At 36.7% G+C, this 134,245-nt stretch overlaps 3 protein-coding genes across 3 annotated transcripts; 1 reads left to right on the top strand and 2 right to left on the bottom strand.

Annotated features, from left to right (window-relative positions):
* Positions 1-14,341: 14,341 nt before the first annotated feature.
* On the bottom strand, positions 14,342-73,073 carry LOC125236241 (very-long-chain 3-oxoacyl-CoA reductase). Its single transcript, XM_048142927.1, is given in 8 exon segments — positions 14,342-14,703; positions 18,640-18,953; positions 19,616-19,695; positions 19,698-19,783; positions 25,602-25,770; positions 27,914-27,989; positions 52,303-52,349; positions 72,789-73,073. Coding segments are annotated over 8 exon segments (948 nt in total). The 5' UTR covers positions 72,943-73,073; the 3' UTR covers positions 14,342-14,681.
* Positions 38,101-44,851, top strand: LOC125236242. The gene is made up of 5 exons (XM_048142928.1): positions 38,101-38,473; positions 38,561-38,662; positions 38,942-39,067; positions 39,177-39,331; positions 44,387-44,851. Coding segments are annotated over exons 1-5 (810 nt in total). The 5' UTR covers positions 38,101-38,471; the 3' UTR covers positions 44,812-44,851.
* Positions 73,074-120,279: 47,206 nt separating the features above from the next.
* On the bottom strand, positions 120,280-125,472 carry LOC125236765. Its single transcript, XM_048143690.1, has 2 exons — positions 121,850-125,472; positions 120,280-121,318 (listed from the first exon to the last, which is right to left on the bottom strand). The coding sequence occupies exons 1-2, from the start codon at positions 125,470-125,472 to the stop codon at positions 120,280-120,282; spliced, it is 4,662 nt and encodes a 1,553-aa protein (XP_047999647.1).
* Positions 125,473-134,245: the final 8,773 nt, after the last annotated feature.

Here is a 134,245-nt window from a genome sequence, read left to right as displayed (position 1 = left end):
TTTTAAAATATTAAAATTGTGCTAGAATATTGATATTTTATAGAATGGTTTGTTTAAATTGTTGACAATGTCTACTGATGGCGATTTTACCGATTTTCCTTGTATTGTGGGTCACCAGAGCACAACGTATTTCCGGTAAGTAGGTAAATAACTCAGATTTAAAATAAAATAGTTCTCAATGAAAATAAACACGCCGCCCTACGTAAAATGACGATCTGATGAAGAAATGCTTTGAATACATTTCTATCAAACTTGCATGATATATAGAACGACGGTAATATATAGATTTTTGAAATTATGATGTTTATTAAAACAAACCCAACACTATTCAGGACGGTTTCCGAGGTATTTACTAGAGATTCCAGGTACCCTCAGAATCTATTTCCTGTTTTCGCAAAAACTGCCTTAATGCGCAAAAGTGTATTCTGCTTAGCTAGTAAGATTTATAACAAATTCCCTGTTAGTTTTAGAATGTTACCCTTAAATGAATTTAAACGTAAACTATTGACATTTTTAATTGATAATTGTTTTTATTCTATTTCTGATTTTTTGCTAGGTACATAATTTTAATGCCCACGGCCTGATATGAATTTCAATATTAATTATAATATTATAACTAATTATTACTCAATTTCCCAATTTATGTTGAATATAGTTATTAGGTACGTAAAATCAATTTCGCATGTTAGTATGTAAGGACATAATGAAGTTTTTGTACGCCATCAGGCAGAGTATAGTGCTACATATATCATATTGTTTACCACCACTTGACTGTAATCAGTTTGACATATACTTACAAATAAAACACTTTGGACTTTGGACGGTACATTTGATTAAATTCGTTAACTATTGGTTACAATGCCTAAATAATTTTTTACCTTACTAAAAAAATTCAAATTAAAAAAACAACCGACAAAGTGGACCAATTTTCGAGAAACATGGCTAAGAACACTCCCGACTAACTCAGCTTTCAAACAAAAAAAAACTAAATCTAAATAGTTCATCCGTTCGGGAGCTACGATGCCACAGACAGACAAATATACAGACAGACACGTCAAACATAACACCCCGTCGTTTTTGCGTCGGAACGTGTGAAACGCATCTCAGTAAGTCCACAAAATGGTTACAAGAATGCATGGAGCTACATTTACACTATGAGAAGTTCTTTGACGTCCAACATTCAGCTAAAGCGAACACAGATAAAAGCTTTGGGCTGGCTTTTTGCATTCTGGACAAAGCTTGTGGATAGCTGGGGGCAATGTCCAGGTATTAAATATAGATGCGGACAACGTGGCATATATATCTATACACGCCTTTATTGCTTGTGCGGTAAGGTTGTGGATATATAATTTTGGCAGTTTGTTCGCATCTATATTTCATAGCTCAGGCATCACACAAGGGAGGAAATTCGACACTCGACGCCACATTTTTAGTCCGGAAATACTGTAATTCTTTAGGTCTATTTCAAGAGTGGAGCTGTTATTTTAATTCCCCTTAATTACAAAGGCACAGTTGAACCAAGCTAACTGTGCAGCGCAATATTGTAACAAGGGCGAATATGTTTCATATCTAACTTCTTCTTCGTCGAAACCTCATGACTGAGGGTCGTGACCACCATAAGTCGCTGTACGTTGCAGTGCTCTCCACTCAGGCCGATCTTTTGCCTTCCTAAAGGATCCCTGGAGCCCAACGCGCGTGACCTTCTTTATTGTGTTCAACCAGCGCGTGGATAATCCGGCTCTTTTACGATGGCCCTCCACTGGTCTGACGATCAACGCCTTCTCAAGGCTGTCAGGATCTCGTCTGGCCAAATGGCCAAAGAAGCCTATAATTCTCTCCCGGCAGATCTAACTACTATAACAACTACAACTACTATAATCACGGTTAATATTGTCATTATTGTCCTAGAGTCCCGGCATTTTGCTACGGTTCATTGGAGCCTGGGGTACGCTTTGACAACTTTTACCTAAGATTTGGCGTTGGCACTAGTTTTTGCGAATGCCCTGCCCTCCAAGGCCAAACTGGGGTTGGAGATATTTTCTTCATGGAAAAGCGATGCGATATTTTTGTGTTACCTATAGTAAGATAGCAATTTTTATGCCATAGGAGACAAACGAGCAGACAGGTCTCCTGATGGTAAGCGATCACTGTCCATGGACACCCAAAACACCAGAAGAATTGGAGGTGCTTTGTCGGCCTTTAAGTTGGGGTGTAGGTAATAGGTACGCTCTTTTCTTGAAGGTTTGGTCGGAAATAAGTAATAAGCTGACCTATTTGTTTTTTTGTTTTTTTTTTATCATGCAGAAACGTCTGAGAGCGATATTACATAATATTTTTTAAATTAAAGGAAACATTCTCACCTCCGGCAGGACTCGAACCTGCGATCTCTGGCCTGCCGGGGCCATCCCGCTCCCAACTGCGCCACGGAGGCCTGCTGGATGTGCGAATTTTGTCCACGCCTTCCCTCAATAAAATTCTCAGGTTCGAGTCCTGGGGACCGACTTTTGAATCTCGAACGCATGAATTCGCCGTTCGAAAGTCTGTGGAAAACGACGCTAATTCTACGACTTTCGAACGGCGAATTCATGCGTTCGTGATTCAAAAATCGGTCCCCTGCCAGAGGTGTGAATTTTTAAATTTTTTCTACTCCCGTACTGTTATTCGTGAGTTACAAGGTCGTGCATAGAACTTAAAAACCCTACATAAAAGATGTCAGGACAAGTCTATCTAGTCTATACCCTGAAAACATTTAGTAGAAGTAGCACGATAAAGCTGTTACAGTTCAGTAAATACATTGCTACCAACTTAACAAACCAATTCGCAGAGTCGAGACTCCTTCGTTTTCTGCTGCGTTCATTGGCGACGCGTCGAATCGCATTCAAATTTATGAGAACTCGATTCAACTCGGCTCGATTCGTCTTAGTGGCCAGGCTTCAAAGAACCATACCATAGACAGTTTTATTTTCATGTTTGCACTCAAACTGCATATTCAAAATGGTAGGCGGTCCACTAGATAACTAAGATAACTGAAAGTAGGTATTTGTTGATTTATAATTTTCTTTCAAAATAAGTGCTTGGTCGTAGAAAAAGTATTGTATGCAACGGTGTTTAACTGAGTCAAAAAATGCTCGTGGCGTCTTTATTAACAATTTTCGGCTTCGCCTCAAATTGTTACCCACGCCACTCACCTTTTTTGACCTCTTTTAACCACCAGTTGCATAAAATACTATTTCCTTTAATTTAAAAATATGTAGGTAAGTACCTATTGGTTGTTGGAATTTTTCACCATAAAAAGCTTTTAAATTTTCCACGGCAGTAATGCATTAATTTTAACCAAGGCATGCACTCTACAGGCCGCCACAAAAAGATCGCCCCGAAGTTATACAAATTGCAAACAAAGTGCCGAGGCACGTACAGCGAAATAATGCGGATCACGGTCAAGTGCGAATTGGGTTTAACGTTTTAGGGCTTTGTTACTTGACGACCGGTCTGGCTCAGTCGGTAGTGACCCTACCTGCTAAGCCGCGGTCCTGGGTTCGAATCCCGGTAAGGGTATTTATTTGTGTGTTCCTGAGTCATGGATGTTTTCTATGTATATAAGTATGTATTTATCTATTTGAGTATGTATATCGTCGTCGCTTAGCACCCATAGTACAAGTTTTGCTTAGTTTGGGCCTAAGTTGATCTGTGTAAGGTGTCCCCAATATTTATTTATTTATTACAAGACGAGTCTGAGCGAAATAAAAAAAAATATGTAACTCTTTTTCTATCCGGACTATGGATCGTAACAATATACATTTTTTTAGAGTTCCATTTTATTCTGGTGACGGCGTTGCTTAGCAGTTTCATATGATCTGTCTTCTGGAAAATATGGGCGTGAATTTATATATGAAAATGAGATTCAAACAATGACACACGAGTGAGGTATAATATGTAAATATTCGGAAACGCCCGTGCTCATCACATAAATAAATGTTACCGGGATTCGAAACCAGTAGTGATGGGTAGGACATCAAATTAAAATGAGTTTGTATGAGTACCTCATTTTCAAAAATGAGGTGTTACAATGTCTTACTTCAAATGAGGTGAGGTACTGGTATATAAAATTTTGCTATCGGCGATTTGATAGACTCAATCGGGCAACAAATTCTAGTATGTATACTATGTAATAACATCCTTTATACCTATTAAATTTTATTTGCAACTAAATGTTAAGAAGAGAACTTGAACAACAGAAGACTGAAATATTATTTAAGAATTCCAATTGCTGTAATATGAAACTACATAAAAAGCAAATTGATTTGATGGTTCTATGAAACTTTTGTTCTATTTTAGCTGTTGATTATTGTTATTTATCGTATGTTAATATTCTTGATATCATTTTATAATGGTTTCATTTATAATTTACAGTTTAATAATAATATATTTCAATTGAAACTGTAACCTTAAAAACTGCATGTTTTTAACAAACGTGAGTTCATATTGTTTTCTAATTACATACCACTTTTACGTAAAAATAACCAACTTACCGCTGTGGATATTCTAACAGCAATATATAGTAAATTAAATGAACACCAACATTCTCGACGCCGTTCATACTTTTGACTATATTTTTGCACGTAAAAGACACTAAGGCAGAGCCACAAGCATATTAAATCATGTATAAAATGTCACCATTATTATATTTTGGTGTATTTATTAGTAATATCACTGTATGACACAAATAAATTAGCCATAGCCATTGAACTTTGGAAACAACAAACAACTGTCAGTTCAGTTCAGTTCAGTTTTTAAAATTAAATGGCTTCAGTCCATTGGGACTATTTCGCCAGTGTCAAGGTGATATGAGCTAATATTAGTAATTTTTGTACAGTAAGTACTGTCACAACACAAGTAACACAACTGACAATTTCAACTGTCTATGAAATGCGTTTCGTTTCACGACTCACGTTTATTATTTGATAATGTTGTCAAAATGTGTACATATTAATAAACATGTTATTAACTGCATATAATATATACTCCGTGTAATAAATGGATATACATTTTTTTGTGGATAATATTAGCCCATATTGTTGTCTTAAGGAAGGCTATAACTATAACGTAAAAACAAAATAGAAATGTCTCTTCTTTATCCGTTGAACATGCTGCAATGCGATATGATGTTAAATATTATCCACCTAAAAATATTTTCAAACTTTTAACTTAGACGAAACAACCAACGAAAATTTAACTGATATATAGAAATAAGTAAAAACTGCAAAAATAAAATAAATATTTGTCACTAATAAAAAGGTGCGAAATTCAAATTTTGTGAGACGCTAACTCTTCGTTCGTACAAAGTTCATATCTGTGGCATTTAAATATATAACAACTACACCTATAATACCTACATACGAATCTAAATAAAAGTACATAAAATAATTTTAAATAATATTTCGGTCATTAATCCTGTACTGTTGTCAAGCGAACTTCATAAATGCACATTTTGAGTTACTCGTCCTTGGTATTCAAAACGCTTCGAAAATAAATATGTCACGACCAGTATAAGAGAGCTCCCTTATTACCAATGACAACAGTCATACAAATCTGTTGGTCCGATAGGTCACGTTAAACTGGTCAAGTCGGTAGCTCAAGTAATAGCATCGAAACTATCGAATGAGAGCGTTGTGGAATTTGCGCGCCAATTTGAAGAGATGCTTGGATCACAACGACGTAATATGTATGAAAGCTTGCGGCGCTTAAGACTGTTTTATTTCGAGTCACGTGTAACGTATTTTGTCGAGGCAAATTTGAAGCATAGCTCGTGTCTGTCTCATTCACTCTCACGGTAAACCTAACTAACTGTTTCACTTTGAAAGGATTTTAGAAGTAATGTTGGTAATGTGATGTGACATTGTCGCGGTGAGGCCTTCCGGTACAAAGCGATTTCCGGTACAAATGTATCGGTGGACCTTTTGTCTCGGCAATAAAGTTTGTAGTTCGGTGACATAGACGATGAGCGCCGTCGACACTTCAAAATGAAGCCATTTTGAAGTGTCGACTCTCGCGAGGGAGTTTGAGGACCGCGAGGCGCTCGTGTGACAGATGAGTTTTTGAATGATTTGAAGTTTGTGAATGATTTGTGTGGCATGAGGTGTTTGTGTTGCGAGACTTGCGCGCGAGGTTATGAGTAAAATGAGGTGAGGTGAGTTGAGGTGTGATGTAATACATTTTTTCCGTGTGAAGTGCTGCGACAAATCACCAATATGAGTGGTACAAATGAGGTGCCTCATGAGTGAGGAACTCAACACTAGAAACCAGGGCCATAAGATGAACACTTGAGCAGCCACAGGGCTGCTGGAGGGCGCAAAACACCTCGACCCGAGCGTTCTCACGAACAAAATAGGGGCTGAAATGTCGGAGTGGGCTTAGTGGGTACGTGGGGCCGTTTCCCCCTCTCGCCAGGAGAAAGGAAAGCAACGGCGAGTCCCATACAGCGTGATCAAAAACGAGGGTCATTGCCTAGGACCTAACTAGGCCAGACTGGTCAAATAGTTCAAGTACTATAATAAAAATTGGGCAGGACACGTTTGCCGTAGGTATGGATGACCTGTGGGCAAAAACAGCCACCCGTTGGGTGCCACAAATGAGTGTCTTTTCAAAAGGGCTTATTTCCACTTTGAACTTTTTTTGGGAAATCGAGAAAAACATAATTCCACGGTATTGATTATGAAATTAATATTTAATTTGCAAAATTGTAATATTGTAAGTTGACGTTAATGCTATGATTACATCAAACGTAACATGTGTATGGTCTAAATAAATATTTAATTACCATATGTTTTTGAGAATTAAGCACTTTTGATGCGAACTTTTGGGAATTAAGCCCTTTTGTTGTGGCCTTTTAGCGTAAATGTTATTATTTTAAAATAGTTTTATATTATTTTTGGATTTTGTATTAACGTTAGTTGATATGTAGGTGGTGTTGTTGTAATGGTTTACTGACGATTCGCCAAAAAACGTTTCCCAAAGTTTCACATCCCAAACTATTATTCCCAAATTATCATTTCCCAAATAAACGTTTGGCAAAACAACTTATCGCAAATTGACATTTAGCAAAACTTTTTTTGGCAAGTATTTGTTTCCCAAAATATTTACTTGGTCAAATTTCATTTTACCAAATATAATTTAGTCAAAGGTATTGGCTACGTGCACGACAATTACGCCCACTACCATGTGAACCTGAAGTGGAAAATGTCAAAAAATGACATGTAAACAAACATTATATTTTAACGATTTTTCGTTAATTTTAAATACATCGAATAACAAGAGCTACTATTTCAAATGTAATTTAGGTAGATAGATTATAAAGACATGGATATAATACCAAAAATCAGTTTCCAAAGTCATTACTCACGGTATAAACTTCCAACCCCAGACTACAGAAAAAGTCAATAAATTGGTGCTGACAGGGCATATAAGGAATCTTGAAGAACATAGGAGTAATGGTACAAGTTCTTCGAGCTAGTGATATGGTATTCGCTAAACCTCCGTCCCGTTAATCTAAATATATAAAAGAAGAAGCTGACTGACTGACTGACTGACTGACTGACTGACTGACTGACATATCAACGCACAGCCGAAACCGCTGGTCCTAGAGATTTCAAATTTGGCACGTAGGTTCCTTATATAGTGTAGAGGAGCACTAAGAAAGGATTTTCCAAAATTCACCTCCTAAGGGGGTCAAATGGGGGTTCAAAGTTTGTATGGGGAAACAAGATTAGTTTGACTATTTTATTCGAAACTTCGCAGGAAGATTCCTTAAGACATATGACTGAATATGTGTTTCAGGTTTTTTGAAAATTTAACCCCTAAAAGGGTGAAAAGGGGGTGATAAAGTCAAAAAATCAATATGGGTATCGTTTTTATGGTTTATCGGGTCGCTGATCACGATAAATACAACGTTTTTAAAATCTAATGAAGCGGAAGTGAAATACCTTCTCCCCTGTTGTGGTGAAATGGGGTTTCAATATCAAAAAAATATATAAAAGAAGATATTGACTGACTGACTAACATATCAACGCACAGCCGAAGCCGCTGGTCCTAGAGATATCAAATTTGGCACGTAGGTTCCTTATATAGTGTAGAGGAGCACTAAGAAAGGATTTTTCAAAATTCGCCTCCTAAGGGGGTCAAATGGGGGTTCAAAGTTTGTATGGGGAAACAATGTTAGTTTCACTGTTTTATTCGAAACTTCACAGGAGGGATCCTAAAAACATATGACTAAAGACGTGTTTCAGGTTTTTGAAAATCTAACCCCTAAAAGGGTGAAAAAGGGGTGATAAAGTCAAAAAACTAATATGGGTATCGTTTTTACGGTTTATTGGGTCGCTGATCACGATAAATACAACGTTTTTAAAATTTAACGAGGCGGAAGTGACCTTCTCCCCTGTTGTAGTGCAATGGGGTTTAAATATCAAAAAATATATAAAAGAAGAAACTGACTGACTGACTAACTGACATAATATATCAACACACAGCCGAAACCGCTGGTCCTAGAGATTTCAAATTTGGCACATAGGTTCGTTATATGGCGTAGAGGAGCACTAAGAAAGGATTATTCAAAATTCTCCTCTTAAAAGGGTGAAATGGGGGTTCAAAGTTTGTATGGGGAAACAAGATTAGTTTGACTATTTTATTCGAAACTTCATAGGAGGATTCCTAAAGACATATGACTAAATACATGTTTCAGGTTTTTTGAAAATTTGACCCCTAAAGGGGTGCAAAGGGGGTAAAGTCAAAAACACAATATGGGTATCGTTTTTATGGTTTATCGGGTCGCTGAACACGATAAATACAACGATTTTAAAATCTAATGAGGTGGAAAAGAAATTTTCTCCCCTTTTGTTGTGCAATGGGGTTAAAATATCCAAAATAGCCATAAGTATAGGTTTAGTTTTTATATTTACTTCTGGTTCAAGAGATTTCAAATTGACACGGATGTTCCTTAGAGGACCACTAAGAAAGGATTTTTCAAAGTTCACCTCCTAGCATGATAATTTGACAGGGACAGGGACAGGGACAGGGACAGGGACAGGTACAGGGACAGGAACGGGATAGGGTTAGGGTTAGGGATAGGGATAGGGATAGGGATAGGGAAGGGATAGGGATAGGGATACGGATACGGATAGGGATAGGGATAGGGATAGGGATAGGGATAGGGATAGGAATAGGGGACAGAGACGGGGATAGGGATAGGGGAGGGACGGGGACAGGGATGGGACGGGGACGGGGACGGGGACAAGGATAGAGATAGGGACGGGGATAAGAATAGGGATTGGGGTCGGACTAATCGGTCGGCAATCGATATCTAGGCAGTGTAAAATGCAGGTGGCTCAGTGCGAAGGGATTAGTAAGTAGGCATCGGCGAGTATCCTGCATCCGTAATAACTATTACATTCAATGTGCTGTAAGAAGATCGTTGTTTGCTTGCCTTTTATATGTTTACGTTTGCAATAAGTATAAGCAAAATGGAAAAAATTGTAAGCGATAATGCAAGGAAGTACTTTTTACCCTACCGACAATAGCGTCGAGATACTGGCTATGTGGGTTGTATGAAGTTTCCCCAGTATAAATATTTATATAGGTAAAATACAAACATATTCGTACCTACTACCTACGCTGTGGTCGCTGTGTAACAATTCTACAATCATTGCAAGAATTTCTTTTAAAACAATAGTAATATGTGTAAGTACTACAGTCAGCCAAAAAAGTGGTTTACCACTTTTCGATCAATAGAGTCAAAAAGTGGTAAACCATTTTCTTGGCTGACTGTACAGCAAATAGATCAGTTACAATGGCCCCCCAGTCGAGAATTGCCCCGCTTTACCTTAATCGAAGTAATCGCGGACAGATGTACCTACAAAGAAACCTACGGATCCAAATGAAAATCTAATTTTTTGTAAACGTTTCAATAAGAATACTTTTATTACGCGGGCGAAGCCGCGGGTAAAAGCTAGTGTCATATAAAACAAATCTAAACCTAAGTACCTAGTCATGTCCGCGACCGCAGAAATATCCGACACGGGCCTATTCCCAGGCTAGGCCTGAATCTTTAAGCATAATCTTTTACGGTAGGAAAAATACTAACAGCGTATTGAACAATATTAGGTAAACAAAGCTCAAATATAATTTGTTATAATGTTTTGTTTTGACATGTCACTTACGTTTTCTTTTCACCGTAGCTATCCATTTAGTTCTTTGATCCAATTTCCAGCGTATAGAACGTGCAACGACTATTTATGCCATTATTTTTACAATTAACAACAAAACAACATTGATGCCCCATATCAAACATTACACATTGTATTATATTTTATGAGTTTTGATAGATGACAACCACAATCAGTGTCGATTTTGACCACCGCAAGCACTGCGATCGCTTTGCTTACCCCCTCCATGCACTTCGCACGAAGCCAATTGTTAGGCAAAATTTCCATTTCCCAATATATTGTAATTAAATGGCGCACTAGAAATTTGTTTGTTGATTTTATACTTTGTGTCCAAGATTTGTGTGAAATAATGTGTATGTCGTACTTTTTTCCTCCTGCTGCAAATGTCAAGGATGACATTTTCACTTACATGTCCGGATACATTTTATTAAAAAGAAACCTTATGTTTTCAAAACCATTATATTCTATTAATTTTTAATTACTTTTAAAAGCCATTTCCGGTTTGCTCACTGTCAACCTAACACGCTCCTCCTCGCTTCGCTCGTCGTCGCACCTAAACTGACCCTGTCGCACACGAGTTTTCTGTTACAATACTAATAAAATTATTACATTACATTTATGCCTTGTAATATTTATTGTCAAACGTGGTTTTGCATGGTGTAATTTGTAGAAACATTTTTTGACAAAAAAAATAGTTGACAAAATCATTTTGTCCAGTAATTAGGTAATTTGACAAAAATAAAGTTGAGCAAACTTTTCTTGTCCAACTGAAGCCTTGGGAATAAAACTGAAATTATCATTTTAAGTTAAATTTGGCAAAAAAATCTTCGGTAAATTAAATTAATCCCGTAGAAAGGAAAATGCAAATGCCTAAATATTTTCGAAATTTGCGATGTGTAATTTTGACCAAACATGTTTTTGGGATATAAGTTTTGCCATTAAAAACGTTTGCGAAATTAAGTTTTGTCTAAATAAAATTTGACTAAGTAAAATTGTGCCAAATGATAATTTGACCAAAGAAATTCATTGCGAAACATACCTTTGCCAAACAATACTTTGGGAAATGAAACTATTGCGATATGATTATTGGGAAATGAAATTTGACGAAACGGCAGGACACCTGTTGTAATACATACATTGGTTTATCCACATAAATAATCATTACACATTTTTCAAAATTTATTCTAAACTTTGATGTTAATCTTTTTTTTATTTAAAGATCAAGGCGAGACTTATTTAACTTTTATCTCAAAACAACGCGTAATTTTCTATACTAAGAAAAACTGCATTCATAGTTTTAAAAAAAGAAAAAATGGAAATAAGCCCTTTTGAAAAGACACTCCTCAAATTACAAGGCTAAGAGGTAGACCACTTCAGAGATGGCAGGACGAACTCGATGCGTTTGAGACAGACTGGTGGGAGACTACCGAAGATACGTGGAATTAAGAGGGAGGCCTTTGCTCAGCAGTGGGACAATGTGGGCTAATAGTATAATAAAGTTATTTCGCAGAACATCTACATCGGACTTTTGTGACAGCCGCGGAACTCCGAAATGCAGTTAGTGTCTCTAATTAATATTAAAATCCAATCCCATCTCCCTGTTTGCTTCCGCTGAAAAGTTCAATCTGGTTAGGCATTCGTGTGGACTTGCTTTTAGCGGGGAATAAACTTTTGATCGATTTTTGAGCATTTTGTAAGTAATTCGCTAATAAGATACGTAGGCTGTACGAAATGTCATTTCGGACAAGTGACCAAAAATATGGAAGTTGTCGTCAGTCTTACTGTACAATACTAGCTATACTTACCAATTTGATGACGAGTTAAGGTCGTCTGTGCGACGAGAAGTGAGAAGTAATTTTCTCTGAAAACTATGTCCTGTAAGGAAATAAAACACAATTTGTATCGGACAAACTTTATTTTATAACAAAATACCTATTCATAAGTTACAATAATCTCAAAAGATTTTTTACAAGATTTATTTTAGGTAAATGCGTTTTGTCTTGAATCTATTAAAAGTTTAAAAGAGGCTTCATAATTATCCTAAACTAGATAAAGGTATCAAATAAAAAAAATGTGTTGGTTCATTTTGACGATATACAATAGTTTTTCTTTTAGAAACAGAAATGTTTGAAAGGGCCTACAGTACAGATGAGGAGTGTCTTTTCAAAAGGGCTTATTTCCACTTTGAACTTTTTTTGGGAAATCGAGAAAAACATAATTCCACGGTATTGATTTTGAAATTAATATTTAATTTGCAAAATTGTAATATTGTAAGTTGACGTTAATGCTATGATTACATCAAACGTAACATGTGTACCTAAATCAATATTTAATTACCATGTTTTTGAGAATTAAGCACTTTTGATGCGAACTTTTGGGAATTAAGCCCTTTTGTTGTGGCCTTGTAGCGTAAATGTTATTATTTTAAAATAGTTTTATTTTATTTTTGGATTTTGTATTAAGTTAGTTGATATCAATGTTGTTGTACTACATACATTGGTTTATCCACATAAATAATCATTACACATTCTTCAAAATTTGTTCTAAACTTTGATGTTACTCTTTTTTTTAAAGATCAAGGCGAGACTTTTTGAGCTATAATCTCAAAATCAGATGTAGTGCGAAAAGGGTTTCCTTCGGAAACGTTCGTATTTGTCAGTTTCCAATGTCAGCGGATATCATCAGCGTGTCAGTTATTCGTCATGTTGCTTTATGCGATTGTGAGCGGTTTCGCACTATATCCTATTCGAATCCGTGAAAATAAAATAATAGTACTATTTGTTTGGTAATTTGCACACTACATCCTAAAAATGACGGAGAAAAATCAGATGCCGGAGATCGGATGTAGTGCGTCAACCATCACGCAAATAATTCTAACAAGATTGGTCATACAATCTTATTCTCAAGGATATGGACCAGAGTGCGAAACCGTTCTAAAAGGTTGGTATAGTCCGCCGAACTGGCATGTGGGCTTATTTAGACCAGGCAGGCAAGTATGGCCGCGCGATAAATGATATAATATCAGGCCGTCCCTTTCACACTATTTGTAAGTGCGATAGGGACGGCCTGATGTTTTATCGTTTGTCGCGCGACCATGTTATCGGTGCTGTACACTACACTCTAAACGCGTGTGCTAACTAAGACGTGCACGTAGGATACTTAGGGGAGACGGCATACTCTTTGCGTGATGAAGGTATGCATGGTTCCAACATTTTAGCGCACGGGCACATCAAATCTACGCACATCCTTTGGTCTTTAAGCTGCTACTGACAGATTTTGTTATTTTACACAGGATATTTTTGTCTGTTCCATCACTTCACAACAATTTGTGTCATCTTGTGTCATCTTGCTTTGCGTTTGTTCAACTTACAGCCAGTAGAAACATCGCCAAGTCTTCGCTATGCCTACATCGTACAAGATGTTTTTATAAATTCATCCATCACTTGCCACTCGTAACATGGCGAACAAGGAAGAACAGCAACAACAGTATGAGAATAGATCCAAGAACTACCAGTATCTGGTTTATATTGAATGCAACCTCGCAGGGCTTTTCAACTGCAGCATCAGCGGCCATGTCATATTATTTGGAAGGCAGCGCTGGATTTCGTATAATTTCGTTCGTTTTTGTTCATCGTATGGATTCGGTATTATTTTCACTATTAGGATTTTCTTTATTGCATTTTTTATGGGAATGAACGTTGGTTACATTTTTGATGATTTTGAAGTTTGACGTATGACAGCAGTCAATCTGTGAGCATGTTTATGTCTAATATGGTATGAAATGAGAATGAGGTTGTATTTATTTTAAACAAATAGTTTATGAACATATTTTTTCCAGAACCCCGAATGAATTTTTGTGGAATCAGAAAAGGGTAGGTAGCGGAATTTTTTGTTCAAGCTTTAATTTCCATAGTTACAACATTTCTATCGAACATGTACAAAAATAATACTTACATAATATTATTCCCCTTTCTTCCCGTGGGTGCCCGTGTGGGGACGGGTTAAGAATTTCACCTCCCCCTTTCTTCCCGTGGGTGTCGTAGAAGGCGACTGAGAGATATGGGTTAAATTGTGGCGTAGGCGAGAGGCTGGCAACCTGTCACTTTAATGTCACAGTTTCGTTTTCTTTCAACCCCTTATTTGCCAAGAGTGGCACTGAAACCTGAGTAGTTTCATGTGCTCTGCCTACCCCTTCATGGGATACAGGCGTGATTGTATGTATGTATGTATAATATAATGTTTATTTGTACATTTGATTGCCTACTTAATTAATTACCTAAATGCGAAAACGATACATTACTTTTTTTCGTAAACATGAAAAAACAACAACTTTGTACATACTTAGATAGTTATGGCTATTTTAATTAAGTAACAAAGGAATGTAACAAAACATAACATTCAAACATCTCTTAACTTTAAATAGGTATAATAATATTATAAATATGTCTGCAATAAATACGTGAGAAATCAGGCCTCCAGTTTCCCTTTCCTGAAAAATAATGAGTTATGATTTAATTATGACATGATATGAACATTATTGTGTGATAATAACTTGGAACATGGATGGTAAAAATTTCGCTTAAAAATTATCCTCCATCGTTTTGAGGAAGGCCTTGTCCGTGGTTTGGAATACCACATGGACACGTGGCAGTGGAGTTTTCTGCGAAACAACGGGAATAACGCAGTTCTCGAAACGTTGAATGTTAGTTTCGAAACGTAATATAATTGTAAACTTAAGAGGATACGGTAGCGAAAATGCTAAAATGGAAAGAACTCGCCTTTCAACTTGGGAATATTAGTTAAATATACAAATGTTATTAACTAGATTTATCGAAAATAAATTGTCCATTAAGAACAACTTAGTCAAAAGATTTAAAAAAAAAATCTTTAAAATCGAGGTTCCGCTCTCGACTCTTTCCTCCTTCAAAACTTAATCAATCGGAACGAAATTTGAGAATCTGAATAACAATGAAATAATCTATGTCGGCCCGTTTAGAGTATCACACTAATCATCTAAATAATCATCAATTACAGGTAAATTCTACCAGCCAGCTTAAGACATTATGATACAATCTTTAGGAAATTGCTTTGCACACTAAACTTGCTTGTGGATAAGATGCAATTTTGCCATCTGTTTACAAAGAATCTTTTATTTCTTTACCAGTTGATGTGGTGAAAAGATAATAATTGAATTATAACAATTTACAATAATTTCATGAAACAACAATGATTATCAAATATGTTTAATAACTTTGTATACTACCTAAGGTCATTGAAGCATGTTATACTGTAGTTGGAACTTATTTATAAACCTGTAAATAAATTCACTAACTCTCTCATAGCGTGTTGCTTGTTGCTACCAATGTATTTACAATTAGATAAAGCTATATGTTCTCATTTAAGTGAATATGTATTATATTCATATGGGAATAAATAATTTGAAACTGAATTTGAAACTGAAAAAGTAGAATATCAAAAAATCAAAACGGCCCGACACAGATAAAAATAATAACAATCTGTGTTGAAAAAATCATTGCTCTATCTTCAAAAACCAGGGAGGAAATAGTCGAGAGCGTTCGTATGGAGAATTTACCCTTACCGTATCGTCTTAAGATCGGCGCCTCGAAATCTAGCGCAGGACCGAGCAAAGTGGCGAAGCTCTTTTGCTGGAGGCCAAAACTCATTTTGGGATATCGCGCCATTCAAGTAAGTTCAATTAAACTATACTCTGTCAACCAAGTCTGTCAGTAAATAAGAACAAAGAAAACTATATGCATCCTTTTCTTTAGGGTGCTAGAGAAAAGGATACCTATAGTTTTCTTAGTTCTTATTTACTGACAGACTTGTTTGACACAATATATATTGGTAATTAATACACCTGGTAAATTTATCCTTTGGATGGATGGAAAGGTTATTTTGCATTTTAACTTCACTCCATGGCATTTCACCTAGAACTTCTGTTTTGAATATGAATAGTACTTAAATATAATATTGATAGAATTACGCCTCTTACGTTGAAGGCTATATTATGTAATCAATTATTGTAATGATATTCCACGTTGTTTTTACCTACTTGCATAATTTCAGTTACATACTTATAGTAATGTGACTTTAAATTGTTCTCTCTAGTATACATCGCTACCTAATGTACAGTCAACCAATTGGAACCCTAGGCCACTATAGAACTATGTCACAGTGACGTTATAAATCAGATTGTAAGAAATCCACATTGGAACCCTAGGCCAGGCCACTCTAGAACCATGTCACAATGACAAGCACTAAGAGATTTCTTACAATCTGATTTTAACGTCACTATGACATAGTTCTACAATGGCCTAGGGCTCCAATTGGTTGACTGTACCTATACTCGTAGCGTCTAACTAATCAAGATCAAGATAGATAATTTGAAAACAATTTTGATAGCCCAGACTTTGCACTTGTTAAGGAAAAGTCATAATTTCGTATAAATTTGACGTTTAAAAATAACCCTTGTTCAGTCTGTGAACAGTTTTTCACTGAACAGGCGTGTCATAATATGTGATGTGATCAGCACGGGTAGCATGGTCGCGCGATAGACGATAAAATATCAGGCCGTCCCTATCGCACTATTAGTAAGTGCGATAGGGACGGTCAGATGTTTTATGATTTATCGCGCGACCATAATTGCCTGCCTGACAACACGTTATTTCCTAACGTAAAAATTGTGAAACCACCAGTCGAAATTGTCCCCATGTACCTTGCATTATCTAGAATTTTAGATTTAGTAGCGTGTCGCTGGCCTTTTGAATGTTAATTTGATTTTTGCAGGATATTTACACTTAAATATATCTGTCCCATTAGGTCCACCACCCAGTTAATAAAACTATAGTTAAAATCAAGCATTTTATTAGTACACCAAACTGTTATACATATCGTATCATGTACACAATCCCTTTTTACTAAGAAATCTTTATCCTATAATAACTAAATTAATTGTTACTTCAAATGTTTAACGCCTTCACTGAGTAGAATTAGAATATTATATTATATTGTCTTTGAGTCATCCAAAAGTTAGCAAAACGCGCGGTTTTACTAAAAGAGTGCAAAACGCGATAGGCTCAGCGTTGAGCGCATGCGATCACGGAATGTAAATATGAAAACCACCTATGTTATGTACCTATTTTTTTGCAATAATGAGTGAACAGTGAAAGCGTTAAGAGTTCAGCTAGTCATAACTGTCATATTTAAGGTGTATACCGGTAATTCCGAAAACCGTATTGTCTAATATGATGGAATAATCGTTAATTTTCAGAATTACCAATTTCAATCAAGATTAATAATTATGCATAGCCAACTTGCCAATCACTTGCGCAGCTAATGAAACACAACCGTCAGTCGCTCTAATATGAAAAGTGATAGAGACCGTTTCGTTATCGTAAAGCAAGTGATTGGCGTCATTTGTCTAGGCATTTAAATAAGTAAGCAAATTCTTAAATGCAAATATTACAGCGCTCCGGGTAACATATTTGTACTTATACTAACTAAATCACATTTTAAAAGGTTTGAAATTGACTAATGCGTTTGCAATGTCTTTGGTGTAAGGCAGTTATAATGGCATGCAGATGTGAAGGAAGTGTGATGCAGCAAGAAGAGAAGGAGTATTACTGCTAAATTAGTTATAGGATTTTATTGGTAGAGGTAGAAGACCGTTTCTTTTTAGAGACACGCCACACTTAGGGACCGACCCCACTTAGGCGTCGCGTGTCTCGCGGCGCGCAAAGGTGGCGTGGCGGCGGCGTGGCGCGCGCCGCGCCGCCTAGGGGCGCGTCTTACGTCCTTCCTATACAAAATGTACTGAGGAGACGATTTTTGAATTACATTCAGGCGGCGTGGCGGAGACGTCCGTTGCGCGCCGCGAGACACGCGACGCCTAAGTGGGGTCGGTCCTTAAGACCTTCCGAGCGTCGAGCCACACAAGGGTCTTCAGTGCTATGGAAAATGTTGTATCTGCGCAGTTATGCCAAGCAGCAGAAATAAAGTTACTTACGCTCGGGAAACGATAGTGTGAGGTGGCTATCATATCGAAAAATTATTAGCGGGGCTCCCGTTGAATATAATCAAATCAAATATTTCATAAAAACAAGGTCCAGAGTTCTTCAGGTTTGTTTGTCTTTCCACCACTGTAGCTGGTTTTTAAAGCTTATTATAACTTATACCCATAATAAATTAGAACAGACACTGCAAACTTCAGTAGCGATTAATAGAAGATACGAAAGAAAGCATATACAAGGCAATTGTTTAATTTTTAATGTAATAAGTACTTACTACTACCATGACAGAAGGAGTGTTGTAGGAAGAAAGAGTATATCAGTAAGAAGAAAAAGGCTTGCTGCATCACAGGATAGAGAAATATAAATTGTAGTAAAATAATTATTGTTTTTTGTACTTTTTCAACGCTCGAGCGCGGCTGTTCTCCATAGATCTGGTCACAAGCCAGACGCCAAAGTTCCCGCTGACCTCATTGATGAAGTTGATGACATTCGTGAAGATAGCATGCGGCAGGTACCCGGTAGTCCTAGAGACGGTACCAACGAGACTTAGGGCTGACTTCACGAAAGTCTTAGCGGTGGGTGCGAAGAAGGTACTTCTGCGGATACCAGACATGTTTGTGCAGACGAATCCGGGCATGACGCATTGGCAGATGATGCCTTTCTTTCGGTACTCCATGTCGAGACCTTCGGTGAATTTGTCCACGTATGCCTGGAAGGAAATGTTATTATTAGTGAACGATAGACGAACGATAACATAGGTTATCGATAAACTGTAGTCGACGGTGAACGATAAAAAAAGATTATAGATAAACCTTTTTTTAGGGATCGGGCGCCATTGTGTTATGTTATATGTAAGGGATTTTTAGGAATTTTATGAGGAATAGCTATTTAAAATTACATTGAGTTTATTCGAAAAGCATAGTTAACAGTCTTTGTTGAACAACAAGAAATTTTATTATTTGGTTGATCTAACTTTTTGAAATTCGTTGACCGGCGAAAATGAAACAAATACGCAGGAAATTGTTGAATTTCAAAAACTACTAATTTAAAAAGGACAATTAAATAATAGTGGCAAAATAATTCAAAATTCATTGCATTCTTGAAAATCTTGTTCAGTGAAACTATTTTCACAAATAATTTTTGAAATATATGTGACACGCTATAAATTAATAAACGATCTTTTAACTTAATTTAAGTACTATGTATGTTTTATGACTAGCCTTAGACGCAGTGAACACTGTAAGCAACGGACTGCGATTACTGAGAATGATACGGAGGCAGATCCGATGTTTCTCACCATTCCCTTGCTTCGTTTTAGCTTACGGTAAACACCGAACCGGTATACTTAAGTCACCAATATTGTTTTCTCACCTTAGACGCAGCGTAGACAGTCAGCAGCGGGCTAGGAATGATGGAAGAGGCGGAACCAATGTTGATCACCACTCCTTGCCGCGTTTCACCATACCGGGCAACACGAGGCCGGTAACCTTGGTAACCGAGGCCACGTTAGCTCTGATGAGGTTGGACATCATCTTCTCCCTGGAATTAAGGTCTGAGTTAGTATTTGAACATGCCTTGTAAACTTAAGGCTAGATATTCGGCCAGAATGGCAAGATTTATATTTTGACCGTAATTTTTTATGTATAAGCACATCTCGGACAATAGCGATCAAATGTATGAAAGGGGCGCGTTCCTAGCACACAGTCTAAGCTCGTGTAGGTGAACGCGTACCACGTTTGTATGAGTGAGATATGACAAATTGACTGTTCGCGTTTTTGACGGGTGGTAACTGAGAGGTAACCGAGAGGGAGTGGGCGGCGCTTTCAGCGGGGAGCGGGAGTGGCCATACTGTACGATAGTACTCTTTATTATACTGTGGTATAAGGTACAGGGACAATGTTGATTGGTGGGTAATTTCAGCTAATTATCATGTTTAACACTATTGCGTTCCAAATGTTTCCACTGAACACACACGCGTGACATATGTGACTAGTGGACACTCTATTTAATAATATGACAATAAATCTGTTAGAGTTACAACAATAAATTGCTCTGATAATTAGGTTAGATTAAGATCATAATATATATGTAATGAACTATTCATAAGAGCTTGTAACTAGGCCTACATGAATAAAGATATTTTGAATTGAATTGAATTGAATTGTAAACTGAAAAAAAAAAACGATTATTTGAAATTACCCGCTAGTCGGAATGTCCCACCTGCACCTTAGCGTTGTCTAGACGCCGCCACTTAAAAGACATTATCACCACAGTCTATATTATAGGGTGGACCAACACTAGCGTCTTTTGGTCTTTAGTCATGGAACAATAAAATTAAAATGTGTATTTGGCAGCTCAATCACTAATTCACTACGTAACGGGTAGTTTGCTAAATAAATGTCGCCATCTGCGTTTTCTGAACGATTGATGGGAAATAATTAAGAGTACCTGATTGATGCCATCTGTCCAAATGATCGTTTGTCTCTAATGACGGAATAATTTGTATCCGATAACGCAGTGGACATATTTTAACAGTATAATGACTTGTGAACCCCGGCTCGTACCAATGAGTTTTTCGGAACTAAGGCACTGGCCCACCGCGAGCTATTAAGCTACGAGCTATCGGCTATAAAAACGAGCAAAAGATAAGCAGTCCCGTGCAAGCAAAGTGATCATCTTTTGTTCGTTTTTATAGCCGATAGCTCATAGCTTACTAGCTCGCGGTGGGACCAGTGCCTAACTTATGTGCGCAATGTCATTCGATATTTGCCAGTCGCTTTTCAGTGAAGGAAAACATCATGAGGATCGGACGGAAAACCGGACTACTTAAATCCTAATAAGGTTATTCGGGTAGGAAGGTTAGATGGCAGTCGCTTTCGTAAAACTAATGTCTACGCCAAATCTTGAGATTAGTCGGCAAAGCGGACCTCAGGCTTCTATGAGCCGTGGAACATGCCGGGATAACGCAAGGAGGATGATAAATGATGTTGGACGCGATTTTTTGACCGAATCCATTTCGCATAGCTTAGTGTAAAATTGTTTCAGCTGCATCAAATTGTAAATAAATCCAGAAGTCGATAAGTCATCTCCAATAAAATTGATTATTTCACTCTTTGCAGATTTATTGGAAAATAAAGTTTCAAACGTGGCCACAGTCCTATTAAATTGAATGACATGTGGCATCGGAAAAAATATACTAAGGTTTGAAGATACAAGTTTTGGTGTGTATATGAGTCAAACATTTTCACACTGCTTAGCAAATGATAAAAAAATCAAAATGACAATCATCATGAACAATCTTTAACAATCGTCATTTATTTTGTTACAGATCCGACATTAACTTACTTTTCACTAGGAAATAAAGTACCTAAGAGGTAAGTACAAGTGCTTCTGTTTTTACAGAGCTATTCATTATAGTATAATAAATTAATAACTAATCAACATGTATACCATCAAATTTAATGTTAAGCTTGAAGTTATACAATTAGCTCCCGCTATATTAATGCCTAAGCTTGTCTTCTAACTTCCCGGTTTCAAATACTGTCTCGCTCTTACACACGTGTCCCCATATAAGACATCTTTGTCTAGGACTTAACATAATAGTCAAGCAGTTAGTCTGAAAGCCAATGTCTTGGGAGTCGAGAAAGCCGTAAAAGTCATAGAGAATGATGGGCTTTTGGTTGTTTCTGTGGTATGTGTAGGTTGTGTACGTATTCTGCCGGCGTACAAGTATTATGCTTCCAATTTTATCACTTATCCACGTGGATAAGACATCTGTCACTCTCCCACTGACATACTTGACACAGCGTGATGAAGCTTTATCCACATAGATAAGTGATACAATTGGAAGCATATTACGCCGGCTTATTAGGCGCGCAAGTGCGAGAAAGGAAAATTTTTCTGAAAACTCTCTTCGTTGTCTCGTTTTAGTAGGTTTCAGTGTCATTTATTTATTTTCATCACACTAAACACTCACTAAATGTGATTTTTCACTCAAGCGGAGCGGGAGTTACTTATTTGTAGAAAAAATCGTTCTCCCAAGAGAGTTGTGAACTTTTTTTATCTTTTTAACATATTTCTTATATTGAAAGTGTGATGAAAAACATTGTGTGTAACTCGGGAAGTATGAATAGGCATTACAAACTCGAGTCTTTAACACTTTCGAAACCGGGCTCTACGCGGCGCTACGACATTTTCGCTACATACGGGGAAACCCATGTAATCGGCTACGCTTCTACGAGCGGTGTGCCCGACAGTCGGGTTCTTGGTAGCGAAAGTGTTAAATCGCTCTGGCCATCAGCCGTCGCGATTTAACTTATTCTCGTTAGTAATATTCAACTTCCTGTCCTTGTTGCACAATGTAGTATTTTTTATTTTATTTCGATATTTGATTAACACCAGAACATTAAATATAAAATGCGGCGTTGTCAAAACAAGACCAAAATGGATTCGACTGACATGCGATTTATTAGTGACATTGCGGACTATGACATTGCGCGAAAGCGCCACATCAAATGAACTCTCGCGTCGCGCGGCACGATCAAAATGTATAGAAATCAAAGGATCTGTTTTTTGACGCTTGCCGCGCCGCTCGCCGCCCCGCTTTCCGCGTGCGTCCAGTCCACAGTCGTGCAGCAGTGTTTCATTTGAATCCTCAGCTCGCTTATACTCGGTAGTCTTAATAGAATATGGCACCTCGAGGATCATTAGGCAAGCCAAGTCAATGTATTAGCGACTAATGAGCGGTAATGTCGTAGTGATTATATTAATTCAGGGAAGTGAGTATTGTGACGCAAGTTGAAATGGGGGATTTGAACAAAGTGGATTTAGGTTAAGCGACAGTTGAGGTTAATTAATCAATATATGCCATGATGATGCGTTTAATGACAATTTTTGAGGCATATTCGGAAAGTCCTCCATTTTTCCAAGGGTTTCTGTTTTTAAGCCCCGACGCAAAAACGACAGGGTGTTATAAGTTTGACGTGTCTGTGTGTGTGTCTGTCTGTGGCATCGTAGCTTTCGAGCGGATGAACCGATTTAGATTTCGGTTTTTTTGTTTGAAAGCTGAATTGGTCGGGAGTGTTTGATGAAATGTTTTTTTTTTCAAAATTGGTAAAAAAAAAATCGTGGTTATATCATTTTATACTATGTTATTTTGAAACGACCTTCAATCGTGTCATGCTTATAGACGGTTGCATTTTCTGTATGTGTTATAGTTATATTTCTTTGTAGTCTCTTTAGATCCTAATTTCGTGATTTTGTAGGAACTCTTCGCATGATAAAATTCTACTTTATTTGTTTAATGAATGTCTTAGAAAAAAATAAGCTTAGTCACTTTTCTAATGTTCCCACAAAAGCGGTCGATTATTTTAATTTATGAGCTCTAGTATATTATGCAACTCTGGCACTTATTCCATGCATAAGTTACTATTATTTCAGGCATTAATTATCAGACAACAAATAATGAGAGCAATTTTAAAGCTCCCTGAAATTAACACTATTTTCTAAGTCGTGATTGGCTGTCAGAGTTGTCAGACTGCCAATAATCACTTAGTCTGCTGTTCTAGTGCTGATGTTGTAATTTATAGAAAATGCCTTTAATAATAATAAACCCTTAGTAATTATTCTTGAGGAATAATTTATAGTGTAGGCCAAGTTGGTCAACCTTTAGACAGAGAATGCGACTTGGGCATCTGGATATCTGCTCTGGATATCTGTATTCTATGTTCTTTGCACATAACCAATACAATATTCAAATTTAATTACAAACAGAACTAAGTATTTTTCGTTGCAATTGTTTTTAAGCTCAGAAAGCATAAGTTTCTACTTGCTCAGCCTACTTTTACTCATTATTGCAACAGGCGTTGTGGTTTTATGTCACCAGGAAATAACTACCGCAATGCGCTTTTCTTGCTTAAGTTTTAGTATATCATTAGATGAGTGATTGAGTGATGGACAATTAATGGGTGGCATTATGTAATATACTTACACGGGTTTTTCTTCAAAGTGCTAATGTGATTTAAGATTAACATTCGGTTGCAACTACAGTTATAGTAGGTACGTCTCCAAAGGAGAATAGTGCACTGACATAATAGTGATAGTGCAGCAACAGCATCTACAAAATTTAGTTCCTTTTATGCTATTCGATTTAGGAAGCAATATTTCTCTAGATCTAGATTATATTTTTCCTAGAATGTGTGAGATATGTTTAAGTATGATTTTTTTTTTGGCAAAGGCTTTAATCTCCAAAAAAATCTGGTGTCAAACCACTGTCAAATCCGAAAACCAGACTTACACGGCTGAATCATACTCAACGCTGTCCATTTTACTTATTTTGTGAATTCAATAAAACCACAAAATTAAAATTTTGAAAAAAACCCCGACACAGTGGACCGATTTTCATGAAACATGAGACCCTCCCGACCACTCCCGACACGGTAATGAGAACACTCCCGACTAACTCAGCTTTCAAACAAAAAAAAACTAAATCTAAATTGGTTCATCCGTTCAGGAGCTACGATGCCACGGACAGACAAACAGACAGACACGTCAAACGTATAACACCCCGTCGTTTTTGCGTCGGGGGTTAATAAAATAAAATCCATAGTTTGCATACCCGTTAGCACCAACACCAACAAACAAAACACACGCAAATAAACGACTCGACTAAAATTTAAACATCGATCCACGTTCAGAAATCAAATACCGTAAAGCGCGGAGCGTCACAATAATCCCTCGATAAAGCGACGATAGTTCGAATAATATTTCAATTGAACGGCACTTATTTCATACGGTGGCAATACCCGAACACCTGCTTCCCTTTGGAAATCGTTTCTGAACGAAAGGTGCGGTTTGCTGCGTTCAATTTCAACAGACGGCGGGATATTAGCGGAAGATTTGAAAGCATGAATTGGAACGGTTTTTGAACATTCTGGGGGATGTTTTATACAGTTTATGTGAGGTAAATATCAAGCGTTTAGTCAGGGAAATATTTTTATTCGCTCGACTTCGCTTTTATTTGATTACTAATGCACTGCACGCACAGAAACGTGATATCAAATAGTTTAGCACTATAGAAGAATAAGACCAGAAACTATAAGGAAATAGGAAACTGGCATTTTCGATGAGCGGAGCGAGTCAAATTGTCCCTTTCGCATTATATGTCCATGGCTTCTTTGAAGTTAGGTTTTACGGTAAGTTGCATCAAACTGTCTGTTACCGAATTTAGCGTTAGCAACTTTTTTTTAATGGGATTTTCCATAGACTTCAGACTGCGTGACGTTGATATGTCTGTAAACTATGGTTGATGCTAATGGCCCTTAGTCAAAAGTTTTGGGTAGACAAAAAGGTAACTCACCAATCAGGCACATCCAGGAAGTACTCAGGGTAGGAGTAAGAAATGCCGACATTGTTGACCAGCGTGCCGATTTCTAAGTCAGTGATTTCCCTTGCGATGTTCGTGTAGATCTCCTCGCCTTCGCAAAAGTCCGCTTGGATCACCTTTGTTGCCACCTTGTAGTCTTTCTCTGGATAAACAAAAGAAAAACGTGAACAGCGAAACATTCGTCTCTTAGGCACTGATCCCACCGCGAGCTAGTAAACTATGAGCTATCGGCTATAAAAACGAACAAAAGATAAGCACTCCCGTGTAAATAAAAGAGACACGGCGATGTTTATTGTTACTCGCCCAGCGGTGAGCTATTAATATCGCCGTGTCTCTTTTATTTACACGGGAAAGCTTATCTTTTGTTCGTTTTTATAGCCGATAGCTGATAGCTTGCTAGCTCGCGATGGGACCAGTGCCTTAAGGGGGACATATGTAGTACCAGCAAACTGGGACTATCAGTTAATTCACTACTGTTACCTATTGCGATTAACTGACTGGTCTGTGATTGTTTGGCAGACTACTGATATGGCCTACATATCTTTACAATTGAAATGAAATAAGTAAAGCAGATTATACTCGTATATGCGTATATTTTTTTACATCCTGATGATTCGAAGCACTACATAGTCTACAATATTCATGATCAACGGTATAGCCTCGGAGAGATGTTTTTCTCCATAGACATAAACTAAAGTCATCTCAACCTCTTACAAAATTACATCAAAACAAAGGTTTGGCATTTAAGTGACATGGTTGCATAAATAAGGCCAAATTTGACAGTAAGTAGATACTCGTATGAATTGCCTTTAAAAATTAACGTCCATGTCTTAAGCCCTCCGACCCGACCTCCAAATATTGGTAATAAATTCAAAATATTCGGCCTTTATCTTTCCATTAAACAAAAGGCTGTTCCAAAGGTTGAAACCAACAACGGGCGGATGGAGATGGGTATGAAAAATGTACGACAGATGCCGGCGCGGCCGCGTAAAAATGACTTACGGCAGGAACGCCCGGCGCGGACCGCCCCTGCCCGGTGAATATGGAGTTTAAAATGCCTATTGCTTATTGTAGGCCGCTGAATCAGCGTGGCTACCTACTGTGAATTTTCATGTGTTACTCGATAGCGTCAACGTTACGGATAATGACATTTATTGTATGTACCTATATTTGCTGTCGAGTAGTTGAAAGTCAGTAGACGCATCGAAAACGCCTGGAAGAGCTTCTGGTCCATGAAACGCTATTGAAGGGCGACCTTCAGTGTCTCAAGCGCAAACTCATCGACATGTGTATCCTACCTATCCTAACCTATGGTGCTCAAACGTGGTCGTTAACGGAGGCTGTAAAGTCCAAACTCAAGGTTTGCCAGCGGGCGATGGAGCACAGTATACTAGGTGTTCGCAGAACTGATCGAATCAGAAACACGGAACTGCGCTCCAGAACTTCAGTAGTAGATGTAGGTGCCAAGACCGCTAAGCTTAAGTGGGACTGGGCTGGACACGTCTGCCGCATGCATCCTGAAAGGTGGGCCAAGATGGTTACCGAGTGAGACCCACGGACTACCATAGATGGTGTAGGTCGGGGTTCAGGCAGACCGAGAAAAGAGATGGTGCGACGAGTTGGAGAAATTTTATCCGAACTGGTGGGAAAATGCGAGTAATAGGGTCGAGTGGAGGAAGAGAGCTTTGCCCAGCAGTGGGACACTAAGGCACTGGTCCCACCGCGAGCTAGTAAGCTATGAGCTATCGGCTACAAAAACGAACAAAAGATAATCACTCCCGTGCAAATAAAAGAGACACGGCGATGTTTATAGTTACTCGCCCAGCGGTGAGCTATTAAAATCGCCGTGTCTCTTTTATTTGCACGGGAGTGATTATCTTTAGTTCGTTTTTGTAGCCGATAGCTCAAAGCTTACTAGCTCGCGGTGGGACCAGTGCCTAATGTGGTCTAAAAAAAGTCTAAAACTTAGTAAAGGTTGGTCGTTTTTTAATTCGTCTGCACTGAACTCGGTAGCAAGTGTAGCAACTCCAGGAGAAACCCCACGGAGGAAAACCACGGAGATTTTAAAACCTATTTATGAATCTAGCCATTAAAACTGATTCCGGGTCTGATCACAATCAGTCAAAATAAATGACACTGCTTCTCAATTTTCCCTTTGATCCAATACCAATAAACTCGGTACGCATAAGATGTTTATTTACAGTGGAATTGTTGTACCAATACTATTTTTCGTGCAAGTTGGATAAGTTGAGCAGCATTAAAACATGTTCAAGTTATTTACTTACCCAACTCTTCGGCAGTCGCCCTCAGCTTGTCGATAGATCGACTGACTAGAACAATATCACAACCGCGGGCAGCCAACTGAAAATAAAACGCATTGTATTAGTCATTATGTAAGCATAGTTTTCGTTATGGCTAATAGGCTAGTTGGTATAATTCGTATTTTTTTTAATTAGTTCTTAATGTAAGGTTGTGTTCAGAAAGCGGCAGATTACGCGGCAGGATCAAAATGAAGTCGAAAATAAGAAAAATGAAGTTATTTGGATGACAGCGGAGATGACAAACGCTTGCCGCACCGCTTGCGTCTTGAGATGGAATCTTTTAAACAATTTATAGAATTTGTTTGTCGCTCCTTAGTCCTTACTCTTTATTATTATGCAGATAGCATCAGTTAAGGAAAGAAAAATCCAGGAAGGAAAAATAACCTTTGCATGGAGCAATAAAACCATTTCAATATCTGTGGGTTTCCATTTAATAAGGGCCACAATCCGCCACATATCCATAGCCATACTAATATTATAAATGGGAAAGTGTGTGTGTCTGTTTGTTTGTCCGTCTTTCACGGCAAAACGGAGCGACGAATTGTCGTGATTTTCTAAGTGGAGACAGTGGAAGCGATGGAGAGTGACATAGGCTACTTTTTGTCTCTTTCTAACGCGAGCGAAGCCGCGGGCAAAGGGCAAACCTATAAACGACGTAAATTTTAATTTGTCGGATCTAACGCACAATTCACGATCATTAATAACCATAGCATAGTTATCCTGAACGTCTAGTTTGCATACTAAATTGCCTATTAATAATGTAAATATGATGTAAAGTCATATCGCAAGAAATAATGACATGTGTGATTATGAAAGCATCGTGTTTACTGTTATGTCGAGATTTTAGGATATGGAGCGGAAATATTGTTATAGTTCCATCTACCTACCTAATAGTACCTAGTTTATCTTTAATCGGTGGATGTAGGCAGTGTAGGCACAATTTTTGCGCTATATGAAGTCGGATTTTCCTTTCTCTATAGGAGACTATAGAAAAACTGAAGTATAGGTACATTCAAAACAAAGAAATTGTTTAAAACTTTTCAAGTCTTGTCTACACTGTTTTCTTTTTTATTCCTTTTGTTTAAAACTATCTTTCTTTTAAAAGTTACTTAAAAGTTCTGTCGCCTGATCGTAAATTCGAATTGTTCACGTAGGTATTTTAGGTTCATACATAGATACACTTACGCTGGTGTTTTTTAAACACTCCGTTGTGTTGTTGATACATTGAATGGATCTAAGTACAATATAGCAAACACAGATACATTAAGGACTCACATACCGAATACTATTTTAGATACTAAATTAATTTCTCTTCATTTTTGATAACCTAATTTTCTTGTGTTCGGAATATCCATTTTCCTCCCTTTATGTTACTAATCTCGATTTACTTATAATAATAATTGATTTGGTACCTAATGAATTAGTATAAGGTGAATAACCACGAAATTAAAATTTTGAAAAAACCCCCGACACATAGTGAACCGATTTTCACAAAACATGACTAAGAAGACTCCCGACTTCAGCTTACAAACAAAAACACTAAATCTAAATCGGTTCATCCGTTCGGGAGCTACGATGCCATAGACAGACACACACACACAGACAGACAGACAGACACGTCAAACTTAAAACACCCCGTCGTTTTTGCGTCGGGGGTTAAAAATGCACGTTTGCAAATAGTCAACTGAATTTTCTAAAAAATCAATAAGCTGCAGATTGAAATATTTCCGAGTAATATAACAAAATCCAGTGAGTTCCATTTATTTCCCCCGGATGAAATATTTCAATAGAATATTCCCTTCGCGTTTAGATTTGCATACATCTTTATTGTATGGAACGGGCCATAGAGTTTTACTGCATGTTACTGCATAAAATACTATGATCTGTGTGGGATCGTATTTATACATAGATGGAAATCATTTTAGACATGTAAACTCAAACATTTAACCTCCTCCAGACCACATAACTAGATTTACATAGAAGAAACAAGTATGTCGCGGTCGGGGTTTTTTTCAAAATTTTAATTTTATACTGAAGTTGTTACATGCTAATGACTTTAAATATGTCAGACCTTTGAGTGTTCTTAAATTTTATGTTGCTGCAGTTAGATATCACGTGCATTTTCTATATTTTTGTTGACTTCAACTTACAAAATTCACGCCCGAAAGCTACAAGATGTGAATAAAGACGGACAACTCAGTGTATTTGACTGAGTCCGATTGACACGCTAACTAGATACGTTTGCTTGATCTATGGATTTCATATACATATAAATTATGTATATGAAATCTGTAACCCAGACTCAATTTTTCGGTGTTGAATTTGGAACTTTGTTTAATCCCATTGTACTTCAAAATTCGAATTTCTTATTGTTATTTTTAAAAGAACTCAGGACTTAAGAGGATAGATTCAGTTAAGCTTTGGGTTTAATATTACCACGCTCTAATCGTTTTAAGATGGCCCATCATCTATGGGACTATCCACACAAATGGGGCGCGTCTCACGTCCTTCCTTTGCAAAATGTACTGAGGAGACGTTTTTTAAATTACAATCGGGCGGCGTGGCGCTGACGTCCGTTCCGCGTCTTAAGCCATGCGTCGCCTGAGTGTGGGTTGCCTTGCCGCGTATATGGGGTCATTACTGTCATTAGTTTCATATTCATTCGCCTCTGTCTTTCCAAATGCTTAATTTCAATTTCAAAAGTCACTAACATAATATTGAGAGATTCTTTAGAAAAACATAGCATAGAAACAAATATAAATACGATTTGAGTATCCAGTACCAGTTTTATTATTAAATATTATGTTTAATAATTAATTGGCGTATGAACGGGCTCCGATTATACCTACTTAAATATCAAAAATAAACGTCAAACTTTTCAAATATTTTTCGTACCATTTACATTTCACTGAAGACTTACGTAACTGGCCTACATGAAATATCTTAAATTTCTCCATAAAACTGTTGGAAAGAATCTAAATAATGTATGGACCCGTCTGAACCTGAACCGTCGTTTTTAGATCGACAGTATCCTGCCTTGTCTGGTAAAACCTTTGTCCATTTATGCGAATATGATCCGACAATGAAATGCAGGAAGGATAACTTGGGATGAACATAAAATTTTACAGTAGCCATCTAGTTGCATTTATCTACTTGAAATACTCGTACTTCATGATATTCTGCAACATTTTCAATAAAACATAAGTCTAGTCGAGCGAATTTTTAGGGTTATCTTTCAGTTTGGGTTAATATAGGTTAGTATTTAAACCCTCGACGTAAAAACGACGGGGTGTTATAAGTTTGACGTGTCTGTCTGTCTGTTTATCTGTCTGTCAGTGTGTGTGTCTGTCTGTGGCATCGTAGCTCCCGAACGGACGAACCGATTTAGATTTAGTTTTTTTTTGTCTGAAAGCTGAGTTAGTCGGGAGTGTTCTTAACCATGTTTCATGAAAATCAGTCTACTATGTCGCTGTTGGAGGTTTTTTCAAAATTTTAATTTTGTGGTTATTTTGTGTTTGTTGTATCACCTATAATATATGGTCACCTCCTTAAGTATTGCTGGTTATCAAAATTCCACCTTGTATATGCTAGTTTTTTTTTTATTTTTCATATAACTAGCTTTTAAAGTTACGTTGGTAGATATTTTATAGCTAAGGTCAAGTTATACAATGTAAACACTTAAGAAAAATCTAAATGTGGTTAAACATCAAAATACTTAGGACATTTATGCTTCAATAGGCATTAGGACAATCGTATGCTAGAATAGGCGAGACGACTAAAAAAACGAATTAGTCCGTCAGTTAGTTTATCAAAGAATTTTAGACACTAATTTTCATTTTTTTTTCGTAAACGAAAAATGACGACGGTACAATGCGTTGAAGTTTCGCGTGACGTCACGCCTAGGTACAATTTTTACTTAGAAGTGACGTCACAAGCCCCCACTCCGGAACTTTGATGCTCTATATCTTTGTATTTTTTTCATTAATTAGAAAAAGCGAAAAATACGTGTTCAGTATTTTTGGACGATCTAACTGACGGACTAAACAGAATGCTATTTTTTATGTAGTCGTCATCCCTATTGTCTTTATTGAACAATCCGAGAGATCGGATGTAGTGCTTAAAGTACCTACCATACAAATAGTTACGATGGATCTCATTTTCACGGATTCGGGTTAAAAACGTTTCCAATATTTCCATAACTCGAGAGAAAACATATTCTTAGTTAAATAAATAGCATAAGATGCAATTTTTCAATGCTAATACATAAATTAAAAGTCGGTTAAAAAGCTATCAGACTTATCTCCTAAATCAATTTACAGATTTAAAAGGTTAAAGTGTCTGCCCTTTTCAATAAATTACAATATTTCAACTGTTTAGAAAAAAGTTGTTTACTGAATTAATTTAACACATAATTATGCTACGTAAGATTTATTATTAGGGTTAGTACAATGTGACGTTCCTTTGCGTCTGCTACAACAAACCACATATTAGATAATTACGTAATTTTTGACAACCCTGAATATCCGAAAGGGATAGTGCCATGCGTAGTAAACTTCGGTTTGGTAGGAAGAGTCCTTTCTGTCCATAAGTACTATTATTAATTTGCAGGTATTTTTTGTGGACCCAAGAAGCGCTGTCTGGACGTCGTGACAGCGGACATGTAAGAGAACAATCTCACACCTCAGGCACCCTCAGCGGTAAAATACACTGAAGGGACGCAAGTCGTAACTGTCGTAAGACACGGAACGGACGCCCGCGCCGCGCCGCCGGAGTGCAATTTAAAAAACGCCTCCATTTGGTATAGGAAAGACGTAAGACGCGACACTCTAGCGACGACGCGGGCGTCCATTCCGCGTCGTACGACTCGCGTCCATTCTATGTATTTTACCCCTCAGGATAGTACAAAGACCGGGCAAAGTGGAGAAGATTGACCAGGAAAGCGGACCCCGGCGCTAGGCCGGAAAACGCTAGGTTGAAGAAGAAGAAATATAATGGCTAGGTAAATACCCCCAAAAACTTGGTAGTGTTCGCTCGGGTCACGTACAATTTGCATAATTTCACTATAATACCCGACTGGCTGCAGACACATTTGTTCTATTTAATACGCTCATTAAGAGGTCTAGACGAGACTTTTCAGCTCCCACGGGTGATTTGTAAATTTCACTAAGTAGTTAAAGATTAATTATGATTGGGACAGGTAATCAGAGTAATGTACCTCATTTTTAGTATAAAAAAGGAATAAAATTTCAAGTCTCTTAATTTTTTAGCATGCTGCAGAAAATTAAAAAGAATACTGTGTGTAATTTTTATAACCGACAATATTTTCAGGCTATGATAAGCTGGCTATGTAAAAAAGTACCTAATTAAACATCAAATGTCATATTTTACCTAGATAGCCCTTTCATTCTGCGTCTTAAATGCTAACACGCACTGCCGCCGCATCGCGGATACGCCGACAACGTCAGGTGCTGGGACTGCTGGGTGAGTTGATCGGGCGATTCGAGCGATTGCTTTACTACTATAAGACCTGATTTAGACGGCGTGCGAACTCGCATGCGATTTTAGTTACATTGCGGGCTGTTGAGGGTACATACAATTTTGCGCAGCCATCAAATACAGCAATGTAATAAAACTCGTATGCGAGTTCTCGTACCGTCTAAATGGGCCCTTACTCTAATATACCGATACGCGCAGGGTGTCCATAATTTATGGAAATTTAGGAAAATTTTGTGTAAAATTAAGGAACAATTTTTATTGTTTGGGTTCTGTATCAGCTAGATCACCTTTTTAACTGCCTGTATAGGCTATACATGATTGTCTTCTGTAGAATTTGACATAAAAAACAATATTTATAGATTTTGAGTATTAAATTAAAAATGTATGATTGATAACATCTTAGGAATTTTCATGTTTGTCGTATTTAGGAAAGTTTTCAATTTATTTATTTACACAAGACTTCATTTTAACCTATCGTTAGTTGAACTGAAGCTCCGGAGTAGATAACTAAACCGCTAATGATTATAGCTCGATTACGTAATGTACGCCTAATTGACAATCCAATTGACAATAACGCACATCGGTATAGCCGTAATTACAATTTTAACTTAAATTAATGAACCTAATATGTACACGAAAACAATGTAGAGTTCGTCTAAGCTAAAATTTCACTGCATTGAACAGAACATGATAAATGATAAATCCTTGTGACTGCAGTCACAAAACATGAATTTATATTGATTTAAACTAACACGATCTTCACTCATATTATCAAATTAAAACGGGACTGAATCGCGTAAAACTTACGTTTATATTTAACCCGACGTTTCGGACATGACATTACGTCCGTGGTCACGGGTAGACGGGCACATACACTTATCCGCCAACGTCCGATCATCTAAGAAAAAATGCGTTCCCATGTTTAATAAAGAGACATTTCTCTCTTAGACTACAATCAATTGATATTTGGGTCTCAGCACACCTAATTCCTAAGCACGATCAGATTAGGGCGTCAAAAGGAGCACTTTCAGACAACACAAATGTATGGCGGTAAGGTATTCCCATTTGTCCTCTCGCGCACAAATAGAAACATGCGCTTCACATAAATCATTTCCATTTGTCCCTCATGACTAGATGGTCAGGCGGGGTGAGGAGAAATAGGAATACACCGGCGGTGGGCGATAGATCACGCATCGGGTCTTCCCTTCCGTGACCGAGGCGTATGAGAATGAATCTTCTGTGATTGTAACCACCAACCACCATTTGAAAATGTAACGTCCGCGTTTTGATTAGCCTGATTTTTACCCCCCGACGCAAAAACGATGGGGTGTTATAAGTTTGACCTGTCTGTCTGTCTATTTGTCTGTCTGTGTGTGTGTCTGTCTGTGGCATCGTAGCTCCCGAACGGATGAACCGATTTAGATTTAGTTTTTTTTTTTTTGTCTGAAAGCTGAGTTAGTCGGGAGTGTTCTTAGCCATGTTTCATGAAAATCGGTCCACTAGGTCGCGGTCGAGGGTTTTTTCAAAATTTTAATTTTGTGGTTATGTATGAGGTGTTGAACAAGACGCCAAAAAAACATTTTGGAAACAGCTTCACTGAAGTTAATCATTTTTTAATGAAATTTACAATATTGATCTAGGGTGCCTATTAGCTAATGTCAAAATCGCTTAGCATCCGTGGTAAACGACACGCAACGGTCACTGTCGCACTAGTATGAGACGCAAAGCTGTTGTCCCTTTGTCTAAACACCTTGCTTGTATAAATCGGACAATCGTTGATGCTACGTAGCTATTGAAAGTCGAAACGCAGTCTGGCTCCTACACTACAGAAGAATAGAATAGAATAACATTTATTCGTGAACACAGGCAAGACAAAATACACATAATAACAATATGACAGAAAATAATGAAGTGCCACGAAATAAGAAGAGTTATAGGGATCTAAGGTAGGTACCCAGGCTCCGTAGCCGAATGGCATTTCTGCGACTCTAAAAGCCGCAGAAATGCAGTCTGGCTCTGTCGCGCCAATACGCGAGAGCTATAGAGATTAATAGCCACGAAAGAGATATTATGAGCGTTTGTGCATTCGGCTACGCACACTGGCCTGTATTGTTCAGGTAATTGACGCTCCTTAGCGGTTCCATTGCCCATCCGTATTGGCCGATGGAGTCAGGTCAGGGTACATAGTCATGGCACAAACTCTTACGATATCGTTATCGTAGCTAATTAGCTATACTCGTATCTCTATCGCTCTTCCGTGTTAGGCCGTGGCTTGCGTGGGCGACGGCGATGCGACGCATACGAAATCAAACCTTATCAGTAGCTATATATTGGGAGTTCTGCCCCACTCCTAATGCTCCAGCTTCGCTTCGCTCGCTGTCGCAGTCGTGGTCCAGAAACCCCCAATATATAGCTCGTATCAGTGGGGTAGAACCCGTTTCCCTATACGTAGTCGTATCATTGGGGTAGAACACCGAGATGCATTTGGATTTTCTCGATACGTAGCCGTTAACGTTGTATTCAGCTAAATCCAAAATATTATGTTAAGTGAGGGTTGATTTTATGTTACGATAAAAAAATGCAAAAGGCTTAACACAACGGGTACTGCTAGCATTGCACCCACCAGATCTTGTTCTATTTGAGAACCAGATCTCGTAACGCACCATCATAGCCCAGATTTGCATCGGGTAGAGGTTTGCCGGGCTAGGTTTATTACGGTGTTTTTCACACTCTCACAACACAGACTTGGCCAGAGACTGTAATGTTAGAGTATGGATGGGATCTCCAACGTTACTACGACCGTCTAGCAACATGGATCACCCGTGTAATACAGCACCTACCATGAGACAGGAATTTATCGCTGTATACGTCATCACGTATGTGTTTAACCGTCATCACGTTGTAGTGTGTCATGCATACATACCCTGCCCAAGGTAGGGTTATTAGAACCAAGTATGTTGCACACGCCACCGCGTTACCAAGTCAATGTCACAAGGTTGGCCATGCCTCGCAACATCGAAGAGGTAAGAGTACCTGAGACTATCGGTCGGTATAGCCACAGTCACTCCGACATGCCTTTCATTGTAAATTGTATATATACAAACGAATACAAAAAACTTCAATAGCGCGATGTAGACCTGACAATGTGATTGGTTGTTAAATGTGACGTTGGTGTTACGAGATTTAACGTAATTTGCCTTTACTAGTACCGATTTCAACCATAGTCCGATCGTATTCAAGTTCAAAATACATTTATGTAATTTTATCTTCATGTAAACTTAGTTCATAATGTAAAACCAACAAAACTTAAAGTAAGGTTAAATCAAAAAACAATGTTATCCACTGAAAATAAAGCATAATTTTTATTTAAGTCTATAGTTACATACATACATATGATCGTAAGACTAACAAAGTACGTATGTATTAATACTCTAAATTGTTTATGAAACGTAAATAGTCGAACCTGCTATGCTTTGTCTTTGTCATACTTTGGATATAATATATAAATAAACAAGTGACGGAACATGCGATAACAGGTAGTCGAGTCCGATATGTTGATATGTAATAATCCGATTAAAGAATAAAATAAGAGATTGGTTACTGTTTCTACCTAAGTCATATACGCATCTAAGTTTATGAACATAATACTGATAAGCTTAATGAATGAAAAGTAATGGTAATACAGACTGATTAAATAAAAGATAGGATTTAAACCCTTATTTTTGAAATGATCTACAGGAAAGACGCGAACCTTTTTGCTTTTCACTATCGCAAATTCAAATTATTTTGACAAATAAGTCTATTGAAAAGAATAGTGTATTGAATTTAAGTTAATTACATTTATATATATATATATAATAGTAATAATTTTTCTGCATATCAACAACTATTATTCGAAATGACGCTTCTGTTGTGTTAATCACAATGTGTCGAGGTATTTTATTTCAATCAACAATGTCGCTGATATGAGAATTGCATGTTACTTACTGAAAATGATGACGCTGTGTTTATTGTCCTATACCATGATATTATTTAACCAACATTCTATAAAGGTGAGTTGTGTTTTATTGTATGAAACATTGTTGTTCTTTAATGATTTTATAATAATTTAGTGTAAATAATTAATGCATATAATATGTTAATACATATTATATGCATTGAAGAAGGTTTGTTTTTAAGTTGTTTTCCATAAATGTTCAAAAATATTATAAGTAGTCTTGTCCTTGTATAGTGTGTCACTGACTTTCTTAATTACTCTGTGCCTTTAATTGTATAATAATTATTGTATTGCACTATCGCCCGACCCAAGGCTCCACGGAAGACCAGCGCTGTGCCACCATCAGTGTCAGAGCATATGTCGAGTGGTGTCCTTTTGCAACCACAAACCAAACCCAATGTAACTGATTTTGTACTGTTTAGTATGTAAGCCTCATATTGTATATTTTATTTGGCTGCAATTAATGTCTTTATTTTCTTACTTTCTTTCTTCTTTCAAAAATGTTTAATACTTACGTAGGTAGCACCCGAACTAACGAAAAACGATAGTGTTGATGGTATTTGTTATATATATATATATATATATATATATATATATATATATATATATATATATATATATATACTGAAATAAAAAATAAAAAACATTTTGAACTTAATCGGTAAGTACTCGTGGTAGCGGTCATATTTACACGTGTTGCAAGACTTGCGGTATTATTTGTTAATTCGATACTTTGTCGGCGCTTTGTGAAATACAAGTGGTAATATACTTTGAATATAAATTATGTGCTTCAATTTATAAAAACGATAATATTTATTTAAATTTATAATATTTAGATCTAAAGTTGAATGTCAGAACTTGGTTCTTTAGTCATATATTTATGTTTCGATTTAATATCAACTCATCAAATATTTCACTATAAAATAATGCGTTTTTATGCAACAATTTCTTTACTATTCTGTATTGCGACGTGAAGCTGCTCGTTATTTTTGTTAAGTGAGGAATCTGCAACTTTCAACTTCATTTAAAATGTTAGTAAGTATTTATAACCCTATATATCGAATCTCTTTAAAACTTTGATTTAAGTATTGTTGGTATATTTTTATTCTTTTTTGAAGGTCTGACTCCGAATGTTCAGTATACACGCGCACGCCCTCACCTGAACCGAAGAAGATTGCTACAAAGAATATCAAGAAAAGGAAATCATCCTCAGCCGCAAGGTAATTCATTTATTTTATATTAATTAAAATAATCCTTAGAGTTATATTTAACAGTTCCTGCTAGTCTAGTCGTTAGTGACTCTGTTTTCTAAGCTTGAGGTTACAGGATTTAATCCTGGTAAGGCATATCTGTGTGTTTATCACGTTAATTTATTTCTCAGTTATCTTATTCTCATCTATTTATAACGTTGTCAGTCATAACTATGAACTTGGTTTAGTTTTGTGTCAACATAATTATTATTAATTGACATATATTTAATATTGTTTTTCTTATTTAAGGTCCGAAGTTGAAACAGAAAATCGACGGGTACTACATTCATCCTCACCAACACCTTGCGCGCAAAAGAAAAAAACAACCAAAAAAGCACGAACGTCAACCAGTGAAAATAAGAATGTTGGCTCTAGGTACTACTTATTTTTAGTTGTTTTTAAAATTAAATTACTTTATTGTGATTGTGCAACTATAACATAATGTATTTGCTTGAAATATTGTAATTCTGTTTTATTTTTTCAGTTCTTCCAAAAAATCGCCTGAAACCGATATCTTCAAAATCATAAGAGAAGAAGAGAAGATCACCAGCGAGGGCAGTTCGAAAACCGTCAAGACAACATCATCGTTTACCAGCCGCGTATCGACAGGTTCTAGTCGACGCACTACGATAACAGACGGTAATTTTTTCATTGATTTAAAAGTGTATAACATTAATGATTACCAAAAATCTGAGCCTGAAGAACGTTATAAAAAAGCATTAGCGTCGGTTAAATTGCAATGTCAAGAGAATTCCTCCGAGTGGAATCAAATACAAACGTTCTTAGGTCAAGCCTTTAATATTTTTGGAGAATGTGAACCTGTTTATAATAATTATAAAAAAAATTAGTTGAATATTTTCAAATCTCCCACAGTAAGAGAATTCTATTTAAACAAAATTTTGTTATTTTTTATTCAAAGTTGTTGACAAAATCAAGTTATAGTTAATAGCAAAGGTAGATACCTACGTCTATAACTAAATCTCGAATATGGTTTTTGCATTAAGAATATAATATATTCGTATAGCGTACGATATTATCGTACGCTTATATAAATAGTTTGTGTACAAAAATAGATACTTAAATATTATAGGTTTTCAATATTTTATGTGCGAAAAAGTTTTAATGAATAAATACAGAAATTAATTTTTGTAAGATAAAAGGTTACTTTCTGTTAAATTTAAAGAATATTTTCGAATGCGATAATTTAATACTGCGACTTTATTTGATTTATATTTATAGACTTATACTACCATACTTTGCATAGTGTTAACAATTCATTGCATTCTTAATGAGAAGTCAGTCGAGTCAACTGTTTTGATTAATACAACGTATGCTAATAGTAAATAGATGTATTAAATTAGTGTTTGACAAATTACGGTTTCAAAATAGCCTAGTGAGTTTAGCTACATCTTTTGCATTAACATAATTCATTATGCCTTTCTGTGTACCGTGTAGTTCATCTGTAGACAAAAATAAATGGACAGGTCATCTTCGAAGCACTGCACATAAAACAACTGTATGTTCTAACAAATTACTTAATGATGGTGTTGAAGTAGTAGAGTCTGCATTTCGGATGCGCATTGCCACTTATCGTATATCAGCAACCAACGACCAAAGTCTGGCGTCTGTCGATGCGTTTATGAACTCTATTCGAAACAAAATAAAACGGCTTTTAGATAATTCACTTACGAAACATACGTGCGTAAAAGTAAATTTCGAGCTCTTTGGATTGTTTTTAATGTTCAAAGATAATAGTCAATCAATAAAATCATTTGGAACTAAAAATAAAATTTTATACTTAAGTTATGATTTTGAGTCACTGTTTTGCGAAGTTGTTAACTGTCTAAAGAAAAAATTTGAGGAATTTCAAGACCGTGATAGTGGATGGGCTTTTGTTAGTAACTCTCATTTAGAGATCAACATTAACAAGTATCAACCATTACGAGGTTCAAGCTATGTTGACCTGCCAAAGTTCATAAAAAACAAAAAAGCATGTATAAATATACAAAACAACGATCAATGCTGTTTTTTATGGTGTGTAACAGCGGCTTTGCATCCTTCTACAAAACACCCTGAAAGAGTATCATCTTATCCTAATTTTCGAGACGTTTTGAATATTTCTCAAATTTCTTTTCCAGTCACATTTGATGACATAAGAATATTCGAAAAAAATAACCCTATGATTTCATTGACGATTTTTGGTTTGAAAAATAATAAAATTGTTGTGGGCCCCCTTTACAAGTCTAAAGTATCTAGTAATCAGAAATGTAGAAAAAATATAAACCTACTTTTAATAGACGATGGTAGTCACCCACCACATTATGTTCTAATTAAAGACTTGAGTCGTCTTGTGCGCAGACAAGTAACAAAGCATAATAGTAAGATATACTTTTGCGAAACCTGTCTGTTATTTTTTCTCACGCAGGAAGAACTCGCAAATCACTTGTGTACTGGAATAGTTACCGTTTTACCAGAAAAGGGGACAGTAATTAAATTTAAACATTTCGATCGTAAACAGAATGTTCCATTCGTTATATATGCAGATTTTGAATCGTTACTACAACCAACTGAAACTAGTGACTCTGATACTGATACTAGTGATAGTCTTACCCCTAACACTACAACTTTGCATCATCATATACCAGCTGCCTTTGGGTATCATATTGTTTGTAACGCAGATCCGAGTCATAATCGTTATTTCTCTTATCGCGGTACTGATTGCGTCGATAAATTTATTGAGGCAATCTACAAAGATGTTGCTAAAATTTATAAAATTGTGAACAAAAATACCCCAATAATATGTAATGAGAATGACGACCAAAACTTTTTGAACGCTAAACGTTGTCATATTTGTAACCATTTTCTATTTTCTGATCGGGTTCGAGATCACTGTCACATTACAGGAAGATATCGGGGAGCGGCACATAATATATGTAACTTACAATATAAACGTCCTTGTTTCGTACCTATTTTTTTTCACAATCTGTCTGGTTATGATTGCCATCTATTTATCAAAAAATTGGGGGAGGCACCTGGAAACGTCAAAGTTATACCTAAAACCAAAGAAAACTATATTTCTTTTACTAAATTTATCCCTATCGAGAATGAGTATTTTCAGCTTCGTTTTGTAGATTCTTTCAAATTTTTAGATACAAGTTTAGAAAAACTAACTACAACTATGCAGAAATCTGACTTTGTTCATTTACATAAATATTTTTGTAATGATGAGGAGTTTGAATTACTTACACGAAAAGGTGTGTTTCCCTATGAGTATATGAATAAATGGCAATGTTTTGAAGAAAAATACCTGCCAAGTATTGACTGTTTTCATAATTCGCTCACTGATGAGAACATTTCTGTAAAAGATTATAATCATGCGCAAAAAGTATGGCAACAGTTTAAAATTCAAAATTTAGGTGAATATACAGACCTATATTTGCAAACGGATGTTCTTCTGCTAACCGATATTTTTGAAAAGTTTCGCGCTACTTGCAAACAACACTATGACTTGGATCCTGCTTTTTATTTAACTACACCTAGCTTATCATTTGATGCCATGCTTCTGAAAACTGGTATTGAATTAGAGCTTATAGATGACTTTAACATGCTTAAGATGATCCAATCTGGAATAAGAGGGGAGTCTGTATGACCTCTCTACGATATGCAAAGGCTAATAACATATACTTACCTCACTATGACTCATCCCAGATAGACTCATACCTAATTTATATCGACTGTAATAATTTATATGGTTACAGCATGTGTCAGTATATGCCCCTATCAGACTTTAGGTTTCTAGAAACCAATGAAATAAGTGCTTTAAATATCACTCAAATCCCTGATGACTCGGATTATGGTTTCATTCTAGAAGTTGATATTATTTACCCCAATGATTTACATGATAAACATAATGATTTACCATTTTGTCCCGAAAAATGTGTTCCACCAGGTGGGACGCATTATAAACTGGTACCTAATCTATATGACAAATATTTGTATGTGATTCATTATGTACATTTGAAAACGTGTCTTAAACATGGTTTAAAATTAAAAAAAGTACATAGAGTAATTACGTTCAAACAGTCCCCTTACTTAAAACAATATATTGATATGAATACAAGGCTACGTCAAGAGGCAACGTCTGTCTTTGAACAAGATTTTTGTAAATTGATGAATAACAGTATATTTGGTAAAACTTTAGAAAATACTGAGAAAAGGGTTGATGTGCGCTTAGTTAATCAGTGGACAGACAATGATAACACAACAAAAAAGAAAATCACCGCTGACAGATTAATTGCGAGGCCAAATTTTCACAGTGTATCAGTTTTTACTGAAAATTTGGTGGCAGTTCAATTGAAACCAGATCTAATAATTTTAGATAAACCGATCTACATTGGTTTCGCTGTACTAGAGTTATCTAAAAGTCATATGTATGATTTTCATTATTCAGTATTTAAACGTTTTTATGATACTCGTCTACAAATGTGTTACACGGATACAGATAGTTTTGTTTATTATATACAAACAAAAGACTTTTTTAAAGATTTAAGAATGCATTTTTTAACATATTTCGATACTAGTTGTTACGATATTGATAATAAATTTTTATTACCTGTTCAAAATAAAAAAGTGCCAGGACTTTTTAAGGATGAAATGAAAGGAAAAATGATTAAAGAGTATGTTGGACTTCGTTCTAAAGTGTATTCTATCAAAACAGTTGATAAAATTATTAAAAAAGCTAAGGGTGTGAGAGAACCTGTAGTATGCAAATTTGAGTTTTCTCATTACGTGAAATCATTATTTCAAGGAGATGAAATAAAAAGAAGAAACATATTATTTAAGTCGATTAAGCACAATATATTTACCCAAAGTGTAAATAAAGTCGCCCTTTCAGCTAATGATGATAAGCGTATGATATCTGACAACCAAATAGTGACGAAAGCTTGGGGGCATACCTCAATACTTAATGTTTAATTTGTAATCAATTGTCATGTTTTGTATAAAATAAATTGTACTATATGCAGTCAGAGGTCATTAGTAAATTGAATAGCACATATAATTGAAACAACATTTTGATATTAATTTTATAAATCTATTAAAAACTATAAATATAAGTTGAAGATAATAACTAATTCAATTATATGTCCTAAAAATAAATCTTTCTTCTACTTATTATACTTATTGTGTTTTTATTTTAACAATATTATTCAGTGATGTCTTATGATAAATAAATATATTATCTTATTATTTTCTTGTTTTCATTTTAATTTACCTTAAACATTTCTATAGATAGTTTATTCATAAACGTGTTCATAAAACAAGTTGTGACTTGTTTAGGTAAAGACATACACACGTGTAAAGTTAAAGCTATCATATAACAGGATTGCGCATTTATATTTTGCTGAACAAACAATAGCTAACCTTTATAAGCGCAAAGTAATTTTTAATTGGTTACATTCGAATAGCATCAACGCGTCTTTATTATCCACTCGCAGACATAGACCTGGTAAGTTGTTTTTTAACTAACTACTTATTAAAATTATATATATATATATATTATATATATATTAAAATTATATATTATATTTTACAAATCAAATAAACATTAAAATTAATTTATTTGTGGTTATATACATTTTTGTTCGTTGTGTAATCTGATTTATCAATATTATATAATTTTTCGTTTTGTCTTAGGTTTTCAAAAAATGGCAGACAGCGAAGACATCCCAATTCCATTTTCGCAATATGCACAAGAGTTTGAGCTACCACAAGAATTTGACGATAGCGACTTATATAAAAAAATTAAAAAGAACATCGAAAACCCTAAAGCCAAGAAACGTAATAAAGTTAACATTCATAATAAAGTAGTGAAAAGGACTCAAGGACACCCACCATCTTTTGTGATAAATAATCATGAGATCAAAGGCAATAAACTGATCAAAATTCAAATAATCAACATAACAGAGGATGTAAGGGATCAAAACGATGAACAGAACGAAAATGTATTACTGAGCGCGCAGTATGTTGCAGGCGATAATTTTGATGAAATTATTGACAGCACAGAGGCTTTAATAAATAAAATTTCAAAAAAAATTTGTGGATACAGTACTAGTTATTAAAGTTGTATTTTAAATATTATATAAGTAATAAATATTATATGAGTAAGTTGTCGTTTTATTTATATCCATACTAACTAATAAGTTTTTCTTATGCAAATTATGTAAAATCTAAGCTAAAAATTAAAAATATAACATTTACTATAAAAAACTTATTAGGTAGTTATCAGTAGTTATATAGAATGGTATAAAAAAAACTAATATAATTAATAACAAACATTTATTTTAAGAAACACATTTTGAATACAAATTAAAATTAGATTTGTCGATTGTCTAAATACCATTTTTTTATACATAAAACATTTTTTAATGCACAAGATTTTTTATGATACACACAGTTAAAAATACATTCATTAGTACAATATTTTTTATACAGTTCTTTTAAATTAGGCACATCTTTTTCACCCAAATCTAAAATAGTGCATTTTGGATATAAATCTTTAATCCATTGAACTTTTTCCAAACCTTTAACGTAGATTGTCTTATCTTTTATATGGTTATCAATAAGTCTTCTAAATTCTCTATAATCAACATAACCTTCGTGCCATAAAATACCTAAATGTTTTTCAATCCATCTTGTCTGCCTCTTTTCACTTTCCGCCAATTTAGAAAAACGAAAAGGGGGTTTTATTAAGAAAACTTGAGTGTATTCTAGCGTGCTGTATGCAAATTCTTTGACAATAAATTCATTTTCTTTTGTTTTAAATCCTTGAAGGTCTACAAATATATGCTGCATTACGATACTTTTTTCGTAATATTACTTAAGGGCTTATATTCAAATATACTATCATTTAAAATCAGACAGTAAGCTGCAGTGTTCTTTGGTATATCAGATTCACAATCCAATTCAACTCTCACATCTACCGATCCGGTTTTTAAGGTTTCGTTTTGACGAGAACAGTTGATAACAAATAAAGGAGCTATATCTTTAAAGTCTTGAGGACTTAACAACGGCGCTTGTAGACGGTTATAATAAGACTGCTGAAATTTCGCATACTGCTCGTATAATATAGCAAACTTTCCACCCGAAAAACTAACATCAAAACTTTCGTACGGAAAGTAGACTGAATTCAAAAAAACTTTAACATCTCTCAAATTACAGTGATCAAAATGTGTTATGTCTTTATTAGCGTCATTTTTTCGTCCCGTTTTCAAACCAATTATAATATAACGCGGCTTTTCAATTTGAGATGAAGTTTTGATAGACCAAGAATGTTTTGACGTCTCAGGCAAGAGCGGATATTCATATAAATCCCAAGTCCTAAATGCTATCTGAATGGCACGATCACTTTCCAAACATTTGAGTAAGTTTAATCTTTCTCGATCAGACACTTTAACATGAGGCATGCGCCATACTATTTTAGATATAGTAATATTGTCTATATATTCATTCGCATTTAGTTTAACGCTATTCAAATTAGTATTGGATCTTAAAATAATGAGTTCATGCTTGCAATTAATTATGATTTTGTTGTAATCCTCAGCAAACCCGAGAATCTTGTTTAAGGGTACAGACACGGAAAATGAACCTTGCGTGTTTTTTATGCCTTTGACATCAAATCCCCATAACTTAGACATAGATGCTTCCAGTTCATTCATAGATACAAGAGATTTCATAGTTGTTGTAACTCCTGCGTTTTTAATTTTGTCAATTTCGATTCCATTTAATTCATATCGAATATCTTGAAATAGATGAAGTATGGGGTTGTTTGTAAAAAGAACACTTTTACCTCGGCTTTTGTTTCTCTATTGAATGCGGTTATAGTACCTTCTATGTATAAAGAACTTGCTGATGGTAGTACATAAAGATCTTGTTGGTTTATAGGTATACGTATTTCATCGTTGAAATTAAAACTTGTTACGTACGGCTTATATGAATGATATTCAAAGCTCTCGATAGAATTATCAAAGACAAAAGGTTCTGTTAAGTTTAATATACTCATTTTAATAGCCGTAAGCTTTGGAGGAATTGCTTATTTTGTTTCGTAAGTTTCACTTTAGGTCTTCTTTTTATGATTGCAGGATGAGTACTGATAGTTTTTTTAAGAGAGATTGAAGTTTTATTGAAGTCTATCATTTTTTCCTTAGATGTAAGTATATCTGAATTTCTTCACCTCGTAAATTAACTAGATTATTTTTAACGTCTAAAATTCTTATCGTAATTGTATTTAAGCTGTTTTGGGTTACAGGGAAATAAATAACGTTTTTTGGTGTTTCTATAATCCGATAACCAGGTGCCACATTTGGTACAAACTCGTGAATTATATGACTAGGTTTTCCGTTAACAAATGAACCGCTCACTATGTCACATTCAATGCGTACTATAGTTGTCGACAGAATGGAAACAGGATAAGGGGATTCGGTTAATATATTAGCTTGAATGGATTCTGAACCGAAGCCAAGTAAATTACCGATAGAGCCTTCTTTGTTGAAATGAATATTTTCAGAGCATAAAATAGATGTTTTTAAGGTATTATTATTGCATGTTAATGCAAAAGAGCATCCTTCAATATGTTCTTTAAGGTAATCGTCAATATCTTGAAGTTCATATGATCCTTCAGGAATTTTAATTACTTTGTTTTTACCATAATATAACTTATTATTTCTGTTGTCTATGTTGGGTATAGAATTAAAAGTTGACATATACAATAGCCCACACTCATATTCACCATCCAGTTGAAGAGCTGGTGAATAGTTTGTTAACAGAGTGGAAGATGTTCCAGTTATAGACAAAGTGAAAGACATTGTGAGAATGATAAACTGTTTATTGTGCGATGATATTTAAACGGTTATACCAATATTGTTTTAAGTATTTTAGACATAAATGACCACAATTGACAGTGTTAAACTTTTGGTACGTGTCATAATTATAGTAAATATCATATTTTTTTAAATACCTCTTTAATTCTAGCGGAGGTGGAAGGTCTCCATAACTATTAAAATATTCACAATAATTATTATCTTTTACATAGGCTACCCAGTGTGTACCATTGTTTTTAGAACTGTCCAAATTAACAATTCCACATTCTACTTTTTTAGGACTCTTTGGTAAACTGTCTCTCATATAAACTCCTCGAAAATATGGAATATCAGATGAGTGTTTTAAAATATCAATATTTGAAAGAGCGCGCCTGGGTAACCTCTCATTTAGTTTTTTGAAATTTTCAAACATAATCCTTTGCCATTTTTATATGGTTTAATGTGTAAGCCTTTTCCTAATGCAATAGATTCCATCATCTTGTTATGTCGCTCTGATTCCGCTAAATTTTTTCTGGCGGCTTTGTAATCACCTACAGCTTTAGCAATTCCGGCAGCTCCTCCTGCTAATGATCCCAGCGCAGACAGACCGGCAAAAATAGGTATCAGCGGTAAGAAGCCTCCAGTTTTTGGAATTGGTATAATACGAGGTACCCGTACCTTGGAATTGGTATTGAAAATTTTTGTCGCAGCAATAAGAGCTCGATCAATTATATTACGTTTTGTTTTTGGTTTCTTTTTTAATTCAGTGCGTATCTTGGACACAAAACGTTTAAAAGGTTTTATACCCGCACCGACCTTTATTTTCGATTTCATCACTTTGCTAACTAACCATGAAGCAATTTTTTCTCCTCTCCCTGCATCTTTCGACTTTCTTCTTTGTTTCGCCATTTCGTATAGTTCTAAATCAGCACGATGTCTACCAGCTAAATCAGAATAATTATCATATGCTATGTCGTGTTTCATACACGCATTATCTAGCGCATTAATTCCTTTATCACCTCTTTGTAACCTTTTGCGCAATTTCGTTCCCGGACCACAATAGTTATAACCAGGTAAGTGTAATTCGAAGGGCAAATTATTAATAGCGCTGTTTAAGAGTCCTCTCCCTTTCATATCCCGTAAGATAATAACACTATCATTAAAAGGATATTATATAAATAACATTAAACAATGGCACTTTTATCAATCCAACTGTTTTCGCTATCATCAAGGCCTAACCATTTAACATACAACTTTCTACCCTTTTTTTTTAATAACCTTTTCTACAAGGTAAACGTTTGGATGGTTGGTTTTCAGAAGTTCTTCTTCGTAAAATGTACCGAGTATAGTGTTTTTATGCTGGTCTTGAACGTGATACGTAACAGGTTGAGTGCGATTCACATGAGTAATAGTGAAAAGTTCTGTTGACCAATTAGGTGTGTAACCTTTGTGAAAGGCATTTTTATACTTACTAATGCGTACACAATCTCCTTTATTAAATTTGTTCAATTTATAAGACAAAGTGGCTTGTGATCTTTTAATATTTTTTAATACTTGCATTTCATTATCAACATTTACATCAATAGGTTTCATTTTTGTTGTGCGATGTACGGTCTGATTATACGATTTTACTACATCGTCTAATGGCTTACCAACCCATTTATAGTTACCAACTAAACTGAAATGTTTGTAGAGTTTAAACTTAATGGTCTTTATCAGCCTTTCAACGATAGATGCCTTTTTAATTGAATAAGTTGAGTAATGATTTACGTTTAATGATTTTAAATAGAAATCAAATTCATGATTGTAGAATTCTTTTCCTAGATCAGTTTGTAAGTTATTAGGTCTCCGTTTAGATGTTTTGATTATTAGTTCGAATGCATCTTTGACTTCTGTTTTAGTTTTAGACTTAATAGGTGTACACCATGCATACTTTGAAAATGTGTCAATAACGACTAAAATATATTTATATCCTCTGTTAACAGTATGAAGCTTTTGTAAATCTATCAAATCAGCTTGCCATAAATCATCAATTTCTTTTAGTACAACCGATCGTCGCTTAAAATTTCTTCGCGCTGACCGGTGGATCTCGTTCACTATTTGTTGTTTTGCCATTATTTTTTTTTTTAAAAATATCATCTACCTCCTTCTTCGTGTAAAAGTTCAGTTTTAACTGAGTTACGAGTTGGTGAATTTGATTATTTATTGTGTTAAACAAAGAGTCTATATACTTCTTTTCGTACATGTTTTGAATGTATTCATCAACGTACTGTTTGTTAACTGCATCATCGGAAGATAATGGTTTAACAACTCCTTTTAATCTAACAGTTTTTAGATCAAAATTTCCTGCTTCTGTTCGAAGCAAAGCTTTGTACTTGAGCTCAGAGATTTCATCAGTACGCAAACGTTTATGAACATGGTGTCCGAATTTGTCTATATTCATTTTTTACTTGAAAGTCAAACTTCGACTGATTAGAAAGGTAAGAGTATTCACTTATATATTATTTATCAAGCCTGCTTCACGTAATTCTTCAATTATGGATATGATTTCGTTATCTAACCCAGTATTACCAGCGTCTCGCGATGCCATAAGCAGTTTTAATCTGTCTACTAATTCGTTTGGATCATCCCAATATACATATGAAATATCTCTTTTTACTTTTTTCATTGATGGTAAACCTTCACCGGATACACATAATTCTTCACTTACTGTGCGTTGTTTGGATAATTTGAAAAGGGGTTTTATAACGTTTAAATATTTCATACCCTTGTTGCTTTTTATGGGTTTATTTGGATCAAAGTCACGTCTATGTGCATTCGTTTTCAATAACAATGTTTTATACAATCGTTTATCATCTTCAGTTACTAGTTTTAAGTCAGGTACTTTCTTAAACAACAAATCATTTAAGCCTCGTGTTAAAAAATAGCTTTCTCCACCTATTACGAGTTTGTCATCATTAACAGAAATTGGGTAAGATCCAAGCATTAGCTTTCCGCGCTCATTTCGTACACCGAATGGAATATTCATGATAAAATATTGTTTTTGCCAAGCAGGATCATCGCGAGGAGAATAAAACGAGTCTGACGTTCTAAATGATACATTATTTGTTGTATCAGAATCACTTTGGTTCCCACTTCTTTGAGATGAAGAATCACTATATTCACTATCATTTAATTCATTTTCACTATAATTTGGTTCAGATTCAAATGACTTTCTCAGCATTGTTTTATTATCCAAACTTTCTTTCATCCCATCTTCTGAAGGACTATATTTCAAAGTTTTTACCGACTTATTCCATTTAAACCTATCGTTATCGAAATCTGAGGCACTAATATTAAGATTGTTATCATTACTACTATGTTTTTTTACCATTTCACCAAGTGGGTCTGTGATTGGTTTTAACATTGCTTCCAACATCATATTATCGTTTGTTTTAACATCACGAATGCGTTTAACTTTTTTCTTACTGCTTCAGCAGATTTGAGTACTTTATGTTTAAATATTTTTTCTTCGTTAATTTTATGTTCCATGTCTGAACTGGATGGTTTCATTTTCAACAATAAGTTTTTAATGTAATACTATCCTTTATATATCAAGTTAATCTAGAATTATAAATGTATCAAATCCTTTTCTATAACATCCTGAATTTCTATTACAATCTTTATTTATGACTAAGTAATCAAACGGTATCTTCCATACTTGTGCACACATTTCACGAAATTGAGACCATGACATATCACTTCCTACATGTTCATCATAAACATGCTTTAAATTAATATCATCCTGTTTAAAAAGAATGATTAAGTTAGCATTATCTCTTATTAATTGTTTAGGTATTTTACTATACGTTTGATTCAGATAAAAGCTATCTATATTTTTATGTCTTCCCATTGCGAAGTAATCTCGTATATTATTTTGATTTTCACACGCAACATCATCAAATATTATAATGGAATTCATGTTTGCTATATGAGGACTTAAGATTTCATCATTTACACTATATTTTTTAAATGAAACTGATGGAACTAGTTTTAAAACTTGCTCAAGAAATTGGTACATTGGTTGAAATAAGGTTTTAGAGTATACATAAACATTTTCAAAGCGTAGACCTTGTTCATGTAGCAGCAAACCAACAATTAAATTTGTTTTTCCACAGTTGGATGGGCCGCATATTATACAGCGTATGGTGTCAGGTAAAAGTGAGCCATGTCGAAAATAGCGTTTCTTGGACAAAGAACAAACAGCATCCAACTGCAATTTCTGAGACTGTTTTACAAACTTCATATTATCAATAGACACGTGCAACTAACTTGAAAGACAATATGCCAGTAGTATATTTTAATAAGCTTTAGAGTATATATTTTATCCCAACGTTGCAAATGATGGTTATATACTGAGAGTTTCTGAACCACGCACGTAGCTATATATTGGGAGTGACTGGACCACGACTGCGACAGCGAGCGAAGCGAAGCTGGAGCATTAGGAGTGGGCCAGAACTCCCAATATATAGCTACTCTTATCGATATGGAAGTATGAGACGCGGCGGCGTTTCAATCCGCGACTAGCGTCAACGTTTGTAATTTCGACTAGGCCGAGTTGCATCAACGATTGTCGCCTTGTCTTGACACACTGTATACAATATGTATTCTGCCTATGTATGTAGTTCCCAAGTTCCACTGAGAATTGTGTACTGACTGACAGATGAGTGTCACATGCAAATGTGATATTATTGATTAACAAATATGATTAATTACCTCTCTCGCGTACTGTTTGCCGATGCCATCAGTACAGCCGGTGACCACTGAAACAATAATTTATTTGTTTATTATAATTAGTTTCGAAAAACGTGTGTTTAATGCGGCGGAATAATTATACTTTAATTGGTGGACTTTGTACGTTTCTAGAATTTATTTAATGTGTATAATTAAATTTTAATGAAGTACTGTTTTTGATGTTGGTTATTTGAGTTGAAAATTCATGACTACAGAAAACGTATTTAAAATTTCCTTTTTCACGTATTTTCTCTCTTAAGTATAAACATAATTACAGTATTTTCTCTCTTATAAAAATAATTACGGCAGAAAAATTCTTCTAAAATATTTTAAAATTCTAAATAATTTTCTTCTTAACCAGTAACAAGTAATAAGGCTTCTAAAAGGCTATAAGAATGAAATTGTAGAATCGATATTAAAAAAAAAAACAGAGTTTATGCAAAAAACCATTTTAACTAAAGTAGGAATGCAAACAGAACCTCAACTACATAACTTTTTAACGCTCTAGAATACGTTAGCTGCTCGATATCATAAATGCCAAATAATATGTGTTGATTTTTTAACCGTCGCCTCATATCTCTCAAGAAGGACGGTTATCAAGTCGTCTGTATGTTTTTTTTTTTTTTTTTTTATGTTTGTTCCTCGATATCTCCGTCGTTACTGAACCGATTTTGAAATTTTTTTTTTGATTGAATGTATATGCATACAAATTGGTCCCATTTTTCTCAGAACCCAGTTCTGATGATGGGATCCTGGAGAAATCGAGGGAACTCCTCGAATCTGAAAGGCATACATATGGTGATTTTTGTGTTTTTAAAGGAACAGCATGCATTTAGGTACGGAACAGTGACATTTGGTGCAGTGGAACTGCTGATGATGGCCAGAACGGAACTCTTCAAATCTGAACGGCACGCTTATAGTGACTTTGGTATTTTTATAAGAACAGCATGCACTTTCGTCCAGAACAGTGACATTTGGTGCAGTGGAATTGCTGATGATGGTCAGAACCGAACTCCTCAAATCTGAACGGCACGCTTATAGTGACTTTGGTATTTTTATAAGAACAGCATGCACTTTCGTCCAGAACAGTGACATTTGGTGCAGTGGAACTGCTGATGATGGCCAGAACCAAACTCCTCAAATCTGAACGGCACGCTTATAGTGACTTTGCCATTTTTATAAGAACAGCATGCGCTTACGTCTAGAACAGTGACATTTGGTACAGTGGAACTGCTGATGATGGTCAGAACCGAACTCCTCAAATCTGAACGGCACGCTTATAGTGACTTTGGTATTTTTATAAGAACAGCATGCACTTACGTCCAGAACAGTGACATTTATTTAGTTATCTTGTTTGTTAAGCATATTGAGTTTTCAAGTCAAAGTTTGTCAAGCTTCGATTTCTTATAATATAATTGGATTCATGAGGAATTGAGGAAACTCCTCAAACCTTAACGTTATACGTATATTCATTTGTGTTGCCATCTAATAATTAAAGCATTAAAAGCAGTTTTAAAAAATATTTACACATTTCTACATAATCCAACATTCGCAAGTAGCTTTCACCAGAACCCGAAAGGCGACGGTTTTTTTTTCTTAAAAATTATTTTTTTTCTAACAAGTAACCGTTTGGGGGCGCTACTACTACTTACTACATACAATGAATATCAATTTCCATAACCTTTACTCTATCGAGTATTCTCATCTAAATCTCAAAGTACAGGCACAGTCAAACAGTATGATTATCGGTAGCCGCCCGATTCGCAAACACTTGAGCTCAGACATTTACCTTAGAAGCAAATACAGACAAGGATTCAGGATTATGCAGCTGGCATCGCATAAATTGATGATATTAGAACTGAGGAGAGCTAAGTCAACGAATTTATATGAGACACATTAGGAATAGGATAACTATGAGTTACTAGCTTTTTCCCGCGGCTTCGCCCGCGTACTAAAAGTAATCTTATTCAAACATTGAACTTTGGACTCCCATTTCACCTCCTTAGCCAGCGTTCCCACTTAAGCGTCGCGTGTCTCGGGGCGCGCAACGGATGTCCGCGCCACGCCACCTGAGTGTAATTCAAAAAACGTCTCCTCAGTACATTTTGTATAGGAAGGACGTAAGACACGCCGCCAAGCGCGCAATTACACTCAGGTGGCGTGGCGCGGACGTCCGTTGCGCGCCCCGAGACACGCGACGCTCTGATGTGACCGGTCCCTTAGCATGTGATTTTGAAAAATCCTTTCTTAGTGCTTCTCTACACCTTAGAAGGAACCTACGTGCCAAATTTGGAATCTCTAGGACCAGCGGTTTCGGCTGTGCGTTGATATGTCAGTTAGTCAGTCAGTCAGTTTCTTCTTTTATATATGTGAGTGTGCACGGAATAACGTCCCACTTTTTCGATTGTTAGAAAGCCGCTTTGTCAGTTTATTCATATGAAGATACAAGTAAATCTCGCCTTAATGGTAACCGACAAAGTGGGACGTTTTACTAAACACACTTTATTTAGATAAACATAACAGACACGAGGTATTATTTTATATCGCAAAAATCTATTGAAGAAGCAGTTCACATTCTTCATAGTTTGGCATTTTTATGAAGCCACATATTTTATAATGATGGAGGTGCCCTAATATTAGCCTGTCGTTTATTCGCCACTGATACTTTGCAAGTAACTGACAACCAGACATTGTCCGGCGAACTGAAGACCTATTTACCTAGCAGCGTGTTATTTGTAATAACAAAGTGAAGATATAAATATGTATATCCCGATTCATAGTCAATTAGTATGAAAATATGTGACGTTATCTGGGTAAAGGGTCCTTATTGTCGATGGCGCTTACGTCCCGCGGCATGGTATTTGTAAGTGACCGGCCACACCAGAGCGTCGCGTGTCTCGGGGCGCGCAACGGGCGTCCGCGCCACGCCGCTTCAGTGTAATTCAAAAAACGCCTCCTCAGTACATTTTGTATAGGAAAGACGTAAGACGCGCCCCAGGTGGCGTGGCGGCGGCGGGGCGCGCGCCGCGCCGCTTGGCGGCGCGCCTTACGTCCTTCCTATACAAAATGTACTGAGGAGACGCTTTTTGAATTACACTCAGGTGGCGTGGCGCGGACGCCCTTTGCGCGCCCCGAGACACGCGACGCATAAGTGGGAACGCTGCCTAAACGAACATTGCTCATAACGCCGTAAGCGCCATCGACAATAAGGTCCCTTTGCAGAGATAATGTCACATATAACGTTTTAGACGAGTCCGTCCGCCTCATGAAGTCACTGAGAACAAATTCCGTATAAAAAAAATCTGTCGAATTGAGAACCTCCTCCTTTTTTTGAAGTCTGAAGATTGATTATTATTAACATGAGTCAACTTGACATTTAATTTTAAAAGGAACGTTTTTCTTGTCACCCCATCATAATATGTCATGAAAACGTTCTGTCTTCCCCTTACTCCCTTTATCATTCCATATTGACATCACCTCCATTATTTATTCCATATCAATCACCCCATGCTAAAAATAAAACACAAAAGTTGACATTGACAGAGGTCAACTTATGAGGACTTCTTCATATCCAATATCCTATGACGTATGTCAGAGAATACACTTTTCTGAATATATATTTCGTTGGTCCATGTGACCGGTTAACCCTTAAATGCATGATTTTTGCTTTTAACGAGAAATTGATATATATGTAATAGACAATGGTTTTCTAACACCAGGAAAATAGTAAAAAAAACATCAATTTTAATACTAAATCAATACAATACAATACAATGGTTTATTCGCATCAGTGATAGAAGTTAAATAGGCTAAATCTAATTTATATAAATATATCATTATTGGTAAAATATATGAAAAGTTTTACTACTATGTATTAGAAATAGTGTTGTTATAAGACTAGTCTTGAAGACTGTTAAACCTTAAAGACTTGCATTGCAAACCCTAAAGGTTCACGCTTTAAAGACTCAAGCGTTAAATGTTTTAGCTCAGAAACGGTTCAGAACCTTAACGACTCAAGCTTTTTATGAGCTCTTAAGAGTGAGTCTTTAAGACTCGGGCTTCATAGAGAGCTCAAGCCCCCTAAACCTCGAAGGCCTGTGTCAAGCTTTAAGACCTCAAACAACGAGCTTTATAGGGAGATAGTATTTATTTTTAACCCTTAATTTGACGTGTCGGTTTGGTAGATTTTAGGGTTCCGTACACAATGGGTAAAAACGAAAGTCTATTACTAAGACTCAGATATCCGTCCGCCCGGTCACGTCACCACGCTGTATCTCATGTATCTCAGGATACTAAAAAGTACGGAGCTCTCAGTGGGCGAGTCCGACTCGCACTTGGCCTGATTTTTTACTTCTGTTGACCTTAGGATCTAGTTTATTAAAAGCTCTTAAGACTTAAATGCTACAAACCATATAGACTTAAACCTTCAAAGCTTAGGAGTCTTTAAAGCTTGAGGACTAAAGACTCGAGGATTCTGTGCTCGTAAGCAGCAACGCAAACTTATAAGGTTGAGGCTTATATGGTCGAGGCTTTAAGGTTCGAGGCTTTAAGACTCAGAAGTCGCGACTCGAGTTTTGTAGTTTACGCCTCAAAGCTTAAATTCACAACACTAATTAGAAAGGTATACTATTCCTGAAACCCCTATGATAAAATGTTTAAACATAAAATAATTACTAACTCTGAAAAAATCTGCCTAAATCATATATACTAAAAATCGCTACCATCCAGTTTTTCACACTTTTCCGCCATTTTATGTTAATCCTCAATTCTTAAATGCATGATTTTTTATGTTTGGTCGGAAATAATATTTTTATTTAGTTATTTAGATGTAGGATCAAGCAAAAATAAATAAAAAAAAGTACAGCTTATATTTTGGCTACTTTATTTAAAAATATATACATTGTAGCCAAATGGAAACAATATGCATTTATTTAAGCCATTTAAGGGTTAAGAATTTCACCACTTTTCCTCCCGTAGGTATAGTAGAAATCGACTGTGGAATAAGAGTTCGATTGTGGTGTGAGCGATGGGCTTACGACCAGTAACGGTTCTTTCAACCCAGCAGTGTTAAAATTGGGACTGCAACTTGAGCAGTTTGATATGCTCTGCCTACCGCTTTTAGGAATATAGGCGTGAGTTAATGTATGTGTTTACTGATATTTACCTCTCGTAGTTATTACGATAGAAGAACTTACGTACAGTCAAATCAAAATAATGAGTTATTTACAAGTAGGTGGAGCGGGCCGCACCTCCCTAAAGTTTTCTTAATTTGACAGCAGTCAGGTCGTCGTCAAAGTGTGTCAGATAGACAAACAGATTATAGTTATTTTAAGTACCTTAATGGAAATTGTCCCCTGTGTCTTGATACTCCCATGATTTCAATGAAGGTAACGAAGAAACATATAATTTTAAAATTTATTTATGGCGGGCACGCAGTTAGCATATTATGTAATATTACTCGTATACGACGTCCAGTCCTGGGTTCGAATGTTATTTATATTTGTTCCTGAGTCATGGAAGTTTCCTATGTAGCTTATGTAAGTATTTCTAATATTTCTATCTATGTTAATAATGTATATATTTATAAACTATAACTTAAACAAGAATAGGGATATAGCTATAGCTCGCCTGAAATGGAACCAAGAACCATTACGCTTTATATTTTATAGGTAATAAGTCCTGAGACTGCGTACCCAACATTTTTACAAATATATCAACATCGAATTAATAAAACCAACATCAGAAAACTTTTTTAATAATTCCATATAACTTGTCAAGTACCCACTTTCTCAATGGAACCTGTCACAGCTGATGCACGTGGCATAGTAAAAACGGCCTTGCGTGCTGGCCTTACGATGCAGTTTACCTTGAACTTAGCGAGGTGAAAGCCAGACGTGTGAATCAGCAACCGGCCTAGCCAAAGTGACGATCGTTGACGCTACGTGGCGATCGTAACGCAGTCTGGCTCTGACGATCCGCTACAGAAGAGCGATAGGGAGAGCTACGATACGCCTACGATACGCTTACGAAGCGGAAACGATTGTGACTTTGCTTAGGTATCCAGGTATCTCGCCAGACGTTTGCTGCAGTTTAATTTAGATTCTTTTGCATTGGGCTTAAAGGTTGTGTTAATTAATGGAAAGTTCTGCTGTGTGAAGTTTCGTCTAGGATGGCAAAATTCTTTCGTCTAGGTAGTTAGAGGATTCCGTTTTTTTTTTAAGATCAAAAAATCCCTAGTGCTGCTACTGCTGACCGAGCTGCCTTATTTTCTAAGCCTTAGACTAGTATAGTTATGTTTTAATTTCAACTCGAATCTCGATCTACTAAGATAAAGGGTCTTAACACAGGCGGACAGCAGTGATCCTAGAAGGATCCCGTATATTATTTTTGAGGTACAGTCCACGATAATAACATCGCACAAAAAGAAGGCCGCAAAAAAAATCTGACACAACCTTTTTTCTAGAGCGTGTCAAGATATTTACGTAACCTTCTTTTTATACGATGTTATTGCGGGTGACTGTACCCTAAAAAGTAGTGTCACTCGCGTTTCTAAGTAATTATATATTCCAAAACAAACAATTATAAAGCCACGAAACACCTGTCCAAAAAACTCGTAATTCAAACAAAAATGAAACAACGCGAGATAATGAAATTTCTTGAATTCCAACGCCGTATTTTAAGAGGTTCTCTTGTAATTTGGAACTGAAGGAATTTTAATGGAACATCACACTGACACTGATAAGGAACAAAAATGTCGCAATTAAAATATTGCAGCGCTTTCAAGGTGTTCATTATTATTAAAAAATAACTAGTATTAACTTAATTATTTGTTCATCAAGAAATACGGAGAAATCGTACCTCAGTAGGTACAGTCTTCGAGTCGTCATTTAGTGTTCGAGGATTTTGAGGGCCGCAAAAATGTGTGAGACCCTCTCATAGTTCTACATAAGACAGTGTCAGATATTTATATATTCTGTCAAATTCGAATCAATATTTGTGAGTGTGTTTAAGTAATACGTCCCACTTTGTCACTTACCTTAAAGACGAGATTTGCTGATATCTTTACATGAATAAACTGAAAAAGCGGCTTTATATTTAGCAATTGATAAATTGGCACGTTTTACAAAACGCACTCAAATTTGGTAAAGACTGCAAATCTACTAGAATATGTAGATTCTTTCGTAAAACAGAGGCAAAGACTGACTAACTTTTATTAATTTATTAGCAAAATATTTAACAAAAAATACAGTGTAGGTACTTTCTAAACTACAAATGACTACAATACATTTTTATAGGTTAGTCGTAATAAAACTTTAATAACCACGACATATTAAGGAAATTGTGCATTTACTTTAATGCCTCCAAATGTTTATAAACGCATTACACCATTAAGATAATTATAATTTGAAATCCAAATTATACCATATAAAAGTTGTTCCGTTACGTTAACGTTAATTTGAAATTCAAGTTACACCTGAAAGTTGTTTTGATCTCAGAAGTTCTACGACTTCTACGTAATAGATGTCTTTAGTAATTCCCAAAATACCTGAACGACCAATTTAAAATTAGTTTGGGATTGAGAAACTAATTATTTGGCGACCTTTTGGGAATCAGAATTAATGCGTGACATCCAATTTAGATACCGAATACTGATTTATACATATAATTTCAAGGGCAGGTATTGGAGCTTAAAATTCTACGCTGACTTGGGGATTTCTATATATTATTATAAGTTTTTTTTTATGAGATAGGAGGCCAACGAGCAGACAGGTCGCCTGATGGTAAGCGATCACTGCCGCCCATGGATACCCGAAACACCAGAAGTGTGGGAGGTGCGTTGCCGGCCTTTAAGATGGGTGTACGCTCTTTTCTTGAAGGTTTGAAGGTCGTATGTCGATAAACAAAAACGCCAGTCGATACTCCAACACGAAGATCCTTAAAATTTAATTAAAACATTTCGAGCATTTCGATTTAATATGTGAGTCCTAACGTTGTCCTTCCACCATGGACGCTTGGATTGACCTGGAAATGAATCACAAGAATTGGGGTATGCACTTGCACAGTCATCGGCATAATTATGTGATGATTTCTATACCTTGCAGCAGCGGCTGGTCCATACAAGCCGATTCCCAGCGGCTTGCCTAAAATTGATTACTAGTAAAAGTATCTAATGTTAAGGTAGGTTTATTTTTGCTTTGCAGAAATTTTCACCAGCCGCCACTGATACCTTGTCACATAAACGTCTTGTTTGAGATGTCATACGAAATTGTCAAACGATTTAAAGCGACAAGGTACAGATATAGGGTTGTAAAAAAACGGTTTTTTTTTCTGGCTTGAAAAAAACATGAAAAAAAAACCGTGAAAAAAAACAGTTTTTTTTCTGGAGTATGTTTTTTTTTCTTATTTAAAATGCAAAGTAGTTAATACTTTTATACGGTTTTTTAACTAATGTTTATTAAACGAAAATCAAATAACTTTAATTTCTGGTCTTATAAAAGTAACATTTACGAAATCTGTATCACTATTTACTGTTGGCTCTCCACGCTACACGCCGCATCAATTCCCCAATAAACGTTTGTATACTGAATTAAAATGTACGTTATTGTTATTGAAACACGTTACAACTCACGAAAAACCGTTATTGTCGTAATTTGTTCATCTGAAAAAAAAAACCATATTTAGGGTGCTCGGTTTTTTTTCATAATTCTGAAAAAAAAACATTTGGTTTTTTTTCTATTTACAACCCTATACAGATATCATCACTTATTTATGCAGGTGACTGAACTAAATAGCTTTACGAAAGCGTCGGTCATCTAGGTATCTTACCTAGAGATCATAGACTATAAATAAATAAATAAATATTATAGGCCATTCTTACACAGATTGACTGAGCCCCACGGTAAGCTCAAGAAGGCTTGTACTGTGGGTACTCAGACAACGATATATATAATATACAAATACTTATGTACACAGGAAACGTCCATGACTCAGGAACAAATATCTGTGCTCATCACACAAATAAATGCCCTTACCGGGATTCGAACCCAGGACCGCGGCTCAGCAGGCAGGGTCACTACCGACTGAGCCAGACCGGTCATCAATTATTATGAATCTCAAGATGGTCTTCTTCACCGCTTCAAAGCGATTGGTAAATAAACTGATATCCCTAAAAACCATTACCATTTGGTATTGGTTTTTGGATGAACGTAGCAAGATTTTACCACCTCGCCACCAACGCTTTCTACTTAAGGCACGCTTACTTAATCAGTTCACAGTTTGAATTTTAATGAGCAAAAGTTGACTCCAGCCCAAATCCAGGTGCTTAGGTCTCCAGGTGTCCATTCAGTAAAACATACCGGACCCAAAAGTCTAGTTTATAAGCGAACTGCAGTCTAGGAAACTTTAAATATCTCTAAAGTGCAAATAACGTTGCTAAGTTAAACAGAACGCATGGCAGCACCGTTTGGGCCCAGATATCGTAGCATCTTCGCTATTGAAAAAAGTTTGAAAAGAGGAAAATCATAAAAAGAGCATAGACTTTAACAGTATATGATTTTCGACCGCCATTAATTCTAAATTGCCAATAATTTAAAGATGACAAAATATAATTACAGATTTTATTTACTTGATTCCGATCCGACTACGATAATTTTATTCAAATAAACTCGATTGACTAGGTATTTTAACGGTCAAAAAAATACCTTGACATTGGTATAAATCTTAATCACATACCAGAAAATCAACGTGGTATAAATTTACCTACTAATTTTAGATATGAATACCATATGCCGATCTTTGGGAGCATCAGTCTTTTACGATGAATTAAAATAAGATCAAGGATACACCCAGCAACACAAAGGATATTGCTGACATTGACATGCAGGAAGTAAGAACGTAGGCTATTGATCTGTATGTATGATGGACTGTATAATGAATGGGCAATAGAAAGGGGATGACCTGAACCCTGACAATGCGTCAGAATTAAAGCACATTTCAGTGGCGTATAAGCTTGCTTGCTATGGGAGTAAATAGGCTGACATCCCTGGGTGTCGAGAGAAAAGTTACATGAGAAATGTAACATTTCTTCATCCCAACTACCGGTGAAACAAGAGAGTCTCACGACGCCAATCGCATCTTCAAGAAGTTACGGAGCACGAGCTCTTTTGGAAACTTTTTGAGCTAAAGTGTATATTACTTTTCGAATTGCCCGATTCCCCATACTGTGAAAAGACATTTTATATGCATTCGCACCAATTCTTAAAGGGTCAGAAGGAATCCGGTTTCTTCAGATGTATGTATTTTTATTTTAGATTTTCTCGACGACACTTTATGCTTTTTATTTTTCCACAAGCACAGATTTTGATATAAAAACAACGTTGGCCTACTGGAACAGTTCTCATCAGATCGGACCAGTCAAGCAAGATGCTCAAATACCAATTAACCATACATTTAAAGGATTTATTCATACATTGCATGTTTAGATAAAGCGTCGTCCGTTCTAACGTATCTTTTTTTTAAATTTATTTAAAGAAAAAACACAGTTACATAGTATCTTAAATTAAATTTTCGCCAAACTGTGAGACAGTTTGTTGGTTTGGTTCTACTTAGAGTCTGTTCGGAAAGAAAAGAGTCCTGAAATGTATGAGGAATCCAATACATTCCACGACTCTCTTTTCGAACATACTCTATCATGAAATAATGTCAATGATGATATTGAGTTCACAACTTCACACACAATACAATGCACGACACATGATATCGTTGCAAATTGCAAGTATAGGTGCAAAGTGCAACTAGAAAACATCTCACGGAAATGTTAGTTGAATAGTTCCCACGTTAACGTTAATGACCGTGACACGTTATTGGTACAAATATGACGACACTTTTGCAATAAACGGAAACAAGAATCTGTATTTGAAATAAAATACATAATATATCAAGGAACTATTAGACGACTGTTGGCAAGATAATACATAGCTGCTAAGCTGCTATTCATTTTAAGACCCCTCTATATCAGAGCCAACTGCAAATTGACCTGCAGTCAAAATTCCTCTTTGACCATTGGCCATCTTTGGATCCTTAGATCGAGGTCGCGAGATGTTCAGTCAGAACGTTTACCACAAAAGAATGGAAATTCGTACCTACATAATTCAATAATTATGTAGGTACGAATTTCCATTCTTTTGTGGAATACACAACCACAATTGGTTGTGTATTCTTATTTGATGTTACTGATTTATTTATTATTTATTTTATTTGTCGATATGTTAACATGACATTTCAGTGAGCTAATACGCCATGAAACTTAAATACTGATGTTAGATACTTCATATAAGAAAGCGTTGTTGTTGTGTCATGTACCAGCATATGAAAGTATTGTTGACTAGAGAACAGCTTGACCGTTTGTTGTTTTTCCGGAAATACCACGCAGTCTATGGCCGCCTGTTGTATACGACATTTAATTTTACTTTCACCGGAAATCCTCTTTGTAAGGGAAAGGGGATGATGGCTTTTTTTCATGGGTCCAATTGGTCCAAAACACAAGATTTTGTGGGTAACATAAGATTTCTATTTAGTACGTGTAGTAATTTTGAGCTTTTTTCGAGAGACCATGGACGTCCTGCATAATATTAAAAATTACTATAGGAATTTTGGTTTCCGAATATTAATAATCTGCTAAAAGTATCACGTCATCCCGTAGCCCTATGACCGACAACGTAATATCCGAAGATGAGCGTTCCATTTTTCAATTTTAAAGTTACCGCGTCTAAGTTTCTTCAGGAAGCCAGCAAGAGTACTGGTGTAATTACTACTTTAAAGTAAAGTATAGCGGGAGTCTTTGATAGCTTAACAGAAACTTTGACAAAGCGGCGGATCCTGAGATTTTGCTCCGATCGCTTGCAGAGAAAAGGCTCGTCGAAATTTGATAAGGTTTTTAATTTCGAACTGAAATCCTCCATCTCTCATCTACACCTCAATGATTTTTTGTCTTTTTTATAGACCAAAACTGTCCAGAAAGACCTGCGTGACTTTCAAGTGAATGAGTGGCATCAAGATCGCAGAGGCTTGGAGTTGGAGCGAATGGCGGAGGCCAAGATCCACTTCTTCGGGTCGTCGCTGAGCCAGCGCAGTAGGTAACACTGTGGGGCAGTAAATAACCAAAGGCGTGAGCAATAATCGTATTGGTCACAATTGGGCATAAGAGTGGGTGGAAGGCTATTAGACGTGTCCGAAATTTTCGATTTGAGATCCTCTTCTTAAATGACCCCATGTTACCATACCATGTCAACTCATTCCATATTCTGCACGTTCTAAGAAGAAATTGTTGACGAGTCAAGTATCTAATGGCCTATATGTATAGTGGTGGTTTCACTTGGCATCTAGTCGCTGCCCCGTACAAGTTAGTGCTGGATTGCCGGTTGTCATACTCGTGTCACATCTTGGACACTGGCGATCAAATAATTATATGAAAAAGGCGCGTTCTTAGCACACATTCTAAGCTCGTGTAGGTGAACGCGTACCATGCTTGTATGAGTGAGATATGACAGCTTGACTGTTCGCGTTTTTGACAGGCGGTAACTGTGAGGTAACCGAGAGGAAGTGGGCGGCGCTTTCAGCGGAGAGCGGGAGTGGCCATACTGTACGATAGTACTCTTTATTATCTGTGCCCGTGTACCTATCGGCCATCGGCCCAAAATGTAGGAATACGTTGGAAAACACAGTTGTTAGGATCACAAACAAGCATTACACAGTTGTTAGGATCGTCAGGGTCAACTTAGATTGGTTTTCCATTACTAGACAGGCAAGAGGAATACCATGGCGAAAGCTTTGCGGTCATTTCCAATTCGCCTCGATTCGACTTCTTATGAGTATTGGGAAACTCTTCAGAACTTCAACTTTTAACGTAATGAAGAAAACTAATTAAAATAAGTAAAGAGACTAATTAAGGTGAAATGTTAAACCAGTTAGTATTTAAAGCGATAAGATTACATATAAGATTAGGAAAGGATAAACAATATTCTCGGTGATATTTACAAGACGAAACACAACAAACAAGAAAACATAAACAACATTATTATTAATTTGGGTAATTTTTAAAAAGGAACGGTACGGCGACGTATATAACTAATTTGAGTACAAATTGGCGAGACGAGAGGTGTCAACGTTAGCTGTACTTACATCGACCTAGACACAGTTCTTTGATTTCTTCACCTGCATCCATTGTGGTAGCACACATACCTAATTCAGAACTTGACTGTAACTATTTTGTATACTTATTTTGACAAATCTAAATGACATTTGACTTGGAAAGTTTCGGTTTGAGGGCGGCTAGAGGTCAAATAATGAAATAAATCACAGACACTAAAGAATCAGATGCAAGACCGTAATCAGTAACGGGTCAGATAGCCTCTTATATGTTACATTGAACTTGAACTAAAGTCATATACTTAGAGGTTGTGAGCGACCATTGACCAGTTTGAAAAGTGGACGTCCTATCTGAGTAAAACATTATTCAATCAGTAATCAAACTCAGAAATAATAAATAAATCAATTAAAAAAGGATTTGGCTAACCTGGCTTTAATGGATATCGTTTGAAATTCAGGATAGTAATGTCATGAGGACATAAAGCAAGCTATGATTTGATTTAGGACAGATGGAGTTTTGTAATGCATTTATTATTCAATATTTAATAAGTGATCAAATATACCTAATAAGTTTTCGAATCGGTTGGTTAGTATAGATCAACAGCAGTTTTTTTTAAACAATTATGGTTATTTTTTCTCTTCTGTATCTTTTTCAGTTTTGCATAATTTCAACCGAGATTACTCGAAGAGTAACTGAACGTCTGACCTATTTTGTGTTGAATTAGAACACTATTTCTATTATATTATATTAGCTTTTGCCCGCGGCTTCGCTCGCGTTAGAAAGAAACAAAAAATAGCCTATGTCACTCTCCATCCTTTCAACTATCTCCACTTAAAAAATCACGTCAATTCGTCGCTCCGTTTTGCCGTGAAAGACGGACAAACAAACAGACACACACACTTTCCCATTTATAATATTAGTATGGATTTATTATATTCCCTAAGTAAACAATATCCTTTTCTAAACATTTTTATATTAAAGGAAATAATGGAAAAATTTACGCTTCCGGCGGGACTTGAACCCGCACCATTTTTGCAATCCGTGCAATGCTCTTACCAATTGAGCTACGGAAGCCACGCCGGACTTCGCAAATCTTTCCATGCCTATCCTTTTTGTACACACGTCTTGGGGTGACGTCTAGCGCGTAAAATGTTTAGAATCGTTAGCAGACGTTTCTGCTTAATAAAAAAAAAAAATAATTTAATATCCTTTTCTCTTCGACATTTGACCTTTTTCGTTAAATTAACGTTATAGGTACCTATTTGCATCCGCCTGAACAAACTTAAGTTAAGGATAAACTAAATCAACAAAAAGCTAACAAGTACATTCTATATATACGTAATATACACTCATCTACAACTGAAATCAATTCCGGTATAGTTAGATACCGTCACAAACACTCGGGTTTGTTAATTGTAAGCAAATAAGTTGTTCTTTGGCACAATTCTGGCCGGACCGGTCAATCTGACCTTCGCATTGGCCAGCTCGTGTTATTTGCGTCAGTTGTTTTTGACTTATTTACTTATAAGTAGTTTTTATTGCGGTAGTTTTGAACAATAACTCAAATATTCACTTAGTTACATAAGTATATTTAAAAGCTGCTGAAAAATGTATTGCGTTTGGTTTCTAATCAATATTTTCTCAAAAAGAGAACTTTCTGTTCGAAATATTTTCCACAACCATTGGACCCACAATGTATGAGCACTGTGCTGCCTGAAGATGTAACTTCATCAAGTTAATATACCCGTCATCCTGTCAAACGGAAGAATTGGTTACCAAGTAGACTTCAACTCAAACATTATATAATACAGCAGTCGTCGAACCTTACACATTATACATAAATCATAATATTCATCATCATGATTGGCCTTAACGTCTATTGCAGACGGTTTATGGTGTAACATACGAGAGGCACCTTTTTTTAGGACTTAGTAGACCGATGCGAGACCGACATAGTCTACCGCAGGACTATCAAGAGGAGTATGCGGAAATCGGCGCTGAAACACCTTGGCGTCGCTCTGTCTCTTATCAGCAAGTACAGCAAACCATGTCTCATCACAAATTCTGCGACACTCCGTAACGCATTTGCGCCAATCCGGTCGTTGTTCTGCGACCCTCTCCCTGTCTTGGTGGTCAATATGACATGCAATTATGTCCCTCGTTGCGCAGTCTAGCTAGACATAATATTTATTGTCTTTTTTTTTTGGATAGGATGCAAACGAGCAGACAGGTCGCCTGATGGTAAGCGATCACTGACTGCCGCCCATGGACACCAGAAACACCAGAGGTATTCATAATTCATAATTCATTTATTTGCATAAGATAGTGTGCATGCATTGGAGGTGCGTTGCCGGCCTTTAAGATGGGTGTATGCTCTTTTCTTGAACATTTGAAGGTCGTATCGGTCCAGAAATACCGCAGGCGACAATTCATTCCACAGTTTAGCTGTGCGGGGCAGGAAGTTTCTGGAGAAACGCACAGTTGAGGACTGCCAGTCATTTAAATGATGGAGATGGAAATTTTGTCGCGTAGGGCGATGGCGGAAGGAAACGGCAGGGATTAATCCGAATAATTCCTCGGAGCACTCCCCGTTATACATGCGATAGAAAATGCAGAGCGAGGCCACATCTCTACGCAGCGCCAAGGGGTCAAGCCGATCAGAGATATGCTGGCAGTTGACAATTCGAGTACAATTTTATTACAAATTAAGTACAACATTATCAGAGAAGACTGTGCTGCCGATGCCGCGAGCATTAAAATCGTCTATCTAATCCTGCATTTATGTAGCTTTGGCCATGTGTTAGAAAATATGACATTGGACAATCTTGAACAAATCAAACTACAGACACCATCTTATATATCGGATCTGCCAAAACTCTCACAAATACCGCAACACGCACACTAACGTTAGTATTGCTTGACCATACATGAACTGGAAATACTTGACATGATGCTCTATATTTTTTTAATTATTAGAACAATAGATTAAATGTTTATATTGGATTTAGATGCAGAAAAAAACTTTACGTTTTTTATTTATTTCTTTGGGATAGCCCTTCTGTTACGAATGTTGTGCTGTAACTAATTACATAATTTGTACCGACGTAAGAACAAAATGGTCCACGTAAAAGTGAACTTTATGTCAATGATTTAAGACGTATAAAAGGATGTAACTGAATAGTTTTTTTGAGTATTTCAACATGACTTGGTAAGTATGTTAAGTAAAAACGAAAGTTGATAAGCAGGTTCGTTTATTGTTTTTATGGAAATCTTGGTTTCATGACGTTACGTTTCCATTCTTTACTAATATCAAATATGGACCAATTTTGTTATTTATTTATAATAAAAATTATACGAGGGATAAAGATAAACAAGTAAATACGTATTTACATGCATGTAATAAAACCTTGCAATTTTTTGCGGTTAAACTTTTAATTTGACCTCAGCATTTGCAATAACAGACGAAAGATCCGTGTTTTTGTCAATCTTTTTATAACTATTCAATAAGTACCGGTACTAATACCTATTAAAACAAGATGCAAGGTGCCAATATGAATACATTTCTTATTTTAATATTAATAACTGAATCCCTTGCGTTATCCCGGCTTATTGCCATGGCTCACAACAGTCACAACAGCCTAACGACTGCTAAGCAACTAATATTAAACTATTTTTGTATCTTGACTTTTTAATTTCATATCTAATGTCTAGTGGTAATCAATTCGTCGCCACAGACTCTTTCAACATCAGAGGACAACTATAAATATGTTGCTAGACTGTGTGATTTTGTTTTAATGAGGGTTTTAAGGTCGTAACCAGGGGCGGCTCACTCCGCGATCCTATCGCCGCGCTACAAGTACATGTCGGTGGCCGCGAGTTCGCGGCCCATTCACTCGTGACAACCTTCGCGCGGCACAATAGTATTCAATGTCGGCTGCTCGCGTGCGGTCCATTTGTTAATGTAGCTCAGAATTTAGAATGGGGGCATTTTGTGAACATCAAAGGAGTGAGCCTTCTGTACTTGTACTATTATATATTCTGTGGTCGTAACAGTGAAAAAATCCTACTGGACACTGTATATATAGAATTGTATACCTATAGCAGTTTTAGCCTTACGAGGTAGGAAGTTTCTGGAGATATGCATAACAGTTAAGGAAAGAAGAGAGATAGCTGATTGTGGATAGCAGTTGGACACATTAAATAAATACAGTCACCGGCAGAAATAAGTGATGATTTCTGCACGTTGTCGTATTAACGTCTTGTTTGAAACGTCATACGAAATTGTCAAACGATTAAAAGCGACAAGGTACAGATATCATTACTTCTTTATGCTGGTGACTGTAGGTACACTGGTACATACAAGTCATAAATATTTGACCTAAGTAAGTAGGTCATATACTGTATAAACTGGATATAATTTTTCAAGATAAAAAAGGCAAGAACTTCCAGAAACCGGTTGATCGACTACCTCGGTAGACAAGCAGGTCGGTTCGTCGTTCATATTATAGCGAAGAAGAGTCAAATAATGATGCAAACCAATGTATCAAATCAACCAACTTACCTGTGGAGAGATGGTTTAGTTCGGTTTTTCGTTAAAAAATATGATGGGTCAATCCAATGTTTGATAAAGTTTGATGGTTATCGATTTTTAATTTTCTGGAATACAAACTCCTTTGTTTTCTGTTATTTACTTTTATCAGGGGCGGCTCAATCTGCGATTCTTTCGCCGAGCTACATGACACGCTGGCGGCCGCGAATTCGTGGCCCATTCAGTGGTGACGACCTTCGCGCGGTGCATTAGAACTCAATGCCGGCTGCTCACGTGCGGTCCGTTTGTCATTGTAAGTAATAGTTTAGGATGGCGGCATTTTGTGAACATCAAGGCAGTGAGCCTTCTGTACTTGTACTATTATTTAATTTTTTATTTTTGTGTTTTTATCTAAATTATCTGCAACCTACACTGTAAGTGGCCGACACAACAGAGGTCACCGACTGAGTCTCTTAAAATCGGTACCTTTCTCTCGAGTTACCAAGGAATTAGGAGTCTAATAGGTATAATAGTATAGGTACCTGCATAGTATGTCAGTTAATTTTATTGGACAGCTTGATGAGTTTGATGACGGTCAAAAACATCGCCCCAGTAGGTATGGACGAATAGTGTCAAGTGTGAACTCTGAACTGGACAATGTCCGGCTCGATTTGAACAATGGCAAGTGTCGTAACTTGAGAGCGCGTTTGTTTTCCGCGTGCCTGCAAAGTAAATACCGTACTTAATCAATTTTTATTCCTATTAAGTAGGTTAAGAAGCGTCCAGTATAGGTTAAAGTATGCGTGGGAGACTTGGAGAAATGAGTTTATATAATGCATGCCATCTGGGGACCGATTTTTGAATCTCGAACGCATGAATTCGCCGTTCGAAAGTCTGTGGAAAACAACGTAATGCTCTTTTTGAAAAAGGACGGCTAGTAAGGTTAAATCTATCTATCTAATAATTTAAATCGCTAGTAGTGGAGATATTATTGAGCGAAATTTACGAAATCGAATATTCGACATTCAAAAATCGGTCCCCGGTCCGGGAGGACTTCCGTTTAAAACCTTCAACGGATGTAGACTCTGCCTTAGGTGGAGTGCCGCAGGGTAACTATACTGAAAACAATTGAAGATCATCATCTTCGTTGCGTTATCCCGGCATTTGACACGGCTCGCGAGTCTGGGGTCCGCTTTGACAACTAATCCCAACATTTGGCGTAGTTTTACTAAAACGACTACCATCTGACCTTTCAACTCGAAGGGTAACTAGGCCTTATTGGAATTATCCCGGTTCGTGGTAGGCCCCTCCGATTAAAGCATTCGCCTCGTATCGCACTCGATAGCACTTGGAATAACAAATACTCCGTGTACAATATACAGTCGAGTTCATGAATATGTGTACATTTCTTCACCTTGAAAAGATGTACACATATTTATGAACTCGACTGTACAACCCGTTTGGAAAGTCAGGTTTCATGGGCTAGGTCAGGTTCTTACACCTACGAACGTACGAAGGCTATTTCCAGACTTACGAGCTTTATAATTTTGCAAGGATTCTTTCATAAATATGTAGTTTTCCACACAGAGGTCTGCATCGAATCAATTCATTATGCTTCATTTATTTACAAATAATGATCCTTTTTTTGTTCTTGCACTGCCTGTTAACTTTTGTTTCTGTTCCGTTTTTCCAGCTACCCTAAGGTTGTCTGGAAGAGATCGCTTTTTAGCGATAAGACCGCCTGTTGTTACCTAGTTATACTCTCACTCAACATTCTGTATATTTATAACATGTAAAATGGTGCAATAAAGAATATTACTTACTTACTTTTATCAGAATTTCAGATCATAATTATTTTATTGCACTTGAAGCATTAGGACCTTTCTAAAATGAAATGCCACAAACATAGTGAACCCACGAAGGACCGTAGATTCTATGCGACTTTTTGTCGATTCGGAAGAATAGTCCGTCTAAGCTAACTTTGCACCGATTTCAAAAGAACAACTGAGGCAGTGTCACGTAGTGAGGCGATGTAACGTCATACTTATTATTCTGAAATAGAAATTTACTGCTAATGATGCCCATCTTTAGTATACCTAGTCTGATCGGAAAGAGAACCGTGGAATATTTCGTATAGGGCCCCATGCCCCTCCCCATATCTTCATCCTTCCTTCTATAGGTAGTTTAGTTACCCACGAGATAAATGCGAAACCAGGGACAAAAATAATCCATACTAATTCATACTATTTAGACTATTCATATTCATACATTTTCCTACTAATATTATAAATGGGAAAGTGTGTGTGTATGTTTCTTTGTCCGTCTTTCACGGCAAAACGGAGCGACGAATTGACGTGATTTTTTAAGTGGAGATAGTTGAAGGGATGGAGAGTGACATAGGCTACCTTTTGTCTCTTTCTAACGCGAGCGAAGCCGCGGGCAAAAGCTAGTGGGAATATATTTTCGACATTGACATTGATAACATTTTGCTATCAACATTTTTATGACCTAGATTATCTGCGGCGAATAATCTCATAAAAATATTCTTTAGGCTTAATTAATATTAGGATTTGGCCTAAAGAATATTTTTATGAGATTCATTCAGTATTCATCATTTCTCTTCGACTTTCTCCTTTCATTATCAAAACTCGCAGACACGTCCGAGCAGCCAACGTCAAAGTGACAGAATACAGCGAAAAATTATCAACAGAATGACCAATACTATATAGTTTTACTATAAATACCATGAAAATCATACAATAGCTAGTATAAATTGAATATTCATCAACTTACATGCCCATTTCCCTTTGGATTTAAAGTCCACTTTATTCACTGCTGGACCAATAACATAGGTGAAAATCACATTAAACAAGAACTTCACTGACCATATCGCAAACAAAACCAAGGCAATAATACCGATTTTGCTTAAAGCCTCTATTTGAGCCATTTTGCACGGAAACTGCACGAAATTTCACTTTATTTTGTTAAATTGAGGTTATAAACTATGAGAACGATGGCGGCGCCGGTTGACACTGATCGCGCATGCGTACTGACGGTCAAAGAAAGTGGGCATGCGCGCAGCCGTTGGCGATATGCCGAAATGAGTGAACGATATACGGAAATAGCCGAAGCCGAGCGCTTCCGAAATAAAGCGAGAGGGAGATATTTGCCGCTTCATTCAGTCGCCGAATGGCGCGCTTCCCGATATTCCCAGGGGATTTACTTGTAGAAAAAATAAGCGCGTTACAAAAGACGGAGAAACTAAAAAGCCAAAAATAATAAACCTTTCAATTCAGATTTCTTATCGTATTGCAATAAGCTAAACATCCAAATTATAAACAAATCAATTATTTTTGTAGTCGGTACCAGACCTGTTCGTCGCCTTGCTATTGCCTGTTTGCCCCACCCAACCATACACAGGCTGGTACCGACTCCAAAAATAATTGATTTGTTTATAATTTGGATGTTTAGCTTATTGCAATACGATAAGAAATCTGAATTGAAAGGTTTATTATTTTTGGCTTTTTAGTTTCTCCGTCTTTTGTAACGCGCTTATTTTTGAAGGCGGTTTTATTTTTTGTTAAAAAGTTTATTTATTTGTTGATTTTTAGTGGTTCCTAGTGATATTATATGTATCAGTCCGAATACATGTACAGTAGTGAAAGAATTATCCTTTAACTCCTAACCATTGAGGAGTTGACCTTCCATCAGCAGCTCAGCCACATAAAATTATTACCATCAGACGTAAATACTGGTGTACCTTTGAAAAATAGACCAAAAACATTACATGTGCCTATAACATTTGAAGAGTTCCCTCGATTTCTCCAGGATCCCATCATCGGACCCTGACTTGGTGCCAATGGGACCATCTCGGGGTTATACCGGTTCGATCAAAAAAAAAATTTTGAAAATCGGTCCACGATTCTCGGAGATATCGAGTAACATACATACAAAAAAATAATAAAAAAAAAAAACATTCAGTCGAATTGAGAACCTCCTTTTTTGAAGTCGGTTAAAAATTTAGATTAGATCATTGATTAGATCGATTTTAAAGGAATTATTGGGGCATTACCTATTAAAACTACCTAGTAAAATTATATAAGTGGAAACTAGTGGAAAGATTGTAGTTTTCGGTTACAATTTTGCATTTAAATCAGAACCAGCAAAGAAATATCACAAAGGGTTAAAAATTTGAATTTCATGTTCTTTTCCACTGACAAAGTTTATTCACATGGCCGCTGTACACACATGGCCAACAGTTCCACCAACCCCCTTGGCCATGTGTGTAGAGGGCTACTTGGCCGTAAGTTGGCAGTTGGCGCTTGCGCTTGCCGGCCAACCGATTCGTGTCGGTTTTTTGTCCGCACATCAAAGGATCTTGGCGCCAATGGCCAACTGCGTTTACACGTTGGCGCTTCATTCAGTTGGTCGTCAGCCGTCAGAGAGGACAGTAGTGATATATTTACGAAAATAATAAGTTTATCTATGCCAATAACAGTGTAGATTTTAGGAAATAAAATAACCTTGCAAATGTTTAATGTATTTCCTAAAAAAGATAAATGTTCTTATCAGAATATTCAAAAAATTGTTAATATTGCAAATAATTTAATTTTACTACGGGGTTATTATTTTTTTATATGTTTTTTCTGACAACGTCTATGACCAAGAATTTCCTAGATTTTTTCATTACACGTCCATCTTTCATGAAGAGCCAATGCCAAGTGATTGGTTCGCCAATGTGTAAACAGCGGCTCTTATCTTGGCCAAAGGGTTTCACAAAGGGCTGGTGGAACCGTTGGCCATGTGTGTACAGGGGCCAACAAACTTTACTACCCAAACTATGAAACAGGCCATTTTGTTCCCATTAATAATAGGCTAGTTTCCTACTAATACTAGTCAAATTAGCTTCTTTTTAAGAACTGTCAAAACGATGTGCTAATAGGGAATTACTATGAAATAGTGAGGAGTGACGTCGTGGTGACGTCACGGTCAATTCATTAAATTTATATCTTTCTCTTTGACTTACTAAATACTGTCCATGTTTTTCTTCTAATTACGTGGTGCTTTATTTCGTGCACTGCATAAAATATATTATTTTAAGTATAGGAAACTAGCCTATTATATTTCTTCGCAATTTCAGCCTCAGCTTATTCAAATTTTACAAAATGCAACGTTTGTTACACATTAGGTTAACGTAATTAACAAACGAATAAACAACAAAAACATCAATAATACCGACGGGGGCAAAGATTGAGGTTAAATAAACCAGTAAGTAGTAATTAAGATATTAAGGTAGGTACGTATTGACATAATTAATTATTTTTATACAAAAAAAATGTGCGTCGGACTAGGGGCGATTTTTGAATCGGGATCGCATACGGGATTTTGTCACTAAAATCAGGGGCGGCTCACTCCGCGATTCTGTCGCCGCGCTACAAGTACATGCGAGCGGCCGCGAGTTCGCGGCCTAATCAGGGTTGGCTCGCATTCTCACGGAACGCACGTTGGCACTTTCTATATGTCGAGAGTTTTTTTAAAGGTTTATATGCGATATCCGCGTGTGGAATGGTTGATAATGCTTATAGTTAAATAAAAATCATTAATAAAACAGAGGACAATCTTACACGGATCTACTATTGATTATGTCATTTATGTCCCACGAAAACGTTCAATAAGGCTTGTGACGTTGGGACTTAAACAAAAAGATATAAATACTGTATATATACCTAGAAAGTACACAAGACTTGATACCATTTTTTCTGAGTATTATTATTTTTTAATCCGTGGGCAACCCTATCGTCCGACGCTGCGCACGTGCGGCTTGTTTCTTTGTAATCATTTAAAAAGGCGGCATTTGGTGAACATCAAAGCAGTGGGCCTTCTGTACTTGTACTATTATATATTCTGTGCTAAAATGCCGGTTGAAAACGGTGACGTGCATATTATTTTCAGTGACAATTTTCTGAATTCGAACGCGTGAGACTCAAAAATCGGCCCGATGTCTAACAATGGAAGATATTTTCAATAATACGTAAGTAGTAGGTAAAGTACATAGATATCACCATCATCCTTTATTTATTTAAACTTTATTGCACAAATTTGCAAAAAAAGAGTACAAAATTGCGGACTTAACGCATTCTCGCACGCACTCTCCTTGAGGCATTCTCTACCAGTCAACAGAAACACAAAAACAACAGAAATTTAAACTTAAACTTTTAAATTATCGCCCACTTCTGAGCATATTTGACGACTGGTCTGGCGCAGTCGGTAGTGACCCTGCCTGCTACGCCGCGGTCCCGGGTTCGAATCCCGGTAAGGGCATTTATTTGTGTGATGAGCACAGATATTTGTTCCTGAGTCATGGATGTTTTCTATGTATATAAGTATTTATATATTATATATATATATAGTTGTCTGAGTACCCACAACACAAGCCTTCTTGAGCTTACCGTGGGCCTCAGTCAATCTGTGTAAGAATGTCCTATAAAATTTATTTATTTATTATTTATATTAGGGTAGGGCTCTTCTATAGGTACGTCACTTCTCCCGGTCCTGGTGCAGAAGCCGAATGGAATTTCTGCGACGCGAAACGAAAACGAAACGCCGCGAAAGGTAGTCTGGCTCTGTCACGCCAATACGCACGACGCACGAGCGATAGAGATAGATATCTGCGAGCGTTTCGTTTCGTGAGCGTTTGTGCCTCGTGGTTTGTGCCATTCGGCTACGTAGTAGAACGTACCCTGGGCTTAGTCTCATCCAGTTGTGAATGTTGTGATCCGCAATTTTCCCGATGTCGTCGATCGAACGACATACCTTCATCCATATTAATATTTTAAATAGGAAAGTGTGTGTGTCTGTTTGTTTGTCCGTCTTACGGCAAAACCAAGCGATTACTTGACGTGATTTTTTAAGTGGAGATAGTTGAAGGGATGGAGAGTGACATAGGCTACTTTTTGTCTCTTTCTAACGCGAGCGAAGCCGCAGGCAAAAGCTAGTACTTTATATAGTTTCATTTTAGCTGGTAATAAAGTAAGCATAACTGTTGTTTACACAGCAACATAATACGTGACTTGAGTGGTGTTCAATTTTAACACATCGGAAATATCGGCATTATATAACCGATATTTAGCGCTAAAGTGCTATGTTTGCATTTATTGTGAACTCTGTACCAGGAAATTGCAGGACCTACGTACTTCATATGAGAAGACGTATTATTCTGATGTAAAATGTCGTTGCTCGTTCGGTGATACAAGCTTTACAGCACTGTTCCGAAAGACGATTTTTGGTTGTTTCGCCGAATTAGGCCGTTTTCACATTATCCGATCCGATATCGGATGTCGGAAGGATTTCAATGGAAAAAATCCAAGATGGCGCCTGTTATGTATGGGATATCGGTCCGACATCCGATATCGGATCGGATAATGTGAAAACGCACTTAGGCGTGTCACCGAATGAGGCGAGTTTACCCTTGCAAAAAAAAACAAAAGAGTTATTTGTTATACAAGGGGGCAAAGTTGTATTTTAACGCCGAGTGTGGAATTGAAAAACGAGCAAGTGAAAGGATTCTATAGTTGAACCACGAGTGAAGCGAGTGGTTCGAGAATATAATCCTGAACTTGCGAGTTTTTTAACACACGAGAAGTAAAATACACTTGCACCTGAGTGTAACACAAAACTTTTCCCCTCACTATAGCGAGGAAACTACAACGCAAAAAAATGCGTTTATCACTGCTTCCAGTAGTTCCACAGGTGGTAAATCATCTCTATTACTAGATTCACCTACTTTGATCAATTTTAAAGCAGTTAATTTGACTTTATTCAAGGTCAAATTACTTTACCCACTAGTGGATAAAACACGTTTTTACCCGCTGGTATTAAAGGACAAAACACGTGTTTCCGAGCTAGTGAGGGGAAAAAATCCATTACCACCCTCTATGAACTGCATGAAGAAGGCCTACTTTCCCAACTTCATACAACAAAAAATTTAAATTTTATAACTATTATCCTTCAAAGACTAAACCTCGAAAATAAAGTTCAATTTTATAAGAATTTGTCTAACAGATACGACATTAGGTAAGTAATTTTATTTAAGGTGCCGTCTAATAAGACGTTGGGTAAGTAACGCAGTTTAAGTTAAGACGCAACAGGAGAGAAAATGGAAAGGCGCTCCTCTTTCAATTTGGGATTAATAAGTACCTGATTTTGTTACTGAGTAGATTTATAGAAAAAAATGCGTTAAGGTCAATTTAGGTGAAGGCGAATTTTTTTTAAATTCAGGTACGCTTTCGGCTGTTTCCTCTTCCAAAATTTGAGTAGGTAATTCCCAAAAAGTTTGTACATTTGGATCACGTCTTCGATATTGATAAAAACTGGAAGGCTGATAGAGTTCATGATGCTGAGCAAGATCCACCAGGTTTCCCAAAATGTCCCAGGTAGTTTCTATGAAACATTCCTTTTTTGTTACCAGGGGGGTTACCATGACGTGCTAAAGCCGTTCAGTTTAGGTTGAGAGAGAGGGACGGAGCTATGTAACTGCTATAGCTGTGTCCCTTTCTCTCAACCTAAACTGAACGTCTTTAGTACGTCATGGTAACCCCCCAGGCCCCGTAGCCGAATGGCATTTCTGCGACGCGAAACGCCACCGAAGCACCGCAGAAATGTAATCTGCCTCTGTCGCGCAAATATTTATTTATAGTTTAATTTAGTTTAACTTTAATTAATTGTAGGATGCCTCGCTGCTAAGTTCTGTAAATTCGAAAATTTTGACATTTAACTCATTGGAGTCTGGCTACCTACGAGACAAGCTGAGCCTAGTGTTGGAACCAGAGTAACCTGACCTGTAAATTTCTTACCTGAGGTACCTGCATTTGTTATTGTTAAATGTTTGTAAATGTTTGTCTGTACCTTATAAATAAATAATTTGAAATACAATCGCGCAAGAGCGATAGCCGATAGCCAGATAGCTACGAAAGAGATATTATAGTGAGCGTTTCGTGAGCGCTTGTGCATTTGGCTACACACACAGATTTGTATTATACGCCGCGGTCCCTGGTTCGAATCCCGGTAAGGGCATTTATTTGTGTGATGAGCACAGATATTTGTTCCTAGGTCATGGATGTTTTCTATGTATATAAGTATTTATATATTATATATATCGTTGTCTGAGTACCCACAACACAAGCCTTCTTGAGCTTACCGTGGGCCTCAGTCAATCTGTGTAAGAATGTCCTATAATATTTATTTATTTATACATTTTCGGTTAATTTCTTGTTAAGTACCAGATTTTTATACATGTCGGTTAAGTCCGATACAGATTTAAATGATAATAGTTTCTCTTGAAAAAAACATTGCTCTAACTTCAAAAACCAGGGAGGAAATAGTTAAGAGCGTTTGTATGGAGACCCTTCCTGTTGCGTCTTAAGGTGCCGTCTAATAAGGTAAAAGTTTAAGAGGTAATTAAAATTTCCGTGCAACTCGTTATCGTTGTAGATGACTCGTTAATTACTTTCTTGGAATTTTGGAAATTTCTAGGCACGTTGTCAACGGTATCGACTTATTACTAGGTATAAGTTAGGTACGATCTATACCTACTTAGGCCCCCGTGTGGGTTAAATAATAAACAATAGTACATTGTGCAACAAGGGGAGGAAGTTGAATATTACTAACGAGAGTAAGTTAATTCGCGACGGCTTGCCGGAGCGATTTTAAAGACTCGAGTTTGTAATATTCATACTCCCCGAGTTACACACAATGTTTTTCATTACACTCGCAATGTAAAAAACATGTAAATAGATGTAAAATTTCATTATTCCCTTGGGAGAACGATTTTTCTATAACTCACGCTCCGCCTGCGTGCAATAGCACATTTAAAGTGCGGGTGTGATGAAAACATTCTTACACACATTGACTGTTGGCCACGCTCAGGTATGCCTGTGTTGTGGTCAAGAGTAAGCCCATTCATAATCATAATTAAAAAAACCTACTCGGACAGCAATGTATAGGTATGAACGGTATGATATTCAAATACTTATATAGGTACCAACATAGAAATCATCCATGCCTCAGGAAAAAATATCAGGCCCCGTAGCCGAATGGCATTTCTCCGACGCCAAACGAAAGCGATACGCCGCTGGCTCTGTCGCGCCAATACGCAAGCGCGATAGAGATAGATATCTACTAGCGCTTCGTTTCGTGAGCGTTTCGTGAGCGATTGTGCCATTCGGCTAGCCACCCTGTGCTCACCACACAAATACATGTCCTTACCGGGATTCGTAACCAGCACGGCAGCAGGCAGGGTCACTACCCACTAGACCAGACGGGTATAGTTGTCAAAAAATTCTCCACTCCTTTCCTATACTCTGTCAACCAAGTCTGTCAGTAAATAAGAACAAAGAAAACTATATGCATCCTTTTCTTTAGGGTGCTAGAGAAAAGGATACCTATAGTTTTCTTAGTTCTTATTTACTGACAGACTTGTTTGACAGAATATTTATATTTATCATGGGTTTCGTAGAAGTCGACTTTGGGATATGGGTTCAATTGTGGTGCGGGCAATGGTTCTTTTAACCTTTTAATTAAAATTAGCGCTGAAACTTGAGTAGTTTCATGCGGTAGTGTCTACTGTCTATTCTTTGGAGGCTTTGGAGCTTATATTATATTATTGAGCCCCGTCTTTTATTTGTGAACTTCCACAAAGAAGGATCCCAGTTCCCACACAACTAGGGAACAAATTAAATTGTTTAATTTATTTTAGGTTGTCCATCGCGGTTCAACGTGGCAACGCGGCGAGCGTGATGGGCTCCTTTGCAGCTGGAGGGACTCGGAGTAGATTTAGTGAGTAGTTTATTTCCAATTTTATTTGTAATTATTAATTTATTTAGTTATTTGTATATATAGTATAAGTCTTAATTGTAATTATTTTATTTCCATTAAAATGTATTAATTTATTTTTTTATTTATAAGAAGGATTCCTTAGGTGTAATAATAGTGAAATTGTTAAGTATATTTATAAAATTATCCTGCATTTTGGTGGAATTTTAGTGATATCAGCCAACTGTTATGAGTGTTACGAGTATGACTATTAGCTTCATTTTTTATTTTTCATCCACATCTTGACTTGAATTGACAAAAATAGTGACCAAAATAGGTATTACTTATTGGCAATAAGATATTTTTTCCCACCTAGATAAATACATGCTTACAAGGTAAATCCATTACAATTTCTATAATTATGTTATGAAGTTAAATTTTGTATTAGTATTGTAAAGGTAGGCAAATGAATACAGCAAGCTCCTTAAACATTTGACCGCTATCGGCCCCAAGAATCACCGAATGAAAAGAAACAGTTACTATTCACCGAACCATCATGTCTTTTCGGACGTAACAAGGGTCCCAAAGTATGGCAGATAAAGGCCTGTCCGTCCTAACAACCCTATAAAGGGGCGTAATTTGAAATGGCCGGGATAGTCCGCTTTATAACTAATAAGATGCAAGGTCACCTGCTGGGGTGTTAAATTGTAAGAAAGTAGGTTTCCAATTTCCACTTCCTTTTTTTCTACCCTTTTACTCTCTGGATGTAATCGCACCTAATAAACGCGTTAAAGCTTTTGATACAATCTGGAGTAGAATAAAATAGTCATAAATATGACCTATTCAGTTTACGAGTACAGGGTACAGATAATCCTAGCGCCTAATAGTAGTGAGTTAAGCGCCTAAATTTTTTGAATAGCAACATTTTTGCATTGAACTCATTACTTTGCCCAACTTATTTTGCTAGGCGCTATGGTGAGGGCTAACAACCGTCTAATACCAATGTCCTCTTTGTGATCTGTTCTGTTAAGTAATTTGTAATTAAACAGAGTTAATATTTTAAATACCTCGAGGCTGATGTCACAACTGAAGTCAGCCCAACAAATTGTTGATTGTTAAGCAAAACGAATGCCAGAAGACCGAACTCGTACCAAATTAATGATACTGCTTATTACTGCTTTAATAAGACAGACGGCCCAGAAAACCAACATTTGTTGAAAATTTCCTTCATTATTTCGCCCGTTGGGAATTAGGTGGTTTCTAAATTTATTTGTTTCCCAATTCCAAAGGATATAATGGACTATTGAATTGAAATGAAGAGGGTAAATACTAAAATAAAAGCTATAATTATTATTAATTGCTTAATCAGAAAGTATACTTATATACCAACCTATTTAATACATAGATGAAGGAAGGGGTTAGGTAGAAAGGGGTGGTGAAAATTTCACTTTTTATGTCACGTTAAATTATACGCATACCTACTTATTCAAATCGTTGTCTAATGCATTTTGAGCATTGTTATTTTGCGTTCGAATTCTTCAGAATCAAATCATTAATTAGGTCCTGATTTGGTGATAATTATATAATACATAAATAATCCAGAATCTTGAAAAATATCGAGAGCCTCTTCCCGTTTCAAGTGTTAAATACCCATATCCTATATCCCTTCAAGTGTGCCGTGATCCCAATATTTGAAGGGTCCCCTTGATCTCTCGAAGATCAAAGACTCCAAAAGTAAAGTGCTTAATCAATGGCCAAGATCCGGTCATTATGAAATCTTCGATCATTGTAAGATCGATGTTTCGGTATCGGCTGGTTTTGGCATAAAAATGTCAAAATTTTCGGTCGCCAATGGCCTATTTCACCACAGTGATATTATTCCGTGCCTATTTCTGTGTAGATAAGTGACATTATTACTTAGTATAATATTTCTTTGTTGAATAGACAATGAACTGTTACTATGGTAAAACAGGCCACTGAAATTAGTTTAAGTTTAAGCTAGTTCGGTAGTAGGTACCTAATTCTAATTAATCTAACCAACAGACGTGGTTTAATAGCAATGAATCGATACGTACCTACTTAGTCGGTTTTTATACTAGCAAAGTATGTACCTACATATATTACAAATACCTAGGTTATTTATTGATACATATCAAAACAAGAAGTACAAACCACCCCCACTTTTTCAACAAACAATTTTATCACATCTATGACATGTTCCGAATGTTCTGATTTCTGATTCAGAATCGCAAACGTCATTTTTGGGTTTCGATATCGATAAATAATCTGGTTTCAACCGGATGTAGGTAGGTCCCTAACTTTAATTATGTTATAAGCATAAGTACTGCCGCAAGTACTAAATACGTATCCTGCGAAGAGCCAGCATACATTTTCACTCGCAATGGCCCCGACGGAAGATCAGCGTTGGCCCTCCCAGGCTAACGCCGTGGCTTGCGTGGGCGACGGTCGCGCGACGGCGATGCGACGCATACTTTTGGGTAAGACCACCAGTGAATGAACACTTAAGAAATTTTTCACTTTTGAAAAATCATTTTTCAAAATTTATTAATATTTATGATAATTTAATGTAGTGTATTCAATCTTCATTTAATAAACAAGAATATAATTTCAGTGATTTTTTTATTATTTTAATAGTTTTTGAGATATACGAGCATTTATCAAAATATAACCAAAAACCTAGTAAATGAACAAAAAATCGAATGAATGAACACAGTAAAACCCAGTGAATGAACATTGTTTACAAATAGAAACATATTATTTTATTATGCTTTCGTTAACCATTATGATTAAGTACAAGCTAAAGAGATCAAAAATGTAAGTAAAATATACAATATTGTAATATTATAATACTTAGTCCAAACAACAACGAAACATAATTCTCATTTTAATAATTTTTATCAAAAATTGGCACTTCGAGTCTATTCAATATCCTTAAAACTAACGTCTGCAAAGGATATAAATCCACGTCTATCATGACATAAAATCACATTAGCGAAGTCAACTTCAGAAACATAGGGAACTTGAGGTCGTACAAAACTTACAATGTTTTCTGATAATTACTGACTTCTTTCACAGAAAGTCATTTTAATTCTTTTTTGTGATTTATTTGTTTTATGCACTTTTCCCACGTGCAAAATATCTGACTCTTTTTCCTGTCTTAAAACGAATAATTACGTATTTTCCAGTGATGTCTTCATCAATCATGACCGTTGCTTGAGTTTCTTTTTTGCAAAGTTTCTTTGGTTTGGGCTGACCAGATGCCACCTTGTCTTTTTTCAACTGGGTTTCTTTTTTATTTTCTAATTTTCTCTTCCGTAATTCTGCATTATCACTTCTTTTTCTGTCTTTGTTTAAGTTCTTCTTCTTTTTGTTGCTTTTCAGCATATTATGAAGTGTCGATTTCGGAATATTAAACTGTATACTAGCTATTTTTTAGTGTCATTGAACCGTTCATAATAGTATTTAAAGCAGTTTCTAGGTCTTTTTGAATATAGCAAAAGCGTTCATATGTTTTTTTCCGTCCATATTGACCCAAAATAGAACAGAATAGAATATACAAATAGCATGAATTGTCCCAATAACTCAAAAACTTGTTAATGAATAATATAAAGAAAAAAAAGGATTTTATCGAATTGGAACTTACACAATGTATGAAAATATATTTGTCGTTATGCTGTTCATACATAGAATTAGTCGAAATCTAGTAAATGAACAAAGCATAATTTCCATAGTTCATTCACTAGATCTTTCATGCCTATGTATGAACACTTGTGTTCCAATACTGGCTGAAAGGATCAGAATAGTTGTATGAGCAGTATTTCAAAAAACAAGCTTAATACTATCACGTTAACATTTAAATTTAGACAAAAAATTAAATTAAGTCAATACCAGTAAATGAACACTCTGTTCATTTACTGGTTTTAGAACATTTGATAAGTCAGTAATGGAACACTAAAAAATAATGAATTAATCGCAGAATAAAGGACTGAAGTGTACATTTTTAAAAGGTTTGACACTTATTTCAACCAAATAACAAAAGTTTTTACTCATAAATATCAAATGAACACTTTAAATGTTGCTCCAAACATGCACTGTTCTTACCGGGGATTTAATTTCTCCATACAAAACTTCAAAAACAGAAACGCGTGAACTTCAAACGTCGGCTATATTGAAACTAGACGAAAATAAATATACCAAATGTTGCTATTGCATAGAAAACAGAGTTGCTAATAAGAGAAAAAATACGTCAAATGGTAGAAATAATTGTATTTCTTATTTTAGCCAAAAAACGTAATTTTGTTCATTCACTGGGGGGGGTTCATTCACTGGAGGGTTGACCCTATGATTTGCTGCCATAACACCAGTGCCGGCCCGTGCACTCGATCAGGGTAGAGCGAGTTTGAGTTTGATCTCTAAATTCTCTAAATGTAAGGCCTTAGTGGACGCTTAGTGCGGAGCGTTTAACAGGGCGGACGAGCTTGTGTACATAACGTACATTCTATGCAGCGTCGACTTCAGTGTGCAATGCACAAACGCTCACGAAACGCTCACGATAATATCTCTTCCGTGGGATCCTTTTAATTTACCGAAGATTTTTTTGTCGAATTTCATTTCCCAAACGAATTTTGCCAACTACACGTTTGTCAACTCAATCTTTCCCATAATAACATTTGACAACGTTAAAATCCGTCAAATGATAATTTCACAAACTGTTGTAATGCAACTTTTATAACCCCAACTGTTAATTTCGCAAATGTTTCACTTAGACTAGAAAAGTTTGCTCAACTTTACTTTCGTCAAATTAATTACTGGACAAAATTATTTTGTCAAATAATTTGTTTAGTAAAAAAACCGGCCAAGAGCGTGTCGGGCCACGCTCAGTGTAGGGTTCCGTAGTTTTCCGTATTTTTCTCAAAAACTACTGAACCTATCAAGTTCAAAATAATTTTCCTAGAAAGTCTTTATAAAGTTCTACTTTTGTGATTTTTTTTTATATATTTTAAACATACGGTTCAAAAGTTAGAGGGGGGGGACGCACTTTTTTTTCCTTTTGGAGCGATTATTTCCGAAAATACTAATATTATCAAAAAACCATCTTAGTAAACCCTTATTCATTTTTAAATACCTATCCAACAATATATCACACGTTGGGGTTGGAATGAAAAAAAAATATCAGCCCCTACTTTACATGTAGGGGGGGTACCCTAATAAAACATTTTTTTCCATTTTTTATATTTGCACTTTGTCGGCGTGATTGAAATACATACTGGTACCAAATTTCAGCTTTCTAGTGCTAACGGTTACTGAGATTATCCGCGGACGGACGGACGGACGGACGGACAGACAGACATGGCGAAACTATAAGGGTTCCTAGTTGACTACGGAACCCTAAAAATGTTTCTATAAAAACACACCATGCAAAACCACTTTTTGACAAGTGTTTTAACATGATTGTTTTCATTTACCGAATTTCATTTCCCAAACAGATTCACGTTTGCTTCCCACTGTAAACACTTTTGACGAAAATACCATAATTATGACGAGTCAAATAATCTTTAAAAACTGAAAAATAGCCTAAAAACCTAAAAGTAGGTTTAAGTTAGGTTGGATTGGAATTGTGACCCCCACAAAAAACTGTTGCTAAGAAAGTATAGGTTTAGATTAGGTTGGAATTGCGACCCTCACTCAAAACTGTTGCTAAGAAAGTAGGTTTAGGTTAGGTTAGAACTGCGACCCCCACACAAAACTGTTGCTAAGAAAGTAGGTTTAGGTTAGGTTAGAACTGCGACCCCCACACAAAACTGTTGCCAAGAATGTAGGTTTAGGTTAGGTTAGAATTGCGACCCCCACACAAAACTGTTGCTAAGAAAGTAGGTTTAGGTTAGGTTGGAACTGCGACCCCCACACAAAACTGTTGCTTGTCAACTGCTCATTTTGAGTAAACGAGATTTGTTAAAATAAAAAATGCCCAAGAAATGTTTTACTAAATGTTAGATTTGGCTTTTTAGGGTTCCGTACCTCAAAGAAGAAAAACGGAACCCTTATAGGATCACTCGCGTGTCTGTCTGTCCCTCTGTCACAGCCGATTTCTCCGAAACTACTAGACCGATTTACTTGAAATTTGGCACACGTATGTAAACAAGTGGCACAAAGACGGACATGTAATATAATTAAATGAAATTAAGCGAAATTTAATCATAGGGGCCACTTTTGGGGGGTAAAATTGAAAATTAAAAATCAAAGTTATTAGAACTATATTGTGCTACATATCAAATGAAAGAGCATTTTATAAGCATCTCAAATATATTTTTTTTATAGTTTTTATTTTGGTAATTTAGAAGTAATTAAAGAAAATAAGCAAAAAATTACCATTCCCCCCCCCTTATCTCCGAAACTACTTAGCGGAAAATTTTCAAAAAAATACACGAGATAGCCCTCTACCTGTAGATTACAGGAAAACCTATTAGAAATCTACAGTCAAGCGTAAGTCGGACTTAAGAGAAAAAACTCAAATTGAGATTTTTCACTCACTGCCGCTGCAAGTACTTACTAAATGTTTTGAAATTTTGTGAGCGCCATGGACAGGTAGAAAGAAATTCATTTCTGTTTAGAAATTGTTAAAAATTTTAAGCATTTGCCAAAATGACTTAAGTTCCTACTAAAAAAGAGGCGCTTACGACTGTTTAGAACTGCACTGACCATAATATTGCCCTAATAGGTCCAAAAAATGGTGTATATATACGAAAACAAAAAAATTGTGCCACCGACAACCAAAATCTGAAGTCTATTTGCTCTATCTCTTATAGTTTCCAAAATATACGCAAAATCTTTAAAGTATAAATCTAGCGTAGTCAGGCGCTCATGACCTTTGTGTATGGAAATGTCGAAATCCGACTCGCACTTTACCGATTTTCATAGAAAGTTGTGTTTTATTATAGTTTTGAAGGAGGTTTCTTGTTTTTAACCACCAACGCAAAAATATTATAATAATAATAGGTTTGACGCTTGACATGTCTGTCTGGCATCATAGCTCCCGAACGAATCAATCGATTTTGATTTAGGTTTTAATGTTTAAGGTGAATTCGTCGAGAGTTTTTTTTTGTACCACGTAGGTGGCAAGCATGCATACGGTCCGCCTGATGGAAAGCGGTGACTGTTACATATGGACGCCTGCCACTCAAGGAGTGGCACATGTGCGTTGCCGACTCGACTCATTAGAAACTTGTACAAACCTGTACTTAGAAGGGGCCTGGGTGCCGACGACTGAAGGAAGGAGGGGGAAGGAAGGAAGGAGTACCGCACCCTCGTTGAGCTCTGGCTGCCTTACTCACCGGCAGGAACACAACAATGAGTAAAGTCTAGTGCTACTTGATTGCGGTCTTTTGTAAAGCGGAGGTATTAGACTCTGCTCTACCTTAGAGTATATTCAATTTAGTATTAGAGTTATCAGTCAAGAAATTTAAATGCAGCGCCATCTATTATTAGTTTCGACAACTTTTCATGTGACTTTCCATGCCTAAAGGTTCGCACAAGTCTCAAGTCGCGTAAATTACTTAGTAAATTTTGCCGAGAGACGGCGCTAAATACAATAATACTCATTAGAGTACCTATACTTCTAGTCAAAGACATATATAACTCCGTATAGACAGATAAAGTCTAAGAATAAAACGTACTTACCTCAGTACCACACAGAAGAAGGGCTCAGCTAGATGGCGCTAATATTAATATTAATTAACACGCTTTTATTAGGTCGTCGTGTATGTAACTAACTATGTAATGGAATCTGCGGAGGCTAATTTAACCATCTTCCAAGGATCGTAGCGTAATGATAATTGGCAGCTGTATGTAGTTCTGATGACAGTACAATAATATGGTACTGTTGAACTGATCTGATGATGGAGCCGGAAGATATGAACTGGAACTACATGATGGAACATCGTATCATAGCTGTTTTTGGGTTTCTTAGAAAAGTCTTGTAATGAACTTTGACTACGATTAGGTTTCAAGGTCTGATGATGGAGCCGGAAGATATGAACTAGAACTACATGATGGAACATCGTATCATAGCTGTTTTTGGGTTTCTTAGAAAAGTCTTGTAATGAACTTTGACTACGATTAGGTTTCAAGGTCTGATGATGGAGCCGGAAGATATGAACTGGAACTACATGATGGAACATCGTATCATAGCAGTTTTTGGGTTTCTTAGAAAAGTCTTGAAATGAACTTTGACTACGATAAGGTTTCAAGGTCTGATGATGAAGCCGGAAGATATGAACTGGAACTACATGATGTAACATCGTATCATAGCTGTTTTTGCGTTTCTTAGAAAAGTCTTGTAATGAACTTTGACTACGATTAGGTTTCAAGGTCTGATGATGGAGCCGGAAGATATGAACTGGAACTACATGATAGAACATCGTATCATAGTAGTTTTTGGGTTTCTTAGAAAAGTCTTGTAATGAACTTTGACTACGATTAGGTTTCAAGGTCTGATGATGGAGCCGGAAGATATGAACTGGAACTACGAAAAAGATCAAAGTAGTATTTAAAATAAGTTGGGATAGGGTTTTCTTGAGACCTCAGGGGCAGAGAGGCTCAGGGGCGATCGAAGCCCCCCATAAAAAAGACAGATCAACGTAGTATTTAAAATAAGTTGGGTTAAGGTTTTCTTGTGACCCTCCAGAGGAAATAAAGGGGGGGCTCGGGGGCGAAGCCCCGCAAAAAAGAAAGATCAACGTAATATTTAAAATAAGTTGGGATAGGGTTTTCTTGTGACCCTTAAGAGCAAGTAAAGAGGGGCTCGGGGGGCGAAGCCCCCCACAAAAAAAGATCAACATAGTATTTAAAATAAGTTGGGATAGGGTTTTCTTGAGACCCTTAAGAGGAAATAAAGGGGGGCTCGGGGGGCGAAGCCCTCCGCATAAAATAAACATCAACGTAGTATTTAAAGTAAGTTGGGATAGGGTTTTCTTGTGACCCTGAAGAGCATGAATAAGAGGGGCTCGGGGGCGAAGCCCCCCGCATAAAAGAAAGATCAACGTAGTATTTAAAATAAGTTGGGATAGGGTTTTCTTGAGACCCTTAAGAGCATATAAAGGAGGGCTCGGGGGGCGAAGCCCCCCGCATAAAAGAAAGATCAACATAGTAGAGAATGCCTTAAAGCATAAGTCCGCCTTTTGTACTGCAAGATTTTCTTTTATCACTGCTTCCAGTAGTTCCACAGGTGGTAAATGATCTTTATTACTAGATTCACCTACTTTTATCAATTTTAAAGCACTAGTGGATAAAATGCGTTTTTACCCGCTGGTATTAAAGGACAAAACACGTTTTACGAGCTAGTGAGGGGAAAAATTCAATGTTGGCTGCTCGCGTGCGGTCCGTTTGTTAATGTAGGTAAGAATTTAGAATGGCGTCATTTTGTGAACATCAAAGGAGTGAGCCTTCTGTACTTGTACTATTATACATATATTCTGTGACAAAACTAACAACATGTGTTCCAAGTACAACATTCGAAATGCCGGAAAGTTAGTAGGTATCGACCGTAAATTGGCGAAATCCAATTTACGGTCAAATTAACACATGTGATGGACCCTGCCGTCTATAATAAATTGCCGCAATATGTGGTTGAAGCGCCTAGTGTGTCGAACTTTAAGTACCTATCGCTTAAAAAATTGGCTGGTCGAGCACCCGTTCTTTATTACCTAATTAGAAAAATATTTTTGTGCATTTTTTATGTGAATATTGCCTAACTTTTTGTAATTTATTGAAATTCTTCTGTCTATTTATTCTCTAAGTATTATTGTTGTATGAATATTATTTTTTTAAATCAAATCTTGACGTGTAAAATGGCGTTGAATGAATAAATGAATATGAGTATGAGTAGTATGATTATTTTAACCATTGAAAGTTTGTACGGAACCCTCGATGGGCGAGTCCGACTCGCACTTGGCCGGTTTTTTTTTTCTTTTGGGATAATATTCGTTGGCAATTAATTATTTTGAGTAATTAAAGTTTGGTAAAATGAACATTGCCAAAGAAAGGAAATGTCTAAATATTTATTTGGATATCATTATTCTGGCAAATATGTATATGGCACATGATAAGTTGGGGAATGATGAGTTGCCTTTTAAATTTTTGGGATAGATTGTTTGGGATGTGAAAATCTGGCAAATAACTTTCGGTAATACATTAGTAACCCCTCTTCCGTAGCTATCTATCTCTATCGCTCTTGCATATTGGCGCGACAGAGCCAGTCTACATTTCTGCGAGGTTTCGCATCGCAAAGGATGCCATTCGGCTATTATGGGGCCACGACACTTTTATGAGTATTTGACATGCATGCCGCACGCTCCGCCTTGCTGCACGCCTAATATGAGAGGGCTCTCAAGCCTTACACTTACGCCGTGGCTTGCGTAGGCGACGGTCGCGCGATGGTCGCGCGACGGCGATGCGACGCTTACGAAATCAAACCTTATCGATATGGAAGTATGAGACGCGACGGCGACGGTCGCGCGACCGTCGCCCACGCAAGACACGGCGTTAGAAATTTTCCCCTCCTAATTCAGAGTCTTCCATAAGTAATCTTCACCGTCGCGCCTACAGTGCGAGTTCGTAACTTCTCGCGGCTTGCGGTTTTTCCTGTTAAATTCTGGATTCAATTAATTCCAGCCAGTCTCACGCTGGAGACAAGTGTCTGAAATGCCAAGATTAGATTAAACTTTATTAATATTTTGGAGGTGTCTGGGTTATTTCCGTCTCTCGATTCTATTCAAACTTATATATATATTAAGTATATATTAAAATAGCTCTTAGAGATAATTTTGATCGAATATAATTAGTATCAAAAGTGGGCCATTTTTTTCAAAGTTGTCCACCCCACTTTCTTTGTAACATGGGTATTTTTTAAGCGATTCATACTCATAATCGTCAGGTGTTTCGATCCTGATAGGAGTAATAAATGTCCCAAGATTTCCATACATTTTCAAACCTTCCATTCCGTTACCTATACAAAATGGGTAACGGAATGGATAAAAAACCTTAGGACACTTTTTTTCTCGTATTAGGATTGAAAGAGCTTGCGATTCTGAGTGGAAAACACATAAAAAATTCCAAATCCAAAAACAAAAGTGGGTTGGACAACTTAAAAAAAAATGGCCCAAGTGATGTTGAGAAATCTTCATTTATAAATTTCTCTTATAATAAATCTTATTTTGACGTTTTTAAACTACGTTCCAATGGGACCGTCTTTTATGTGAATCTATTGATACACAGAGTATAGGTGATTTAAATTGGTTTTGATACAAAATATACGTTGTTATAAACCCAATACAGGTAATGAATTTTGAAAAACCGCGAAGTTATGAATATGAGACGTTTACCACGTACCTATATTATTTTATATTGTTGCTATATATTAAAAAAAAAGATTTCTGTAGGTGAAGTTTTCTATTATAAGGGGAATACTTAAAGAGAAGTTTCTACACAACACGGCGCTAAAACTACTAAAAGTTACGTATTCTTGGAAAAATGTTCATTGAAAAAGCAATACAGTTTGTGCAAAATAATGTTTTTCAGTACAGATGGTGCTTTTGCCCTCACTAGTGTTCAAAGAGGTTAATTTCTTGTCAGGTCAAAACTTCAGAGGGTCATCTGTACTGAAAAAACGTCGTACGATCATGATCATCATCATTTCAGCCATTAATCGCCCACTGCTGAACATAGGCCTCCATTCGTGTACGCCACTTATCCCGGTCCTGGGCTAATCTCATCCAGAAGTGCCCCGCAGTTTTTCGAATGTCGTCCACCCAACGAGCCAACGGATGCCAGGCGCTTCTTACATCCGATAGCGGCCCCCATTCGGTCAACATTTTGGTCCACCTGCTATCATTCTGCCTGGCAACATGACCCGCCTAATTCCCGTCGTACGATACACGTGCGAAAAGGAAATTCGTAAAACTTCGGTCGTGTCGTGTTTAGATTTGTCGCATACCTATAAATAAACTAAATATAAATACTTGAATATCTACATTACCTACATAGTAGATATATTATTCACTTAGGAACAAATATCTGTGATTATCATACAAATAACTACCGAGATTCGAACCTAATACCCTTGGCATAGCACGCAGGGTCGCCAGGACAGACCGGTAGTCAATTTCTACATAATAGAGCTATTACTAGGAATTGATTTAATCACGTCCCCTAACTCAATTATTCAGTAGGTAGTGCACGCCTGATTTGTAATTAATTGATCGATTAATAATATTGTTAATTGACACTAATTAGTAACATTAACTGTACATTGAAAGCACTGCCTTCGTCAAGAACTGTCTGAGAGAATAGTAGTACATTACTATAGTTAGATTATAACTTTATAAGTATTATCGAACCATTTGCAAATCTTAATAATTAGGAATTAAGCTGAAATAAGTAGATGCCGTATTATTTAAAAATATTTTAAGCGGGTTACTCACATATTAAGTCGATATAGGGTTCGACATGTTTCGGTCCAATTTCGAGGACCTTTCTCAAAAGTCAACATGTCGAACGCTATATCGATTTAATACGTGAGTAACCCGATTAAAACAGGTCACAATTGATTTAGGTACATATATATTATATGGTATATTAAAATTAAATTTATTATCCCATACAACCATTTCAGTCGCAAAATCTTCAAATCAGTAACTAACTGTCAAATGTGACATAACGCGTGGTAACGTCGTGCAAACAATGCGACCGTATTGATACAATAACAAAATGTAGTCGTCGTGTGCACTCGTTACGGTAACAAAATGTGTACGAATTTGTGGCTGTCAATGTCACTGTCAGAATGACTTTTAACGACACTTTATTAGTCGACGTTTGCACACATAACGGTAACAACATGTGGACGAATTTGTGGCTGTCATTGTCACTGTTAGAACGGTTTCTAACAGTGACATTGACAGAATTTGTACACACATGTGTAGGTCTGATTACCGAACTGCTCCTAAACCACTTTATCCGCAAATGACAATCTGAAATACGAAGGTTTCTCAAACTGTCTTGTGAAGTTGTGGACTGGTTGCTTTGAATCATTTAAATATGAGCGAATTAAATAATAATAAACGACGACGACCATTTAAGCTCTCTTCGACATTTTATAGAAATGTGGGAAAGTTAAGAAAAGTGCAGAATGATAATACAAATAGATAAGCATTTTATAGTTACTTAATGTATTAAATATATAATTTTTAATTCTTATTGATAAAAATGAAGTGTAGTGTTGCTTTACACAATAAAAGTAGGAATCAAATGAAGTAGAGTATTTACTGTGATATTAATAGAATTTCTGTTGCGCGATGATAGTTTTTTTCAGTACAGACGCTGCTTTTTTTAACGCAGTACCTAGTGCGAGCAAATCAAGCAATGATTCATTTCTTGTCTGGTCGAAACTCTTAGCTTAGATTTAGGTACTGAAAATCGTCGTACGATACACGTGCGAAAAGGACATTCACAACTCGTCTCGATTTAAAACACTCCCTTCGTTCGTGTATTAATTTATCGCTACTCGTATCGATTTTCCTCTTTTCCGCACTCGTATCTACAAGTATTTTGTTTGGGTTACAAAAAAAACACATTATTTAGTCTACTACGTTTTATTTATGTCTCTTTAACATTACAAATTTGTGGACACTTATCTATACAAAAATCTTGACAAAAGAAGTACAGATCGCTGAAATTAATGTTGATAGTAATATTAATGACGACTATGTCAACAAGTGTCAATTGTGAAATGCCGCAAAATACTAGTTGCTCTATAGAAGACCATAATAATATGATCCCCGATCCTTCACAACCCAGCAGCTCGGTACGCACGTTACAATTTTTTTTAATCTTCTTTAGTGAGGACAACTGAGTACGATGGCATTTAATTGTTTATAAAGTTTGAGGATACCTGGAAAAAATTAATACAAGAAGCCATTTTGAAAATACAATAAATATTCACTGCTTTCGGTCACGCGTGTACGCTGCGACCATTTTGCGACCGTTTGTCGACCGTTTGGTGACCGTTTGGCGACTGTTTTTTACATGGAATATTACCGTCTTAATCCATATTTTAACAACTTTATTGGTTTTCTAGGCATTATTTTTATTATTTCAGTATAGTATATGCACCGGAGCACTAAAACTTCACCAATCAATATACATAACACGCAAACACCGAGTAGTCAATAATATTATTACTGGTTAAACTGAGGTAAATTGATGGCGCGTTGATAAGTTTAGACTTATTTTATGAAATCACTCGAGCAATTTAATTGGCCATGGTAATTAGCCCACATTATATTACAAATGCAAGGGTACGTATCACAATGTCTATAGTTAAAAAACCTAACGTTAAATGACCTACGTTCAAAATACCTAAAATCAAAATACATAATGGTGTTTCGACCGAAATTCAAAATACCTAAAGTTTAAAAAGGTGCATATTATAATGTCTAAAATAAAAAAACTAACGTTACCTACGTTCAAGATACCTAAAATTAAAAAAAACTAACGTTAAATGACCTACGTTCAAAATACCTAAAATCGAAATACCTAATGATTAAATCCGAAAAGCAAAAATGCCTAATAAATGGGGCTTAAATAACCGGTTTACCCTTGAATCGTCGACAGACAATTAATCGAATATTATTTCAAAGACAACGTTACAAATAATTTCATTTCATCGACAGTTCATATCGTAGAATGATCGATAAGTACAAGTCAAATTAAACCGTGGACTTTTACTTCGTAGATAACTTATTCCGAGTATACTTTATATCGTGGTATTTTGTTTTGTGTTTTTTCATTTCATTTTGCTTTACATTAAATACAATTTATTACGCATAATATTATTTCAATTTTGTAAACCTATTTCAATTGTAAATTTTTCTAAAATTTTACAATTTGTAAATTATTTGTTTTTATGTTTGGTCACAACTAACCTAACCTTCTTCTAACCTAACCTAAACCTATTTTAAAGGTCGTGCGTTGATGTGTAGGATCGAAGTTCTAACCGAACCTAAACCTACTCTGTAAGCCGTTCTTTTCTGTGTGATCGCAGTTCTAACCTAACCTAAACCTACTCTGTAAACTGTTTGTTTTTGTGTGTGGTCACAGTACTAACCTAACCTAAACCTAATCTGTAAACCGTTTGTTTTTGAGCGTGGTCACAGTTCTAACCTAACCTAAACCTACTTTGAAAGCCGTTAGTTGTTGTGTAAGGGCGGAGTTCTAACCTAACCTAAACCTACTCTAATATAGGATTTAAACCAATAGGGCTCCCTCTATTTGGCATACCTTTAATTGTCCGAAACGATTTTCGCATAACAAACTTCGTATTATCGATTTTCGACGAATGTTAATTTGTCAGAAAAATTATTTGACATAATCTAAAATAATACTAATATTACTTTGTCCGAAAATAAGTTCGCATAATACTTTTTATGCCGATCGTTTTTTATGAATAACATTGCATAATTGTATTTGGTATATTTCTTAAAATCAGAATAACTACCCATACTAAATGCAGTCAGGAGAGTCGGTTAGGTTAGTACTAGTGCGACCTCAAGAAATACAATATTTTGTTAAGAATGCATGATTCACGAATGTCGGTTAGGTTAGGTTAGGTTATAACTGCAACATCAGTATAGTAGTATTAGCTATGATAAAAATTCTGCGTGATAAATTTCGATTAAACAATGTTATGCATAAAAACCATTCGACGAAAAACCTTTATGCACAACATATACTCGAACAAACAAAAATATGCCTAGATAAATTATGCGTAACGTAACTATACTATTTTTAAAATTAATACTTCAATATCAAGGGTTTACTGGTGAAACCCGATAAATTGAGATAATTTGTCCTTGAAATAACAACATTGTGGATATTACACATAGCTCGAATTTCAAAAACCAGTTTGCTCAACTTATTGGGTTTCACCAGTAAACCCTCGTTACCCTCTTTTACGCTCGCGGAACCTACACTACTACTTCGGTATTTTGACCGGTTAATCATTTTAGGTATTTTGACCATAGGGTATTTCAAATGTTGGTGTATAAAATTTAGGTGACATAGTTTTTGGTATTTCAAACATTAGGTATTTAGTCCAATAGGTACCTATTTTAAATTTCGGTAATTCGTGCGTAGGTGTAACTTGCTTAGGTATTTAAAATCATTAGGTATTTTGATATTAGGTATTTTGAACGTAGGTCATTTAACGTTAGGTTTTTTAATTTTAGACATTGTGATACGTACCCCAAATGCAAACAATATTTAACATTAACAAATTCTTACGCCATTACATTTTAATGTCAAATGATTTTATTTATTTTTTACTTTGACGTCTCTGACAGTCGCCATTTGAAAAGAATGAAATGAACGAATGATTTTGGGAAAGTAGTCGCCAAACGGTAACAATGTGTGCACGCGTAGTGCACACTTCTGTCACTTCTGTGACCATTTGTGCCTGTTACCAATCGTCCCCATTTGGGTCGCCTCGACTAAACGGCGACCGTACTGCGACTAAGCATTGAGACCCGAAGACCTGTGTGTACACAAAATAGGAGGATTTGCGTAGGAACGGCGACCGATTATGGTTATATGGGATATGTATACATGAACATATTTACATAAATATAAGAAACTAAGACTAAACTTAAAAGCTAGCTAATGTCTAAAATAGGCCCTTGAGGCATTGTACCAAGGATACTGGCGACATTTCCTCGCTGTATCGCAATGCTGATACGTTGTGCGAGGAAGTCGCCAGCTCTTCGGTCACCCCCGCTTAAAATATTTTTAAATATGTATGAGTCTCACGGGAGTTTTATAGTTAAAAGATGCCGTATTAACTACTAAAGAGTAAGTAGGTAGTAGGCCAAAATCATAAATAGTAAGGCTTTTATCGTTGACTGTACTTTTCTTTCTATAGTCAAGTAACACTCAATGAGATAGGTAATTATAAAAACAGGTTGATTTAAAAAAAGACAGGAGAAGTTTGCTCAGCAGTGCGACACAGAAGCAGACTAAATAACCTAACCACAAAATTAACAGCTACAGCCCCTCTAGCACAACTTGCCTTGTTGCGCGCGAGTCCATACTTGAAGTCGCGTTTGATGTATGGACTCGCGCGCGACAAGGCAAGTTGTGCTAAAGGGTCAGGTGTCTGTCGGGTCAAACATAATCCAGACCCTCTAGCACAATATGTCTTGCGCGAGTCCATACTTGAAGTCACGCTTGATGTATGGAACTATGGACTTGAGCGCGACAAGGCAAGTTGTGCTACAGGGTCTGATGTCATGTACATACACTCGAATGGGCTACGTAATCGCAATACGTTTCGATTACCAACTGTCGCCTCGAGCCATTTAGTATGCAAATTTTGATGGAAACTAATGCTCTGTCAGACTATACTAATTCAGGTACTAGTTTAGTTACCTACCTACTAGCCAGGTATGCAATTGAGAATATTAAATAAGATGTTTTTTAGTTGCTCCCCACAATAAGAATATATGAAAATGCGTTACTCACTGAGGTACTTCAAAAACTAACCGATTTCAAGAAATATGTTTTCGTTTTACTGTGATTTCAATACGAGTAGATAGATTATATTTTTATTAATTATACGCAACCAAATCCCTTGAAATAGTTTGCAGGTAGGTACTTATATCTGAACTCGTCAAAAGCTAACTATTTTATAGCCAGTAAAGAAATATATTTCATCTAAACTCTCGTCAGGTGTCCTCAATATTTATTTAAGTATTTATTTATTTATTAATCACGTACTATCAGCTGCAAAAATCCATGGCGAATTTATCAATGAATTCATTCATAATTTCTCCATACACTTTTGCAGCTGATAGTACCTAAGTTTTTACACACTGTGTCAAATTGTAAAATGTGTCGGGCAGTCCTTCATTTTAGATTAGCGCACGAGTACTTAAAATTTGTGAGTAAAACGGTAAATCGGTAATTTTGCCAGACAAATATTCTTATTCAATTACCATTCGATTCCAGGCGAATTTTACACACAGTATGCAAACACACCTAAACAAACAAGAGTACCAAAACTTTCAGATTTACGACGAAAATATTCCGAAAAACTCTTCCCTCAAAAATTGTAAATAAGACGGTATCGCGATCGCTGGTAATATCGCTGAGGGTTGGCAACTTGGCATCGACAATTTCGCCTCATGAATTTTAAAAGGGAATTTTCTTTCGCTGTCAGCTCACCTGTTGGCGGGGTCAAGTGCCTCGCGAGAATTCTGATTTCAGTTTGGCGTTTACGCTCGTAGGGATAATATAGAAATAAATTGTTAGAGCGATCGTCAAACAGAGGAAATTATGTGAAATAGTACATTATTGTACTGTACACGTGTAGAAAAGAGGAGATTCGGAACGAGTGGCGATTAATTAAAACACGACCGAGGAGAGAAGACTTCGTAATGTACTATTTTAAATTTTTCATGTATTTACATGAATTTTAACAAAATAATGAGAAGAGTTTGAATAAAAGGTATAAGTAACCTAAGTTTATTTATGAGATAGAAGAGAAACTATTAAACACGTTCGAAAGTTTTTAGCTCATTAAAAAACTCGTTTCATTTGCAAAGCAAATACTTCTAGTAGTTGTTACATGCTCAAGTACCCACTTATCTTTGTGTCTTAACGTTTTATGAGCATTTCTTTTTTTTTTTGCCACTTTTATGAAGTGTGATATTTTTGAAAAAAAATATGCTATTTCTACTCAGAATTACTTGCCTTTTCAATCCTAGTAGTTAAAAAAATTGTCCCATACGATTTTTTCTTATTTTTTTACCATTTTCCGTAGATGTTGTATGGGGTAACAAAAGAGGAAAGTAAAAAAAAATGTACGGAAATTCTGGGACACTTTTTGTCTCCCAGTAAGATTGAAAGTACTCGTGATTCTGAGTATACAATTGACCTAAAATTCCCTAAAACAATAAAAAAGAAAAAAAAATGCTCTTATTTGCAATAACGAATACCTAGTCAACCTTATTTTTTTTAAATGTTTTAATGGCTTCGAAATTATTTTCCCTGTAGGTTCGCTTGGCAATTTGTCGCAGGTATTGGTGAAAACACTAGTCGATATTAACCCTACAAAAGGGGTCAATTTTATTCTCCACACTAACGCTATCGACTATTTCCTCGCTGGTTTTTGAAGATAGAGCAATGATTTTCTCAACACAGACAAGAAAAAGGTGTGGCATTCAAAATTGGTGAAAATAAGCAAAAAAAAAAACCGACACAGATTATTTCATTGTTATTCAGATGCTCAAATTTCCTTACGATTGTCTAAGTTTTGAAGGAGGAAACAGTCGAGAGCGGAACCTCGATTTTAAAGATTTTTTTCGCAATAATCTTTTAACTGAGTTGTTCTTAATGGACAATTTTTTTTCGATACTTAAGTCTACTTAGTAACACTAGTATTATTAAACTAGAATTCCGAAATTCAAATGGGAATTTCCTTTACATTTTAGCATTTTCTCTCCTGTAGCGTCTTAAATGTCAGATAAACATAAATAGTTCACGTAGCCTGTGTGGTGACGGGTTAAGAATTTCACCACCCCCTTTCTTCCCGTGGGTGTCGTAGAAGGCGACTATGGGATATGGGTTAAATTGTGGCGTAGGCGAGAGGCTGGCAACCTGTCACTGCAATGTCACAGTTTCGTTTTCTTTCAACCCCTTATTTGCCAAGAGTGGCACTGAAGCTTTAGTAGTTTCATGTGTTCTGCCTACCCCTTTATGGGATACAGGCGTGATTGTATGTATGTAAACATAAATAGTTGGGAGTATTGTTGAGACCTGTCACTGCAATGACACAGTTTAGTTTTCTGTCAGCCCCTTATTTGGTAAGAGTGGCACTGAAACTTGAGTAGTTTGATGTGCTTTGCCTACCCCTTCATGGGATACAGGCGTGATTGTATGTATGTTGTATGTATGTATGTGTCGCAGTAAGATAGATAAAGCCGTTATATAGTTATAACCCTAGGAATATAATTATACGTCGTAACATAGTTAAACGAAAGCGATTAATTGCTATCTTACTAGGAATATCACTATAATACTAAACTAGTTTAGTCATATAGTTATATGACTGGATTCAGTTTAGTGAAATGATTGTAGGCAGGAGTGCGGCGGTGCGGCGGAGGTATAGTTATAACCCTAGGGATATAATTATATGCCGTAACATAGCTAAACGAAAGCGATTCCTTACCATCTTACTAGGAATATAATTATAATACGTTACTAGTTTAGTTATATAATTATATCACTGGATTAAACTTAGTCTAGGGATATAATTATAATACGTCTCTAGTTAAGTAATATTACTGGATTAAATATAACTATATATTACTGGATTAAGTTCAGTAGTATAATTGTAGCAGTGTAGTGCGGGGGTGCAGTGGAGACGGGGGCGGGGGCTTACCCGCTACCACAAGGCAGTCGTTCGGCATCAGTTGTCGTTCATGTCACGGTTGCGTTTTCGTGCATAATTATTTATTGAATTTTCGAACTATTTTTATAGTTCTAAGTATACCAAAAAAATTCAAAAACACCCTTATGTCGCGACTCTATCCGTCCGTCTGTGTGTTTTGAGAGAATAAGCACATTGAATTGGAAATAATTAACAAATTCTTGCCCTAAACAATTCTTCACTGTGGTTTGTTTACGTTATATACGGAAATAAATAGTACCATGGTTTCAAGCAATGTTGCAAATTACACTATTTGCGTTAAATATCATGTTTATCTTGTCAGATTAAATTAAAACTGCCATCGCACAAATCCAAATGCAGATACAATTCAAAAAATGAATAAATCGGATATTTTGAAAAGAAACGCGAGCACCGGTTCCTAAATTTTTGTCCCGGTTCTTTAGCCACCATTAAATTACCGGGATTTCCCGGGAAATCATGAACCGGGAAATACCGGGAGCATGCCCTAACTGTTACGTTTTAACTAATATAGCTTGGATTCGTTTGTTTAGTAACCACATTGTGTATGTGTACTATGTTCGGATCGATACAAAATAAACTTTGTTCTAACTTCAGTGACGGTGTTGTTATTCCAAATCGTCCCGCTATACGTATTATAAAACACTGATTTAAACTTTCACGATTTTTACACATATTTAAAATTGCAAACGGGACTTAATACATAGTAATACGCGATTAAGTCCCGTTTGCAATTTTAAATACCGTATTATAATTATATTCCTAGTAAGATGGTTCTGAATCGCTCCCTTATATCCCTAGGGTTATAACTATACCTCCGCCGCACCGCTGCACTCCTAGACGGAGAGCTGGCAGGATTTTGGAGTAGGTCCTTGAGGCAACCTGGAAAGGTGCTCAGATGCTTCTCTGATCATAGCCAACATCAGATCTGCAAGTCTGGCAGCTGGGGAGCGGGGCTTTATCGAGCTATGAATTTTTGAAGATTTAATTTTTTGAGGCCCAAAAAAGGTGTTTGAGGCAACCTGGAATTATTAAAAAGTGAAAATAGAGTTCCTCAGAAGTCGCATAGTATTTATGCCAGATCATTTGGCCGGGTCCTTCACCGTGCCAGAACGGTACAAAGTGGTAAAAAAAAAAATTCCAAAAAAGGTTCTTGAGGCAGTCTGTCATTTTTACCACTGAAAGATGAGGGTCTAAATAGCCATGGAAAAATAATGCCATGACATGAGGTGGGGTCCGTACCCTGCCATTCGATCTTGAAAGTCAATTTTTTAGTTTTTCGTAAATAACTCGTAAACGGTGGCCCGCAGCAAAAAAATATGTTAAACAGAAAATATCTACATAAAATTTCCTACAAGAAAGGTTATATACGTTTTTTCGATAGGATCAATATATAAATGGATAATTAAGTAAGAAAGTTTTTTTAAATCGATTACATGCTCCGTTTTTCGTCAATACCTCGTAAACGGTGGCCCACAGCAAAAAATTATGTTAAACAGAAAATATCTACATAAAATTTCCTATAAGAAAGGTTATATAAGTTTTTTCGATAGGGTCAATTTTTTAGTTGGAAAGTATTTTTAAATAGATATTTGGGCCGTTTTTTGTTGATAACTCAAAAACGGTGGCTCACAGCCAAAAATAATGTTAGACAGAATTAATCTACATAATATTTCCTACAAGAAAGGTTCTATAAGATTTTTCGCTAGGATCAATATTTTAGTTGGAAAGTATTTTTAAATAGATTTCATGGGCAGTTTTTTGTTGATAACTCGAAATCGGTGGATCACAGCCAAAAATAATGTTACACAGAATTTATCTACATAATATTTCCTACAAGAAAGGTTCTATAACATTTTTCGCTAGAATCAATATTTTAGTTGGAAATTATTTTTAAATAGATTTCATGGGCCGTTTTTTGTTAATAACTCGAAATCGGTGGCTCACAGCCAAAACTAATGTTACACAGAATTAATCTTCATAATATTTCCTACAAGAAAGGTTCTATAATATTTTTCGCTAGGATCAATATTTTAGTTGGAAAGTATATTTAAATAGATTTCATGGGCCGTTTTTTGTAAATACCTCGTAAACGGTGGCCTACAGCTAAATAAAATGTTGACGAGAAAAAATCTACATAAGATTCCCTACAAGAAAAGTTCTATACGTTTTTTCGCTAGAATCAATATTTTATAGACATAGACATAGACATAGAATGGCTTTATTTAATATCACAAATTTCACAATGTTACAATGTTTTATTTGGAAAGTATTTTTAAATGGGCCGCTTTTTGTTGATAACTCAAAAACGGTGGCTCACAGCAAAAAGTAATGTTATACAGAATTAATCGTCATAATATTTCCTACAAGAAAGGTTCTCTTTTCGCTAGGATCAATATTTTAGTTGGAAAATATTTTTAAATAGATTTCATGGGCCGTTTTTTGTAAATGCCTCGTAAACGGTGGCCCACAGCTAAATAAAATGTTCACGAGAATAAAATCTACATAAAATTTCCTATAAGAAAGGTTGTATACGTTTTTTCGCTAGGATCAGAAATTATTACCAGAAATAATATTAAACAGAAATAATCTATATAATATTTGCTACAAGAAACGTTATGTAAGATTTTTCGTTAGGATCAATATTTTAGTAGGAGTATTTTAAATAGATTTTGCAAATAACTCGAAAACGGTGGTCCACAGCTAAATCAATCTTCAACGGGAATAACAAACATAAAATTTGCTACAATAAAAGTTTTGTACGTTTTTTCGCTAGGATCAATAATATTTAAATAGATTTATTTATTTATTTACACAAAGAAAATTACACAGTATGACAGTATACAAAACTAAAGCACCGTGAATTTTAAATAAACATTACAACAAGTAACACAAAATTAAATATTAAATAAACAGCAAAATCAAAACATTACATACCAAAACATAACTAATAAATAACAGATGAAGGCCTAGCATCCAATCCCACACAAAACCTCATGCATTCGTCACGTATAAACGCCCATCTGTTCGCAAGAATATCAACATTAGGTGCCACGTCTAAAAACTCATTCACTATTTGCAGTGCACGAACTAGCGGTGACTTGCGGCAAAACACGGTTCGAGCGGCCGGCACCACCAGTAGGGGTGCCTACATTCACGAAAAGCATATTTCGTCACAGGGGGAACAAATAGACGTACCAGCTGGGATACTAAAACCAGGCAATCTGACTCCCCCTTCAAAATACCACATGCATCAGACATCAGCACGACATTACGCCTAACTTCTAACGAGAAGAAACCCAACGTCCCCAAATTTTGTTGGGTACAAGAATCGGTAATACCCGTACATTTTTTTATAAAAGAAACGCAAAAATGTTTTTTGGACCTTTTCGAGCAGCAGGATGTAGGGCGCTTCATGGGGATTCCAAACGGCTGAGGCTGTCTCAAGCTTACTTCTGACGAGGGCAGTATAAAGAAGCTTTATGTCCCTGGGATCGTCAAATTCTTTGGCGTTGCGGACAACAAACCCAAGCCTGCGGTAACAGTCTGCAGCAAGCATTGTCATGTGCTCATGAAAGTTAAGGTGGGAACCTAAAACAACCCCCAAGTCCCGTATCGATGTGACACGGGCGATGGATGACCAAGGTCTCTAATTTCAGATACTCTACTTAACATTTTATCACAAAGTGTATTACGATACTCAATATTGTTCTTTTTTCTTGAGAAACTAATTATATTACATTTATCATTATTTAAAAATAAATTATTGTCCAAGCAATACCTTTCAAAATTTAGTAAATCCTGTTGCAATAGGTCACAGTCAGAAACATTTTTGATTACTCTAAAAATTTTAGTATCATCAGCATACAGTAATATGTTTGAATATTGTATATACTCTGTGATATCGTTTATATATAACATAAATAGTAAGGGGCCCAAGTGAAGTGAGAGCCCTATGGTACCCCAGAAGTTATAGATTTGTATTGTGATGTATATCCAGATCCAGACAAAACAACAGCCTGAGTCCTATTTTCTACATAGGATTTTATCCAGCGAAACAGATCGCCATGTATACCGAGTCGCCGAGTCGCATAAACCCGATCAATATCACTTTGTAAAGATTGTACGTCAGAATCTTCCTAGACCCTGTAAATTAGTTTCAGGTCGTCAGCATAGAGTAGGCATTGCGCATGCTTAGGCACCAAGGCCAGATCATTGACCATAACACCAAAGAGCAGAGGACCCATAATAGAGCCCTGACTGACCCCGGAACGGGTGGGGTAGGCACTCGACACAAAGCATCCGTGCTGCACATATTTCCGTCTATCACGTCACGTAGATAACTAGCAAAAAGGCAAAGCAGTTTTGGCGAGAAACCAATACTGCATAATTTGCTTAAGAGTACGTCGTTATCTACGCGATCAAAGGCTTTTTTGAAATCAAAGTACAGCACGTCCACCTGCATCCCTCTATCTAAGTAGCGCGAAACGGAATCAACCAAGGTTAAGTTAAGAGGCCTTATTCCTAAAGAAGAGCGTTTTTTGCAAAATGTAACATTTTTCATTCAAAACTATAAAGAAACTATACTACTATATTATTAAAAAAACTGATAATGTTCCTAAAAGAACATATTTTAAGCTAGTTAATCATAAGATAATATTTTAAAATATGTCTTTTTATACTTAAAAAAAATCAGTTTTTTCGGAAGACGTTTTCAAATTTTGTAGTGGATAACTCGTTTAGAATCGTGATTGTGCTGTTAAATATGTTATTTGGGGTAATAAATGATCACAATCCTATTTGTTATACCCAGCACGGGAAGCATGGTCGCGCGATAGACGATAAAATATCAGGCCGTCCCTATCGCACCTACAAATAGTGCGACAGGGACGGCCTGCTATTTTATCGTCTATCGCGCGACCATGCTTCCCGTGCTGTACGACGTAATCATAGTTTGAAATTTTAAGATTTATTTGAAATGGTGCATAAATAACCTTCCGTATCTTCCCCATTTTTAGGGTTCCGTAGTCAACTAGGAACCCTTATAGTTTCGCCATGTCTGTCTGTCCGTCCGTCCGTCCGTCCGTCCGTCCGTCCGTCCGTCCGTCCGCGGATAATCTCAGTAACCCTTAGCACTAGAAAGCTGAAATTTGGTACCAATGTATATATCAGTCACGCCAACAAAGTGCAAAAATAAAAAATGGAAAAAAATGTTTTATTAGGGTACTCCCCCTACATGTAAAGTGGGGGCTGATTTTTTTTTGCATTCCAACCCCAACGTGTGATATATTTTTGGATAGGTATTTAAAAATGAATAAGGGTTTACTAAGATCATTTTTTGGTAATATTAATATTTTTGGAAATAATCGCTCCTAAAGGAAAAAAAAGTGCGTCCCCCCCCTCTAACTTTTGAACCATATGTTTAAAAAATATGAAAAAAATCACAAAAGTAGAACTTTATAAAGACTTTCTAGGAAAATTGTTTTGAACTTGATAGGTTCAGTATTTTTTGAGAAAAATACGGAAAACTACGGAACCCTACACTGAGCGTGGCCCGACACGCTCTTGGCCGGTTTTTTTTTCGATAAAAAGAGGTTTTACATTATGTATTTTTCCTTTGATTCCTGCCTTTATTGTAATTCTTAAATAATATTATCCTAAAGTAGAACTTCTTGTTGACATGTAAGAAAAAAATTATACATACCTTTCTGTCAACAGACATTTTGGCAACGCGTATGTGCCGCTGTTTGAATTGCAAGCGTCCATAGGTTACGGTGACCGCTTTACATCAGGTGGACCGTAAGCTTGTTTGCCACCGACGTAGTATAAAAAAAAATTCAGATTTTCAAATTTGGTTCCGATTGATTAAGTTTTAGAGGACGAAATAGTCGAGAGTGGCACCTCGATTGTTTTCTATAAACCTAGTTAATAAATAACAAGAGTATATTTAACAAATATTCCCTATTCGAAAGGGGGACATTTCCATTTTAGGATTTTCGCTCCTGTTGTCTCTTAACAAACTACGTAAAGAAGAAATTTTTGTATTCAAATTTGAAGATCATTTGTTTGGATTCTGTTCTGAATTTAAATATATTGGATACATTTCTTTTTAACATTAGGAGTTTACCTTTATTTGTCAATACACAGAGATAGGTAATAAAAAAGGTTTGTATGTGTAAATTAAGAGGAAACGTAGTGGGATACATCATTGCTGCATATTAAACGAGTCGATGATAATGTAAGGTTTGATGGCTACTAGAAATGTCACGAACCAAGGGTAATTCATTAATGCAAATGAAAATTTACTTTTGTAAGACTAACATGGACACATCTCTTTGTAGTTGACTGTACATTGCAGACCTTACGCGAGCATTTCTTTTTTTTTTTGACAACAAAAAAATTTTGATTGTTTTAGGAAATTTTAGGTCAATTGTACTCAGAATCACGAGTACTTTCAATCTCACTGGGAGACAAAAAGTGTCGCAGAATTTCCATAAATTTTTGTTACTTTCCTCTTTTGTTACCCTATACAACATGTACGGACAAGATGAAGAAGATTTCAAAAAAAGTTAAAGCGCGGAAATTTAAAAAATTATACCTATATTTGCTCGGATTTATCAAATACCTATGCTTTTCAAATTTCAAAATGAGTTCAGACAAAAGTGATGTGGATGTGGATTTAAACTGTAGTAACCTATAACTGCAGTAACATTTTCTTATAGGAAATTTTGTGTAGATTTTTTCTCGTGGAGATTTTATTTAGCTGTGGGCCACCGTTTACGAGGTATTTACAAACACGGCCCATGAAATCTATTTAAAAATAATTTCCACCTATAATATTGCTCCTAGCGAAAAATCTTATAGAACCTTTCTTGTAGGAAATATTATGTAGATTAATTCTGTATAACATTATTTTTGGCTGTGAGCCACCGTTTTTGAGTTATCAGCAAAAAGCGGCCCATGTAATTTATTTAAAAATACTTTCCAACTAAAATATTGATTCCAGCGAAAAAACGTATAGAACCTTTCTTGTAGGAAATCTTATGTAGATTTTTTCTCGTGAACATTTTATTTAGCTGTGGGCCACCGTTTACGAGGTATTTACAAAAAACGGGCCATGAATTCTATTTAAAAATACTTTCCAACTAAAATATTGATCCTAGCGAAAAATATTATAGTACCTTTCTTGTCGAAAATATTCTGTAGATTAATTCTGTCTAATATTATTATCGGCTGTGAGCCACCGTTTTTGAGTTATCAACAAAAAACGGCCCAAATATCTATTTAAAAATACTTTCCAACTAAAAAATTGATCCTAGCGAAAAAACTTATATAACCTTTCTTATAGGAAATTTTATGTAGATATTTTCTGTTTAACATAATTTTTTGCTGTGGGCTACCGTTTACGAGGTATTGACGAAAAACGGAGCATGTAATCGATTAAAAAAAACTTTCTTACTAAATTATCCATTTATATATTGATCCTATCGAAAAAACGTACATAACCTTTCTTGTAGGAAATATTATGAAGATTAATTCTCTGTAACATTAGTTTTGGCTGTGAGCCACCGATTTCGAGTTATTAACAAAAAACGGCCCATGAAATCTATTTAAAAATAATTTCCAACTAAAATATTGATTCTAGCGAAAAATGTTATAGAACCTTTCTTGTAGGAAATAATATGTAGATAAATTCTGTGTAACATTAGTTTTGGCTGTGAGCCACCGATTTCGAGTTATTAACAAAGAACGGCCCATGTAATCTATTTAAAAATACTTTCTAACTAAAATATTGATTCTAGCGAAAAATGTTATAGAACCTTTCTTGTGGGAAATATTATGTAGATTAATTCTGTATAACATTATTTTTGGCTATGATCCACCGATTTCGAGTTATCAACAAAAAACTGCCCATGAAATCTATTTAAAAATACTTTCCAACTAAAATATTGATCCTAGCGAAAAATCTTAAAGAACCTTTCTTGTAGGAAATTTTTTGTAGATTAATTCTGTCTAACTTTATTTTTGGCTGTGAGTCACCGTTTTTGATTTATCAACAAAAAACGGCCCAAATATCTATTTAAAAATACTTTCCAACTAAAAAATTGACCCTAGCGAAAAAACTTATATAACCTTTCTTATAGAAAATTTTATGTAGATATTTTCTGTTTAACATAATTTTTTGCTGTGGGCCACCGTTTACGAGGTATTGACGAAAAACGGAGCATGTAATCGATTAAAAAAAAACTTTCTTACTTAATTATCCATTTATATATTGATCCTATCGAAAAAACGTACATAACCTTTCTTGTAGGAAATTTTATGTAGATATTTTCTGTTTAACATATTTTTTTGCTGCGGGCCACCGTTTACGAGTTATTTACGAAAAACTAAAAAATTGACTTTCAAGATCGAATGGCAGGGTACGGACCCCACCTCATGTCATGGCATTATTTTTCCATGGCTATTTAGACCCTCATCTTTCAGTGGTAAAAATGACAGACTGCCTCAAGAACCTTTTTTGGAATTTTTTTTTTTACCACTTTGTACCGTTCTGGCACGGTGAAGGACCCGGCCAAATGATCTGGCATAAATACTATGCGACTTCTGAGGAACTCTATTTTCACTTTTTAATAATTCCAGGTTGCCTCAAACACCTTTTTTGGGCCTCAAAAAATTAAATCTTCAAAAATTCATAGCTCGATAAAGCCCCGCTCCCCAGCTGCCAGACTTGCAGACCTGATGTTGGCTATGATCAGAGAAGCATCTGAGCATCTTTCCAGGTTGCCTCAAGGACCTACTCCAAAATCCTGCCAGCTCTTGGACCATCCTGCCTACAATCATTTCACTAAACTGAATCCAGTCATATAACTATATGACTAAACTAGTTTAGTATTATAGTGATATTCCTAGTAAGATAGCAATTAATCGCTTTCGTTTAACTATGTTACGACGTATAATTATATTCCTAGGGTTATAACTATATAACGGCTTTATTTATCTTACTGCGACATATGTATTGTTGAGGCAAGACAAACCTCCTTTGTGTCACCTGATCGGATGTATCTTAGATTTGAAACGTTGCTTCAAGTGACCACTGAAATTTGGCACCCAAAGAGATCCTAGTAATCTACTCTTTAGAAGGACAGTAGGTACCAAAGAGAAGGTACCAAGGTATCAAAGAAATAGCCATAATTTGATACTGTTGATATATATTTTGTTTTGCATCTTCTTAATTTTCTGTGTCTTGCGTCGCGCGACCGTCGCCGTCGCGTCTCATACTTCCATATCGATAAGGTTTGATTTCGTATGCGTCGCATCGCCGTCGCGCGACCATCGCGCGACCGTCGCCCACGCAAGCCACGGCGTTATTATTTATTTACATGAACATATTTACATAATTACGAGTATATAAGAAACTAAGACTAAACTTAAAAGCTAACTAATGTCTAAAATAGGCCCTTGAGGCATTGTACCAAGGATACTGGTGACATTTCCTCGCTGTATCGCAATGCTGATACATTGTGCGAGGAAGTCACCAGCTCTTCAGTCACCAGTCACCTCAACCAGACGCTTCGCGATTGGTCTTTGTATTGAAGTGTGCAATATCAAGGAGACATGAATATTGCTAGAATGTAGAACATAGTTGGACGTTCACAAAACGGTTTCCAGTTTAATGTCTACCGTTTAAAAACTCATAGTTTATCAGAAACTCGTTCAGGTGTGACATTAGGTTACTGAGTAATTCACACAAAGCGCGCTCCGGAGACGCACTTAACTAGTCGTTCAAAATTCCATCTCGCGAGCGAAAACCCTTAGTAAATTAATTTCCTATAAGCTTCATCCGCCGCAGTAAAGTGTTTGACAGTAGGAGAAGTCGCAAACCGTTTTCTGAGTTCAACTTTGCCGTATACTCACCTACTATATAATTAGAACTAAGTACCTATTTGGTCTTAGAAAAGCCCACAAAATATAACAATTTGGCAAATTCCGAACGCCGCTTTTTAAAATTGTGTTTTAGTGCAATACACCAAGTGATGTTCACAAACGGCACAGTATAATAAAGAGTACTATGGTGCAAACGGTGTCTTATTTTCTTAATTTCACTTCTGTGTGTTTTCTATATAGATAGTTCCTACAACTAGGATTAAGAATTTAAAATCGAGTCGAGTCCAATGCGCGCAGCGGTGCAGACGCATTGATGGTTTAATTAAATTATAATTGCGAAATCAGCGCGCGCGCTTTACCGCGACCGGTAATCGACACGATGGCAGATTCCAAACCGAATCAAACCATCGTAAATGAATTCCTCGCTTTCCTTCAAGAAAAAGACAAGCTGTTACTGGAAGGGGCGATGGATGCGGCAGCTGCTTTCCGGATGTCTTCGCGTGCGTCGAAGTTCTCCGTGGACGACATCTGTGAAGCGAAGAGAGTGTTGTGCGAGTCCCTTGGGATTGCCGGCACCTATGTACCTCACCGGAGAGGCGACGAAACCGGGAAGAAAAGTCTCGAGGACATTAAGAAGATCCTGAAGGAGTACAACGATCGGATTCCGGAGTTTGTTGCGACGGATATCATCGTTCCGCCGTACGATCCGGATAACGTCGACGTTCGCAGCTTGTTTAGGGAAATCGTGGCCCTAAAAACAAGTTTAGCCGCAGTTATCACGAAGTTTGAAGCTAGCATGGAAACGATTACCGAGTTACGCAACGAAATCAAATGTTTGCGTTATGCTCCAGCTCGGTCAGCTGTTTCAGACTTAGAGTGCGATCATCGACCTACGGACACTCGTGTCGTGTCGGTTAGTTTGCACGCTGCTGACGCTGTAAAAAGTGCTGCACGTGCCGCCGCCCCGCGCGCGCCCCTCCCTCCGCGCGCGCGGCCGCCTCCTGTTTCGTCGAAATCACGGTGTCAGCGTGCATACGCTGACGTCACTGCCGGCCGGTCTACTGCAACTAGCCGGGTCAATACACCAACTACAAAGGGATGTGAAGTACGGGCACCTGCCAAGAAAATACTTCCCGCACCAATGTGGATGAAGAGGGGTTCACATTGGTGGAAAAGAAGAGCAAGGCGCGCAGAGCGGCTCGCAAGACTATGTGTGGCTCTGCGGAACCGGTGAATTCTGGTCTACGGATTGCCACACCGAGTAGGGCGCTCTACGTGTCTCGCCTGCATTACTCCGCCATGGCCGACGAGGTGGTGGACTACGTTCGCCGGAAGACTGGCTACACGCTGAGGGTGCAACAGCTGCAGTCGCGTCACTACGTGCACTTCAGCTCGTTCGTTGTGCGCGTGCCGCGGCCGCTGCAGGACACCATCGCGAGCGCAGACTTCTGGCCGAAAGGTGTGGTTTTTCGGCGGTTCCGGGGCAACCTGCCAAATCCCACACCGGGGCAAACGACGCAACGGAGCCACGCTGTGACGTCATCGCCCAAATCAATTGTTTAATTTTATTTTTAATTTTGTTTTCATTATTTTCTGTGTTTTTTGTTATCTAAGTTTCGTGACGCATTGGTTTTACTGTAATGTCATGCAAACATGTTTTTACTAAATAAATAAATAAATAAAATAATGAATTATCAAGGATAATTTATATAGGTTTTACAATCTTCATACTAAGAATCGTACATCGATTTTTAAGCGCCACCTATTAAATACTAATAACAACACTGATGATGCCTACAAATTTATTTTTTTCAAAACTTGTATTAACATGATATCATGATATTGAAATAATAAAAATATGTCATTTGTTTTTATAAAAAATAAAAACACGCAAAAATATTTGGCGAAAATATGATTTTGGCCACTTCCAGGCTACGAAACAGCGCCACCTAGTTTTAAGCCAAAAAAACATATCCCTTCAGGTGGCGAAAGCCGGGAGCCGACCGCACGTAAAGTGGCAGGTAACCGGGAGCCGGACTTGAAATAAAAAGCTGTTGAGTGGCAAGGATGCCGATAAAATGACAGAAAAAGTTTACCCTTGAGTGGCGGGGCCCTCGCGGGTGGTCATCGCGAATGTTACTTATGTTACAAAAATTATAATTACTCAAAAATGTAGGGATGTTGTGCATAAACCATATATCACTGGATTCATTATGAAACGGCGAAAATTATTCCATAGCAAAAAAATACATTCCATTTATGTGAATTTTGACAGACTCGATCAAATATCAGATGGCTACATTTTCCACTTCCATGTATTAAAGTAACTTTATTTAGGTAAAAAAACAGTAGATTGTAGAAAAAAGTAATCCAGGGACTTAAATATACATTTATTTACACTTATATCCCTTTTTAGGGTTCCGTACCAAAAAGGTACAACAGGAACCCTTATGGTGCGACTCTGTCCGTCTGTCACATTGTTAAATATCTCGAGAACTACTAATGCTATCAACTTGAAATTTGGAATAGTTGTGAACATTTTGAACCTCTACAAATAGAAGGTATAATTTTTTTAAATTTATTAATTTTAATTGTAGAAAATGGCCAAAATGAAAGGGGGGCAAACTGTAAATTTCAAGTTACTAGGTCAAGTGGGGTATCGTTGGAAAGAGCTCAAATTGAACGTAAATAAGCTATTTTTTATAATTTTTTTGTTGTGGAAAAAAAAAAATTTTGAAGGAAAATGTAAAAAAAATACCGTTCCCCCCCTTATCTCCGAAGTTTACCAACGAAAAATTATGAAAATTTTAGTAAACATTGGTTTTATGCTATATATTACAGGAAAAATATAATCGTGTTTGTATTTTGAATACTTTTTTTTAATTCACAAAAAACTTTTCAGATTTTTACTTTCAATTTACCCACCCTTGCGGGTGTATATCGTACTTCAAATTAATACGAGGTGTTACGTAAACCATCTTCTGTCCAATAAAGTAAAAACTGTTTAAATCGGTTAACATTATAAAGAATTATCCCTGAAAAACCAGGTCGCGCAAATTAGTTAGCAAATTGACCGGGAGATGGCGCTATACACTATAATACTCATTAGTGCCTATACTTTTGTCTTCTAGTCAAGTCATTAGAGTTATATGAAAATATGAGATTATTTTTACTAGGTAGTTTGAAAGAAAGTTTGTACGGAACCCTCGGTGGGCGAGTCCGACTCGCACTTGGCCGGTTTTTTTTTAACATATTACAGTACAATTTTTGCGAAAAAAACGGTTTTTAAACACGTGTCTCAAATATGGCAGGCGGGTGGTCCAATCAAATTGGGTCATATTTCAAGTTGTTTTGAAGTTGAAGGTGTTGAACCTTTACTGAATGCCGTCCTTGTTTAGTGACGAATAGTTCGTGCAAGTGTGAGGAAGCTAGATATAGTTTTAGACGGTTTTATTTATATATTTAGGTATATCGTCGCACGGGGTCCGGGAGCCGGTCCCTGCTACTTAACAGCTTGTTTTTCCCAGAGTCCGGCTCCCAGCGCCTGCCACTTAACGGAATGTTTTATAAAATGACCGCGCCACTTCTCCCCTATGCAACTTGTAGCTCTGCCACCTGAGGGGATACATTTCAGGGGTACACTTTTTTGTATGGGCTTTGTCAGTCCTGTATTATATCGTTCTTGGTATTATCATGTAAATATCGTCACTACTTTTAAAAAAACTTGTATCTTCGTCTGTCAATGAAAAGAAAATTGTAGTAAGTATGTATGGAACGCATATAGACTTACTGCGTTTTAACTTTGAGAAGCAGCGTGAGATACGAGATTTTTTAAAAGTAGTGACGATATATTAATTTACTAGTATAAAAGATTTTAAACCTAGAAAATGAAGGCGTACTTTCATCAGAAAAGGAAATGCTGAAGTACATAATTGTATCTCCTCTGGCTCTCTAGCGAAGCTCTCACTATTTGCTGATCCGTATTGGCGTGAAATGCGTTTGCAAGCCGTATGCCTGTTTGCCACCGTGTTACCATGTGGTATTGTGGTAAATCAATTTATTTAAGTAATTTCTGCAATATTAAAGAAACCTATATCCATACTAATATTATAAATGGGAAAGTGTTTGTGTCTGTTGTCCATCTTTCACGGCAAAACGGAGCGACGAATTGACGTGATTTTTTAAGTGGAGATAGTTGAAATGGAGAGTCACATTAGGCTACTTTTTGTCTCTAACGCAAGCGAAGCCGCGGGTAAAAGTTAGTTAAAAATAATTGTGACTACTGAGTACTGCCACACTGAGAGAAATTTGCATTGTGCATTTAACAAGTTCGACTTGTTGCGGTTTATCCGTTTGAATCAGCCAAACGTATGTTTAAATATATTGCCGATTCAAATGACAAGTAGCTTGTTGTTTGAACCAAAGAGCACGTAGGCGCTATTTTAACCAAAAAACTTGTTGAACGAACATGAAAACCGGTTGTATTTTCTCTCAGTGCACTACTGCAAAACATCGACTGTGCTAACATCGTTGTCGTCAAAATAACTTGGTAGCGTGCAAGCGCAGTTTAATTAAAAGTGTAAGACACTTCCTTGCTCCTGACTGATCTACGCTCGTTTGACAAGACGCTCTTTAGGTTCAATTAAATACGAGTACAGTACCAGTAGAATAAATTATACATCGTGTTTTTTTGGTTTTCCGTTAACTTCGACACGCAGTTAGGTTCATCATCAGAAACCACTCTGGTTTTGTTAAATTCGAAAAAAAAATTATTTTTCATTTCCATATTACATAATAAATGGATTAATTAGTATGAGAGGACCTTAATCATAACATAGTAGTATTAAGTTGGAACTGAAATTTTTGTATATGTAATTTGTTTGACCCTAATTAATCTTTTCTATCATAACATTAAAGTCATTGTCAAGTGTTTGACGGCACATGTTAAAACAAATAACATTAGAAAGTGGTAAGGGATACCACACACGTGTTCAGTAATTATTTTTTTTTAACAATTCAAGAGTGTAAGAGTTAAGAGGCTAGTTTCTTAGAGAAATTGATTCTATTTGAACTGAAGAATCTTCCCTTAAAGTTTACGGAATTCGATAAAAACAGGGTGTATAGATGTGAGACAGAAAACTGTTACGTTTAAGTTCCAGTTCCAGTTCTTTCTCACCAGCAGCACGCCTCTTATGCATGTGACAGGTAGATTAGGTTCGTTATGTCATTTGATATTTCCCAGTCGCTTCTTGGACTGATTCCAATAAGACTAGTTACCCTTCGGGTTTGAAAGTCAGATGGCAATCGTTTTCGTAAAACTAGTGTCTACGCCACATCTTGGGATTAGTTGCCAAAGCGGACCCCAGGCTCTCATGAGCTGTGGCGAATGATGGGATAACACAAGGAGGATGAGGTTCGTTAGATATCGTCAAATGTAGTAATGTTTCGTAGTAACAGATTGTAAGTTAAATTTCCTTGTATTGTATAGGTTACATATAATTTTAAGATATATCATAAGGTATAGATTGTAACGACCATGTTGTGACAATAAATCATTTATCTATCTATCTATCTATCTAAATGTCCGAAGGCCCATCTGCACAGAACAGGAACCCCGCGGAAGCGGATACTCGTAAGTTTTGATGTTCCCAAAACCCCTCATTATAATAATAAACAAAATATGTGTAAGAAACACTAATGTAACTTTCGCGACTCAGTTTTATATTTATAACTAAACTAGAAAAATTAAATCCACAACCACTTAACAGAGATTTTCTGGACAGAAGTTGGTTCAACTTATACTAAACTGTCCCATTACTCTTCTGCAGCCATAGTTCCAAGAAAATAAACTACTTTTATAACTTAAACAAAAATTTGATAAAGTACCTCCATCAGGCTGTTAGTGCTAAAGTTCCAACTTATGGACTTAAACCTCTTAGCGCCAGTCACTAATTAACATACAAATCTTCGTATTTCGCCGAGTTGGCGATCCTAAGTTTTCATATTTTACTTTTGAACATATATATTAGGATTTTTTTCAATGGCTAGTAGCGAAGATATTGTTGAACAAAATAAAGTACAGTGGGACGAAATCCACTAGCGGGAGTGGCGAACATTTCAACTAGGTAGTCGAAATATTTTCCATGTTTTACATCATTAACCAGGAGTGACATATGTGTATTGTGTGTCCTCTGTCTCAGCGGAAATATGTGCCACTCTAGATAATAGTGAAAAATATGGAAAGTATTTCGATTAGTTGAAATTATCGTCCAGTCAAAATTGTCCCCTGTACCTTACACGAAAACAAGGGGTCAACGTCACGTCAGCTGCATCAGAACTGAATGCAAGTCTGTATGTAGGTATCGGCCCCAAGTAGGTAAGTTTTACCATAAATTTCAGGCGTGAAAAGACATGTGAATCAGTGATGTCATTAGAAAGAGGTAACTCTTTAAAATGGCTAATTCAGCTAAATAACTTTCATGCATTCTCCACGGACCACAAATATTTCACTCTCGTATCCAACACGGATCGTGTTCTAAAGTCAAAGCTGATATTCAAAATGGCGCCGGGGTTTTCCGTTGCTGATTTGTCAAAGACTTTAGATAACACGATCCACACACGGTGGATTTGTGATTCCTGTTTTGGTTTCATTATTGAGAGAGTCTATATCTATAGCAAAGTTTTGAAGGCATTTTTTTTGTAATTGCAGCAGTCTATCTTTCAGCCAATGGAAAACGGAGAGGATTAACATTTTTTTGGTTTAATTTTGGAGGCAAGAAGTCAACACTAAATGTGTGATCTGTAAAAGGACCGGATTATTTTAGTACGACTGGTGTGAAGAGCTGTTAGTGAGTGTGTCTGTGTGTGTGTGTGTGAGAGAGAGAGTGGACATGAAAGAGAACGATCTCACAGCTAAGGATGCCCAGGACCGAGCTAAGTGGATAAGACAGCAGAAAAGCGGACCCTGGCGCTGGCCGGGAAAACGCCAGGTTGAAGAAGAAGGTGTGGAGAGCTGTGTGCCTTTTTCTTCACAGATACTTAAACTCCAGCCCACCCCCGGACTTCGATACTCCAGTTACCATTTTGTTCTTCTGAACACTTCAATGTAGTAGAACCTACAACGAACTTAAAATTCTCGTTCACGGCCCACAGAGAATAATCTGTTTCCACTCAACTTACTTGTTACAAAATCGAATATTATCGTTGATTACATGGGTCTTGGGTACTCCAGTTCATTTTAAATCCAGATAAGCATGACCTCTTACCAGGTTAAAGGTCAAATTGTGCCATTATCTGGGTAAAGGGACCTTATTGTCGATGGCGCTTACGGCGTTATGAGCAATGTTCGTGTACAAATGTGACACTGTGGGACGTAAGCGCCATTGACAATAATAAGATCCCTTTACACAGATAACGTCACATTAAGAAAATAACTCACCTCGTCCGACAAAGACGCTTTGATGTTGGTTCTTAAGCGCTTATATATCCCACTATTAGGCTACCAATTGGAATGTCCTAGTCCCTGTGGTATTTGGCTAACTTTGGAGTCGATCTCCACTCCTACAACTATAACGTCATACATTGTTACTATAACGTCATAGCCTGTACATTGCCAGCGCGCGTTACATATTTTCTCTTGATTCTGTATGTCAATAACAAATGTACTTTTCGCAGGTAAATAGGCTAATTATTTAGTAAGTAGTATAATAAGCTGTCAAATTTAAACTAAAACAGTGTATATGTAAAACTATGTGTGTAGTCCTGTCTAGTTCGTTAATTTTATTCAATTTACCTATATAGTTGTGATTTAATGTAATGTAACCTATAACTTACATGTTTGGTTTACCTGTTAGTGTAAGTTGGTTGATAATAACCAATGGCGGTGAGCGATCTCACTCTGGCTGGCTATTATGGGAGTTGTAGCTTTACAAAAGAACTAATCGACTTCTGTTATGGTAGCTGGTGATATGGCCGTCATCGTTATGTATACATAATTTTCTAAATCAACTGAGAGAAAATATTTTTTGTGAATCGCTTACCAAACTCAAACGGCGTTGTTCAAACATATTGTGCAAAATGTTAAAGATATAATTTTTAGGGTTTCGTAGTAACAGTAGGAACCTTTATAGTTTCGCCATGTCTGTCTGTCCGTGTGTCCACTGATAATCTCTGTCATTACTATCTAGAAAGCAGAAATTTGGTACCAATATGTATTAATCACGCCGACAAAATGCTAAAATATAAAGTGAAAAAAGGGGATTCTTGAGTATGGGTTTTCCGGGATAGCAAATTACCATAAAAATAGTGCTACGGCTATTACTGCATATTTTTACGGGTTCCAACCCGATTTTATGCATCCAAAAACAAATATTCCGAACATTACTGTCTGACAGCACCGGCGTCTCAACTGAGCGCGTTCGCTCAAATTCCAGAAGTGCTAAAAGATTTCCTGAACCCTCAAATCCCGATTGTACCATTGACTTATATATTACTTTGTAAAGACGAGGCCTACATCCGCCAAGAATTGTGCTACAGCGACCCAAGTGAGTGGTCTAACGCAACTATTAGATAGTCAACATAAAAGCATGCTATGAAAGGTTAGATTTGCCTGTGTATCATTGTGCTTGAAATGCGTCGACAAATTGATTTGTAACTTTACACCAATACATGAGTACACCCTAGCCTAAACAAAAATGTTCAGCTGATATTATTTATCGTTTTTTTTTTAATTTAAATCAGCCAACTGTTTAGACGACGACGAAACTGTGTGGTTGTTGCGTCTAGTGCCTAGTTCGTGTGTTAGGTATGCTTGAATCCAGGATATCTAGACTGCTGAATGAAACGATAGCGGACTGTAAACACTATTTTAATTACTGGTTCTTCAATACAAAATATTATAATAATTAACAATTATTTTTGACGCGGCGCGACATGGGTAGCGCGTTAAGCGAGCGGATTTTTGTTCTGCCGTCCCCCGCGGGCCGGCCGTTCGTTCCCGTCGCCGGTAACCGGTCCGGTGACGCGACGGTGGACGTCATCGCTGTTGCTGGGGAGTTAATTCGAGGTGTCGGCAGATCTGTCGCCAACATGTACTCCCGGCGTTGAAGAGCTTGGGTCTTCAAGGTCTTGGATGGGCAGAGGGCAAATCGTGTTGAAGGCTCGACGAATTACTCCCTTCTTCGTCTTTATGTCGGCTACTCGTGCGATGCCATCTCTGCCAGGCAGCACTTGGATGATGCGGCCAAGGAGCCACATAAGAGGCGGTAAGGTTTTGTCCTTGATGACGACCATGGTTCCGACGTGAAGTGTGCCCTTCGAGCTCTGCCATTTGGTTCTCTGTTGCAGGCTGCTGATGTATTCATTGGAGAACCGATTCCAGAAGTGCTGTTTCAGGAACTCAATACGTTGGTACCTTTGAAGTGAGGTGATCTTCCGGTCCATGACATGAGGATAAGGCAAGGACGTGAGGGGCCTTCCAATTAAAAGGTGAGCTGGGCTTAAGAAGGTTAGATCAGAGGGATCATTAGAAAGTGGCGTAAGAGGACGTGAGTTTAAAATCGCTTCGATCTTAACTAAGCACGTTGCCAATAGCTCGTAAGTGAGATGTGTAAGACCTAAGGTTCGTCGCAGGTGGTACTTTACCGACTTTACAGCAGATTCCCAAATACCTCCGAAGTGAGGTGTGTATGCTGGGATGAACGAGAAGTTGATTTGAGCGTCAGCCATATCTTTCGCAAAGTCTTGTTTCAAAAGATTGGAGAGCTCATTGAAAGTGCCAACAAAGGTCGTGCCGTTATCGGAGAATATTACTCTTGGCTTGCCACGACGACCAATAAATCGGTTTAGAGCTGCCATAAAAGCCTCTTTGGTTAAATCCGAAACAAGCTCCAAATGAAGTGCCTTGGATGCTAAACACACAAATATGCAAATGTAGGCCTTTACGAGCCTACATCCCCTACCTTTGCGGTCAGCTATAAGAATTGGACCGGCATAATCGGTGCCTGTTTCAAGGAACGGATATTCAAGGTGCAACCTTTCTTTCGGCAAGTTACCCATAACTGGTTGCACTGTTTCACCTTTTAACCTGACGCATCTGAGACAAGTATGGACAACCCGTTTTGTCAAGTTTCTTCCTCCAAGCGGCCAGTAATTAAGTTTTATAGTTGCTAAAAGTAACTGAGGAGGCGCGTGAAGAAGACGTAAATGAAACATTTTAAAAAGTAGCTTTGTTACATGATGCTTGCTACAGATGGCTATGGGATGCTTTGTGCCATAGTCATAAAATGAGTTGACGAGTCGGCCTCCGACTCTGATAAGTCCTGAATCGAAGAATGGCGCCAGCGAGCTAAGTCGGCTTTTCTTTGGTAATGGTTTACCTGTTTTAAGAAGTTCGTACTCATCAGGAAAGGAATCCTTTTGAGACGTACGAAGAAGTACAGCTGAAGCCGATTCTAGCTCAAGGAGGCTAAGACCATCAGTTTTTCTTGTATTTTCTTTTTTGCAATTGTGGATGAATCTAAGAACATAAGCTATTATACGTTGCAAGGTTGAATAGGATGATTTGTTTTTAATTAAGGTATCTATCGGATTGCAAGAGTTATCAGGAGCGGGACATGCGACAAACGATTTAGCTGGTATTATCTCTGGCAGTTGAGACTGGTTACCAGACTTTGGAGCAGTCGGCCAGTAGGCCATGTCCTGCTTCAAGAAGGATGGCCCCGACCACCATAACGAACAGTTCATTATGAGGTCGGCACCTAAACCTCGAGACACCAGATCTGCAGGATTCTCTTTTGAGGGCACGTAGCGCCAACTAGCGGCATTGGTGCTTTCCTGGATCTCTGATATCCGGTTTTTTACAAAAGGACGCAATGAAGAAGGTGATGACGATAACCAACCCATGACTATCATCGAGTCACACCAAAACACGCAATGATCTGGTCTCTGGGTAAGTGACTCAAGAACCTTTTTATATAGTCTTGCACCTAATAAGGCCCCGCAAAGCTCAAGACGAGGTATAGTTGTGGCCTTAATTGGCGCAACTTTACTTTTAGACGCTAGTAGATGAACACTCACTGAGCCATCCCCGGCCACGGAGCGGACGTACAGGCAAGCTCCGTATGCTTTCTCCGAGGCATCAGTGAAAACGTGGAAATCAACTACCGTAGGAGTATCGCATATGACCCAGCGAGGTATATGAATGTGATTAAGATAAGGCAGAGATTTTACGAAGTGTTCCCAGGATGTAAGTATGTCTCCTGTAAGAGGATCATCCCAGGAGCATTTGTTCACCCACAGTTTCTGCATTAGTATTTTTGCTTGCACTATACAAGGCGTTACTAATCCTAAAGGGTCGAAGATTTGGGCTATGGCCGAAAGAATGTGTCTTTTAGTCACTACCTTTGGCAACGAGATGTCTATGCGAAACGTAAGACTGTCTTGAGCGCATTTCCAATTAAGACCCAATGTTTTAGACAGCTCGTTCTCGCTGAGATCTACACATTCTTTTTGACATGGATCCTCACCAACAGCCTGAAGAATCTCCTTTTTATTAGACTGCCATTTACGCAAGTGAAGTTGGGCAGTTTTAAGCGTATCTGTTACATTACGACACAGTGCCACAGTCTCTTCTACAGAATTAGAGCCAGACAGGAAATCATCTACATAAAAGTCCCTAGCGATGGCGTCCTGTGTTTGTTTGTGACTAGACTCTTGTGAGAGCTGCAAGAGGCACCGTGTGCTAAGAAAAGGAGCAGATGACGTCCCGTAAGTCACGGTGTTAAGAGAATAAATTTTAAGCGGCTTAGATGGGTCTGCCCTCCATAAGATCAACTGAAGTTGACGTTGATCATTGTCCACAAGGATTTGCCGGTACATTTTCTCGATGTCAGCTGACACTACATATTTATGTTGGCGAAACCGTAGTAAGATGGAAAATAAGTCTTCCTGAACCCGAGGTCCAATAAGTTGGATGTCGTTAAACGATTTCCCCGACGTAGTGGCAGCTGACGCGTCGAAGACCACCCGAAGCTTAGTAGTCGTGCTAGACTCTCTTAATACGGCGTGGTGGGGCAAATAATATGACGGCAATGAACTGCAAGGCAGAAATTCACTCATGTGACCCAAAACCTCATATTCCTCCATGAACTTTACGTAACGTTCCTTTAATACAGAATCCCTATCTAACCTACGTTCGAGCGATAAAAACCTACGCTTGGCCATCCCAAATGAGTCTCCTAAGACATCGGGAGACTCCTTAAGAGGAACAGTGACTACGAAGCGCCCATCTTCATTTCTCTTGGTGGTTTTATTGAAGAGCTCTTCACATACGTTTTCGTCCGGTGTGAAATCATGTTTTGGGGATATAGTATCAAGCTCCCAAAACTTTGTAAGAGACGAGTCAGTTTGCTTGTCAGTCACGAACAAGCAAACTGGTTTGACAGAGGTAGGTTGATCTATGGCGCCTACTAAGAGCCAACCTAGCTTTGTCTCTACGAGGAAGGGATCGTCTTCGCCAAACATGATGCGATTACTGCCGAGAACTCTCCAGAACATCTTAGCCCCAAGAAGAATTTCAATGTCAGCAGGTTCGGTGTATGAAGGATCGGCGAGTCGAATTCCCGAAGGCATAGGTATGTTCGTTACGTCAATGTAAGTATGAGGTATTGGTGACGTAATATCGGACAATATGCTGCACTTTATGTCAGTGCTAAAACCTCCATCAGAAGACTCCAATTTAAGAGAGCATGATTGGGTTATACTTGATTCATGCTTTTCAAGCATGGTGACAGTTGAATTTTTATTTTTAAGTGGCAGTTTAAGCCTCTCAGCTAAGTCCTGAGTTATATAGTTAGATGTACTGCCGTTATCTAATAAGACCCTAACGCTATGCAATTTACCGCCACTATCGCGTACATTGACTAGGGCTGTTGAAAGCAAGACGTGTTCGGACTCGTCATCACCGTGGGCATTCGCGGAAAAGGCTACGTGCTCTGACGTGGCCCTATTAGGTTCAGCATGGACGTGAAGAAGTGTGTTGTGCTTGGTCTTGCAATATTTGCAGTGACTAAGTTTGCACTTACCCTCGTTATGCCCGGGGCGTAAGCAATTTAGGCACACTTTAAACTCCTTGGCCTTGAGCATCCGTTGCTCCACTGGCAAAGCCCTGAAAGTGTCGCAGTTAAAGACGTAGTGAGTTTTATTACATAAGGGGCAAGTTATGTTGTAAGTTTTAGGCTTACTGACGTTACTTGTTGAAGCAACAAGGCTTTTTGATTTGTTGTTGACGAACGTGTCCGTCCTAGCCCTATTATGTTTGGCTTCCTCTAAGGTTTCCAAAAGATTGCACCTATTGCTAAGAAAGGTTATGAAATCACTAAGTGCAGGAGGGTTGGTCAGCTGATTCCTATGTTCCTCCCATTCCCTGCTTGTGACTCCGTCTAATTTGGCAGCCATGATGTGGATAATTAATGTATCCCAGTGTTGTACTGGCTGGTCAAGAGTCGCTAAAGCATTTAAATTCTTTTTTGTGTTGTCAACAATCTGTCGCAATGCCACGCTGGACTCTTTATGCACTTGCTCAACATTAAACAGTGCCTGGACGTGATTGTTGACAAGCAACTGTTTATTGTCGTATCGTTCACAAAGGAGCTTCCAAGCGGCATCGTAGTTATCGCCCTTAAAGTCTAAACTCCTAATCACCAAGGCCGCGCTTCCATGAAGAGAGGCGCGCAGGTAGTGAAACTTGTTTATGTTGTCGATACTTGTCTCAGTATGAATTAAGGAAACATAAATGTCTTTAAACTCCAGCCAATTCTGATAGCCGCCGCTGAAATGTGGTAAATTGATTTTTGGCAACCTTACATTACCGTGTTTATTAGACACTACCGTTGGGCATTCATTGGAGCCTACCTCGGATTGAACCTCCTTGGCGTGTTGGCTGCGATGCCTGTCCACCAGCTCCCGAGCGGCGGCAATCTCTTTGTAGTAAGACCGCTCGAACAGCTCGCGCTCAGCATATTGCTCAGCAGGATCCTCAACCAGCATCTCCAATTCGCTCTGGTAATTATCAAAAGAATTGTACGAATCATCTAATTTTTTAATGCGCATGTCTAATTCCACTAACTGCGAATCACTAAGTCGTTCGCAAGTTTTAGCAGTATTTAAATAAGCAATAAACTGTGTAAGCTTCGCCTTAATTGAAGCGCGTTTCTTTATTAATTCTTTGCATTTTATTTCGGTAGCCATTATGCAGTGACAATAATAAAATGAAGAAAATACAACTTATTATAAGCGCTAATCACTTTGCAATTCACTGATGAAAATAAATAGCAATAGTTAACAATTCCAGACTAAGATTTTAATGACTGATGATTATTTATAGCAATATAAAAATGTCAATGAAAGATTTGCCCGCGCACTTTCTTAAGGCGCTTATAATATTAGGTGCGAAGCCGCTCTGGCTATTGGTATGCAATATGTTATAGGTATACCCACCTATTGACTATGAAACTAGGTATGGAATATTTCGTTGAATATTGAATGACTTAGCAATATGAATTTTAGTTATGATAATAAGATTGAATAAAATGGAATTGTTAATAAAATTAGGTTGATGTTTTGCTGATTTTACTTACTTATGAATAAGTAAACACAGCTGTAAATAAATACGTTATCTTATTGTTTAATGTATGTTACTTTGCAGTTTACTTTATTTACGTATGAAATTGAAACTTTAAACAATAAAATTCCGTTAATGTATATTATTGAAATGATTATATAGGTATTGAAATTAATTTGTATGTATGTAAATATAATGAATAGGTATGATTATTTTATGTGTAAATAATGAATGATTATAGTTCGATTGAATTGCAATGATTTAGATTATTTCTTATTCGTGAATTTAACTATTGAATTATGAATTTGAATTTGAAATAATATTTATGTTGTAAATATATTGAGATCGAAGCAATATTAAGCTGCACAATTACGTGTAATAATACTATTTGAGAAATGTAATAAATACTATGGTTTGGAAATACTAATTTAAATGAAGATAACCGAGTTTAATTAAGTAATAGGAATTGGAAAGACCTCACAGTTATGCTTTCCTGATTATGTCCAGTAGATTGTGGGCTCCTGTTCCTATTGCACTTCGGTCTCACTTTTGATTATTTCCTGCACAAGGTACGTAATTGATTGCTTCTTATCTCGTAGTATGTTCGCTCGGTGTCCTTCGCAATACCTAAGTCCGTCGTTGATGTATTTGGGCTGCCGTTGCCTGACGAGTGTAGGTATTCCCTGGCATAAGCGACTGGCCTGAAGACAGTGATAGCGGACTGTAAACACTATTTTAATTACTGGTTCTTCAATACAAAATATTATAATAATTAACAATTATTTTTGACGCGGCGCGACATGGGTAGCGCGTTAAGCGAGCGGATTTTTGTTCTGCCGTCCCCCGCGGGCCGGCCGTTCGTTCCCGTCGCCGGTAACCGGTCCGGTGACGCGACGGTGGACGTCATCGCTGTTGCTGGGGAGTTAATTCGAGGTGTCGGCAGATCTGTCGCCAACAGTGGTTCCATTTAACCCTTTCCAAGCGCAGAAATCGAGGTGCTAAATTTTGAATTTTAATGACATAATATGTTACTTTTCTATGGCCCGATTCGAACCTTAACAAACGTTAAAAATCAGCTCTAAATACCATATAGGGTCTGGGGGATGTTAAAATTGACAATGAATATGTTAACAACCTGCTAACAACCTCATCATCGTATCAGCTCGGGTGTAAAGGGTTAATCGACTGATGGTGTGTTGAGTTCGGCAGTTTGCTCCGGTACCTCCGAAACACTACACCTTTCGGAAAAAAGGTCGGTGAGTTAAATGATCGCCTGCAGCGCTCGCAGCACGCGCATCACAAAGAAATTTGGAAAATGATATGAAAAGACCTATCCTTACTTTTGAAATATTTGGCTCGTACCTAATGAAATATTAAACTGAATTGGGAATCCGTGGCCGAGATTGGAACTATGCTAAGTTCTCACATTACGGCGATGTCGCGAGTTATTGCCAAAGTTTACTGTCTAACTTGGAGTATTCCTAGATGTTTCTTTGGAGGAATAATGGTTTTATACAATTGGATGATTTATAGTTTGAAGTTTTGTTTGTTGAAATGCTTTTGTTATATTTTGATTACAATACAATGTAAATCTACAGGTGTTTAAGGCGCCATGATTTAACTTTTACTTTCGCCAAAAACAAGACCTAACTCCGTATAGACATATAAAGTCTAAGAAAAAAATATACCTCGGAACCATAGAGAAAAAGGTACGATGGGCTAGATGGCGACACAACTTTGGGGGCTCTCGGCTAGATGGCGGTATAGATTTCTTTATTTCATGATAAAAATTACACTATAAATTTGCTACATGCCAAATTATGTTTATCTTCTCATCATGATCGTCAAAAATTACATAATAAATTCCAAATAAAAATAATTGTGTCTCCCAAATGAGGATCGTCATTTACAAAGAAAGAAAATACACATGCCAAGCTAAATAAAATTAATAAATTAAGTTACAATATCATGAAATTATCACGAAGCAAGAAAATATTATATAACAGAGAAATATAGGTATAATTATATCATCGGTCATTAAAAATTCAAATCCATGTACTCATTTACAGAGTAAATGGGGTTATCTAACAAAAGGTTTCTCAATTTGCGCTTAAATGCTTCGTCACATGGCTCATTTCTCAGATCGGCAGGTAAGTGCTCATAGTAAGTAGGGCCGATGACTCGAGGGTTCTTTCTTGAAAGTGCCATGCGACGGGGGACTGTTCTCAGACGGCCTGTAGATCGAAGCTGTTTGCCCGGAAAGTCTATGCGTGCAAATTGGGATATATTATGTCTAACATACAGCAGTACGTCGAACAGATATTGTGAGTAGTGCGTCATTATACGTTGAGAACCGAAGAGCTCTCTACAAGGGTACCTGTCTTTTACACCGGCAAGTGTACGTATTGCGCGTTTCTGCATTATAAGGACTCTTTTTGCATCAGTAGAATTGCCCCAGAGCAGTGAGCCGTATGCCATGATAGAATGGAAATACGCAAAGTACACCTGCTTTAAGGCCTGCCGAAATAAGAGGCCTCAGTTTTCTCAACGCAAACGACGCACCACCCAACCGATCACAAAGATTGTCTACATGGCACTTCCAATTTAGAGTATTGTCGATCAGGAACCCTAGAAACTTACTCTCTTCGCACATGGTCATTGGAAAGTTAGCCATGCAATAATGATAATAATGATATTTGATATTTTAACACATATTCAGCTAAGAATATGGGCCAAGTTGTCAAAACAGGTTCAAAAGTTTTAAGCCTGTGTTGAGAGATGGCAGACTATGCACTGTGACTACACTTTTTAGGGTTCCGTACCAAAAAGGTACAACAGGAACCCTTATGGTGCGACTCTGTCCGTCTGTCTGTCCGTCTGTCACATTGTTAAATATCTCGAGAACTACTTATGCTATCGATATGAAATTTGGAATAGTTATAAACATTGTGAACCTCTACAACTTGAAAGTTTCTTTTTTTAAATTAATTAATATAAATGATAGAAAATGGCCAAAATGAAAGGGGGGCAAACTGAAAATTTCAAGTAACTAATAGGTCAAGTGGGGTATCGTTAGAAAGAGCTCAAATTGCCCATATGAAAACTATTTTTTATAATTTTTTGGTTGTGGAAAAAAAATGTTTTTTGAAGGAAAATGTAAAAAAAAATACCGTTCCCCCCCCTTATCTCCGAAGTTTACCAACATAAATTTATGAAATTTTCACCAAACATGGGTATTATAATGAATATTACAAGAAAAATAAAATCGTACACGTATCTTGAAAACTTTTTATTTTTTTATTTATAAAAAACCTTTCAGATTTACATTTTCAATTTCAACACCCTTGCGGGTGTTTATTGTACCTGTATTTTTTAACAAAATAACAATGAAATTAAGTACCTGCTTTCAAATAGAGGCAAAATGGTTAAAATCGGTTCACGCAATAAACAATTATTCCATAAAAATCATCTTCCATACTAGCTCGCGCGCATTAGTTTACTCAATTTGCCGATAGATGTCGCTGTACGTTGATCGCTCATTTCCTACATCGCGTTTTTCCTGATATGATGAGGTCAGTTCAGGAGCATCCTTGCGACATGTGGTAAGTCGTAAACTATTGAAGTCGAATAGTCTTGATTTTATTTGGACGTTGTTTAACAATAAAATTGTATATTAAAATATTACTTGTTATGTGGGAAATTGAGTCTTGAGGGATTTAGTCAAATCTGTAGAGTTCTATGAATAACATTTTGATGATTCAACTATTGAAAGTTTGTACGGAACCCTCGGTGAGCGAGTCCGACTCGCACTTGACCGGTTTTATTTCTTTAGCAGTAACTCTCTATACACGGTGTTTCCGGTATCACTCAAAACCTCAGACACCCCAACTGATTTTTATTTTTTTAAACTCATCTAGAGTATTCATCTTTTAATCTGATCGTTACTTTTTTTTTGATTGAATTTTTAATATTCTGTACAGCTCTACTTGACTTTTAGCTCTACACTCAATAAAATAATTGCTAACTACCATCATAAACCATAAGACTATTTATTTGTGTACGTTACTGCAACGACATAAGGTTTACCAATAGACAGCTAAGATGTCACTGTAAAACACTTTAAAGCTTTGTCACAGTAAACTTCAAATTGGACAGGTAATCGCAGTAAGCAAATAAACTCAATATTCAAAATGACAAGGTTGTAATTAGGTACGAGTTCAATTTGTTATGACTTATGATAAACATTAAGATTAAACTGACAAACAACGTCAAACTAGTAGCGGAAAAAAATATCGTCCAAGTAACCGGCCAGTATTAATACCCCTAAATACTGAAAAAAGGTAAACAACCTCTAGCAATGCGATATACACAATGTTGTATTACGAGTACAATAGAATGGGCACGTAAAAAATAACTAATAATACTAATTTAAATAAAAATATTACCCCCATCAAGATATAGCTCAATCGATTCTACTCTCGATTCTGAACAAACTGTTTTCAGGTTTTTAGTGTTAAGTGAAACACGGTGTAGAAACTCGATCCTCTTTGCTTTCACTGATAAAATTTAAAAGTATATCTACTCTGTTTTTTACAGTTACCACTAAAAAAATGTTTTTACTTTGGCAGTTATTTGTACTTATGTGTACTTCAATAAAGTATCTTAAAACTATTAAAAACAAATGTAATAAGTATATATGAATAACAAAGTAAATAAGTATAGATATCTAACGCTGTGGCTTGCGTGGGCGACGGTCGCGCGATCGTAAGTCTTCAAATGATTAGAGAAATCGTTTGCAGGTGAATAATTCGTTTAATAAAATCAACGGATAAAAGAGCGATTAAAAAACAAGAAACTTTTTAAAAGGTTTCCGAAAATCCCCAGCGTCCGTCTTAACCCTTCTAAATAAGACCCGTCTAAAAGCCATTTTTCCACCGGAGCTGAAACAATTTAAACCGTTAATCCGTTTTGGAGCAAACACCTATATTTGGGTAAGTATCGTTTGTGAGGGCTGTTTGCCGGTCCGTGTGAAGTGCCTTTAGCCGCTACCATGTGACAAGTCCATTATAAACTCTTATGCTTACTCATTATCAGTAATCGGAACTATGGGAGCAAAACTTTAACAAAACTTGCTAAGTGGACATTGCTTACATCCATGAAAGTAGCTCTTCTCTCCTCTCCTATTATCATTGTACTAATGTCTTTGATTCAGGTATAGAACCAAATTTAACACTGATCTGAAAATAATAATCTTGGTTTTATTTTAATTTAATGTCAGCTCTAAGGTTTTGTTAAAGTTTTACTCCCATAGTTCCGATCACTGCTCATTATCTATTTAATTCAGTGAATAATGAGGCTGCTTTTCAGTTTTTCTTTATTCAAAATTGTTTTAGAGCCTCTCTAGCATTCGTTTTTAATGTTTTAGAATATTAATCGAGTTGTAATTCATATCCTGGTTTGGTTATGTCGACCTTTCATTTAGCCCGGTGATAAAGTCACAAGTCACAAACATCAATCGATCTATTCAATATTGGTCAAATACAATTCTATAATCTAAACAGACCTTTGCTTGGTCAAACATTTAAAGACATACATTAATCAGTCATACATTAAGACATACATTAGTCCGCTAGTATTTTAATTTTAAAACAGAAGTTGTTATATTTTCCTTCTCTACGCTACAAAGATACAAACTTAAATCGAGAAGTTCAATACACGTCAAATCCAATTTCTCGCATAAAACGGACGAATCACATCGAGAACCGGCGGTAAGCGGCGGCGAATATGAAATCTGTTGACAGGTGCCCGAGGCGGAGTGGATTCAATTTGTGCATAATATTCAATTTGGCCCGTGTCAACTCGTCTGCCGAGTGCTGCCCAAACATATTCAACTATCAGCGTGTGATTATTACTTTTTATCGGTGATTTATATTTGGGAATTGATTTCCTTGCTCAAAAAATCTGTGGTGAACAGAATAATATTCGTTTACTTTTATCCATCTAAGGTGAACTTTTGTGAGTTTACCTTTCCTTTTATCATAAGAATACACTTAATAGTACTATGTTTACACTTGTTAAGGGTTCCGTAGTCAACTAGGAACCCTTATAGTTTCGCCATGTCTGTCCGTCCGTCCGTCCGTCCGCGGATAATCTCAGTGACCTTTACCACTAGAAAGCTGAAATTTGGTACCAATTTGTATATCAATCACGCCGAAAAATTGCAAAAATAAAAAGTGGAAAAAATCATTTATTAGGGTTAGGGCCACTTTTACGTGTAGGGTTACACGTAAAAGTGGGGAGTGTTTTTTTTTTTTCGTTCCAATCCTAATGTGTTATGTGTAATGTGTTGTATTGTTGGATAGGTGTTTAAAAAGGAATAGGGGTTTTCGAAAATGATTTTTTTGATATCGGTTTAATGATCTTTATTTCGCAAAAGAATAACAATAATTCACTTATATTGTTAATATTTTCGGAAATAATCGCTCCAAAAGTTTAAAAAAATGTGTCTCCCCCCTCTAACTTTTGAACCACAAGTTAAAAAATATGAAAAAAAACTCAAAATTAGAACTTTATAAAGACTTTCTAGGAAAATTGTTTTAAACTTGATAGGTTGAATAGTTTTTGAAAAAAATACGGGAAACTACGGAACCCTACACTGAGCGTGGCCCAACAAGCTCTTGGCCGGTTTTTAGCTTAAAATTTCCGATATAGATATACCTATATAGAAATTCGGTTGCTGTGTGCGTGTTCCTTTTTCTTTGATTGAACTTTGCTTTTCGCGCTACCGCATGTCTAGATATAAACTGTAGTAAGTGAGTAGAAATTTGGTTAGTCTATCTGCTCTAGTTTCTTTGTAATACTTTTTTTTCTTCCCGTCTTCCCGAAAATGCCTAAAAAGTAAGTAAACAAGAATTCCAAAAACAAACAAGTCGTACAGCATCTAACTCCTTGCATAATCCTGTTTCAGAATTGCATTAAAGAAAGGGGACGACCGCCCGAAACCAGTGTCTCATACAAACGAAGTTCTGATTTTTCTCCATGAGTATTGACTTTTCAAAAAAAAAAACCACTGGCTTAAATTTTCAATATCTTTGCAAATTATAATTTTAAACAACGGGACTTAATCGCGGATAATTAATTACAAAAACGACGGGGACCGGGGTGTTATCAGTTTTTCGTGTCTGTCTGTCTGTGGCGTCATATATTGATTTAAACTAACACGATCTTCACTCATATTATTAAATTAAAACGGGACTTAATCGCGTAAAACTTACGTTTATATTTAACAAAATAAACGTAAACGGGTTAAATATAAACGTAAGTTTTACGCGATTATTTAAGTCCCGTTTAAATTTAATGATGTGGCATCATAGTTCTCAAACGGATGAACCTATTTAGATTTAGTTTTTTTTTGTTTGAAAGCTGATTAGTCAGTCGGGAGTGTTCTTAGCCACGTTTGATGGAAACGGTCCACTGTCTCTTAAGTCCCCTATTTTTGTTACACTAGTTTATGTTAGATATTTCAATCATAGCTATTATACCCTTCGTTTACTTGTTTTCCATATTTTGGATTATTGTAAAAATAAACAGCCAAAAACTGATTTTACCAAAATGTTAATACTTTTAACTTTTTAAATTCAAACAATATATACCCGAAGTGTAGAATCAGGCCAATATTCGAATTTGTTTTTTGGGTCACACTACCAATAGCAATACTCCAATTTTAGAAAAAAATATATATCCACTAGGATATATATTACACTACAGTATACTCACGGAGAAAAACGAGAACCAGGTTTGTATGAGCTCTATCCTCTTAAGACGCCGAATTCGAGTTCATTAAGATGTCGAAACAAAGCTTTTGTCCGAATATTATTTAAACACAGACACGAAATGAAATAACGTAATTACAGATGTCAAGCCGCTGGCTTGGAAGATACGGCCGCCACAGGCGACAGAGTATCGCTAATGCACCGAAATAAGCAATTTTAACTAAAAGCAATTGTTTGTAAATAATTGGACTTATTACAGTCGGGCGGGCGAACATCATATGGTATTTATACACGTTTTTGGGGTTTGTCTGTGTGGTGACGGGTTAAGAATTTCACCACCCCTTTTTTTCCGTGGGTGTCGTAGAAGGCGACTGTGGGATATGGGTTAAATTGTGGCGTAGGCGAGAGGCTGGCAAGTGGCAACCTGTCACTGCAATGTCACAGTTTCATTTTCTTTCAACCCCTTACTTGCCAAGAGTGGCACTGAAGCTTTAGTAGTTTCATGTGCTCTGCCTACCCCTTTATGGGATACAGGCGTGATTGTATGTTTGTATGTATGTTTAGGATACCTCTTTGGTACCTCCGTAAACTAAGGTCAGATGTCAGTCGCTTTCGGAAAAATTAGTAG

This window comes from Leguminivora glycinivorella, chromosome 19, assembly GCF_023078275.1.
Source record: "Leguminivora glycinivorella isolate SPB_JAAS2020 chromosome 19, LegGlyc_1.1, whole genome shotgun sequence".
NCBI lineage: Eukaryota > Metazoa > Arthropoda > Insecta > Lepidoptera > Tortricidae > Leguminivora > Leguminivora glycinivorella.
This window is presented reverse-complemented; position numbering and strand designations above follow the sequence as displayed.

Coding starts and splice junctions, on each gene's coding strand:
- LOC125236242 (XM_048142928.1), top strand. Junction 38,663..38,941: donor AAATCATCCTCAGCCGCAAG/GTAATTCATTTA, acceptor TTCTTATTTAAG/GTCCGAAGTTGAAACAGAAA. Junction 39,068..39,176: donor AATAAGAATGTTGGCTCTAG/GTACTACTTATT, acceptor TTATTTTTTCAG/TTCTTCCAAAAAATCGCCTG.
- LOC125236765 (XM_048143690.1), bottom strand. CDS start 125,472: ATGGCTACCGAAATAAAATGCAAAGAATTAATAAAGAAACGCGCTTCA. Junction 121,319..121,849: donor GAGATAATACCAGCTAAATC/GTTTGTCGCATG, acceptor TACTTGTCTCAG/ATGCGTCAGGTTAAAAGGTG.